General features: G+C 31.6%; 2 protein-coding genes and 1 long non-coding RNA gene across 4 annotated transcripts; 1 reads left to right on the top strand and 2 right to left on the bottom strand.

Moving 5' to 3' along the window:
* Window positions 1–25,634: 25,634 nt before the first annotated feature.
* LOC139524022 (GRIP1-associated protein 1-like) lies at window positions 25,635–118,130 on the bottom strand. 2 transcript variants are annotated; one of them, XM_071318556.1, is made up of 28 exons: window positions 118,049–118,130; window positions 116,516–116,582; window positions 115,811–115,872; window positions 115,066–115,092; window positions 114,324–114,431; window positions 113,890–114,046; window positions 112,032–112,145; window positions 110,439–110,513; window positions 109,588–109,658; window positions 105,836–105,883; window positions 105,222–105,253; window positions 104,829–104,876; window positions 101,843–101,942; window positions 101,246–101,323; window positions 100,683–100,817; window positions 90,814–90,909; window positions 90,224–90,370; window positions 89,864–89,977; window positions 89,314–89,457; window positions 88,320–88,394; window positions 87,806–87,862; window positions 86,434–86,533; window positions 82,328–82,385; window positions 81,770–81,833; window positions 78,443–78,562; window positions 77,426–77,525; window positions 74,298–74,452; window positions 25,635–25,715 (listed from the first exon to the last, which is right to left on the bottom strand). In XM_071318556.1, exons 1-28 carry the CDS (start codon window positions 118,088–118,090, stop codon window positions 25,707–25,709), a joined length of 2,403 nt encoding a protein of 800 aa, XP_071174657.1. In that variant the 5' UTR covers window positions 118,091–118,130; the 3' UTR covers window positions 25,635–25,706. The 2 variants fall into 2 exon arrangements, with proteins under 2 accessions (XP_071174657.1, XP_071174650.1); XM_071318549.1 differs by lacking the exon at window positions 25,635–25,715 and adding an exon at window positions 65,672–67,012.
* A 7,143-nt stretch (window positions 118,131–125,273) lies between these two features.
* LOC139519195 (M-phase inducer phosphatase-like) lies at window positions 125,274–126,284 on the bottom strand. Its single transcript, XM_071311077.1, has one exon. The coding sequence runs from the start codon at window positions 126,227–126,229 to the stop codon at window positions 125,354–125,356; it is 876 nt and encodes a 291-aa protein (XP_071167178.1). The 5' UTR covers window positions 126,230–126,284; the 3' UTR covers window positions 125,274–125,353.
* Window positions 126,285–126,712: 428 nt separating this feature from the next.
* Window positions 126,713–133,416, top strand: LOC139523883 (uncharacterized). Its single transcript, XR_011664708.1, has 3 exons — window positions 126,713–127,478; window positions 129,237–129,307; window positions 131,514–133,416. It is a non-coding gene; the product is annotated as an uncharacterized lncRNA (long non-coding RNA).
* Window positions 133,417–144,179: the final 10,763 nt, after the last annotated feature.

The following is a 144,179-nucleotide window of genomic DNA, read 5'->3' as shown; positions in this document are numbered from 1 at the left end:
AAAGTGTTGTCAATTTTCGATATTCGCCTTTTTCTACTGGCCATAACTGCATATTGTATCGATGAAATAAAATTCTTTAAATAAATGCCCCTTTGCATCGATATTCATTTATCATTTCGTGTTAAAAATATAAGGTAAAACAGTCTAGTATTTTTAATATGCTCAATCCCTATATTTTGTAGGAGAGTTATAATCCCAAAATAACAAATATATGAACTTCATTAAGTTGATACTTGCATAAACACACTAGTTATAAAATGGAATTACACACTCTGTTCGTTATCCCTAGATTTCATTATTTGTATCCATAAGTTTATTATCTTTGGTAGGAGTAGATAGTTTTATATATAACATGACCTTTAAGGACTCTGAAACTTTGAAAAAATACACATTTAATTTATGTGTTCATTGCAAGGCTGTATATATCATGGTTGTCGTGCTGAGCTTTGTCGAACTCACCCAAAAGTATTATTGTATATTTGCATAACACACATATTCTGTGTTCAATGGGTGTAAACGGCCTGGAGTATCTGACCGTCTCGCATGCAAGTGAACCTGAGCGAAACAGAATCATTGTACGACGCTCAGTTTTGAAAATGTTCAGACGGACATATTGTTCGGTTTTTACACTTTGTTTGTATTGCCTATCCGTTCGAAATTTGTTTCCGTTCTGTGAGTTATGTCGATCATTAAAAATTCCTCGTGTCATTCCGTGTTATCTAATACAATTAAGTTTTCGCTAATTGTACGCATAACAGTTTTTGTAGATACAGATAAATTGTACACAAGATTTCTCACATTTAGCAAAGCAACAGTTTTGTACACTTGGAAAGCCCAGCACTTTTATACCTTGAAGTCCATTTCAGTATTTTATTACAGTTTCTATGTTGATCAGACGCAAGATTAGACGTTCGTTTTCCGACGGACAAAACGAATTTACAGGCCCTTTTTGAATTATCGATATGGCACTAAACGCTTTAGTGCCCCAAATACCACTACCATAGAGAAGAACTGGCTCTACCATTGATCTATAAAGTTTAGTGTAAACCTTATATGTCATTCCACCTAACATAGACGCCTTTTGGGATGTGACCCGGATTTGTTTTTTTCTATCGATTTATGAGTTTTGAGCATCGGTATTCTACTGTTGCCTTTATTTGTCATTAACGCTCCTAGGGCCTGACATGTCGCTTTTGAGATTTCCGTAACATATTTTTAGATGTCATGTACTCGTCCTTCCAGACACCTAAGTATTTGTAAGATTCACAGTAATCAAGGTTATTGCCTGAACAATTGAAAATCCGATCTGACCTTATTAAGTTGCGTTTGGAGTGGTAAGGTATAGCAATCAGCGTTGTTTGTCTGTTCGGCGTCTTTTAACATATCATCTAGTTTTATGTATTATTAAGCATAATGGAAAGCAGTCGTGATAAGAGGGGCATGCTTATGAAAATAAAAAGGTTCAAAAATATTTCTATGTTGCGCATAAGAAGGTTAATTAATATGGAACGTCATAGCTGCCTTATATGTACCTATTTCTATATATGCACATACTTTTTCTATATATGCACATACTTGTTTATATATGCACATACGTTGTCGATGCCTCTGCTGGTGGACTATTAGTCCCCGAAGGTATCACCAGCCCAGTAGCCAGTACTTCGGTACTGGCATGAAAATACGGATTTTTTTGTGTTATTAAAATAAAAATCTAAAATATTAGAAATTATTATAAATTAAGGAATGAATCTCCCTCATGCAAAGCTCTGATTCCTTTCACGGATTTGGGTATACTTTTTGGACCTTTTGGATTATAGCTCTTCATCTTTTATATAAGCTTTGGATTTCAAATATTTTGGCCACGAGCATCACTGAAGAGACATGTATTGTCGAAATGCGCATCTGGTGCAAGAAAATTAGTACCGTCAATTTTATTGTCTATATATGCACATACTTGTCTATATATGCACATACATTATCTATATATGCACATACTTGTCTATATATGCACATACTTTATATATGCACATACTTGTCTATATATGCACATACTTTATCTATATATGCACATACTTTTTCTATATATCACATACTTTGTTTATATATGCACATACTTGTCTATATATGCACATACTTTATCTATATATGCACATACTTGTCTAATGACAAAGAATTCTTTAAATGAATGCCACTTTTGCATCGATATTAATTTTTCACTTCGTGTTCAAAAATATTTAGTAAAAAAGTCTAGCAATTTTAATATTGAAAATCCTCAATCCCTATATTTTGTAGGAGAGTTATAATCCCAAAATAACAAATATGTGAACTTCATTAAGTTGATACTTGCATAAACACACTATTTGTAAAATGGAATTACACACTTTGTTCGTTATCTCTAGATTTCTTTATTTGTATCCATAAGTTTATTATCTTGCTCCACGCAAACTATATATAAATAAAGGCAACAGTAGTATACCGCTGTTCAAACTCATAAATCCATGGACAAAAAACAAAATCGGGGTAACAAAGTAAAACTGAGGAAAACGCATAAATATAAGAGGAGAACAACGACACAACACTACAATGTAACACACACAGAAACTGACCAAGCATCAAACAAAATCCCACGAGAATAACAAATATAACATCAAAACCAAATACAAGAATTTGGGATAGACAAGTACCGTGACACGTCTTATCGCAATGTCAATTTACACTCAAAAATAAGAGAAAACAAACGACGCAACGTTAAATTGTAACACACACAGAAACGAACTATAATATAACAATGGCCATATTCCTGACTTGGTACAGGACATTTTTAAAGGATTTTTAAATCTGATTTTGTAAGAGTACAAATGTTAACAGTTTTACATATACAAATAGCTTTTAAGGACTATGAACCTTTGCAAAATTACACATCATTTAATTTATGTGTTCATTGCAAGGCTTGTCATACTGAGCATTGTCGAATTTACTCAAAAGTATGCTTTTATATTTTATCATACATTTTTTAACGAATACTTTTATCAGAAAATAGATTTGTAAAAGATTTTCTTTTTCGCTATAAAGTTTTTAACCCCTAAGATTAATTTAACTAAAAATATTTTACAAAAGTTAGAATATTCATACAAGTTGTTTATCAAAACAGCACTTCGAACAAGTAAAGCAAAGACATTATGAGCAGTACGTTCAAAATCAATATGCAAACATACAAGACTTTTCTAAACGTTGACTATTCTATATTTTACCCAAGCATTCCCTATTGACAACTTAAAGACAAATTGAAAGAAATGATATTGCTTTATCTGTTTTACAAAAAAGAATTGCCGACGTAAATACACGTATCTTGTCTCTGGGAGGGATAAATCCTACTATGTAAAAAATCAATCTGATTCAAACAAAACACTGTCTGAAACTGTTTTTAAACAAGATGCTTGTTTCCTAATTGGCCACATATTTGTTACGCGTTGAGGACGTGTTTTTTTCAACAAACTTTTGACATTGCAATGGGAATCAACTGTGCCCCTCTTCTTTCCGATTTGTTTCTCTATTCTTAAAAGGCTGAATTCAAACATAAAGAAATGAAGTTAGCAGTATTTCTTAACTTTACTTTCCGCTATAAAGGTGATGTTCTCTCGATGAATAATTCAAAATTTGGTGACTATGTTGAACGCATCTATCCCATGGAATTTGAGTTAAAGGATACAACAAATACAGTGAAGTCTGCCTCATATCTTGACTGAAATATAGAAGTTGGCAATGAGGGTCAGTTGAAATCAAAACTTTACGACAGAAATGACGAATTCAGTTTCCCAATTGTGAACTTTTCATTTCTATGTAGCAACATTCCAGCAGCGCCTGCATATCTCTAATTTATACTATATTCCCGGGCGTGTATTTTCTATCATGATTTCCTTGATAGAGGGTTGCTGCTCACAAGGAAGCTATTAAGCCAAGAGTTCCAATTGGTGAATATGCAGTCATCCCTTCGTAAATTTTACGGAAGCCATTAAAGCTTGGTTAAAATGTTATTTTGAAATTTCCTAGTCGGAGGACAATGTGAATCAGATGTTGATGCTTAAATTCCAAAGATCTGACAGAATTATTTCAAACAAAGTTTCGTTCCTCTTCCAATAGTTTAAACACTTTTGAATTTTTCTATCCTTAATACAAGTTTTCTCTTCATATACTTACAAAACAAATTCAAAGACGTTGACCCTCTTCGTTTCATAAAAAAGATTAAGAAACTTAAAAACAAAAATCTTTTATTTTAGGAGAGACAAATCATATGTGACGTTGAAATCCTTTGTAAAGTTTTAAGACCCAATCCCGAGTTGGTTGACTGTAATGGAATATCTGTTCTACAGATAACAGCGGATATGGTCCAATTGTTGTTACAACAATCCCGTCATCTTTTCTTCGAAACTGACCAACCGAATAAGAATTATCACCGAATTTGTACTCACAAGAACAACTCGATATGTGTCAGTTGTGGAGCAGGATCTGCTTTCCTTTCAGAAGCACCTAACAAGACCCCAAGTGTTGTTTTGTTGATCGTTTGTTTTGCTGTTTCTCTTTTCGAGCCATGGCGTTGTCAGTTTATTTTTGATTACTAAATTTGAATATCCTTATGGTACCTTAACTTTCAGAATCTCTGCGATTCAAAAATAGTAATACTCTAAAACGGAAAGAGGATTCCCTGAACAATAACATATTGGTAACGTTTGGGGGACAAGGTTTTAACCAATTAAAAAACGACATTCCAATGGAAACCAACTGTGCTCCTCATCTTGTTGACTTGTCTCTCTATTATTATGAGGCAGACTTCAATACAAGATTTTTTTTTCAAGGAAGAATACAAAGAAGCCAGCATTATCCTTTTACTTCACGTTCCGCTATATATATGATGTTATTTATGATTAAGGATACACCAGCTAAAGTTAAGTCGACTCATCTCTTTACAAAATATTCGTTTTAGAACCAAAAGGACGACTTCAGCTTCCTAATAGTGAACTGTCTATTGCTAATTATAAGCAACAACATTCCATCAGTGCCTGTATATGCATTACTTGTCGACCAGTTGATATGACATTCCTTATTTGGCACTTTTACTTGATTTTCTTGCTTAAGGGTTTCTGCTGACAAAACAGCTATCAATCCATGGGTTCCAGGTGGTGAAGTTGGAGTCCTTTAATATGACATGACCCTCATTAGACCTATCAATAGCTCTGTACTTACATGAGAAATGCGTTTCACATGTCCAGCAGGATTTGCATACCTTTACGCAGATTCGACGAGTTTGATTATTAGTGCATGATAGAGGTGACAGTTACTTACAACCTGCAACCTTATATAAGCAAGCCGCAGACCAATACAACCATTCCCATTTTATAGAAGCTCAGAAAAGACATGGACATTTTTTTGTGTAAATTAAGTGTTGTAAAAGTTGATAGTATGGACAAAGAGGAAGCGAAGAATTGCTAATCAACTACAACTAAACATTGTCAAGCTGGATACTAAATGAAGGATTATTCTATTCAATAGAGGTCAAGACAAGTGTGACGAATATTTTCCTTGTACAATGAGTCAAATTTCAAGCTATAGGAAATCAGAAAATGCATCTCGACGGATGTAAAAATTGCTTGCACGATAAAACTCATCATCATTAATCTACAGATCAAATGTAAAATCATATCCTCTCATAAAGAAGCCACGAAATTTTAATAGAGAGTCATATTGAATTGCGTCAACATTTACGGAAATTCATTGTCTGTGTATACTCGTGATGTCATAAAACGAATTTGAATATGTATCAAACTTGTACTTTTTCCATTGTGACTTCCAGTGATAAATTTTTTTTTTTTAATATTAACTTTTATCTAAAAGAAAGTCGAAAAATGCAAAAGGGAAATGCAAACTAATAATTAACAATGGAGCAGACACCGCCATTTACAAAAGGACACAAAAGACAAACAATATATACAAAACACACAATATAAAACAAGACTGAGCAACATGAACTCAACAAAACAGCGGGATGGATTCAAGGTGTTTCGAAAGGGAAATCAGATCCTGCGCAACATATGGCCCCCGCCATGTTACGTTCTAATTACAAACCTGATGACATATCTAGTTATGTTTTGTTCTAATATTTTTTTTTAAGTTACTTCAATGAAGAACTGACAATTTCATACACCAATTGCCTTTAAACAACTTGACCTATTGAGTGTAGAAAACATAAAACAGGTCACAAAATTATATAAATATTTAGAAAAAGCTTTTAGTATTCGTAGAAATTTGTTGTAATTTATTTGCTTGATGTTAATCTTTGATGTAAATTCTATGATCATATGTAATTTGTACTACCATGAACCTTTATTGTTGTATATACTGTAGTGTTAATGGTCATATTGGTAAACCTTAATAGAGAATCGCTATCCAAATAGTTATTATACACATAAGAAAAGAATCTTTATTAAACGTTACTTTTTAGTTATCATTATGAGATTAAGGTGTGACAAATAGTTGGTTTAATATCATAACGATTGTTTTTTATACCAACTACGAATGTTAGCTTTATTCAAAGTAGAATAAAGGCGCAACAGTAGTATACCGTTGTTCGAAAGTCATAAATCAGAAAGTGGTAATTTGCTTAATAAATTAAAACATCTAATGATTTTTCATAACAACGACACGTTACCAGTTCCTTATTCGACACTTAAAAACTGATCCAGCATACATCACACTGGTTGGCGGTAGTGAAATAACAAAAATACTTAACTCCTACAAAACTTTAAAACGTCAAGTGTGGGTGATCATAAAACTGATGATAAAAAGAACGGATATTTATAAGTTTATCTCACTATTTTATTACCTTAATGAGACAAATAGGATCGGACACCAGTTGCACTAACGTATCAATATTTGTGTTTATCTAATTCTTTATCAAATTTGTGAAAGAATTGAAAGCTACCGTCAATAATATGGTTCGGGATGTTACCCAGTATATATTTATTCAATTTTTGTTTTGAATTTGAAAAAAAAAGTGATATTTTAAAATATTTTGGCCTCGAACAATACTGTTGTGACTTTTTTTGACATTATATATCAGTTTTTCCCTTTCGCATTAATATGTATAATAAGATGAAAGAGCGTATTTTGTGATCTGATAAAATTGTTTCTAATCTATCTTAGATGGTGGACGATATGGTTTAAATGTTGTCCAATTCTTTGAAATGAATTTAATTCATTGGTTTTGAACGATAATTTAAGGTCCAATGTAATAACATGGCAATATCATATCTTAAATTCGGCGATTCTCATGTCAGAGTAGTAGTATTTTCTACACAGACGTCTGATGTTACTACCAGTTTTTTGTGTATGTATATGAAATAATATGTGGTCATGTGTATCAAAATAGGGAGGTATAAAGTTTTGAATGGTGTGTATTAATGTATACCAATACGCGGAAACGTCTTATGGTGACAAAAAAATTGAATATTGATAAAGTGAGACGAAGAACGAGAGTGTGTCACTTTCATTGAAAATTTAATATAAAAAAGAAGATGTGGTATGATTGCCAATGAGACAACTATCCCCAAAAGACCAAAATGACATTAACAATTATAGGTCACTAATATTACACTTTACATTGTCTTTTATCAACGATAATAACAGATAAGGTTTTAGATAAATAATAACTTGTCCCGTTATATTGTTATTAAGATACTGATAGTATGCTGTCTGCTGTCGTTTTATCCAAGACAGTTCGATCATTTGACTGAAATTTTCATGCGATTGACCGTGTTGTTTCTGGATCGTTTCGAGTGGTTGAAATCTTATAAATATAATTTATTGATTGTGTTTACCTGAATGATGGTCAATTATACTTTTGAATTTCTTATTTTTTCGAAAGCGGTATAGATGTTCCTGTGTTTGTCTAAAAATAACGACTTGTTTGTCATATTGTATACCGCATTTTGGCTCTATTCAAGTTATCAGTAGCCAGTTAAAGGAGGTATACGTGGTTGTTGTAAATACATACACATTAGTATGTACAAAACCTTATTTATCATTTAGATATGATATGAATACATGATTAGACAACTCTGAAATCAGTTTGGATAACATAATAAACCATATGATTTTGACGTATTATTCAAAAGTCTGGGAAATGCATTATGGTGTCGACATATAAAATCCCTTTACGTCATAATAGCTTCACTTGGCACTTTATACAAATGTAATTGTTGATAAATTGCACGTTGAATAATGTTGAACGCCTGTAACACTGTTACTTACATAATATGTCAGTTTGTCTGTTAAAGTACAAATTTAACGCGTAAGAAGTGTCACAAAGCATTAAAAAATAAAAGCATGTATAACAAATGGGGATTCATATACACTGAAATAAAGTGGGCAAGTTTTTATTTTTGCTATCGGTGTTTTATAACTATATTTAAGAGTTAAATGATTTATTCTACATCGAAGAATCCTTCTCAGACAGATTACTGTTCTTAACTGTTTCAAAACTTGCACAGTGCGGACAAAAACTGAAGATAGCCACTGCTTATTTTTAAAACAACTACATGTTCAATTTTTCAAAATGCTCAGAACAAAACAACTTATGTTAAACGATATTTGACATCAAGTTCAATATTTATAGAGGCATACCAATTGTTATTACAGGTTGGGTTTTTAAAGGATAGTTGTGCATATAAGTCAATCAGTTGTTTTCTAATCACTCCCTTGATTGTTATAGTCGAGTGTTTATTTAATGACTTGCTTCATCCTTTTAAATTTACTTTGAAGTTTGGTATTGATATTGGTACATGTTTAAGCTAGTTTTGTATTTGAAATTCCTATCGGATATTATCAAATGTTTTATCGTTTGAAGTTGTATTTCCATTTTTTTTTTAATTTTCTATTCTTATGTTAAAGTAAGAAGAATTAATTACTTAAGTCATTTAAAAGACTTTAATTTGGAGCAACATAACGTACACGAAGTTTTTTTTATTGCACTTGAGTTTTCTGTTGTTTCGTTGTTTTCCTCATTTAGTTTAAGTTTGTAACCCGGATTTGTTTTCTCTCAAGCGATTTGTGACTTTCGCACAGGGGTAGACTACTGTTGCCTTTATTTGTATTTTGTTAACAAAATTGTAAACCTTATTGTTCATTTGCGATAACATGATATCTGCGGTTTTTTTTATTTTTTAATCTTGCAATTATTACTTAATTGATGATGTTATAAACATTGGAAATATTATCTGTTTGTTTTCGTGTATTGTTTGTCTAAAATTTCTAAAATAATGATATATAATGCCAACATGTTTAATCTAACAAATTTAATTGTGCCTGACCAAGGTCAGTAATTTGAATGGAAAAAAGGAGTATGATGTACTTACTTATGACCCCAAATCTCTAAAAAAAAAAAAACGAAACTTCAAAAAATCAGCCCACACCTCACTTCAAGATATCCTCTAGCTGAGGTTAAAGGAGAAAACATTGCTATTTTGTGATAGCGTAGCATATTTATACCCAACCATAGCGATGTGAAGTATACGTTATCCAAGAAAATACAAACTATGTCATGGGGAAAGAATCTAACAAATTGACAAACAATTTGCTCGACATCTGATTAAAATTATACTGGGACACAGTAAAAACCTTTTTTTTCAGTCAAACTTAATTCATTTATATAATCCTTTCCGAATTACTGTTTTAAGACGGACTGGAAAACTTAAAAGATGAATAACAGTCTACCAAACTATAAGCTTCACACTACCTTACCAAGATGGTAGACTAAAACTGAATACACATACAATAAATAAAACGTTAATCTTCACTAACTGAAAAACCATCAATTATTTACAATCCAGTAATCAACACCTTGGTATTTTAAAACTATAAATAGGATGTAAAAAATGAAGAAAAACGTTGAAAAAAACGCATACGAACCCCACAGAGAACATTAATGTATAGTAACTATATAAAAGCAACAATGATAAAAAAAAATAATAAAAAAAAACGAAAACCGCAACAGTCATACTAAAATTTAATAAATTTAACTAATTAGTATATTAAATGTTTATTTCTGTCAAAACTTGAAGGATTTGTAACAATTCATGTTTGTTAAACACTTTTAGAATCCAATTTTGCTGACAAGAAATATAAAGTATATATCTAGGATACGGTTCAGTACATACCTTTGAGCACATAACATGGCGACAGACAAAACAGAAAACATTAATTGTTTACCTTTTGTTTTCAAGCAGTCAGAATGTTATTTACCACGACAATATCATTCACCAATAAATAACTTCAGTAGACCTTCCATCTTATTTATGTATTTTAAAGCAAAAGTAATCTAGTTCTTTTTTATCTAGATAATTACTAATAGTTATCAAGGGTACCAGGCTTATAATTTGATACGCCCGACGCGTCTCGTCTACATAAGACCAATCAATGACGCTCAGACAAAAAATTATAAAGCCAAACAAGTATAAAGTTGAAGAGCAACATACATTTATTTATTCAAGTAATGCTAAAGAAAATAAATTGCACATTTTTTCCCTGTGAAAATAAAGAAATGAGGTAACTGAATTGAAATTATATGAGTGACCAATACAGTACATTTAACAAAATAATATGGGGTAACCAAATACTTGGTATACTGAGAGTAAGTTCACCCAAAATTTTGCTAGACAAACTGGTTTCACTAAAAGGGGATAATTAAGGACGAATGTAAGACGTATAGCAGCTTAGCTTACAATATATTTATATACAAGACGTTTTTATTGGACAGACTGAAATTGAATATCTTTCAGATTATTTGTTTAACTTAAATATTATTTTCAAGTTTAAACAATATTTCATTTCAATAAATCAAAAATACAATTTAAATACATAAAATAAATAAGATTCGGGAACAAGCAACAATTGCCTTTATTACTTTGTCGTCTGGTATTTTTTCATCTCTTTCATTTTTTCCATCTGAGTCAATGTTTTGTAACTGGTACCTCTCTTTTCTACATTATTTTTTTTTAAATTTTGATTGCTATAAAAGGTGAAATTTAAAATAACAATGCCATGTTTTAAGAGGTGCTATGTCATTGTAGAGTCGTTTTTGTCCTTGGTATCAAATAACTAATGATTGTTCAATCAGTCGAATAATTTTATATCTGTGTGACTAATTTATTGTACATATGGCATAGAATAAAGCTGATTGGTTACTGTGCTTGTGGACATTATTTTAATATTTACAGCATTAACAATACAGACATCAAAGTAAGGTAACAATCTCATCATATTTTCATGTCAGGACCTTTTAAACTATTTATATGTACTATGTGTCTTTCTGCCTTTTTCTTTTTTAGCTAGGGCGTTGTCAGTTTATTTTCGATCTATGAGTTTGAATGTCCCTCTGGTATTTTTCGCTCCTTTTTTATATGGTTCAAGTTTTTCTCATTTAAAAGGGTGTACAGTTGACCACAAAATGTATATAATCTCTACCTTAGACCTTTTCTTAATGAAAACACACAAATAAAAACAAAACTGTTTAGTCCTGATACAAACATGAATCAATGAATAAGGATGTTCATCAAATATTACACTTGCAAAATGAGGAAGATAAGGGGAATGTGTTACTACAGGTTTAAAAACATTAATATAATTTAAACAAATCATTCACATCATGATCTTATGTAAAAACAAGGATGTACGTCTTCTTCCAAATAACATTGCCAACAACCTGCAACTAACGAATACGTCTCACTGTGATGGAAGCAAAATGACAAATTTCTTTTCCGTAATTGAATTTTTCTTGTGACAGCCTATAATATAAACAAAGAAAATGTTAAAACAGTGTTTCTCATTTCATCGTATTTCAATAATCTCGTCAACTGATAGGAACTCTTCGTAAATCAATCAAACGGCGTAAAACTAATGCAAAATAAATACGCCATTCTATCTTTGTTGCAGTTCGTCCGGATGAAGGCTTTAATGCCGTCAACTAGTTGTCTTCATGAAAGGGTTAAATGATTGTCTGTTGTACTGCGTTAAGTTTTAATAGATATAAATTGAACTTTACTCAAGATGAAGAATACACAACTACTTGAAATCTCCATTATATTTAAAAGGCTTAACATCGAAAGTTAGAATTAAAATTAACAGACTGTATATAACCAAAATGTAATTGTGTTTTGTACTGCGTCTAGTCTAGTACATACACATTGCACTTTTTACTCAAGACGAAGAACTAGATTACTTTCTCCATGTTATATAAAAAGCTTCACATCCAAAGTGAAAAGTTAAAATTGGCAGGTTGTATATTAACTAAAGTGTAAGTCATTCTCGCTCACAAATTGTGATTAATGATGGGATTCCGTGTTATTAGATAAAACGAGTATTCATTTTAGCAACCAAATTCTTTACAACGAAAAGGTCATCTTAATTATGAAATATGAGAATGTTGTATGGCTTTGATAGATATGGTTGCTTTATTCCATAGTGTTACGATCGTGTTACCAATAAAGTAAAAATAAACCTCAACCAAACGACCAAATATGTGTTAATGGTGAATGGTCTATCAAATTCCATGAAGTTTAGTTAAGTAGGATCAAAGATGCGAATAAATATTCAGTGTCTACTTAACAAGTAATACAAGATGGTCCCCAAATTTATATGCTGAGGTTTTGTATTTTTTATTTTATTTTACGTGTCCACGTCCTAGTCATCCAACTATCGGTATTTTACTTTGGGCCTTCGATGTGTTGGTGGGTCCTGAGGTGCGATTAGGCTGCAAGAGGTTTTTACAGTATTATTACAATTTAGTTTACTCTTGTATGTATCTTTTTTTTTAATTTGTTCTTTTTTTTCAGAAAAGTTTATATAAATATATTCGTTAAAGCAATCAACTAAACACCACTATCTTACGGTGTTTTTGTCAATTTTTTATATTAAAAAAGGCGTCTTCGAAACTGTTTACTACAACAACTTTTGTTCTTGGCGTATCTGTTTGGTTTACATTGTATACGTTGGGATGTTTGATTGATTTTTGTTTTGTCAGATGATTGATTTTTCTCTGGTGCATATTTTGTTTCAGAAAAATTCATGTACCAAGTCAGGAATACGACTGCTGTGCTTCACTCGGTCTGTTGGTTGATAAAGTTTGATTTTGTCTTCTTTTTGTGAACTTCCACTTTTGAAATTCACCTTGTATTTCGGTATTACAGTGTTGCCTTTTAATTCTCAATAAAAAATACTGTCTGCACAAAAGCATTTCATAAAGAAAATAATTTTATTTTCATTCACACTTTACTAACTTTAAGTGTCGTGGTTATGAATACTTTAGCCCTTAATTTGTAATGCTATGTCTTTAATTAAAGGCAACATTAGTATACCGCTGTTCAAAACTCGTAAATCTATGGACAAAAAACAAAATCGGGGTAACAAACTACAACTGAGGGAAACGCATGAAATATAAGCGGAGAACAACGACACAACATTAAAATTAAACACACACAGCAACGGACTAAGCATTAGACAAAATCCGATGAGAATAACCAATATAACATCAAAACCAAATACATGAATTTGGGATAGAAAAGTACAATGACACGTCTTATATTAATGTGAATTTATACTCAAAAAAAGGAGAAAACAAACGACACAACGGAAACACAACGTAAAAATGTTGCACACACAGAAACAAACTATGATATATTTCAAAGAGTCCCGTTGTTAATACTAAGCATTTCAATTTATACCAAGTTTATATCAAATTCAGATATCTGAACCTGAATATATTTGAATAGCCAATATGATTTTATCGTCTAAGATTTTTAAAGAATAAAAAGTTATTGTTTAATATTGACAATCAGTCAGTTGTAACAATTTTGAATAAAAAGTCATCAAAATCTGCTAGAATTATGATTTTAGTAAGACAACTTGTATTTATTTCCCTCAAACATAATATTTTGATAAAGGCTCAGCACATTTCGGGTAGCCGGCATGTAATTGCTGACGCTTTGTCTCGTTGTCATTGGCAGCTTTTCAGACAGTGAGCACCACAAGCAGACAAGATACCTACTCCAATGCCAAGCCTACTCTGGAAATTCTAGACGTGGAAGTTAAAAATTTGGTACATTCTTCGATGGCAAAAAATACATGGAAAACTTACAAGACAGCACTAGAGTCGTTAGCAAAGTTTAGCAAGGAATATGACTTAAATGTATCATGGCCTATACAAATCCATGTGTTAACTCGTTTTATAGCTTACTTATCGTATTCTGGTTTAACATCATCTACAATCAATACATACCTATCCGGGATTAGCCATAAACATAAGTTATTGGGTGTAACTGACACTACATGTACTTTTATAGTTTCTAAAATGTTAGAGGGAGTTCGAAGGCAGAGTTCCAAATTATCGGATATTCGCGATCCTGTTACTTTAGGATGTTTGCACAAAATTAAACGATCACTCCCATCCGTTTGCTCTTCTCATTATGAATCTTGTCTGTTCGCTCACGGCCGATACGAGTACAGATATCGGAGCCCACACAATTTTCATTAATGATCTGTCTTTGAAATAGTAAATCTGAATTGCATTTGAAGATTTGCAGTTCGAAAACTGACCAGAGAGGTATTTCAACGACTAGTTTTTCCTCAAAGGGAGGCAGATCTTTGTCCTGTGAGCATGTTGCGTTCTTTTTTGGGAATGAATAAGATATCCTGCTACTGACAAACCCTTGTATTTACATTTCAATGGGTCTCCATTGACTCGTTTTCAGTTTATTTCTTTACTTAAGAAAACTTTGTATTTTTGTGGCGTTAAAGACCAGATCCGATCACATTCGTTTAGAATAGGCGGAGCAACGCATTATAGCAGAATGGGGGTTTCGGATTCAGAAATTAAGAAGTTGGTTTCTGATGCATACACGAGTTACATTCGGATTTGGTCGTTTTTATAGATACGAAGATCTTCGAAGCTGTATTTTAATATGTTTTGTAAAGGTTTAAATAGAACAGTACTTTTAAGAATTTTTGTCATTGTATAACCCCGTCAAGTTTGGGTCATGGGATCATCTATTGTTTGTGGACGAAAGCGCGTTTCGCCTAAAAACAATAGATGATCCGTATTTACAAAATTTGGTCCTGTTATCTATGATGACTTTATTTACTACCACTGGGTCGATGCCACTGCTGGTGGAGATTTATTTCCCCGAGGGTATCACAAGCCCAGTAGTCGGCATGTTTGTGCTGACATGAATTATCATTGATATGGTTATATTTATAAATTAACTGTTTACAAAAATTTGTATTTTTTTTTAAATACTAAGGCTTTTTTACTTGAGGCAAAGATTACCTTAGCTGTATTTGGCAAAACTTTTAGGAATTTTGGTCCGCAATGCTCTTCAACTTCGTACTTTATTTGGCCTTTTTAACTTTTTTGGATTCGAGCGTCACTGATGAGTCTTTTTTAGAAGAAACTCGCGTCTGGCGTATTTACAAAATTTGGTCCTGGTATCTATGATGAGTTTATTGTATATTGGGCGGCCAGAAGCATTAAGAGAAGACCTGGGGGTCAAAACCTCGGATTACAGCGAGGGATGAAATCTTAGATGTTATCCACCTCCACAAATATTGATCATACATTTGGGGTTCTAACGATTTGGGGTTAATCAAAGGAAAAGAGTTTATTAAGCACATAAGGTTGGACATTATGCATTTACATGTGTTATTGCCAAATCTCTCCTTGGTATGGAGTGAAATGTTGCGTCGTAGATACTGGCACTTGGCAGAAAATCAGGTGGCTATCAATTCGACTCGTAAACGAGTTAATGGAGCTGTTCGTAATATATTCAAAGAAGAATTAAATTATGGCTTTGTAATTTGCCATCCAATATAAAAGCTCAAGATATAGGTTTATTTCAGGCTTGACGGAGTGCACTTGTCAGATGAAGGCCTAGGTAATGATGTTCTCTTAAATAATATTCAGGGGGCTTAAGAGACGTTTGCAAGTTCTGTCCGTCCAGTATTTCCTAATTGATGAGTTTAATTGTATTTTAATACGGGTAGTAAACTCGTTTCGATGGGGATGAGAGTGTAAAGACCTTCTAATTTGGCGGGATCTGGCAAGATGACAGGGGGGGGGGGGGTCATTAACCTTTAATTCTTCATTAGATCATATGTTAAAATATTCCCCTGTGGTACCACAGGGAAGTTGTGTTTTTTTTTTTTTTTTTTAAACGGCTTTCTCTTGTTTTCCAACCAGAGCGGCCGGTTCATCACTGTTACAAGTTTTCGATTTGATCCTCCGAGTACCGCGGAAGCGTTATTCAAGTTATGGCCTAGCGTCAGTGTGGGGTCGTGCTCCTCGTTCACTCTAATTTTCCTTAGAGGAACTTCTGTTACTTCTGTTACAAGAAAACATCCACTTGCCAATATTAAAAATTCCGGCGGTTTGTATCGTCTTGCCAGACCTCATTTACTGTTTTTTCGCTGCGGCTGATTATATTCCACTTAAGATTTCTTGAATTATTGAGTTGCTTAATGATCGCCTATGAGACAACTCAATTGTACAAACAACGTTGGTATTATCATATAAAGGTAACCGTACAACCTTCAACACTGAGCAAAACCCGTACAACCTTCAACAATGAGCAAAACCCTTACCATATGCGGCCGGTTTTATTCCATACATTATTTCTTGAGTTATTTTAATCTTTAATTAAAGGTTACTAAAATATTGGCTTAGCTAATGAAATTTGTAGTTTATGTCTTGAAATGTAAATTAGTACCTAAATAAAACAGCCAAAACCATCGGGAGTCAATATATTAAGAGCATACGATACAATTTCCACCCAACGGTAAATTTTTGTCGAAAGTTCATATAGAAGCTATTTTCACCTAGTTAATTCAAATATGTAATAAAAAGTATACCTTCATGTGTTAAATTTAGAGATAAATGTGGTTGACAATTTAGATTTCATTTACAATTTCGGTTTCCTTGACATTTCTAATACTGTTCTGACAGACAAACTTATGTTTGTGGCCCGGATTTGTTTTTTTCTTACAGAATCATGTCAAATGACATTTTAAAAAAGAGGGGTCTTTATACTTGTTGTCAAGTTAATGATTAAAATCACTCAGAAAAAATAACATAGTACGTTAGTTACTTCATTAACTCCTTAGTAACTGTATCGTATGCTCTTTACAAATTATGTATCTTTGATGAGTTTGTCTATTCCCTATGTTTACACCTTATAATACTCCTTATTGTACTCGTCATCATTTATGTGTTGTTACTCAAATCTTGTGCAAATCACAAATTAACAAAAAAAAGTAATGCTCAAGTCATAACAGTATTTTGTGTATTTTCAGGATTATGAAAGTTGAAGTGTGTTTTTATTGCATTGTACATGCATTATTGATTGCTTTCTGGAAATTTTGATTTTCATTTCGTTGATGCACAGTTTTATGTAATTGTTTGTTTTACTAATATTGGTTTTCTCTCGTCTAAACAGATGGTTCAATTCACCCCATTGTTTTGACGACACAAGTTGAGGACTAGAAAATTGGTTATGCAGTTGAGTTATTAACAACGTAAATTTGAATTATTTATTGGATCATCAGATCCGGAAAGACAAATTTTACTTTGAATTAAGGATTTGAAATTTGCATCTGAACTTTTCTTCAAAACGATTAATTTGCTTGGAAAATCGTAATTTATAAAATAAACAAATTCTACGTATTACCATGGGAATAATTCTAAGACGGTTTCACTTAATCTAATAAACAGACTCTCCCATTACGACTTTAAAACAATAACCTTAATTGGGTTTTCTGAGATTTTGTAACGTATTGCATTGTAAGCAATTTGACCGATGCCATTACCGAGGATATATATACCAAGACATGCATAAAACTTAATTAACGGTCAAATCTATTTATTCATCGTATAATTTACATTTCGAAAGGATAATCACATCATTCTCGTCTTCTAGTAGCATTCATTTCAACAAACATGAATAATTATACGAGGGAGAAGTACATCAGTACCCGATTGGAAGAAGAAATACATGTTTTTATTAATTAATTAATGCTAATATCGATACAAAACTATTTTGTCTTTCACCAGAGACTTAAATAGCATACTTATATAGCAATATATAGGATATGACATTTCTCTTTGCTGTTACATTTTTTTTCAAATAATATGTTTTTGCTGTTACATTTTTTTTCAAATAATATGTTATTTATTTGTTCTATATTATTTATTCAGCTAGCTTGTAAAAGCGAGACAATAGATACCAAAGAACTTATCAAACAATAAGTCGAAAACAAACAGACAACGCCATGCAAAATAAAACATCATAGAAGACTAAAATCTGAATATCATGAATCCCAACAAAATACTTAGAAATATATAGGACTCTGTACGTGCCTTTAATTGCTAGTCATGATACAACACAAAATACTAAGAAACATGGGTCTCTGTACGTAAATTCTAGTCTTTAGATTCGAACACAGGGACCACAGACAGGAAAAGCCTAACTGTCCGAAACTTTAGCAATACTTTAGTAGACGATAGGCGCGTCTGGCGTACAAAATCTTAAGCCTGGAATCAATCATGAGTTTATAAATATTGAAATCATCCTAATCAAATATTGGTTAGTAGGTAACAAAAATATACAAATTCAGCAAGAAGTTAGTATTGTCAGATACAAGTATACGATTACTTTCAATCACAATAATGTGTTCGATAATGTATATAATGTATTATGTGTATATGATGAAGAAGACTTCTGATTTGGAAAACTTGAGTATGACATTTTGTCATTGTTAAGACAATAAAACATGTTTAAATTAATTATTTTACTTTCCTGAATAACGAAATAATTTGAACTTCCGACAATTAACGTTCTAAAGAAGAACTAAATTGTCTTTATGTCCAGTAAACCACTGCAACATTTAATAATTTTCATGTTTTTCATTTCTGTTTTTGGTTATTGGAAAAATACTAATTGGGAAAGAAAAACAGTTCTAAACAACATAAAGGGTTTGACAGATCTGAAATGATTATTGCACGAATAAGTAGGAATTGGCAGATATTTGATTTGTTTTTAAATTCAAATGAAATTGGAAAAGCGAACTTCTCTTCAACGACGATATAACTTTTGTTACAGATTTTGGAAATTTTGTCATAACTTTTTATAAACAAAAAGAGCAAGCAGTAAATGCAAACACGATGATATAAATATAAGAGGTGTTGTGATTGCCGATGAGACAAATATCGTTAAGAAACCATACGTAGCAGTATAAATAGCTATATGTGATCGTATGGTCTTCAACAATTAGCTTTAAGCTTAAAAGGCACCAGCATGAAAAAATGTAAATCATTCAAAAAACAATTATTGGACTAGTTTAGCGTTTTTAGTCTTTCTAGACAAAATTGACCATACCTCTTACCTCAACACTTTTTCAATTTAATAAAAGTTTGAATGATTTTTCAAATTCATTACTATTATAATATGCATCCTTATTCAAAAACTGTGCTTTTTCAAATTGAAAACAATTATTTCGAAGGACAAATCTTCCAAATAATGCATGCTGCATAATTCTAAGATTGACATTAGCGAAATGGATTTAGAGATTTATTACCAAGCAGTTTAACTGTGAAAGTCTTGTAATAAATTGCATTTTTCTGAAAAGTTATTTTGGATTAATGTTTTGTAGATTTTATTTACTTTTAAGATTTTTTCAGTATTCAATTAAGGCCAATGACAAATATTTTTTTTTTTAATGTTAGAACTTCAGTTTTAAATGGTTCGTTTCCATTTCTTTTCCATTGATAAAATTTTGCACACAATAAATTACAAGAGTGTTGGATAGTACTGTAAGTCAAAATGCGTTTGAACTTATGCTTGATTATTTGTCAAGCTCAAAAGAAATTCTGGATGTGGGGATAATTGTCACTTCTTTTAGTTTTCTTCTTATTAAAAAAAAGTTATGAGTATAATATTAAGTTGTAGGTAAAAACAGTATTTTTCGCAACACATTTTATCTTTTCGATCCTAAAGTAATCTTGTATCAACATTTTGTTTCTTCGTGCACATATTTCCTCTGCTTAAAGTTGTTGTATCTCTGTCATTGCCAAAGTTGCTGTCATATATAGGCATATATTTATTGATCGATCACTACCACCAAAAATGGTGTAGCAAGTTAGTATTATTTTACATAATGAAATATGTGACATACTTATAATCGATATGACTAAAATTAGAACTTCGGTACTTTTAGTCGTGTCAGAACGTTAGAATATATAGAAGATGACAGTATATCAAGTACTGTTATCCATTTTGAATAAACTTACCAAGTTACAAACTAGTTGAGTGAATCAAACGAACTTCATTTGGATGGTAACCGGTGGCTTCTACAAGGTTGAGATGCCCTAAAAAGCCATTCATTGCCATACAAATCCACTTAGTACACATGTTTCATTAATGCTGAAAAAGGGTCAATGTTGAAATGTTTTTAAGGTAAGCAAATGAAATGATCTGATGTCATGAGTTAAGACGCTTCTTATCGGTCAACAAATTCGTGACCAGTGCAGTGCCGATTTCAGTTGATCATCATTTTAGTCCTTTTGAATTTGATTTTTTTATGCCCCATTTATGGGCATTATGTTTTCTGGTCTGTGCGTCCGTTCTTTCGTTCGTCCGTTCGTCCGTCTGTTCCGCTTCATTTTGATTTTTTTTGGTCGAGGTATTTTTTTATAACATTGATGTCCAATCAACTTGAAACTTAGTACACATGTTCCCTATGATATGATCTTTTTATCCCATTTTCACGGTCCACTGTACACAGAAAATGGTAGTGCAGATGAGGCATCCGTGTACTTGGGACACATTCCTGTGTATGTGCGTTAGGATTACACCCATTTGAATGTTACCCTTAAAATGTGAATAAGCAGTTGAATAGCATATTAATTTAGAAATGTAAACCCAAAATGATGAGACAAAGGCTGCGTTTACTTGACTTCCGGCTGAAAAATAATAAGTTGACATACGTGAATCTGAAATAGTCCCTTGTATCCTGAATCCTAGTTAGAAGTGAAGTCCTTATTATTTGAACTGAGAGGTATTCTTTAAAATAAAATGGGAAATCCATAAAACTGGTAAACTCAAACGTTAGATTTCATCAAACAATGGAAAACAACTGTAATATTCCTTATTAAACATTAGGGTAGAGCACATTTTTTCAGGTAATTCATAACCACTATATATTCAAAAGTAGTGTTTCTTTCTATATATAAACCAACATGTAATGAGGTTTATAATTTTGCATTTAGCTCAAAAGTTTATATAATGAATTAAAAGTTAATTGATCTGGTTCTTTGCAATCATTGTGTGTTTATAGACAATTGGGATTTGAATTTGACCCTTAAATATGAATAAAATTAACTGTAAATGCGTGGATATTTGGCTTGAGGGATTGTCACTGTTTACAGTAAATTCGATAGATTTTAGTATATAAAATGCCTCAATCAATAATTAAGAGCCAACCTAAGCATTGCAAGGAAAGAAATTATTCATGTCGTGTCATATCAAGAAATTGTAATTGATATTATACCGATCTGACCGCTGTCCGACCTGGACCTTATGAACTGATGATCTACGAAAATAGACATATAAGGATTGATAAGAGAGAAAATAAGAACTCTTTATCTAGATGTGATAAATCGTTATAAGATTTTCTCCACTTCACTTTAAGATGAGTAAAAATAGTTTCACTTATTTAGCGTTTATTTTGATTCGATAATGAATGGACTTGAGTAGAAACAATGTAAGAAAGATGAATAAATTAAATGTTAGAAAGAATCAACCCTCTTAATTATAATTCTTCAATTTAAAAAAAATGTTATAATTTTATATTGATACTGAATATTATTTTATTGAATTTGAATTGAAAGAAAGACAAAAAAATGAGATGAAGAACAAGCTAAGCGTCCTAATCATTGTCGGAAGAAGAGTACGAATGGAAATCAAAATGAGAGATATACAATACTATAATGAGATAAAATTGACAAAACCGTTCCGAAATGGATGAAAAGAAATAACAGATTATTTGTTTCTCAAATCCTAAAATGTAAAGGCTTAAGGTGAGAAAATAATTGAATGCGCAAGCGGATATATGACATGACAAGAGACATAAAACGAATACAAAAATATCTCTTTTTAAACATTTCTAAGTTGATCAACCGAGAATTTAAGGAAGGTACGTTATAACTCATGTCAGTATCGAAACATTGACTACTAAGCTTATGATGTACTTTTGATGACCTACTGTCAACCAGCAGCGGTATCAAACGTCCGTGCTAGACATCGCGATAATTTTGTACAAAATAAAATCATTATCCAGCGCTTCACATTGCTGTTGTACAAGACTATATTGCAAATTTTACATGTTTTTGGTAAATTTGCATGATTTAACATCTTTAACCAATGCAAAATACAAAAGTGATGAATTAAATCTGGTTTTAAAGCTAGTTAAACATATTACTTGTATGCCAGTGGCATAGATTAGATTATTGACAATTGAGCGAAACAAAAAGACATTATAGGTAACACGTTTCAAACGGGGGTACAGCAGTCATCATTGTGTTATAATCTTAATCACTATAAGCACAAACAACGATGTCAACAAAGAAAAACAGAATGACATATAGACACTCTATAGACAAAACACATAAGAAAAAAACAAGATAATGATAATGGCACGATAACATAACTGCTGTATGCATCAATACACTATTTAGGGAAATGAATCATCAATATAAACAAGAAATTAAATGATTTGGCTCTTTGGTAATCTTAATTTGGCAAGTGTCTGAAGGAACTATGACTTGTATCAAAATAAGAGGTCTACAAGGGGAGTCGCACAGTTCGTTCCCAAAAGCATGCCGACAACAGTTAAAAAAATCTACCTCCAAATGCAACAAATAAATAATCAATTAGACATTCTAGCGTATTGTATAATCACATTATGATTGGTGTAGTATGTTTTAACTTTTTGTTCACTATGAACACAATGAGACGCATGGTATGCCAAAGCAATAGATGTATAGCCTGAGCAACAATTCGTTTATGTTGAGATTAAAGCATTGTGGATTTTGTAATTCTGTAAGAAAAAAAATCCGTTGTTTATGTGAACCTGGTTTGGTGGCTAGTCAAACCTCGGCCTAAATGGCAATTTTAAATTACATGACGGGAATAAAACACAAATAAATGCAAGAACACACAAGACAGAGAAATACATAAATAATATAAAAGTAATTTTTGACATGTTAACCACAGAATAACAACGAATAACTTAAATTAATTTAACCTGTAAACATAATTTACACCTGTTTTTATGCCCCACCTACGATAGTAGAGGGGCATTATGTTTTCTGGTCTGTGCGTCCGTTCGTCCGTTCGTCCGTCCGTCCGTCTGTCTGTTCGTCCGTCTGTCCCGCTCCAGGTTAAAGTTTTTGGTCAAGGTAGTTTTTGATGAAGTTGAAGTCCAATCGACTTCAAACTTAGTACACATGTTCCCTATGATATGATCTTTCTAATTGTAATGCCAAATTAGAGTTTTTACCCCAATTTCACGGTCCACTGAACATGGAAAATGATAGAGCGAGTGGGGCATTCGTGTACTGAGGACACATTTTTGTTATATATAATTGTGGAATAATTTGTTTAATTTGTCCTCTTTATTCTAAATTTGAGAACTTAGGCATTGTTCATCAAGATTTGCAAATGAGGGTAATATTTTTTGTGTACACAACTATTCCAACATTTTTTAACTTAAATAACAGTTTCACACATGTTGAAGTTGTATACCTACTGAATGGCATTGTAGTAAAATCTTTAATATTGTTTTAGACTTGGAAACTTGACCTTTGATGTATTTTGCTATCCTTAAGGCCCTTTTTGGTGATATAGCTCTTCAACTATTTCGGATGTATACATTCTTGGTTTACAGATAGTCGGTTTTGAAAGTTCCTTATGAAGTTTAACCAATTAAAGCGCTTTCGACACATGACAATTATAACGTGTTCTTTCACTTTTTACATTAAGTCAGTCAGCTAAATTTTCAAATATAGAAGCGATTTTGTGTTATCAACTCATCCTCAATTCCGGCAAGATTCTTGATACTTTAGCAGGTTAACGTAAATATTTAAAATTTCATGAAAACTAAAGGAGCTTAATCTATTTTAGTCAAAGGGTTGGATTCCCTTTAAAGAACGCCTACTGAATTTGTGCACCTCTCTTTCTCAAATTCTACTTCCATAGTATTTTTCAAATGTTCACTAAAGATCATTCTCCACTAAAAAAGAAACAATGTTCGCGAACCGACCAATTGAAATTATGATTCGTACAGAATGTGTGCTGGTTGTCTGTCATGTCCATTGTACAGGTAACATTGTGTTTTGCATCTCTTGGAGGTTACGTCAGTGACGGATAATAGATAATGGATGATACTTGTAATCCTTTTACTTTTAGTGATTATTTTGTTTCATATCTGTACATGAAATATTTCAAACAGAAGAGCAATTTCTTTTGGTAGTACGTTGGAAGTACATGGATAGTTTCATGATATAAAATTCATCTAGTGGTTAAGACTGTCAATTTAAAAAAGAAGATGTGGAATGATTGCCAATGAGACAACTCTTCACAAGAGACCAAATGGTACAGAAATTAACAACTTAAGGTCATCGTACGGCCTTCAACAAAGAGCAATGCCCATGCCGTAGTCAGCGATAAAAGGCACCCAAATGACAAATGTAAAACAATTAAAATGAGAAAACTAACGGCATAATTTATGTACAAAAAAATGAACGAAAAACAATTCAGTAACACATCAACAAACGACAACCACTAAATTACAGGTTCCTGACTTGGGACAGGCACATACATAGAGAATGTGGCGTTGTTAAACATGCTAACGGGATCATAACCCTCCCCTAACCTGAGACAGTGGTGTAACAGTACAACATAAGAACGAACTATAGAAATCAGTTGAAAACACTGTTTTGCTACCTGTTTTATTAATTTTAAATGGGATAGTTTACATAATGTTTACAATAACACATGTAAATAATATTAAAACGTGAGTAATCTAACAAAGTATGATATAATGACTAAAACTCAATCTTTTATCCCGTGTTGTATGATAATATTCAGTGTTTATAAATTGATACCTAATTATTGCGTATTTTATGTTGACATGAGTTGGTATTCTATCATGTATTTTTTATGCTTTAAGTGTCTAAACCTGTACCTTTTACTGATAAATGATATTGTGAATTCGATCATTATACTGCGCTTCGAATTTTACTCAATCAATCGGTACATAAACAAGAATAAAACAAGCAAAATTGTACAAAAGAAGCAATTGCTTTTTAATTTTGAAACCTGACAGTTTTATTGTAATATAACATCGAAATATCGTAACGAACGTCACTGTCTTTGCACTAATGATCAATTTAAGAGAAGATTGAAAACAATTTAAGATATGAAACTGTGTTTTCCTTGACAGTCAGATTTGATATTACCAGCTCAGACTGTAAACATTGCTTCCATTGATTTATTGTCTGCAAGATGTCAGTAATGTTCCATCTTACATATCTCATCCAAAAAACGACCGGACAATCATCTTTCCTGGAAGACAAACTGAATTAAGTAAACAAAAGTGGATTTCATGATCATACAATTGTTTTATATGTTAGGACGAAATAATAAAGTAGTCGGTGGTGAAAAATGGCTAACCAAAAAGACAACAGCAGCACGCAAACGAAATAAGAATCAATTGAAGTCTATTGTTTTACCAAGGATAAAAAGGAAATTACAACCTTCGAGTAAATGGAGAATACATCATTTTAATTAACCTGATAAGCTAACAAAGATGAAAATGTAAAGCCGTAGTGATCGTATCTATAGATCAAGGACACTTAAGTATTATTTAAAGAAGATGAAAGAGATTGTAATGCCGACAAAATGTCATCGCCTGTTTAAACGTAGATGTATGGTACATAATTGACAGTACAAGGGAATTATTTCATGTATAGATATTTATATATATTATGATATCCCAATGTTACTGTTGTGATGCTAAATCTGGACTCAAAAATTATTGCATGTTATTTGTTTGACTTAGACCATCTTTTCAGGATGGTTTTTTTTAAGGATTGTTTGTATATATTTATTTGCAAGGTTGTGGTGGGGTTAATGTGCTCCGTCTTAAGTTTACTATTTTGCGGTTTGTGTACTTTTAATTTTTCTATTGGTCTTTTTTCTTTTTAGCCATGACGTTTTCAGTTTTCTTTCGACTCATGATAAAATTTAGAATGAAAATGGGGAATGTTTTAATGTCCCTCTCATATCTTTCGCTTCTCTTTTGCATGAAAATATCAACTATGAATGCTCTTATACGGAAATAATGATATTGTCTTTACAATGTCAAATTTTCTACATTTGAAAATGCATGTACCAAGTCAGTAATATGACAGTTGTTGTCCATTTATTTGATGTGTTTTATCATTTTATTTTGACATTAGATTAGGGACTCTCCGTTTTGAATTTTCATCGGAGTTTAGTTTTTTGTGATTTTTTTTATTTTAAGTTTCAATAGTATAAATATTGTAACACAATTCATCAAAATTGTTTAATGTTAATTGTTATTAAATCAGATGTAAGTTTTATTTCTCGCAATCTGTTTTTTTTTTTATATTTTATTCATATTTAAAGTAATAAGAAACTCAAATTAAAAACAAATAATGCATATGTTTTTTATAACTCAATGGATAGTTTTCATTATGAAACTTATGTACATATACTTTTTTCTGAAGAACATTCTTTAATTTGTTCATATTTAGAAGAAGTTTACTTTATTCTAATTGCTTCCTTCCTTCAGGAAGCAATTTGTCCCGACATATTTTCCGTATGCAAAGTGACCTCAGTTTGACCCATCTCATAAAAATCCAGTGATCGCAATACGCATGGATGTCCTTAAAATAAACTATTATCTGATTGTACATGTTGAACACGTGCTCAATATCCATGCTTTTTTGTTGTTTGTTGACAAACAGGCGACAATCGTTAAACTTCGGCTTTAAAACACGAACTCTAATTACCTACCATATTTTCACAACTTAAAAAAATGACGATTATACGAAATCTATGGGAAAAAAATGATAAAATCGTGCACAGAACACTAAGTTTATGATGTTTGTATGCATTGGTACAAGAATTGGAATAACATTATTTTTCACCGGTCACTCGTTTATTATGACTTTAAGCAACTGACTTCTACTTCAAAAGATGTAAAGATCATACGAAATAGGTTGATCTGAAGTTTTATCTTTAATTACTTAGTAACAATATATCAACTGTATCCTTATTCTAGCCTATAATTTACGATTTTTGTACTTTTGAAGTCCACACTCGATTTTATAAGTACAGAGAATTCTCCATAGAGTACTTAGAGTCATAGCTTAACTATGACCATTACAATAACAATATCATCATCCCTCATCTTAAAGGAAATATGATATTGAATATTGATCAAGTAATTGAATAAATACTGTCTTCTGAAATATGATGGTAAGCAAATAATCGGGCTCGTCAGAAAAATTATAAAGATCTACACTGATATATAATCTAGAATACAGTACAAATATATGATTGTCATTTTCCCTCCAGACGTGAGTTGAGCCGTTTTGCCACTTAAACTACACACGGTTATCTCGTGTTAGTAAGTGATAAATTCTTTAAATTTTTATTATGATATAATTTTTTATTTAATGTTTTCGTACGATCATATGTCATTCATTAGTGTCTGTAAAAGATATGTGAAGTTTAAATTTCAGTTTACTTTCTAACAAATATGGGTAAAACGGATGAGGCTTAAAACTGATCTTATATGCCAGACTTTAAATTTGTTCACCAGTCACGCTTTTCATCTACAAAATACTGATCAGAGACTCTTATGTTTTATAAAAGTGTAATGCATAGTATTCAAATAACCATAATATTTATAAACTATGGAGATTAATTATATTACTTTCATAAGGGGAGGGCAATCAGTTCTATAAAAATGAAAGGACTAAGAAGTTAAAAAATCTCATTTTAAGGGTTTTCTAACTTTGATTCTATGTTCATATTACAGGAGATCTGAATTGGATATATTCATGACTATGCATCTTAACATTATTTCTCTACTCGCGAATGTCGTAAATATGAAGCGCTCTCGAGTATAGAAAACCTTTATTTCTAATTATATCGCATTTAATTAACAGAAAAATTAAGATTCAGTCAACGTTATTAAATAACGACTACGTTAGTCGCTGTTGGTTTCGGAACTTTGTGGTTTATAGATATCACCTGTTTTACTCGGGGAAACCGTCAAGATTGCAAGATGGCAACATGTAGAGAATTGATAATATCAATATAAAATCGAGTCTGATCACTTATTTAGGGAATTAAAACGTTAATATTAAGGAATTTGTGGGTTTTTTACTCACAATGAACATAATGTAAACTTTTCATATTTTTGCGAAGTTTTCCTTTGACAACTGTTAAGTTTTACCAGAATAAAAGCAACAATAGAAACTTTAAAAAAAAAATAGAAAAAACTTAAAGGATAAATTAAGAGTACATTTATCATTTGATTGAGGGATCATCTAAGTCAGGTTTTTATTCACCTTAATCATTGTAATATAACAATAATCTTTTTACAACATTATAAATTTCTCTTTAGATTTGCATTATTATTTTTGTTATACTTTATACTTTATACTGGAAGATTACATAAAAAAACATGTTTTACTTGTTTCTATACCATTTTGATATGAAAAATTCAAATATGCTTAACCATTGTGCTATAAATAGGAAATTGATCTATATAAAACAGAAAGGTACTTTAAAACATCAGGCTTCTGAAGTAGCAATAAAGCTATTTCCTCCATCTTTTCTTAATATTACGACAGATTAAAAGTGCGATGGACAAAACTCATTCTCAAATGACAATATTGAACAGAAATATACGTTAATACGGGTTATTCTTCCATTATTATAGTTGTGTAAGTATTATTTCAAGATTAATGACTAGTTATTGACGTAAGAGACATTTTATTATCTCTTTCATGAATTTTAGATCCTCAATGCTCTTCAACTTTGTACTTGTTTGGCTTTATAAATATTTTGATATGAGCGTCACTGATGAGTCTAATGTAGACGAAACGCGGGTCTGGCGTACTAAATTATAATCCTGGTACCTTTGATAACTATCATAAAATGTTAGGAAATATTTTCTTTTTTACAAAGACTTGACTGTTAGTGTTGCTCTCCACTATTGCCGTTTTTTTCTCACAATTCAGACCAAATTGTTCTTTGTTTTGTCAAACCAAACTGTTTAACTGTTCAGAATTTTTCAGACTACTGTAGAAAACCATTGTGTAGTATTTGTATTTGTATCCATCTGATGATTTAAGCCTTTTTAATTGATTTTAATAGTTCGTTCTGATTGTCAACTGTTACACCACTGTCCAAGGTTAAAGGGAGGGTTGGGATCCCGCTAACAAGTTTACCCGCCACATTCTGTATGAATGTGCCTGTCCGAAGTCGGGAGCCTGTTATTCCGTGGTTGTCGTTTGTTTATGTATTACATATTTGTTTTTCGTAAATTTTTTGCACATAAATTGGGTCGTTTGTTTTCTCGTTTGAATTGTTTTACATAGTCATATCGGGCCTTTTATAGCTGACGTTGCGGCATCGGCTTTACTCATTGTTGAAGGCCCTACGATGACCCAATCTGAATGGCTAACTGAAAATGTCCAAAATATGGTTATTGATTTATTTCTTCTTAATTGGTGTTAAACTGTGAATGCTTAATATAAATAACTTTCTTTAAATGAATATCTAAACACTTTAAAATTAAACATATTCTCTTGCAGTTTTAAAGGTAGACGAGAACAATATTTTAAAAACTCAATGATTGTGGGTTGTCTCTCATGGATACGTATTAACTTATTACTGCTATTCCACATATATTTTACTGAATAAAACATATTTTAATCTAAACTGATTTAAACAAATAGTGTGGAATCGTATTTTGGAATTTTTAAAGCAACTCAAAGTAACTACCAATCACCATTTCCAATGACTCTTTAAAATGCTCATATGCAAAGACATTTTCAGCTTTCTTTTCATTACAGCAATTGAGTGGAAAAAGGTCTAATAGGATTGTAGTTATGTTTTTTTATCACTCACCTTGCAATTTACTGTTGTTTTCTACAGCAGTTGGTAAAACTGTCTGCCCAGTTGAACAGTTTGGGTGAACAAAACAAGTTGAAATTTGGTCAGAATTTTCAATAAACGGCAATAGTTGGACAGTCACACTTACAGTCAAGTCACATTATTGAAGTACGTATTTCGATATACGTTACAATATAAGTGAGACATTTTTTTTTCATTCTAAATCATATGTTTGAAAAATATAATAACAGATTTACCCTCCATACAAATTTAATTATAAGACTACTGTAATAAATATTAAGCTATTCTTCTACGTTTGTTCTAAATATTACAACATATTAAAGGTGCGATAGACACAAATCACTCCCAAATTAGAAACTTGAACAAAAATATACTTTATATGGGATTCCTTCCATTATGATTGTTGTGTGAGTTTTATTTCAAGATCAGTGACTAGAAACTGACGTAAGTATATTTTATTATCTCTTTTATGAAACGATAACTAATCTTTTCATTTTTAACGTAAGTATTTAATTCAAAAAATTTGACATAAAGCTGAGACTACTATAACACATGTGTTATAGTAGTCTCAGCATAAAGTGATAAATTTAGTTCTGTTATTCAACGCAATATGTATTTAAGATTATTTTTTTTTCAAAATTTACCGTACATACACCCTGCATTTTTTCAGTTTTTGGGATAGTGCTAAACTGAAGTTGGATAGATTATGAATATCATGAAAAACATTACAACAGAGTCATCAAAGATACCAGGCTGATACTTGTGTACGCTAGATGCGGGTTTTTAAATAAAAAATCTCACCAGTGACACTCAAAGATCAAATAAAGTACGATGGGCCAAAATTCAAAAACAATATTTTTTGGTAAATTAAACAGCAGCATAAAACATCTATAGTTTTAAATCATATGAAATAGATGTAAAATTGAGAGTGGAAATGGGGAATGTGCCAAAGAGACAACAACCCGACCATAGAGCAGACAACAGCAGAAGGTCACCAACAGGTATTCAATGCAACGAGAAATTCCCGCACCCGGAGGCGTCCTTCAGCTGGCCCCTAAACAAATATATACTAGTTCAGTGATAATGAACGCCATACTAAACTCCAAATTGTACACAAGAAACTAAAAGTTAAAATAATACAAGACTAACAAAGGCCAGAGACTCCTGACTTGGGACAGGCGCAAAAATGCGGCGGGGTCAAACATGTTTGTGAGATCTCAACCCTCCTCCTATACCTCTAGCCAAGTGTTCATATGTTGAGGACAAGTACGCTTTTTCTTTTTTTCTTTTTCGTCCGTTCTTTAGAAATAAAAGGACTATCCATTATTTTTTTTCTCACTTTGCTTGTGTGTTCATTTTAGCGACGCTTCCAAGCTTGACATATAGTCATACCTACTCGTATTAACATTATTTCACTACTCGCGAAAGTCACAAAAATGAATCGTTCATTAATGTTGATTCAGAGGTTACAATAAAATTAAAACACGTAAAACACGCACCATTATCATCATCTTTATCCGGTTTGTTTTTCTTTATTCATATTAAGCATGGACAAAAATCCTTTTTACTATATAATGAATTTAGCTTTCTATTAGACCTTTTTTTTTATACAAGATTAAATATATTTTAGTTTTATTTGTGTCTAAACCATTTTGATCTGAGAATAAAAATATGTTTAAACTATTGTGCTATAAATATTGGAAAATAGATAAAAACAAAAGGTTAACAGAACAGAAATATAACTCATCAGAGCAATAAAGCTATTCTTGTTCTATATTTTACAACAGATTAAAAGTGCAATAGACAAAAATCACTCCCAAATGAGAAACTTGAAGAGAAATATACGTTAATATGGGTTATTCTTTCATTGTAATTGTTTTGTAAGTTTATTTTCAAGATTAGTGACTATTAATTGACGTAAGAACTATTTTATTATCTCTTTAATCAAACATTATGAAATATTTTTCATTCTTTTCCGCATGTTTGTGGTTCAATATATGTTGCAATAAAGTGCGGAAGTTAGTTCTTTCATTCTATGTAGGTATGCTCGAGTTACTCAAAAACTTACATTGTTTCAGTTCAGTTTCTGTTTTACGTACTATCTTTTCCCTTTTGAACAATGTAACAGGACCTTAAATTGATCTATAGAAATATTGAGATCTTGTATGATTGCCAATGAGACAACTACCATACATTTTAAATGAAGTGGATGTTAAAAATTTTAGGTAACCATACGGCCTCTAATTATAAGAAAAAACGATAACATATAGTCAGTTATAAAAGACCTGACATGAAAAATTTAAAACAGTTCAATTGAGGAAACTATCGTCCTAATTATTTAGAAAACAAAGTACGAAAAACAAATATGACATACATGAACCAACGATATCCACTGAACTACAGGCTCCTGACTTTGGACGCATACATACATAAAATGACGTGTTTGAACATGTTTGTAAGCGCTTAACCCTCCGCCTAACCTGTGAAATTTCAGCCGGAAAACCAGTTGAAATAGAACAAAAGAGGGACGAAAGATACCAGAGGGACAGTCAAACTCGTAAATCGAAAAACAACTGACAACGCCATGGGTTTAAAAGAAAAAGACACACAGACAAACAATAGTACACACGACACAACATAGAAAACTAAAGAATCGAAGCTCTTTGTTAAAGAAGGGGATAGATGCTTACTGTAATGATTATAGTTTTATAAAAAAAGTATTTTATCATTAAAAACACCATTTGCATAAGTTTTCAATGTATCTATTACATAATAAAGCAGAACAGTTATATATCTATCAGGTCGACGACATGGGTATCTATCAAGTTGGATGTAGAAAATGCATTACCTCCGATTTAAAAAAGAAAACATGGACGGAGAACATAACAATCTATTTGTTCCTTAACTTTTGTTCTTGCCCTTCCATTTTGTGATTAACAAAAAAATCCAAAATATTAGTAAAAATACCATCGAAAAGAGAAAATTGAGTGCACCTTTTTAATGTAAGGGCGTGTTTGAGTTGAATATTTTGTCTTGGAAACGTACAAAGCAAAAAGCATTTGATACATCATCTCGCTTCAGATTCTATCATTTTTATATATCAAGGCTATAGGTTGACTTTATAAAATCGAACCATCACAGTCCTTAAAAAATGAAATATATGGGTCAAGTGAAATAACTTTCTAATGAATCACAAAAACAGAGCAGGTGTGTTCGAATAGCATTTTATTTACTAAAAGTACTTGACGACAGACTTTAAAGTTGGATCTTAAAAATGCAGATCTTCGAAAAGTCTAAATTTTTTGGAGTGTGATATCTAGGGTTTAAAGTCTTCAACCTGTGAAAAATTTAGTCTGCCCTTCTGCGAAATACTGAACTAGAATATTTTTTTTAAATGTTAATGAATTTTTTGAAAATTCTACCATACATCTATTCAGACAATAGTTTTTTAAAAGTTGACTGAATGCAGACAAGTACCATAACTGATGCTCATTAGCTAGTAAATACATTTATTATTAAAATACAACTGGCATATAAGGATCGTAATGGTGGTATGTGAATAAATTTATAGTTTTTTTTAAGAAGCAAATTGGCAGCGCGTCATCCGTCCAATGGCTTCGTCAAAATTATCTCCCCATTACGCCAGTTGATTTTACAAACGTTAAAGTGGCATTTTTACACTTGTAAAATGAACTGGCGTAATTGGGAGAGAATTTTGACGAAGCAGAATCCTGACTGATTTGTTAATAAATAGTATATAGATGTCTACCTGTTTAATTATCGTGAACGTTTTAGTTTTTTTTGTTTTTTGTAACGAAACTTAACATATAACCAACGACACATACAAAGAATGAAATCCTAAATAATCTTAGCTTTGTTCTTTTCTCCTTTGAAATTTCAACTAAAAATTAGGAACTGGATCTTCCTTCACTGTATTTGACATCTTTATAACACAAGTGTCCTTACAAATAACGTTGAATGGTTCTTTTATTCATGTGGGACTTCTAATGGGAGCTTCTAATTTCCTTTTTGGTTGTAGAACTCTTCAAATGTTTCGGTTCTTATCCATCCTTGGCATTCGATTATTTGGCATTGAGCGTTCCTGTGAAGGTAAATCCAGAAAAGCGCTTCGAAAGCATAAAATTTATGTTGTTTTCATTTGTACAGCATTAGGTCCATACCTCTGCTGGTGGAATATCATTCCCGGATTTTATAATAAGCTCAGTAGTCAGTACTTCGGTAATTTCATGATTAATAACAAACATTTCTCAAAGTGTCCGTTTATACATTTTCAAATTATTCAGAAACTAAGGTTTTGAACTCCATCAGGCAAAGTTGGCCTTAGATGGATTTAGCTATGTTATGTCCTTTTTTGTCGTATAGCTCATCAACTGTGTCAGTTCCTATAAATCCTTGGCGTCCCTGATAAAATTATTAAGAAATGACGTCGGACGCATGAAATTTATGACATATTTTGTTTAGAAAGAATGATAAGAAGTCAGCACATTCCTATAACTTCAATAAACCATTTTCTATATTTGAAAATGTCTGTACCAAGTCCGGAATATAACAGTTGTTGTCCATTCGTTTGATGTGTTTCATCATTTGATTTTACCATTTGATTAGCGACTTTCCGTTTTAAATATTCTTCTTCTTTTGTGATATTACTTTTTACAACATTATAAAAGATGTCATCTCATTGAATAATTATAATTTTGTGGACTAGTTTGAACGCAACTATCACAATTGAAGATGGAATTAAGGATTTAACAAATACAATTAAGAAATCGACAATGAGGGTTAGAATTGTGAGTTTTGGCAGTTCTTCTCTATTCGTTTGATATGTTTGAGCTTATGGTTTTCAAATTTGACTTTTTTTATTTGGAGTTCTGTATTTTTTTATTTTAATTTTTATTTCAAAATAATGACACATTTAAATTAAGTTGATTCATTGGTAGTTTTTTTATTTTGTTTTTCAATTTTGTCATGTTGAGCTTAGAAAGAAAAAATTAAACCAGTCCTAGATCAGCGTTGATAGACGACTAAAAAACAATAGTTGACTGCTGTACCCCTATTTTTGACATTTAACCCATTATGTCTGTTTGTTTTGTTCACACTTTGTTGTTGAAATACTAGTTATGGAATTTGATGCGACTGTCATACAAGTGAGAGGTTCAGTTAGCTATAAAACTAGGTTTAAATCCACCATTTTCTACATAAGAAAATGCCTGTACCAAGTCAGGAATATGACAGTTGTTATCTATTCGTTTCCTATGTTTGCTGTGTTTGAGCTTTTGATTTTGCAATTTGATTATGGACTTTTCGATTAGTATTTTCCTCGGAGTTTAGTATTTTTTTGTTATTTTCCTTTTTATAACAATAGACCGTTTTAACGAAATGGTGTAAATTTCTGTTTTACTATAAATACTAATCCGATCCTCACGTTTTGTCAATTAGTTCATTGAACTGTATAAAACTCGTCCAGACAGAATCTCTCAAATAATTTCTTTATGATAAAATCTGATTTCGATGTGCTCATAATGAAGATAGAAGGAAAGTTTTACATTTCAGGAATGTATTAATAAAATTCAATTTATTGCTGTTTTTAAAAGGAATTACAGAAGGCAGCAGCACTATCACTTATCATCATGATTAATATTCCGTATATAGTTTCTGATTTATTTTTTCCAATAAAGTGACATAAATGGATTAAAAAATGGATGTGTTGAAGTATGATAAATTAGGAATACGATGATCTCGATAAGATAACGGATTCATCTGATGTCCCACATTCAAAACATTTAACTGGATTAATCTTTCCATAAAAAGTAAATTCACTAAAAAGCAACGAAATCTTATTTTGAATTAGAAATTGCATGTTAGACAAAAAATTCTTAGTACAAAAAGAAGGTAAGGGTCATTTGTCATAAAAAAAAAGCTTGAATTCATCTTATAAACAAATGTAGAGGTCCAGATACCTTGACTTTTAACATGCACATATTAAATTTGAGTTAAAACAGGTTTTACTTAGGTATTGAATACGTATCATGGATTCTAAGCATAAACTTTGGTTGACCCCGTTAGTATATGTGAGAGGCCACTAAGTATCTAAAATTGTTAGATCATCAACAGAAAGATCTACCATAACTGAATTGAAACAATGAAGTGATTAATTAAATGTCATTTTGTATCATGCATTTATCATGATATATCATACAAAAGTCAAATTCAAAAAGACCTCCACACTTGATTTCTGATATGCATGTATTGACAACACTATCCTGCTGGTACAAAATAACATAATGAAGTTAGAGGTATACTTTGTAGATTTTTCTGTTGGCATTTATAAGAACGTTCGCCGAGAATAATATGTCATTTCAATATTTTGGGGCTGCGTTCAGTATTAATTCTTTGTCGTTTATTTTACAAATTGAAATGATATATTTATGTATTTACATGTCCTAAAGTAATGTTATTAGTTTGACTATGGTAACTTTTTAAAAAACGTTAAGATGTGCCTTTGTCGATACTTATTATTATAAATACACATAGTATACCCTAAATAAACAGATTATACCACTGCATCAAGTGGGATACGATATTTATCCACTCGAGACAGTTAAATTTTTCAAATTATAAAACGCGAGACTCGCCGACCGTTTTAAATATTTAAAATTTAAATGTCGAGAGTGAATAAATATCTTATTGCACGAGATGTGTTGATTAAATCTGTTTCTCTAATGATTTTATGCGATATACAGACACTCATATTCCTTCATTTCGAAGGATCTGCAAAAAGATGTATTCTTTCTACGTAACGTTATCAGACATGGTCGCCTGTTTTCATGAAGTCACAGTGGGAATTTCAGAGGAAAGCAAGAAAACTAGATGTCACAATCAAAATATGACCAACTTAGATCAAACTGAGATCAAACGAATCACATGATAAAGATTAGGAAAACTTTCAAACACCAAACAGAAAATCAGAATGGAATAAAAGGCTTATGTATGACAATATATCTACATATGGTCTTTGTCTTCGCTTAATTGGGTTTCAAGACTATTTTATATAGCGCTTTTATGAATTTCCTAACGATATATTTGTTATGATTATTCATTAAGTTGTTACATCTTTCTTTATGAAATGTAACGATAATTGTTTCGTGTATCTTACTCACAAAATCTGCTTTTAACTTTTTAAGTTAAGTAAGAAAGACGAATTGCCAAACTATACTAAAAACTACACAGTCAATAACCTTTCCTGTCGTACGTTTTATTTTTGTTGTACTTCATGTAACCTTAAACGGTTTTATGAACATCCGTTTTTGGTGCATAAACTCTATAAGTATAATAAAACTCAAAACATAACTATAATTAAGGAAATGGGTGGGTAAAAGCGATGCATCATGGGCTTTTAAATGCTGTGCTTATACTTGTTTGATCATCGCAGATAATCTTTTTGTACTAAATGACTTCTTGTAAATCATATCGTGCAAAGCACTGCTTTATAAGTTCTGAACCTTTAAATCTCACTGTTCATAGCTTTATGAGATTGTATTTAGAGAAATCTAAATAAGTCACAACAATTACATATACAATTAGTCACGTTATCGTATCATATTTTAATTGTACCAATTAATACAGCGTGGATCTATACTATGGGTTCACCATGACGTCATATATTGGTGTAATACTGCGTTTACCGATATTTGACAGTGCAATATCATAAATTATCCTTTAACAGACTCAAAACTGCTTATCGTACCATCTACACGGTTTTTTATTAATGTGTTTTTCTCCATGTAATCAACAACTTTCGTGAACGAAAGAAATATCAAATTCTAGGAAGAACATGTTTAGATAATATAAAGTCATCTAGTACACTTAGCTTTCGACATTTCAATACCGATATGATAATGAGGTTCGCTAGGGAAAATAATTCAAATTCAATACCAGTTATTTTGATTCTCTATCCAATCTGAAGAATATATTATATCATGTGCTGTTATTTTGTAATGAGAGTTTTTTACTGTTACTTGTTTTTAATGCTACAATGATTTGGATAACGTACTCGTCGAATGACCAAAATCACAAACCTTTTTCTTTTCTTCTTTTTTCTCCGATTTGAATATTTATGTTGAATTTGTGTATTTTTTGTCTTCTATATTGAAAATTTTTCATTAACTTAATCTTCTAAATGTCTGTTTATATCTTAAATCGACGAGTCAACATATGTTGTGGGGGAGCTATTTCATTTATATTAGAACAACTACTACCTTTATCAATTTGTTTTAAAATTTATACATAACGCTTTATAATTGTCACTCTCCCGACACTTCATCACGCAAATATTTGGATACCAATAATATTTAAAAACATAGGAACATCAAAGAGACATAAAAAGAATAGCCAAATTTATATATGATTAAGTTTTCGGGAGAGAGTTTCGCCCCTATTTTTTAAATAATTTTAATATATTAATAGGATACATTAGATACTATAGCTTAAATCGAATTTGTTTACCTTTTACCTATCGTGTATGTTTGTTTTGTACGCACATTGTTGTCAATAGGATGAAACTTTATCCAAACTTTGTCATAGAAGTGAGAGGTTAAGCTAGTTATAAAACCAGGTTTACTCCACCATTTTCTACATCAGAAAATGCCTTTACCAAGTCAGGAATATGACAGTTGTTATCCATTCGTTCGATGTGTTTCAGCTTTAGATTTTGCCATTTGATTAGGGACTTTCCTTTTTGAATTTTCCTCGGAGTACAGTTTTTTTGTGATTTAAAATGTGATCGTAGTACAAAGAGGCTACAACATTATACCGCTGTTCAAAAGTCATAAATGGATTGAGGGAAAACAAATTCGGATAACAAACTAAAAAAGAAGAAAACACGTCAACTAAATCAGATATTTTCTGTACTTTTAACTGATTTTGTATTTCTATTTTTGAATGCTCCTTAAATAGATGTCTTCCCTGTTATAGTTTCATAATCATGCATGTGTTTAGTTAATCTTAACAGGATTAGTAAATATGACATATTGAATCTGTTATCTTTGGTAGAAACAAAAGAATTTAGTAGTACACTTAAACTTTCCGCTTTATAGGTGATGTTCCCTCACTAAATAATGCTAAATTTGGTGACTATGTTGAAATCATCTATCAGATTGATCTTGAGAAACGGTAAATAACAGATACAGTTAGGTCTGTCTTATATCTTGATATACATCTTACATTGACGATGAGGGTCTATTGAAACCCAAAGTTTATGACAAAAGAGATGATTTCAGGTTTCTAATGTGAACTTTCCATTTCTATGTAGGAAAATTACATCAGTATCGTTGTTGTCTTTCGCCTGTCTATTAAAGCAGGACAAATGGTCTGATACATACTGATCAACTCAGTCAAATTTAGCTCACCAATATTCGATTTGATTTGCAAATGTGCACTCGCTCGCAGGGAGTTGAACTATTTTTTTATGAGCATAATGTAACATCCAGTTGTTTATATTTACCAGTATTTCATTTCCGGTGCACTAATATGCTTATAAAGTTTCTTCTCAGTTCTAACAATTTGGAATACTATTCATCAATTTGATTTATAGCTTGGTAGGAACCATACAAAGAAGTGTTTAGTAGAGCAATAGTCTTATGAGGCAATAGATCTTGTACTCTTAATAGGAATATGTCAATATAAACGTTTATTCTGGACATCCCGAATGGTATTGTGAATGACAAAAGTGATTATTGGGGTCGTCTCTAAATCGAAGACAATAATTATATTATCCTTTGTCTGTTAATAGGAGGAGAGGAAACTCGTACATAAATAAAATATTCCTTGCATGTGCCAGGCAGGAAAAAAACAATGAGAATAATGAGAAAGGATATAAAAAAGTACAAAATACTACTTCTTGTTGATGTCTTCAAACAAGTGTTTGTATCAATTATAACTAAGCTACATTGGTTTTCAACTGAAAACTAGTACCTATTCCAAATATAAAATCGTTGTATAGTCTTCATTAAACAAGTAGCTATACTAAATTTAGCTTCGTATTATCGTTTTAAACAGTAAACAAATGTGGATATGCCAAACGTTCGTTGCAGGGTCATAAGCAAGAACAAGGAACTTAAAATTGAGACAATTTTAACTAGTAAACAGACCATAGTCGTTATAATTATGCTATGATATCTCATTTGCCATACGATTTATGTACAGGTACAGTCAAACTTCAAAAACTAATACTTGCAACTTTGAAAGAATTATCGCTATTTGGGAATCTGCAATACTTGACCCAATATTACATTGACTGGAGCAGAAAGGAAATATATTCTAATGAAATATTTTCGGAATTCCGAAATTAAGTTTTCTGATCTTTTTTAATAGAAATATTCAAGAAGAGAGGGAAATGTGTTCTTTTTAGATTTCTGGAAGATGTCGACACAATTTTCTAAGCAAATATATTGAATCTCATTGGTTAAAGTCATCGGCGTCATAATGTGAAGTCAACGTCGTTTCAAATCGACTAGTTTATCTGTCTTTTGTTTGTTGCTTTTATCAAATTAAGCTTTGTTCATGTCTCAAATGTATGCCAAATATGAGAAGGACAATATATCAATACAAAAAACAAGGATGAAGTAATATTATACAGGTGTATGAAATCTCAGTAATTTAAACATCTGACTTGCAAATGCTGTAAATAATTATATATAATTGAGACAGAATGAAACAAACTGTCATTGATTATTTAATTACGAATCTTTGTTAAATGTCAGGAAATCAGTCCAGACACAAATTATCTAAATTTAACTTTTTACTGCAATGATCATCAAAAACGACAACAAGGTTCACGAGAACATCAGGTGTGCTGACTCCATCTAATTACTTTTGTTGGTTATCATTGTCATCAATTGTTTAAGTAGCCTTTAGAAATTAAATACAAGGACATGTTTGGTATACACGAGTTGATAATTCAAAATACTTCCCCAAGAAACCTTAACCTTGTGTATGTTATGCTAGAGTAGTCGTCATTTAATATGGAAACGTAATTAATTATTTATGAAAGGGGACATAAATAGATGTGAACCATCATAAACATCTGATAACCGCTTTAAATATTCCCGCAATCTGATTTAATAGACCTAATATTGATGGCCTGGATGTCTGATAATAAATATACTTCATGTACTGATGACCTACATATCTTATCATAAATGAAGTTCATGTACGGATAGCCTCAACATCTGATGATGATTATGTTTTATCTACTGATGGCCTGTATGAAGTGAAATGAAGTGGACGTAAGCAATTATAGGCCACTCTACGGTTTTCAACAATGAGAAATGCCAATATTGAATACTCCACTATGGAAGGTTCGACATAAAAAATGTAAAACATTTCAAATGAAAAATTAACTGCTTAATCTATTAGTATAAGAATTTGATATATTCAATTTGATTCAATGCTAAAACAATCTATGGGCAATATTTGCATTTCAAGCAAAGTTGGTAAAATTTATTCTAATTGTAAAATTTACAAGAAGGAATTGATCGTACCCATGTTACAATGAACCTGGACCAAAGGTTGTCGTTTATCCGTGAACTAGTATCGACCTCAGTCTTTACACCAAAGACAATAATCAAATTTCTTTGGAAAATTTACATGATATATGATTTCCCTATGGTCAATATTATATACTTCAAGTAGATATCATGTGACCCTTTTAATGCCAAGTTGGAGAGTAGAAGACGACTGTATATACATTGGAAATGACATATATACAGCAAACATATCATCTGGATCTTATCAATATTTTGATCATTTCAGAATAAGTTAAATACAATTTTCAATAAATGTTCGGCTTGATATTTGTTTCAGCAAGTGCCACAAAATACACTGTCCATAGTTGATTCTTAATCAAAGCTAACATCTATTCATCTCATTTGAATAACAATGAAATCACTTAATAATTATCAACTTGGCCTGGATATAATAAACGAAAAGATTATTATTCTTCTGGCTCGCGACTTAGGTCATAAAAATGTCGTCTAGGAATTATTTAGGATATAACACCATTCATCTATTTGTTATCTGTGACAGAAAGGCAAAGGACATGCAGATTGAATTGAATAAGTGATAAAAGAGCAAGTATCCAGCTCACACGGTGGACATACTGATGACCAGTTTCGTCAATTTTATTTCGGTCGGTGTTTATAAAATCATAATCAAGTATGTTAATACAGTTAAGTCGGCTTCATATCTTGACTTACATCTAGAATTTGACAATGAGGGTCGGTTGAAAACAAAACTTTACGACAAAAGAGATGATTTCAGCTTTCCAATTGTGAACTTTCCATTCCAGCAGCACCTGCATACGGGGTATATATCTCCCAATTGATACGATATTCCCGTGCTTGCATTTCCTATCATGATTTTCTTGATAGAGGTTTGCTGCTCACAAGGAAGCTATTAAACCAAGAGTTCCAAATAGTGAAGTTGAAATCATCCCTTCGTAAATTTTACGGACGCCATCACGAGTTGGTTGACCGTTATGGAATAACCGGTTCACAAAGGATATCGGATATGTTCCTTACGTCGTAACTACGATCCCCATCCCTTTCATGAATATGACCTACCGAATTAGACTATTTACCGGATTTGAAATCACATAAGCAACACGACGGGTGCACCATGTGGAGCAGGATCTGCTTACCCTTCCGGAGCACCTGAGATCACCCCTAGTTTTTAGTGGGGTTCGTGTTGTTTATTCTTTAGTTTTCTATGTTGTGTCGTGTGTACTATTGTTTTTCTGTTTGTCTTTTTCATTTTTAGCCATGGCGTTGTCAGTTTGTTTTAGATTTATGAGTGTTTTACAAGCGCAATGAACCCTAGATAACTTTCGTATAACACAGGTCCTGTGTTTAAAAAGGGATATGAACCCTAGATAACGTTCTTATAACACATGTCATGTGTTTCACAAGAGATATGAACCATTGATAACATTCGTATAATAAATAACATTCCTAAAACACAGGTCCTTTGTTTTACAAGAGATATGAACCATAGATAACATTACTATAACACAGGTCCTTTGTATTACAAGGGATATGAACCCTAGATACCATTCGTAAAACACAAGTAATGTGTGTTACAAGAGATATGAACCCTAGATAACATTCCTATAACACAGGTCCTTTGGTTTACAAAAGATATGAACCCTAGATAACATTCCTATAACACAGGTCCTTTGTTTTACAAGTGATATGAACACTAGATAACATTTCTATAACATAGGTTATGTGTTTTACAAGATATATGAACCCTAGATAACATTCCTATAACACAGGTCCTTTGTTTTACAAGAGATATTATCCCTGGACAACATTCCTATAACATAGGTAATGTTTTTTTACAAGAGATATGAACCGTAGATAACGTAAGTATAAAACAGGTCCTATGTTTTACAAGAGATATGAATCCTAGATAACATTCCTATAACACAGGTAATGTGTTTTAAAAGGAATATGAACTATAGATAACATTCCTATACCATTGGTCCCGTGTTTTACAAGCGATATGAACCCTAGATAACATTCCTATAACACAGGTCCTGTGTTTTAAAAGAGAAATGAAGCCTAGATAGCATTTCTCTAACACAATAGCTGTCTTTTACAAGAGAAATGAACCCTAAAAAACATTCTTATAACCCAGGTCCTGTGTATTAGGGATATGAACCTTAGATAACATTCATATTATACAGGTCCTGTGTTTTACAAGAGATATGAACCCTAGATAACATTCCACAGGTGCTGTGTTTCACAACAGATATGATCATGAACGCTAGATAACATTCCTCTAACACAGATCCTGTGTTTTACAAGAGATATGAACCTTAGATTACAATCCTATAACACAGGTTCTGTGTTTAAAAAGGGATATAAACCCTGGATAACATTCCTATAACACAGGTCCCGTGTTTTACAAGCGATATGAACCCTAGATGACATTCCTATACCACAGATAATGTGTTTAACAAGGGATATGAACCCTAGAAAACATTACTTTAACAGAGTTCTTTTTTTAATAAGCGATATCAACCCTTGATAACATTCCTATAACACAGCTCCTGTGTTTTACAAGCGCAATGAACCCTAGATAACTTTCGTATAACACAGGTCCTGTGTTTAAAAAGGGATATGAACCCTAGATAACGTTCTTATAACACATGTCATGTGTTTCACAAGAGATATGAACCATAGATAACATTCGTATAATAAATGTTATTCCTATAACACAGCTTGTTTATTCTTTAGTTTTCTATGTTGTTTCGTGTGTACTATTGTTTTTCTGTTTGTCTTTTTCATTTTTAGCCATGGCGTTGTCAGTTTGTTTTAGATTTATGAGTTTGACTGTCCCTTTGGTATCTTTCGTCCCTCTTTTAATGAATTTTCGATCCTTATTTAACCTTTAGTGTATTCTGTCGATATTTATGATCATTCTTCTATATATAAAGGAAATAACCGCTAGGATAGGATCGTGGTTATTTCAACTTTAAAAAACGACTGGTTGTCTTTATTTTCAAATGAGATTACACTGTTAATATAAAATCAAAGCGATGTGGTATAATTGCCAATGAGACAACTATCCACCAGAGCCAACATGGCGTGGTTGCAAGTTTTCTATGTGTCACTATAAGGCATTCAACAATGAGCAAAACGCTAACCATATAGCAAACTATTAAACTTGTGAAACCATCTCTATTTGTGCCTGTCCCAAGTCTCCTTATTTGTGTATGTATAGCCCCCAAAATATATTGTCTTTGACTGCAATAATTAACAATCAGTTTATTTGTTGCTTTTTTTCCTTACATTTGGTTCAATCGAGACTAGTATCTTTTCATTCCGGAGGCAGAAATAATTACCTGTTTAATGAAATTTGGAAAGAAAGATTAAATTATATCTTTAAATCAATACCAAAATGGGATTATAATATTTGAGTTTAGCGTACCATAGATATTATTCATTAAGCAGCTCTGGACTATAATTTAACATTTGTGGGAACATTTTAGTTTTCTGAAAATAAAAGCTTAAACGGATCAAATATCATTTTTGTAACCAAAAGCATGATAGCTATATTTATCTTTGACATTTTTTGCTCTTTGTATTTGCTGCAGAATTAAGCATTTACGCATGTTATGCAAGTATTAAATTTATAATTGACCTTTCACGCCACATTACGATATTCATTAATTATACCCGCAGTTCAAAATATAACAAATTGATACTATTTGTATCGGAAGCTGTAAAAGTCAATTTGTAGTATAGCTGTGATTAAATTGCTCTTTTATGTGGAGGTTATAAAAAATAGAAAATGCTAGAGTAATTTAAAAGGAGAAACCATTCCTGGTAAACAATGATACACATTGCAAAAAACCTTTTTGTATAAGAAAAAGCCAAACTTGCTGTTTATAGCTAGGAAACATATCTGAAGAATACAAATATTATAGATACGACATGGGACTACTTTCGTTTGATATATTGAATGCGCATTATGACGTCAGTGATCCCAAGCCAAAAGTACATTTTCTAATTAGTGTTTTATTGACGACGTACTCATAAATGCATAAGTACAGTTCAACGTAATGCTTGCTAATATAAATTTATTACAAAATAAACTGGTGTATTTGAAAGGAATAGAAGCCTTGTCCTATTATTGCAATACGTTGTTTAATACAAAGATGCTAGTAGCTTCAGTTCTCTGTAGTAATGGCACCCTGTGTTCGCAATTACATAAATTTTATGTCCCTATATAAAGTAACAAATTTAATTAATTAATTAAATGGAAAACAGTTACTATTGCTTGAACATCAACTCTTCTATTTTTTATTTCCAAATTTGATTATCTATTAAAGTTCTTTCATTTATATAATGCGTGCAATATCTTCAAATATATCAAATTTACGACAAGACATTGCTCCGGCAATTTTGGAACTTTTCACCAATAAAAACTGTTGCCGGTTGTAGAGATGCAACTAATTGCTGTAAAAAAAAATTAATCTTTTATCTTAAATAGTTTGGGGTTTTTTTCAGTGGATTTATGCTAGTGCATATTAAAGATGCAATCGACTGTTGTGAAAAAAAATTCATTAATTTAAATGTTTGATTTATGTCTCAAAGCTTCATACTATAATTTGAGTATAAACCCACATAAAAGATGCAAACAATCCTTTATTGGACTCCTACATTAAACTATAACAGGCCATGACACAGATGAAAACAATCAAATATAGCTAATTGGCCATTTTTGGCTGTACTCAAAAAGAATTCCATTTATCTTGTTAAATTTCAACTAGGTATCAATCAGGTTGTGGCGATTGATAAAACCTTAACTTAGTGAACCTTAAGGTTATTCCATAAAATCAAAAGCGCAGAAAACAGCTGAAGGCCACCAATGAAGCGCGTGTAGTCAATACAGGCAACCGTACGGACTTAACCAATGAAAAAAAAAAACATACCGTTTAGTTGGCTATAAAAGGCATTCCCCCAACCGCGACATGAAAAATCTGAAATTTATTGAGTCTCGAACAACTTGCTTTATATGACAACTCAAAGACTTAATTCTTGTATCATTAAAACGTCTAAGTTGGTTGTCCGACGGGTCATTTAGGAATAAAACATAAACATAAATGAGCAGTGCAATAAATAAAATGTATACCTTCTTCCTACACACAACAGTCTAGTCTTTTATTTGCTTGAGACTTGGTAAACAACAATGAAAAAGTTTAAACATCTTAGGAGCTATACTGAATTAGTCAATAGCAAGGATTTGAGTCTCGATTGTCACTTTGCATTGATTATTTTGTGCATTAGACCAGTCTGAAGGCTTCTTAACAGAACTTAGAAGTATTCATTTTGCATTGTAATTGTTTGATAATAAGGTTATTTTTTCTTACAGCGCTAACATCCTAATAAGCGTTGTAGCCGACGAAAGCTGTATATATGATGTGTCTGCGTAAAACGTGTTGATATTACCAGAGATCTCTATAATTTGGTGTTCGACATATTAATATATTAAATTAGATAGAATAAATTACAAAGAAAAATCTTTTATAAACCTCATTTACCTAGAATTTGTTATATGCTATAGAATATTAAATTAAAGTTATATATAAATATATATAAGTACGTCTGAGCCAGTGTCCACTCTTCAACAGATTTATCCATCGGATCACCAGCAGTGATGGTGATACATGGCTGTGTACATTATATACAACTCGTCTAAACATCAAGTCCACAATGTTAGATCTGTAAATTTGCTTTCGCAAATGTTTTGTTCTTCCCTCGCCGGGATTCGAACATATATATATGGGGTTTTTTCACAACATTGTAACAGATAGTTTTATCATTGCCTCTATATTTTGTATCTAAATATTAAAACTTTGCACTTCGGTGTTGACATGAATATCAATAATGTGGTCATTTTTATAAATTTCCTGTTTACAAAACATTACAAAAATTTTTCGAAAAACTAAGGATTTTTTTTTTATCCCAGGCATAGATTACCTAAGCCGTATTTGGCACAACGTTTTGGAATTTTGGGGTATATATCTCCCAATTGGTTTAATAACTCTTGGTTTAATAGCTTCCTTGTGAGCAGTAACCCTATATCAAGAAAATCATGATAGGAAATGCAAGCACGGGAATATCGTATCAATTGGGAGATATATACCCCGTATGCAGGTGCTGCTGGAATGTTGCTACTTAGAAATGGAAAGTTCACAATTGGAAAGCTGAAATCATCTCTTTTGTCGTAAAGTTTTCTTTTCAGCCGACCCTCATTGTCAATTTCTAGATGTAAGTCAAGATATGAAGCCGACTTAACTGTATCTGTAGTATCCTTTATCTCCAATTCAACTTTGTACTTGTTTGGCTTAATAAATATTTTGATATGACAGTCACTGTTGAGTCTTATGTAAACGAAATGCGCGTCTGGCGTACTAAATTATAATCCTGGTACCTTTGATAACTATTTACACCACTGTGTCGATGCCACTGCTGGTGGACGTTTCGTCCACGAGGGTATCACCAGCCAAGTAGTCAACAATTCGGTGTTGACATGAATATCAATAATGTGGTCATTTTTATAAATTTCCTGTTTTCAAAACTTTAAATTTTTCGAAAAACTAAGGATTTTCTTAGCCCAGGCAGTAGATTACCTTAGCATTTGGCACAACTTTTGGGAATTTTGAATCCTCAATTCTCTTCAACTTTGTACTTGTTTGGCTTAATAAATATTTTGATATGAGCTTCACTGATGAGCCTAATGTAGACGAAATGCGCGTCTGGCGTAATTAATAAGAATCCTGGTACCTTTGATAACTATTGAACCATATTTATATAAAATGTCTGACTCAAAGCATGTAGACTGAATGTATTAATCAGAAAGGAAATGTTTTAAAATACACGTCATTTATAGACATCAACAAAACGATGTTCCTTGACCTGTTCGTTCTGATTCAAAATCTACAATGTATTGTGATAATGGAACACATTAGGGATGAATTGCAGGAACAATTTTTTTTTTTCAATTTCTAATTATAGCAAAAGTCGTTTCTTTACAGCTAAGTAGCAAAAAAAAACAGCAAAACCTTACTAAGTGCAACGTTAATGTTCTGTCCCAGAAAAATTAAATGTGGTAGACAAATAAATGTGTTCTTAAGCTACTGTATACTTATAAAACGCAATATATCAACACAGTGTTAAACGTTATGAATTAGTATATATGTATGTGTTAACAAAAGGAAGAAAGATGTCTTAGACGTAGCCAATGATATGGTAATATGGCTATGAACCCTCGGCATTTTACTTCAGACATAGGGGAAGAAGAAACTGTCAATATTCATTAAGATGGATTGTCGGGATGTGTTATTTTGATCATGTTACGGACAATTATATTACTTATAATCAATTCTCTGAAATGACGCCATCTTGTGATCTATATTTTACTTTTCACCATGAAATCCGTAAATGGATGAGCAACTATCATTTCAGAACACTATTAGATAGACAGTATAATTGTACTTATACTTTACAAAATTGTCTGTCAATCAAATACACATAATCGTCTGCTACTCAGTACCGTCTGCAACTAAGTATCGCCTGATATTGAGTATATCCCGCCAATTTTCCTTTTATAGACTTTCATATATAATTGGTTACGTCATTATGATCATCAGTCCTTGTATCAAATTCAACAAATACCTTTTTTATCGGACTTGAAAACTGATTCCTTTAATTTTGGTTAAAACAAATTCTTTTTTTAAGTAAACATGAAAAAGTTATCGTCTATTTTTAATGAATAATCGTCATCGTGTTATTTTGTAGTTTTTTATATATTTTCCCCAATGATAATTTTTTCTAATCCAAAATGTTCCTTTGCATATTTCTATATAACATTAAAACATCATTCTCGTCTTAGGTGGTATATTTAAGTGTGGATTTTGTCAAATATTTAGGATGAATCCAAACTTTATGTTTAATAATACACCATGAAACCTATATGCAGTTGTCGTTGAAATCACCTATCTGGTATTGTTGAATTAGCTCTTGATGCTGAGTCTTATTCAGTATTGATACCGTTAAAGTAGAATTATTATGAATAAAATTACTATCGAAATTCATTCGACAAAATTCCTATTTTTAACATTAAAGATTCCAACGATTTGTGTACTGTAAACAAACAAATTTTGCGTAAGAAGTTATTTCGCTCATTTCGAGATAACATAAAACACGAAGAAAAATTGTCTACCTTGTGCCAGAAAAGTTTGTACAATCAACAATATAAATGGGAACATTAATCATTCGATGTGCAACTTTATGACACGAACTATTATTATTTTTGAGTGTAAATTCACATTGCGATAAGACGTGTCACGGTACTTGTCTATCCCAAATTCATGTATTTGGTTTTGATGTTATATATACATGTTATATTTGTTATTCTCGTGGGATTTTGTCTATATGTGTTACATTTTAGTGTTATGTCGTTGTTCTCCTCTTATATTTAATGCGTTTCCCTCGGTTTAAGTTTGTTATCCCGATTTTGTTTTTTGTCCATGGATTTATGAGTTTTGAACAGCGGTATACTACTGTTGCCTTTATTCATTGGAATCGCGAAAAGTAAAGTTTGCGAATTATCCTCTTTTCTGATTCGAACAAAAAATTCTCTGAAATTGATATTATCAAGATGCTTGATTTCTTGATTGACAACATATTTGTTACGTTCGGAGGACGTGTTTTTCAACAGACTGTCGGCATTCCAATGGAAACAAACTGTGCCCCTCTACTTGCCGACTTGTTGCTTTATTATTATGAGGCTGACTTCATGCAGGAACTTCTTAGGAAGAAAGATAAGAAGTTAGCACTATCCTTTAACTCTACTTTTCGCTATATAGATTTGTGTTCTTTCACTAAATAATTCAAAATTTGGTGACTATGTGGAACGCATCTTTCCAATCGAGCTAGAGATAAAGGATACTATAGATACAGTGAAGTCGGCCTCATATCTTGACTTACATCTAGAAATTGACAATGAGGGTCGGTTGAATACAAAACTTTACGACAAAAGAGATGATTTCAGCTTTCCAATTGTGAACTTTCCATTTCTAAGTAGCAACATTCCAGCAGCACCTGCATACGGGGTATATATCTCCCAATTGATACGATATTCCCGTGCTTGCATTTCCTATCATGATTTTCTTGATAGAGGGTTACTACTCACAAGGAAGCTATTAAACCAAGAGTTCCAAATGGTGAAGTTGAAATCATCCCTTCGTAAATTTTACGGTCGCCATCACGAGTTGGTTGACCGTTATGGAATAACCGTATCACAAATGATATCGGATATGTTCCTTACGTCGTAACTACAATCCCCTTCCCTTTCCTGAATGTGAACTACCGAATTAGACTATTTACCGGATTTGTTATCACATAAGCAACACGACGGGTGCCGCATGTGGAGCAGGATCTGCTTACCCTTCCGGAGCACCTGAGATCACCCCTAGTTTTTTGGTGGGGTTCGTGTTGTTTATTCTTTAGTTTTCTAAGTTGTGTTGTGTGTGCTGTTGTTTGTTTGTCTTTTTCATTTTTAGCCATGGCGTTGTCAGTTTGTTTTAGATTTATGAGTTTGACTGTCCCTTTGGTATCTTTCGTCCCTTTTTTATAGATTTGTTAAAAAGAATGAGTTTTGAGACTGGTTTTCAATTTATGTTAGGCATGGCCGATATTCAAATTGGTCTGTAGAAGGTTTCCTATCAATTTATTTTTCTTTCTGTTTGATGAATGATCGCGTATTCCCACAGTAATTTCAAAATACATGTAAGATTATTTTAACATTAAAGAAAATGCCCAATAGTGCATAAGGACTCTTGTAAAATTGAAATAAATGGCTAGGAATAAAATCGTGTTCCTTCCTATCTGGACTTTTTTAAGCAATGGCAACTGCATGGCGATTTGTAATTATTGTCAAAGGTAATCGCATGGTCTGTATTAACAAAATAAGAATCTTAACTGTAATTTAAAATAAACCTGCGATGGAATAAATTTCAATTAAGTTTCCGGGGCTATTGTCGGAGTAGTGTTTACACGCAAGTGATCAAAACAGTCTAGTTAAAGATTCAGTTGAAACAGTATTACAGATCTCCGTTTGCACGCCACGGTGTCAAAAACTTTTGCAATGATAGCGATGATAAATGAAAAATAAACGGAAAAGTACATGTAATAAAATAAACGGTACCAATTTTCTTGCACCTAAATCTTGTTTGAACTCTTTACTGATAAAGGCAATACATCGTTCAATGATATTTATTATTCGTGTAATGTATATTTCAATACATGCGTTTTAATATCCATCAAACATAAGGCTCAGTACAAAAATTAAGTGCAGTGTTGTAGAAGCCTTTTTCTATATTGTGCAAAAAAACAAAGCAGACAGACAGACAGACAGGCATAAGATACCCCACAGAAAAAAATCATTAGTCGAAGATAATCAGTCAACACCATGTGAAAAAAACGACGAAAAGTCAACCAGCAGTCAGCTGCGGAATATACCAAATTAGAGTAATTTCCAAGCGTCTCTTAGCATAATAAATTAGAAGACAAATGTAACTTTCCATTGATATCGAGAGACGAGACGATAAGATTACACCCTTACATGTCATTTAGAATGAATTTATTGTCTATATCAAATGTCATGCGTATCAAGTTCAAAACATTTGACATTTTCCAAGGAATCTTGATAATTCTTCCTATCCTATAGAAATTAGTATACAGTAGCTTAATTTTTTTATATTGTCGAAAGCTGACTTATACGAGAGATAAAATTAGGTCAACTTATTTATATACATGTAATGGTGTTAATTTTAACAGCACTAACGTTTCAAATAAAACGGAATTTGATGCGACTGTCATATAAGTGAGAGGTTTAGCGCTATAAAACCAGGTTCGATCCAGATTGTTTTTACATTTGAAAATGACTGTACCAAGTCAGGAATATGACAGTTGTTGTCCATTCGTTTGATGTGTTTTGTCATTTTGATTTTGCCATTTGATTAGGAACTTTACGATTGAATTTTCCTCGGAGTTCAGTATTTTTGTGATTTTACTTTTTTTAAGGAAATTTCAAATCGGAAAGTCCCTAATCAAATGGCAAAATCAAAAGCTCAGTCACATCAAACGAATGGATAACAACTATCATACTCTTGACCTTGAACGGGCTTTTTCTTATGTAGATTATGGTGCATTTAACCTTGTTTTATTGCTGGCTTAGGCTTTTGCTTGTGTAACAGTTGGATAACAAATTCATCGAATTAACAACGATGTGTGAACAAAACAAACATACATAATAGGTAAAAATGTCAAGCGACGATGATGCGTCCTAAAATAATTGATGTTTCTGGTAAAAAACAAAAACAAAAATAATCTGAAATTTTGCACACATGTTTGTTTCAGAAACATCATGAGTTAAAAATTTAAAAATGAATAAACTGAAACTCAATATCATAAAAAAATACATGTATATCAAGCAAAGGGCAGCCTGATAAGACGGAGGAGAATATGAACCAGGAAACACACCACAGTATTCAACAACTCCATGTACAAGAGGAGGAAGTCATGGAAGAAAACGAAGCTCATGATCAGTTAGGAATGAATATTTTGTCCAAAGTAAAGAGAAAAACATCAAAGGAAAGAAGGAGACCCACCAACACCACGAATTAAGTGGCCAACAGCAGCTTCAAAGAAAGAGTGGATACAGTTGTAAAAGTCGTTCGATAAAAGAGAACAGAAGGGTAAGTGAAATTGTAAAATTGAGGAGAGAACAACGCAACTTCACAAAATGCTTCAAGAAAGCAGAAGAACACGAACAAAATGCATTAAAAGAGCTAAGAGATGTCAACAGGCAAAGAATACAGACATTGAGGAGAACAGAGAACCTAAGAAAGAACAGAAGGGAAATAGCAAGAAAGATGTCACAATTTACAGCTAATCCTTTTGGCTTTGAAAAGTAATTTCTAGGAGATAAAATATCAGGCCAGTTAGATTGCCCAAAAGAAGAGGCTGACAAATATTTGAGAGATTCTCAAAGTTATCCAGACAGAGAACAACAGCTTGGAAACCAACACGGATTGATAAGTCCAGATGAACCAATAATAGAGTCAGAACAATATGTCAGAACCCAAACTTCATGAAGTGATGTCAACTCTAAAGAATGCGAGAGCAGCATCAGCACCTGGATCAAAGGGTATCCCATACAGAGTTTATAAGAACTATCCAAACCTCGCAAAACAAATATCAACGTGATATCGAGAAGATTTCGGTTACCAGATAAAAGGTTAAAATCAGAGGGTTGTTTTATTCCAAATGAGGAAGATTTTAAAGAGCTGAAACAGTTCAGTTTAGGACCATATCGTTGAGGAAAAGATTTGTCTTGTAATCTTGGTGAAGCGGGTTACAACATATATGCTTGAGAACAACTATATCGACATCTCAGTTCAGAAATGTGGCAAACCAGGGTGCCTCGAACATACAAGCGTTTTAACAAAGATTATCCAGGAAGCCAAAGAGAACAAATGCGATTATACTGTCCTGTGGTTAGACTTTGCAATCTTGCAAAAAGTATACCACACAAGCTAGTAGATTTAACTTTGGAGAAATATCACATCCCTAGTGAGGTTAGAGAAATGCTTCAGGACTATTCTAACAACTTTATAATGGGGTTTACAGTTGTAGACTATACAACAGCGTGGCAAAGGCTAAAAGTACATTTGTGATTTACTATTTATGATAGAAATATCAGCAGAGACGATGAGCAGAGGGCCTGTCTTCGGGGTCAGTCAGCCACCAACAAGAGCATTCATGAATGATATGACAATAACAACAAAGTCAGTTCTGGAAAGCAAGTGAATAGTGCAAGAATTAGGTGAGCTGATATTAAAGAAATAAAAGGTGCAGGAATGAAAGATCAGAATTGAAGGACACATCATACCAAAAATCATGGAGAAACTAGTCAAAAGCTTGGGCAAGTGGTTTAGAGACTCCTTGAACGACAGAGAAAGTGTAGATGAGATGGTACCACAGGCAGGAAAGTGGGTGGACCTTATTGACAAGTCTGGCTTACATTGAACTAAAGGCAGGTTGCTATCAGCATCGAATATTGACCAGGATCACATGGCCTCTGTTGATATACGAAGAACCTCTAGCCAAGGTTGAAAGTTAAGAGAGGATGTTCAACAGAAACGTACGCAAATGGCTTGGGGTTCAAGAGTTTTAGCAGCACTGGCTTGTACAGCACCAGTTCATAACTTCAACTACCACTGTCTTTAATTACAGAGGAGTTTAAAGTCACCAAAGTTATCAGTTATGATGTTAAGAGACAGTAAAGATGACAAGGTGAAAGAGGCAAATTTTGATGTCAGAACATGAAGAAAATGGGTGGTAAAGAACGCTGTTCAAGATGCAGAGAGCAGATTAAGACATAGAGACATAGTGGGAGTGATAACATCAGGGCAATTTGTTTTTGGCAACATTCAGAAACCATTATGACAATCATCAGATGCAAGGTATAGAAAGGAATTTGTTCAGCGAGAAGTTCGTCGCAGGAAAGAAGACGATCTACAAGTAACAGACGAAACAACAAGGGCAATATATGAAATGGTAAATGGCAAGACAAAGAAATTTCAGTTGGCATGATATGTGGAGAATGGACGGTCATAAGATAAGCTTCTTACTAAGATCTACAAACACTCACAAACTTTATAATGTTGAAACTGATTGAAGGCCCTAGTTGTAAGTTGTGCGGGCTTCCCGCAAACTAGAACATGAAGAGCTAACAGTGCCATTGGAAACAAGACTGGAAGAAGCGCATGAGAGAAAGATTGCCAAGTACCAGGACTTTCCAAGAGAAGAATTGGAGGACATGCTATTATCCAGTGGAGGTAGGCTGTAGGGGCTTAGTTTCTCAAACATTTTAAAGAGCCTTGTGGCCTTAAGGACTAACTGGACCAGTATGAAGCTTGGTCGGGAAAGTTGGGAGACAGACAGAGGAAGCTTCTGGTTGGGTATGGAGGAAGAGAGAAGAGCAGTGGAAAAGCTAGCTGGTTCCTGAGCCTGATCAGTCGGCGCAACCCCTGAAGATTGTCTTGGACAGCGCCGAAACAGTCGAGGAGAGGGGATCCACCTGATGATGGAACCAGCTGAGCAGTGGAAACTCTGTATGTAAAGTGTAATATGAACGTTTGAATAATACGTCCTAACTCAAACTGAACTTAGCCATCATGTTTTTACCGCTATGAAACATCTTTGTCATAGATGATCACATTCTGGTTTTTCCTTCTATTTGTAGTAGCTACAGTCCTGTCTTCTTATTACCGAATGCGACTTGTTGTCAGAGGTTATAAATGTCACTAGGTAATCAGGTTTGCTAAAATATTATACAGATATAAAAGTTCACGAAGAATTCTGAAAACAAATTTAGGTCAGATTGGATGAAATACGTTAAAGATAGATGTGGATATAGCAATATATGGTTGTAACAAGGAGACAATTTTAATTCTAAATGGTTGGGTATCAACTTAAAACAAAAGCTATTTGATCAGTTTTAACAGAAATGGAGCGCAGATATTGATTGTTCATCAACAGGTTTGGCCAAAACATTATTTAAACAAAAATTTGAATATGAAGAATATCTAAATGTTTTTAAGTAATAAAGATAGAATAACATATTGTAGATTTAGAACGGGGACCACAAAATACCCATCGAAACTGGTAGATCGATTAAAAAGTAAGATCACAAAAATACTGAATTTAGAGGAAAATCAATTAGGAAAGTCCATAATCACATGGAAAAAAAATTACAAAACGCATCAAAAACGAATGGACAAGAACTGCCATATTCCTGACTTGGTACAGGCATTTTCAAATGTAGAAAATGGTGGAGTAAACCTGGTTTAAAATGAACGTATTAACTATAGATATCGTTATTTATGTCAATGTAACGAAGCGGTGATGATTTTCATTACAATTTGCAGTGTAGCTCTTTGGCAAATTTTCGAGCACAAAATGTTTGGATACTGTTTTCTTGCACATAATTAATATACTAAGGTGTGGAAAACTATTTCAGTTAAAGTACACAAAAAAGCAGTACAAATTTATCAGTTATAACTTTTCAAGTAAGTCTTCCTGGTTAATTACCACTCTTCGCAGCTACTGTTTATTTTATTTTTTATCTCATCTTGGCATGTGTGTTTATGTTATATTATAAGTTTTAATGAGCTTCTTTGTACTATTGTAACTGTTTGGTGGTTGAAAAATAAAGAATCAAATCTATCCTTCCGAAACACCTGCGTTTGACACCAGTTTTCAGAGAGGTACGTGTCGTTTTATTTCTAGTTTTCTGCGTAGTGTCACTGAAATTTGGAGGACCAAATCAAGTATACCTTTTAGGGTTCGCTCGACTTTAGTGACCCAGCACGAGATATTTTGGAATTTACAGGTTGGTTAGAACTTTTTGTAAAAAAAATCCACTAGCACATCATAGAAAAGCAAGTAAGTAATCTATGTTTCAAATTTTATAACAAAAATCTCTGTATTAAAGGCTGTGGATTTTCTATAAAGATCTTGATTTATTTGCCTCAAAGTACTCTTTTTCTATTAAAAGCAATGAAACAGTAAATAAATAATAATGCTTTGCATCAAGTTTCCCCTTGGTATATGTACAAAAAGGCCTATCTATATTATTCATTATATCTGTAGTATTGATACAATTGAAGTTTGAAAAGTTCGTACAAAAATGGCTACAGAAGGGGTCATAAACCTTAAAAGCCGAAATATCATAGTCAAATGGCTTAAGGTGGTATGGGTGTCTTCCTCCATCTTGGATTGTAAAAAACAGAGAATCAAAGGTCCAGATTTTCCATCAAGTTAGCAAAATTTGATGCAGGAATGCAGATGTTTAATGTACATTTTCATTTAAAAGTACCAATTTATAAGAATATAACTTCTAAATATTGATATTTTTGCATGCAAAAATATCAATATTTAGAAGTTATATTCTTATAAATTATAACTTCTAAATATTGATATTTTTGCATGCAAAAATATCAATATTTAGAAGTTATATTCTTATAAATTGGTACTTTTAATTATTTTTGGTTGTTTTTATTATTTTTTTTTAAATTGGCATTTTAAGGGGAGGTAACTCTAAAAAAAAAGTGCATTTTCTGAAGGATTCTGTATGGAATTTTCCTATTTTGTATTTTAGCCAGAAAAAACGTACGGTGACCCTATCTTTTCTTTTGATATTCTCAAAGTAGTGTCTGAAAGCTATCTTTTCCTGAAGTATTTAACAATTCGATCATTTTGTTTAGTTTCTAATCACAAAATGGTGTTTTTTCCTGTATAATCCATACAAAATGTGTCATTTTGTCCCGTCCTGTAGCTTGAGAAAATGCGCGGTGACCTATCATTTTTATTATATTTTTCAACATGTATCAATAGATACAACGTTTTGGCAAAGTATGAACAAATTCTATCATTTTTATTTTAGACTCCCATACCACCTTAATGACCAAAAGTGAACTGAAAATAATAGCCAAATCCATCTAAGGTCAACTTTGCCTGGTGGAGATGAAACCTTACTTAAATATATAAATATATATATATATAAACTTATGAACGAGGCCAAATGAACCACGTACATCTGTAATAACGTCATTACTTTCCAAGGAGAAAAGGGAGTAAATTATTTTTACTGTGCTCTAGGAAGTAACATACATAAAATTTTGCAGACGACATTTTCATTTTCTGCAAATGAGAATTTTACAACTTTGTTACCGTGTTTAATTTTCGGAAAACAATAAACGTCGAGGAAATTGATGTCTATTAGTTATGTCAAACGACAATGAGCTAAAGAGGCTGCATAATGTTAAAGTTCATAGGACACCGTTTTCTCAAATGTCTGTATGTTTTAGTACTTCTATCTTAGGTGTCTGTTTTGTCTATTGTGCTGTGTTGTACGTTTGGTTCTTGTGTATATAAATAAACTCATCATAGATACTAAGACTAAATATAGTATATACGCCAGACGCGCGTTTCGTCTACAAAAGACTCACAGTGACGCTCTAATCCAAAACAGTTAAAAAGGCCATTATATTATACCTAACTCAATTACATAACAGTTGTCAATTTAAATTACCTAAATATAAAAAGATGCAGTATATGGTATGATAGCCAACTGGTCATGTGAATGTGTTTGCAAGTTATATATTTAGATCTTTAGGATGTGCGATTGTGCAAGATGTACACAGAACTTTATTTTTTTCAACGAAATGTAATGTTACTAGTATTTAGCATTCGAACACTGAATAACAAATATTTATATACATTTGGTCATATGATTCCAGAGTTTTTTTCGTATTTAAACATCCATGGCTGATAAATGTTTTAAGTAGGAGCGTTCCTGGTAAAGGTAATTGAAATATAGAAGAGAGCTTCTGACGTACGAAATTATGAAGGGTTATTTTCATTACACATTGAGCTTCAGAAAACGAAAAGTAAGGATATACAGAATCTACCAATTTGTCAAAATTTGGTTTGTACACTATTTTGCAGAACAGTAATTTCAAGAAACCAATTATCTCGAAGCAAACTAAGATCTTAATTGTTAATGGACAGCCGACGTATTGCATAACACAAGGATCTATACAATATGTTTAATGATAGTCGTGTTGGTCTGTCTTCGGAAATGAAGGAACTGTCAAGATCGTTAGCAGAAATTAAATAAGATTGCTTGGGATGAATTTAACACTGAAACCTTCTTGTAAGGCATTGGAGATACATCACCCTATCGACATCTAGGATAATTTGTCAATTCCTCGCATTTTCATCAATAATTTCTTATGTATTACTCAGCTACTTGGGTGTTGTTTTATTTTTGCATCATAAAGCCGACTTAAATTTATACACTGAATTAGATTCATATAAAGTTTTGCAGACTATCTTTTCGGTGGACAGTCAAGATAGTTTTACCAGAGACATATAATATATGTCTCTGGTTTTACACACTTAATATTAATAAAGGTTATTGCATTCAAATAAATGCCTATTGAATTTTGTAGACTTATTTCCGGTGAATAGCCAAAACAAAACCCAGTTTTACACATCGAATTAAGATGAAGATCATGTTTTCATAACCAAGTTTTGTTTTTGACTGTTTCTCTTTTTGTCTTTATCCATTACGCTGTTGGTTTTAACAGTCGGCTTGTGAACTTTCGAATTGATTGTCCCTCTGACAAAGACTTTGGTACCTTCTGTCACTTTTTTAATTTTTAAATAAAATGCAAATCTTATGATTCAAGTATCAATTTCTTAAAACAAATACAACAATCATGAAACTTGTTTTCGTTCATAATTATGTCCTTAGGACAAACATCACATTCCCTAGATCTATATTGTTGTCAAAGCACTATTATTTTTTTATGTATTTCAGCAGCCCTTTTTCTTAAATTGGTGGCTGACAGATAATATCTTCACAAGGAATAAATTTGAAATAGAATATAATTACTCATCAACTTTTGTTGAAATATTTATATAAAAGATGTTTCTCTAAACTTGTGATGTTCATTTTTTACAAAATCTATGTTTTTATCACAATTTTTCATAAAATTTCACTGAAATTAAAAGTGTCCTTCCTTTTCATATGAATATTCTGCATTACACTTATGAAATACTTTGAAGTAACTCTGACTAATTGAACAACATAAAAGTGCTGACAGATGGACAAACAAACAAAGCAATTACTATAGGACATGACCAGCTAGTCAGGGAGACCCTTTATAAAGGTGGGCACCAAAAAAAGTTACAAAAATTATTATTCTCTGTAATATAAATATTTTAAAAAAATCTTTTATTTTACAGTTTTTGTGTTTATATTGAAATAAGAAAAATGTACAGGGTTCATTAATCAAGACCCAATTGAAGGTTTATAATGTTTAAAACAAAAACAAATATAGGCATATATTTAATTCTCAACAGGTAACATCACAGTGATAAATTATTGCACAATAATATACAGCGATAAAAGTCTTAGTCTAATGAATATCATATATACCATAAATGTGGGATTCAACCTTTGAACCTTTCAAACAATTTACCATTTAAAATCTGGTTATAAGCACTTTTGTAATGAGTATAAATGGTAGCATTTAAACAGAATAAACTTAACAAGTAGTACAGTTATAATAAACATCAAGCCATAACTTTATAGTAATGTTGTCAACAGTTAACAGGTGAACGACCGAATACCAAATAACAAAAACGCTAACTGGTTAACGACCGAATACCGAATACCAAAAACGCTAACTGGTTAACCGGTTATCGACGACCAAATACCGAATACAAAAAACGCTAACCGATTAACTGGACATTTTTTTCAATTTTAATAGATTTGATATAAATTTGTGTTGAAAATCAAATCATTAAATAGTTATGTGTTTTATTTAAAAAATTTCGTTGTGGTAATTAATTTGACAGATCAATTGTCCAGTATATAATAATTGATTGCTATTGTTAATCCGAAAAACATAAAATTACCGTAATTAGAACTTGTCCCTCAGCTTGGGGCAAGTTCTTAATGAAACATAATTAGTATACATGTTATTTTAATTTTAGTTTAGTGAGTAATACGATTAAATTTTACGATTTCTTCGTTAGTTTATTTTTGATCTAATAGCGTGTAGACCTACTTTTAAATGTAAGGCTTTGTTATACTTTAAATGAAATGCTAACTAAAATATTGGGAAATGAAAACCAATGTGAATGTACTAAACATATTCGCTTCTACGAGATCAAGAAGGTTTTTTTATTTTTCAATCTGAAGTTGATACAAACGCCATAGTTGATACGGTGTATCTGAATATTAAAAGTCAAACTTTGCAAGGAATCCTCACAGACAAGCCTTATAATGCTTAAGGACAAACTTCTATTCAAAAAGCGTAAATTTATGACTTGGATAGAAGGTTGTCACATTGACACTCATACCACATCTTATAGCTATGTGTAGGATACTAAAGATATAAGTCTTTCAAACACCAACTTAAACTACCAGTTAACCGGTTAATTGGTCGAATGATTATCCGAGTAACCGGTTAGGCAATAGTGTACGATTTGACAACACTACTTTATAGTCAATTTATTTATATTTCTTTCGGTACTATTTGTACCCATTTACTGGCAATGAAGCATCATTCTGCATAATTAACATGTGCTTTATATATTTAAAACCAAAACCAAACACATGATAAACATATTCTACAAATTGATCAATTATAATCTTAAAACCAAAACCCTTCAGGTAAGTCAATACTTAAAAAAAATCTGTTTATGCCACTCTAAAAATTATGTTTGATGTTGCCAGTCCATACCTCGTGGGGTAGGGTAGGTATTTTTGTTTTTGGCCAACAACATAAGTTAAATATTTTAGACAAAAAATTATATGGGAGCAGAAAACTCACAAATCTCAGGTAGACTGCTTTTTATGTGGGTATGTAGGCAAAATCCAACAATTTAAATTTAATTTTTTTGGCATTAACACATGTATTATTTTCAGCTTAAAACAAATAGAACATGGTCTTTATCACTGAACTAGTATATATTTGTTTAGGGGCCAGTTAAAGGACGCCTCCGGGTGTGGGAATTTCTCGCTACATTGAAGACCTGTTGGTGACCTTCTGCTGTTGTTGTTGTTTTTTTTTCTATAGTCGGGTTGTTGTCTCTTTGGCACATTCCCCATTTTCATTCTCAATTTTATCTGTCATGTTTAATGAAAATCTGAGGTATAACATAACCTGAGATAATGTTGACCAATGGCAAATAGTGTTTCTTCTATTGAAGTTAATGTAAAGTTTACATAATTGGATTTTTGAAATTTTGTTACATGTAAAAACTCATTGAAATAGCATCAGAATATTAATATAAAAAAGGTTGTAGCCTTTTAATTCTAGAGATACAATCAATCTGAAAAAATACTGCATACAAAATTTAATATCCCCATGTACAGTTTTTCATTTACAAAATGTATGTTTAAAACTGCCTTTACATGCAGAAAGTAGATCATTAATGAAAAGACACATTTAAACTACAACAGTTTATAGGTACAGTGTAACCTGTGTATTCCAACATACTGGGAGACTAGAAAAATATGTTGGATTAAACAGGGTGTCGAAATACTCAGTTTTTTTCTGCAAGGATAGGCATATTTTAAAAAATGAAAATGTGTAGGTTACAGCAGGATGTTGAAATACTCAGGCATCGGATTAGACAGGTTACACTGTATACTGAAAAGTTAATTAATCATGTGTAAAATTACACATTTGATGGAAATTCTGAGTCCAAAGGCTATAAATCTGTGAAGAGTATATTTAACTGGAACAAATTAAACTTCATTTGCACTAAATCATCATGTATGTAATTATGAAATATAAATATTTGTAAATAATAGCCTAGAAAAGGGCTGTAACACCATCAAAAGTATGTAACAAGAAAGAAACACTACTTCATTTGTGATTAAATGTATCAGTATTTAACTACATATTCAAAGAGTGTAGACAAGTACAACTTTCATGATTTTTTTCAGAGCTGAAAGAATATAATTTGGTTTATAGTATTGCATGTATATACATGTGTAAAATCTATTTAGTTCAGAATTATTTGGTTTAAATAGGTGAGTTTCAAAACAGAAACACCCCAACTAAGATAATATAAATCAAGAAACAGATCATATTCATAGTTTGATATAAAATTACCTGTCTCATCAATCTCTATACCGATACAACCTTGTACGATGATATATAATCTTTTGAAGAAAAAAGATACATACAGATAAAGTTATTTCTTGTGAAATCTAAGTTGTTTATTCCATCCTAGAAACTACAATGATTTCATTTTCAAAAGATATTTTAATTATTGATTTTATAAAATTCTGTCTAAAATTTCACACGGTAAGTTCTGTGTAAATAATATATCAGTTGTAACTTTTCTTTCTATACAATTTGAAAAATTCATAATGAAAGTTTATGACGTCAAAGCATATAAAGCATACAGACTAAATATCAGAAAAGATATGACCATTATTATACCAAGCCGTTATACTAAGAAATATGAAGAACAAAAATCAATTATAAGTTGCTTCCACCTAAATAATAATGAATGCATTATAAATGGACATCTATGATATTTTCCATCCAAAACAAAGGTATAAAACACCATTTAGAATGGTAAAAATTTATTGCTGCCTTATACAGTTCTAAATAAAGATTTTTCATTAACCGCTTTCAGAACACAATAAATTTGTTGATCAGCACATCTTACATTTATGGCACATACATTATAGTTACATTACCAATAATAAAACTGACATCAAATTATATAGGCTGTTAAATAAATGATAGAAGTATGGATATTTAATCTTAGAAATATACTACTGGAAATACATCTCATTTACTCCTATATTGTCCATTATCAAGTTACCAAGTCTGTCAGTTATATTGTCACGTATCTTATCATTGACATATCAAATCAACAATAATTCGGTCGACACTGAATTACATTTTATTTATTCTGCCTTGATGAAAAAGCACATATGAGGTTAATGGATGGTAGAAAATTGAAAAATCTTTGTAGTGAGCTTATCTGTGAATTCTATTAACCAATTTTGTATACAGAATGTATACACTCAGGACAATTTATGTGAATCCTGAATAAGAAACCATTCTGATAGAAATGAAATTATTTGACGTTGTACATTTCATATCTATTGATTTTTGTAATTATATAATTTGTTGTTTAATAAAATATGTTTTCACTAAAAGGAGGCATCGAGTACATGTGTACATACTTAGTATTGTCAATTTTCAGACTTTAAAAAGTGTCAGTACTTAATGTTGTTTTTTTCATTTAAGAACACTCTGTCCATTGCTTCACATGATCAGGTATAATATAAGTTGTATTCCTTTCATGGATCCAGGATTTGAGGTAGGAAGGGATAACATTATGACCCTAGAAATTTTCCTTTAATTTGGTGAACGCATTTTATTCCAAAAATTTTAAATGTTCAAACATTACTGAGAGCTTGAACCGTTGCTCTCCAGCTTGAATCAGCACCTGTTTCAAATGCATAATGAACACATAAGAGAAAATAGAAGATATTCCCTCTTAACACAATAATTATATAACATATTCAAATTTAATACTTAATGCAAAGAATAACTTTAAATTGAAGGAATTGAAAACAGTTGCTCATGAATTAATTGAAATATCTGAAATGATTTATCTTCAAATATTTTTTTCATTAACATAACTAGAAGTTTCAGAGCTTGTATTGTTCACCAGGTATAAATGTATTTGCCTTAACCATGAAGAGCTACTCTTCAACCAAATATCACCTATCTACCCTTTAACTTTAGCAGGTATCAATGTATTTGCTGTAAAACAAGAATGGCTATTTTCCAACCAAAAATCACACATGTTCCCAAGCTTTAGCACGAATATGCACTTCACATATTTCTTTTAGATATTTGAAATGATTTTTTAGGCAGTTTACCATTTTAAATAAACAAAAAGATATGTGGTAGATTTATCACCAAATATGTATTTACATGAGCATCATGACAGTGACTACATGTGGAACAGGACCTGCTTACCCTTCCAGAGCACCTGAGATCAACCCTTGATTTTTGGTGAGGTTTGTGTTGCTCAGTCTATGTTGTGATTTGTAAACTGTTGTTTGACTTCTTTTTTTCTAGCATTGCCATTGTCAGCTCATTTATTGACTTATTAGTAAAATATCTCTCCTTTATTTAATGTATCATTGGACAAAACTTTTAAATAAAACCCTTTTAACATATAATTTGTGGTAAATGATGATACCAAGTGATGATTATCAGTGGCAGATGCAGGGGGGTACCGGGGTTGATTTTTTTGGACGATCAATGCATTTGAATGGGGACATGTAGTTGGAACCCCTCCCCCCTTTTCCTTGGTTAGGAATCCCTCCACCCCTTTTTAAAATGGCTGGATCCGCCCCTGGTAATAGTTCAAACTTAACCTCTACCTTACAAAACTAAAGTATCTAACTAAGGTAAACAACAAATGTAGGTCAAGCTACAAACTAGACTAATTAATACCCTCTAGAAACAAGGAGACTTTTTTATGTTTGTATGTTGAACGATGAAACACCATTATATTGCACAAGTACATATAACAGGAATAAAAGTCCATTTCCAGCTTAAATTATCTGAAAATACTTAAATAGGATAATGTTCTACTAATCTTTCCAAGCAGTATAACTTAAATACATCTATAAGACATGTAGAAAATCTAAAGATTGTAAAGATATTTTAAGCTTTAAATTTATATTTCTAATTGTTTTAGATATTTCAAACACAGAGCACTTTTACTTTTCTAAAAGCAATGACATGATCAAGACAAGCTTTTAAAGATTGAATATCGTTATAATATGATCAAGTTTGACGAGTCATATACAACTCTGGAATGTAATAAAATGAAATATGAAGTAAAATAATCAAATAAAAAACCAAGAAAATAGAAAATCAAGAAAATAATAAGGTGTTGTAGTATAAATATTTCATCTGTTAAGTGTAAAATTTGACTTTTCTTTAAATCTAAAATTCTGACAGAAATATTTGTTTCTCAATAAAATTACACTTTTTCACAAATAATCAAATCTTTAAAATTTGAATTCAGCTATGTCAGAACCAATTAACAATGCACAAATCAATGCAAATACTCTCTTTTCTCAATTACTCTTCTTCTTTGCATGATTTGTCCTTTTATATCAAATTGGACAAAACTTTGTGAATAATCTCAATGTCTAATATGGTGAGTAAGATGGTGTCAGGATTCTTTACTGGTTACATGTTTATTTGTAGCTTCTGAGAGTTTATTTTTCTCATCTGATATGTCTGAATTGGAATGGTTTACACTTGTGTTAGACTCTGTGTTGACTTTATTCGCTGCACGAGCACCTGTATCTTCTTTAAGCTTTTCATTATGACCATCTGCAGGTTGTACTTTGCTCAATCGTACAACTTCCAAAGACATTGCTTCAAGATTCTAAAACACACAAAGAAATTATAATGAAATTTGTAATCTATTTTACACCCTGACGAAATTTTTATTTTTGTTTACAAGATAGCAGATTATTAAATAAAGTCTAGATCTATAATATGTGCATTGTGCAGATTTGCTGATATTTTTTTGGGAAGTTTGATGTCGACAATCAAACCCATTCTGAACCCCAATTGATGATGCTTTTGTTAAAGACATATCCATTAGAAGAATAAAAGGTGAACATCTTTCAAAGTTATACGATCATGACAATTCTCCTAAAAAATCACATTTAATTAAACTTCTCCTGAACTTATATAATAGGGTAGACATAGAACTGACACTTTCAATAATGCCGATGACTTCTGAAATATCCTTACATCGTTGGCTTATGTCATGTGAACAACGACAATTGAGCGTGATGTATTTGACTATCTATCCGTCTAATTGAATCAATCTAGATTAAACCTATGCAATAATCAATATAAACATTCCCTAATGTTCGTAGTTTGGAGAAACTGTTTTGAAGAAATAGATCTTGATAATTATTAGGCTATTTAGGTTAAATTTGGTTTGAAATGATTTGAAAAAGAAAGAAAAACAGTGATTAACTTAAAAAAAAATGAAAAAGAAATGTTTTCACTATTCATCAATGATACAGCTGATAAATAAACATTTCAAAATGTATTCACTATATATCTGGGATGTATGAAAATGAAGCAAGGTACAACATGCTCTCAACACAGGGTTCTATCCTATAGCACTATTGTGTTGACCAACAATATGGCAGCAAAGGGAAATACCTGTTACAGGTACTCAAATTTTGTCAATCAAAACTTTCTATACATATAATGCTGCAAATGATGCTCTTTTATACATGTGCAGCTCATATAGTTGTGATTATCAGTTATTTTCATGTATTAAATAACTTATAAGAGTAACATTTCTCTCATAATTTTAATGGTTATATTTTTTTGTATAATCCATCAAATTTTAATGAATTCTAAATTTTATGCCACATAATTATCCTGATAGTGTTATATTCATGATAATGTTATACATGAATTCACATTCTTAGCACATAAACTTTGATCTTTACACATGTTGTATTTACCACTGGCCATAAAAAGACAGCAATCGATCAACAATTCACCATCATCTTTCAATAGATATGCAGTGTTGTTTAATTATATATACAGGTAAATTAGTTAAAGATATGAACAAAATTACTCAGAAGAATTTTTTAAAGTACATTGAAGCATATACAACATGTGCTTTTTATAAACCCTGCTTTTAAATAGAACAACAGGTTTAGCCAGATTTTTTAACCTGCTAGTTCACAAGGTAACAGTCTCCAGAAGGATAGGGCCCCCTACTCAGAATCCAAGCTGCCAATTCAGTGCTATTACACCTATATACTGCATGCTCAACAAACGGTTTTATCCAGCCTGGAATTAACCATGTGCTGTAAAAGTACTAAATCTAAAACTAAAACACAATCTAATTCTTTTCTTAAATGTTACCAAATTCTTAGCATTCCTAATGGTTTTTATGTCACCATACATCATAACTTCACAAAGAATAAGTCTATTTTCTATAAATTCTGTAGATGTATAATGGATAAAAAGTAGTCATAATCTGATATTTTGCAAAAACAGATAATCAAATATCTAGGATGGTATTTTCACATCAATAAATAGATTGGCCAATATTTATAGAGCATTCTTTTTTCTATTTAATAATTCCCATTAGGTTGAAGACCACACTAAAATTGTACATTGGAGTAAAATCAATTCCAAAACCAGGTTCTCCTCATTGCAATGATAGCAGCAATCTTCCCTAACTTTCGCTTCTATTTTCATGTCTTTCCAATGGAAGTGGGAAGTCCCCTGGGAGAAGAACCATTACGTTTACTATATTAATGCCAAAAAGTAACAGAAAATTTGATAGATGTGCTTTCAAAGCATTTAGATCTAGTGTTATATAATTTTCCTGCAATCGATTATTTTACTCTAAGGGAAAATTATGGACAAGAATAGATCGATGGGAATGATGAAGATAAGCGGATTTTGTTCTAAAAAATTGCTTTTACATTACTATACATCAATAAAGTGATATTAAAATCCTGACTTGGTTCACAATTCATTTACTTCTTATAGTATTCATTAGAATCAATTTGATTATGAATAATATTGAAAATGTTCAAACAATAAAAGAAATCTAATTTTCAGGTTCAATTTATAAAGATATTTAGAACAAAGAAGTATATATATGTGTCAAAAACAAAAGCCAGAGAGGTCTCAAAAACCCAAATGATGCTAACTTAAATTAAATTGTCTTTTACTGGTAATCAGTAATGGTAATTCAGAATTTGAAGTAAACAGAAGTATGTAGATGCCACAAAGAAAGCTCACTGGCTGTTAGAAATTTAAATCATATTTGAAAAGGGTAGAACAATTAATATCAAAATGTGTAGAGCAAAAGAGGACCTTGGTAACCCGGTCGACGTCCCAGCTGGGTTGTTCTTCGTATTATTTGTATTCATCATGCATAAGCGTTTTCCTCTACTTATTTGTATCCCCCAAATATCAATAAACCCACAATATAAATGAATTGCAAAGAATCTACCATTTTGCCAGTTTTCAATTCATCAATTTATGTCAGTCAGATAAGTAATAAATAATGTTGTATCACTATTCTTAAATATAGGCCTGTACTCAATTATACTGTATAATATAACCTATTAGTGCTTGGCAAAAGACAATATTTCTTTTATGAAAATAATATACAGATGTACGAAAAAATGTGTTCTTTTACTATTAATTCCTACTATGCACTTGTAACTGAATGAAAGCAATATCATGTAATACTTTGCACTGTGTATTAACTCTTATTTGAATAAATCTGATTTTCTAAACATCTTGAGATCTTTGTTGAATTGATGAAATCAATCTTGGCATAAGTTATGTATCTGACAACTAATTGATCACAAGAAACTGGAATTAAAATATGCCAAGAATATTGCATTACTGTAAGAAAGCTGCCTTATTACCATTTCAAGTCATGTCTTTATTCTATTGAATGTAATTACCATAAAAGGTAAATGTGATTATCCATCGCTGAATTTCACAATGGATCCAAACATGTTATATTACTTCAAAGCAATCAATTCTTTAACTTTATTGTCATTGAGATATGCAAATAGGTATTTAATGAATTATTCATTAAGATATGCAAATAGGTATTTAATGAATTATTCATTGATTAAATTCAAAATTGTTGTGGTCAATTTATTGATAAAAGAGAGATAACTCCGTAGAAACACATTACTAAGGATTCTTTGGATACTTCTTTCCTAGTTTTTATTAGACAGGAAAACCTTGAATTAAAATGTTTAACATATTGCAAATTTACTGTATGATTATACACAGACTTTTGGAATATCGACTAAAATACAAGTTTTCATCAATCCACAAAACATTGGTATCCACGAATATAAATGAATCCACAGTATATCAATCATAATTTACACATAATTAAGATGATATAAAAAAAAAACCTACAGTATAAAACAGCTTTTAACTTGAAAGAGTATCTCTTGAGCATATTACCTCAAGAGCCACACAACTTCTATTCGCACAGCAATTAGCGAACCAAAAGTTCAACCAATATCATGAGCAAGTTTTTCACTCATAAGTCATCATAATAAAAACAGGGAATATTTTCCCTTGGTGTGTAAAATATCTATATCAGATTGTTTGAGGGAATAGGATTGTTTGTTCTACCACATATCAGTTAAACTGACAATAAAAATACCACAGTAAACATCAGGATGAAAGTTTTTGCAGTGTTTTAAGGCATAACGTTATTTTCTAACTAGAGGCTCTAAAGAGCCTGTGTCGCTCACCTTGGTCTATGTGCATATTAAACAAAGGAAGCAGATGGATTCATGACAAAATTGTGTTTTGGTGATGTGATGTGTTTGTAGATCTTACTTTACTGAACATTCTTGCTGCTTACAATTATCTCTATCTATAATGAACTTGGCCGAGTAGTTTCAGTGAAAAATGTAAGTTAAAATTTACAAATTTTATGAAAATTGTTAAAAATTGACTATAAAGGACAATAACTCCTTAGGGGTCAATTGACCATTTCCGTCATGTTGACTTATTTGTAAATCTTACTTTGCTGAACATTATTGGTGTTTACAGTTTATCTCTATCTATAATAATATTCAAGATAATAACCAAAAACAGCAAAATTTCCTTAAAATTACCAATTCAGGGGCAGCAACCCAACAACAGGTTGTCCGATTCATCTGAAAATTGCAGGGCAGATAGATCTTGACCAGAAAAACAATTTTACCCCTTGTCAGATTTGCTCTAAATGCTTTGGTTTTTAATATGAGCCAAAAACTGCATTTTACCCCTATGTTCTATTTTTAGCAGTGGCTGCCATCTTGCTTCGATGGCCCGGTCACCGGACACATTTTTTAAACTAGATACCCCAAAGATGATTGTGGCTAAGTTTGGATTAATTTGGCCCAGCAGTTTCAGAGGAGAAGATTTTTGTAAAAGATTACTAAGATTTACAAAAAATGGTTAAATGTTGACAATAAAGGGGAATAACGCCTAAAGGGGTCAACTGACCACCACTGATGTATAAAAATGATAAAGTCTCATCATTAACCTTATCCATACAAATTCTGTCATCCTAGGTAAAGTGGGGATGGGATATTGAAGTTAGTTACAAATGGTTAACACATGCAGTCTTTCAAAAAAAAACATGTTTAACCCGCCACAATTTTGCGCCTGTCCCAAGTCCGGAGCCTCTGGCCTTTGTTAGTCTGGTATGATTTTGAATTTTAGTTTCTTGTTTATAGTTTGGAGTTTAGTAAGACGTCCATTATCACTGAACTTGTATGCATATTTGTTAAGGGGCCAGCTGAAGGATGCCTCCAGGTGTTGGAGTTTCTTACTACATTGAAGACCAATTGGTGGCCTTCAGCTGTTTTCTGCTCTATGGTCGGGTTGTTGTCGCTTTGACCCATTCCCCATTTCCATTCTCAATTTTATTTTATTGGTTTGGTTGGACTTCAAAAACCGAACATAACTGTTCTGGAAAAAAACAGCTGATTACAAGAACCAGTAGCCTTTTTACTGGGCATTGCACATCTGCTACCACTATATCGATTTTGTTATGCCCTTAATTGTATAACATCTCATCAACTGGTTTAAGTTGAGGGTTAGTGTATATCATTTTCCTAAACAATACTTGTAATGATATGTCAAAAGAGGGGCGAAAGATACCAGAGGGACATTCAAACTCATAGATCAAAATAAACTGACAACCCCATGGCTACAAAAGAAATAGACAAACAGATAAATAATAGTACAATAAACACAACAAAGAAAAAAAGACTTAAGCAACATGAACCCCACCAAAAAGTGGGGATGATCTCAGGTTCTCCTGAAGGGTAAGCAATTCTTGCTCCACATGAGGCACCTATCTTACTAAAAAAAACCAGGATGAACATAATACATGAGAAAAAGTATCACATATGTGAACCAGTCCATCCGATGTACTTTATCTAACAGTACTGGTAAATATGTAATTGGATGCCCTTGAAAGTCTGGGATGTCCTTGAAAGTTTGTGATAACCATGTTTGGAAATAATTTCCTACTAATGTCATTTTAATGAGAATGTTGAAATGTCTCTTTTCTTCACTTAAATCACATCATTAAACAATTTACAATATTGTAAACCCTCATAGTAGTCATTAATATTGCCTTTTCCTCGTTAAATCACTACTTCCATAAATTGGATAAAATGGCTTTTATAATGTCTCAACTCATAGACATCCTTTTTTTTTCTGCACATTTAGAAAGTTTACCAGACTGCCTTATCAGAAAATATCAAATTTAATTTACAGAGAAGAAAAGGGTAATTTAATGAAAAGATGTCTTCAGGACATTTCAGCATAGACAAATTAATAAATGTATAATATGTTTATATCTAAGGACAGATAGTTTGGCTTGGATTATTTGATTTCAACATGCACTTAAATTAACCTTATTTGCCACATTTCAAAAGAAAAAAGACTGTTGTAGAAAGTTATATGCAAATTGGCATGTTGTGTCTAATACAAATATATTAAACACTAACTTCTTTATATGCATAAATGCAGTTACATGACTCACGTTCTTAATCATGTCTGAATCATTATATTAAACATGGTACTCTTAGACTTTTCACAGATGACAGCATTATTTACAAAACCATAAAAAAAATAAAAAACCAATTGTTCAGAGAACAATTGAAGGTCTTTCCACCCATAAAGATCAATTTTGATATAGAACTATGAAAATTCAGTTTGAAATATCTTATCCATCGTCAAGTGATAGCTTATTGTACTCTGATTCCAAAGTTACATGGTTTCTATACACTTTTTTCTAAATAAGGGAGATAAATTGTTACTTCTTGTTTGAAATATGTCACTTCCAGTTTTATTTGATAGTTTACTTGATACTGATTCCAAAAATATACTTTAACATTAAATATGTGCAAAAAATACACCAGGTCACTTCTGGTTGGCCTCTCCTTGATCAAGTAACTTGCAACGCAATGCAAAAAGTCCATTGGATTTATCATGTATACATATGTGGTAAAAGCAAAGGTCAAAATCTAGAACACCAATTTTACATATGACCTTGAGTTCAATTTCAAGGTTATAAACCACTGCTTCAAATCGAAAGGCCATAGGTCTTAGTTTATACATGGTTAATGAGTTACCGTATATCACTATATGCCTAATTTTTAATATAAGAGGGGAGAAAACTCTAATTTAATGTTAGCGTACCCTTTCGACCAAAACTTATGTGTTACGACATGTAGCAACTTATATTTTAGTAAAAATATGTTGTCGATATCTTATACGGTTTTGAAAAGAATTGAAAATAAGCCTTGTTCTATTTTTAGCCATGTTACAACAACTAGTTTTCATCATTATATAAAATAATTACGGCAAACAGGAGACAGTATTGATAATTTTAGACAAGACTATTAGATGAGGCTAAATATTTACAGCCAAATGTACTGAGCTCTGGAATCACAGGTCAAAGATAATGTTAAAGAGTAGCAATAAAAGCACTGTTGCTATTGGTTTGTCAAATCCATGCCAAAGTTTTGTGTCATGAATTGATACAACATATTCCTTCAATTACATAATTAAGATGACAACCAGTACAAATTAGTGTTTGGGTATACAAGTTATAATCAGTTAATATTTACCTGTTCTAAACACATATTTTTGGTTAAGGTTTCCTCTAACATTCTCTGTAGTTTTTTATTCATATCTTTAAGATTCTGTTCATCATTCTTATTTACAAGGTCTAAAACTTTTTTCAATGTTAGTTTGTCATCTTGTGGCGGATGGTTTTTAGCATCTGAAAAACATGAAAAAATCCTTTACAATATTTTGAAACAATAATTTTTGTATCTGTCATGCAATGAATTTTCCAAATTTTAGATTTAGCAATTGGTGAAGGATATCTATTTGTTTTGACTTATGTAGCCATGTTAATTATTGTGATTTTTTTAGTATTGCCCCTGCGAAATGATTATGAATAGTTCATGAATGTTCATGGATGATTCATGAATGATTCATGAACATAATTCATGAATTGTTCATAAAAGATTCATGAACAGTTAATGAACTAGACATGAACTACAAATGGACAAGCACGTTCATGAACCAGTGAATAATGAACTATTCATGAACAGAAAGTGTTCATGAACTCTTTGGTTCATTAAAGTTCATGAACAAAAATAGTTCTTGAACTTTTATTATTCATGAATTGTTCATGATTTTATAGTTCATGAACACGCTTGTCCATTTGTAGTTCATGTCCTGTTCATGTATAGTTCATGAATTTTTTTATGAATGATTCATGAATTTGTTCATGAACCATACCAGTCCATGAATCATTCATGAACACATGAACTACTGTGTTTATGAACTGTTCATTAGTAATTTAATTCATGAACATTGTCTGTCCACTTGTAGTTCATGAACTGTTCATCTAAAGTTCATGAAATAATTTAAAAGGATTTTTTTGAATTTTCATTTTTTGTGTTATTATCATAAGTAAACTTCTCTTCCTGTCTGTAATTAAAATTGCTGTATCAGGACTTCCAACTAGAAATGCTAAATAACATCTTGGTGCAGTTGTTCTGCTTGAAATTCTTCACAGTTGAACAGATCTTTTAATCAATAAATGCATCTGAGTTTCCCCCTGCAAAATCAAAAATCACTCCACAAAGAATCAAAAGTCCTTGATATTTGTTTTTATAAATAAGCACTCAAGATTAAACAGTTTCTAACAGGTATAATACAATGTAATAATTTAATTTAATAAATGTTGTTTTTATTAAAATATCAATAGAGTAAGATTAATAACATGAATATCACTTCAGCCTTTTCATGACATTTCAAATAATGTACCTACCCCCCTTTTCCCCTTTTAATTTACCCACACACAATCATAAGGGAGCTACCATTTGATTTTTATGGGGGGGCTAGGATGAAATTTGAAAAAAATAGGCAGGACAGGAGTTTTGAGTAAAAAAAAAGGCAGGATGAGACACTTGCAAAAAAAAAAAGTCAGGACGACAATTTAGGTAAAAAAAAGTCAGGATAAAATAAAAAAAAAAAGGCAGGACCAAACAGAGTGAAAAATAAAAAGGCAGGACAGAGAATACAGCTAAAAAAAATGCAGGACAAAATTTTTCATCCTAGCCCCCCCATAAAAATCAAATGGTAGCTCCCTAAGAGTGGCTGAAGCATGAATTATTTTTACCTTGAAATACAATATATTGTACAAATCTATCAGTTATTCCTGAATGGAAATCATTAAACTAACACTGTAAAATGTAAAGGCTACTTTCTGGTGTTTTATATTTATTTTAATTAATCAATAATTATTATAAAATGCTTCAACAAATAGTTATTCAGCAAAAAAATATAATCAAAATATATATAATTTACTTATCTGATAACAAATCTGCTTTGTTTTGACAGCTATATTACTTCACTCCTCATCAAACATCTTCATTTGTATTGTAAGCGTCAAAAACATCATTTTGCTGACGTCATTATGACGTTTTTCTATTCCCAGTCACTTGTAATCATTTGTCTACATTGTAATCTTTTGTCAAAGTCATTGAAGCGTTTTACAATAGGTAAACGTAATTCATTAATAATGATAATTATTGACACCAGTCTGCAATGTTTGGGAAAGAATGAATTGTCATTAATCTGTCCTTATTTTCCAAGTTCCTCTATGTGCCGTATGATGGTTAAGAAAGGCACATGTTTGAACTTTGAGAGACAATCAGAAATTACATCTTTAGAAGAAAGAAATTAAGTTTACCAAATTTGTCATGATTGTAAAAACGAAACATGAGAAACATCTCCAGCTCAAAGTAAGTTACAAAACTTCAAAGTGAGTCCCAAATTTTGTATGACTCTAAAAATGTAACACTCTTCTGGCATAGTATGAAAAAAAGAAAAAGGTGCTGAGCTAATATCTGTTGTTAAATGATTCTTTTTTAATGATTATTTTATTTTCTTTAATTTACCACAAAAAAGAGAGATATTTTATTTTTTCATATTTTATTTTTTTTCTCCAACTTTTTCTCTTTCTCCCAGCCTTCCTCTCCTTTCTCCTACACCCTTTCTCCTTTCTCCTACACCCTTCCTCCCTGTCTCCCTTACCCCTGTCCTCCCCCTCATACATGTATTTACACTTTTGCTATTCAACTGAATTTTGTCTCAAAATGATCTCAAGATCTGTAAATGAATAAACTAGAGGTCATGCTAAAAGCACTTTAATTGTGATGTCATGATACAATGTAATGGATGTCAAATTTTATGAGAACTTGTATGACAGTCAAATTTATGAATTTTTTTATAAACTTTATGTATTCATTTATTCATTAAAGTTCATAAAATGTTCATGAACATGTGTTATGAACAATTTATGAACATTATGAACTGACTTACAGTTCATTAAAGTTCAGAAAATATTCATGAACTGCATTTTATGAACTATTCATGAACTAAATTCATGAACGAAACTTAATGAACTCATTATGAACAGTCATGCATTGTTCATGAACATTCATGAACAGTTCATGGTGGTTCATCAGTTCATGAATTTCATCTCGCAGGGGTAGTATAATCAGTATCATTGCATAATAAAGGCACACTTTGTACAATATTTATAAACAGAATATTTAATGACAAAAAAATATACTGATACATAACCGTGCATAAGGCAATACAATTGACAATGAGAGGCATCAATAATTTGCAGGTGACCCTTTAGGTAATTTGAGATAAAATACCAATTCCTTACCATTCTTAGTTCCAGTATCTCTAACATAATGTTCTATAATCTTGGTTTTCTGTATTAAGTCTTCAGCCATAGCAGAATTACTTGTTTCTAAGTGTGAAACCTAAAATACACAACTCAAAAAATTGTTTCATCTCCCCTGGCAAATTATCTTTTAAGAAAAAAACATAAATCATTGGGTGAGACAAATTTTGAAAGACCTTAAAGACACTGACTACATTAATTAAGTCCAACTCTGACACACGACATCAAAATGGATAGAAATCATCCCTTTGTGACCACATATTCCGTTAAGGTTGAAGAGAATATGTAGTATCTGATTTTTCTTCCAGAACTGTTTGTCATGCACAATTTTTAAGTAAATATGACCTTGATCTTAGACAGTGAACTCAAAATCAGTAGGGATCTTCCATGTGACCAGATACATGTAAGTAAGGTGGCAACTACTTTTCTTTCTTTTTTTTTAAGGAGCTATGACATTTGACATAGTGACCTCAGAATAAATAGGAATCATTCTCTCATTGTGGCTTCATTCGTTCTCGTGTGTATTAATTCTAGTGGAATGAGGAAAATCTGCATATTTGTGGGTATAGTATTTTGTGGTTTTGCCAATCTCTGCATAAAAAGCCTGTAGAAAATGTGCTATTCATTGAACATTTGAATTCATGGTTAACCTGTACCCACGAAAACCACAAATTTGGAATCCAACGAAAATAAATGAATCCACAGTATTAGACCATATAATCCAAGTACTGTTTCAATCCTATATGCAGACTGAGATACTTGTATCTTAATAAACCACATCTAAAGGATTTTTTTTTAGATATTTATGCATTAATTTTGCAGTTGAAAGGTTGAGACAAAAAATTTAATTCAGAATTTACAATCAAAGAATAGATTACACATCTGCAGACTCTATTTGGTAAAATTTTAAGTGGTTTCTGATGGATAAAAGCCACCTCAGAGAATACAAATCTAAGGCTTACATGTCAGAGTTTATATATTTTTGTTATCCTTTACCTTTTCCTCTAAGTTCCATTTGGCCTGCTGTAAATTTCCTAATCTATTTAATAATTCATTGTGTTCTTCTACATGTACATCATTGGACGTTGAAGGGAAATGATCTGATTTTTCTGGTGACTACAATATTAAACAGTTGTTAAAAATAATGATAACTTCCATAACAAAAAATATAATCACATACTTTATAATGCCTTAAAATATACTTTCAAATAAATACTTCATCATTGCCAAAGTCAACCAATATTGTTAATGTTTTCACGGCCGACACTCGGCTAACCGAGAGATTGGTCGGTTAATCTATATTGAGTATGCGGCTATATGGGAGATTGGTCTGTTAATCGGGTTGGTTATACGTCTGTTAAGAGTAAAACGCACAATTTAATGTTAAACTCTATTAAATATAAAGATTTTTGGCATATTATTAGAACCAAATCAAAAAAAGAAAACTGTCTGACAAAATGATATCTATCATAGAACATTTTCCACTTGTAAAAACATTTCATAGTCTACGCAGTTTTCAGTAAAATCAAAAGGCATCGCGCAAGTATGTAGTATTTATGCTTATACGCATTGCATTTTTTTAAATAAAAGTCGGAACAAACAATTTTAGATATCATTTAAAGGACACAAAATAGTACTTTGGTTCTAAAAACATAAATTTATTTCATAATTGTAATAAAAAGTGAATATTACCACGTTTTAGTGAAAATTATGGGAATAAAGTCTGTTAATGGGTTGGACAATTGAAATTGTGTCAGTTAAGAGTAATTTAGCCACAGTTATTTTTGCTACCTTTATATTTTCCTATAGAAAAAGTTAAGAATGAGATGTTCCTGAGTAAAAAAAAAATAATAATACGGTGCAACAGTATCCTACGGAAGCGAATTAGTGCAACACATTTATTTTTTTAATTTTTCGTCCTATATTTGCGTTACAACGCAAACCTTTTGCGTTATACTGCAAACCTTTGCGATAAAACGCAGACCTTTGCGTTGTAACGCAAACCTTTGCGAAATATCGCAAACCTCAAATATCTTGATTTCAATTGTTCATTAAGTTTTGTAAAAAATGTCCGTCTGTCATTCATTTCGGTTGTGATTTACTAGTAAGAGCATTTTTATTTTGACTTTCTTTGCATTTTATTGAAGGGTGTGTCACTTCAATATAGTGTGATATGGATTGGCCGGTGGAATACGCATGCATTTATTATTAACGTTTTCAATCAGCCTCAATTTTTGTGTCTGTTCAAAGTAGCACGTTCTCAAATCCGACTGAAAATGTCTCTCTAATACAACACAGGGTACATATAACGTGTTGTCATTCTCATATGCACATGATATTTGTCACTGGACTTTTAACCCTAATTCGTAAGCATCGTCCAATTGGTTCTTTATTTCTATTACTTAATCATATGTTGTTTACAAATCATTCTCAAGTAGTAAATGGAAATGAGCGAATGCAGCTACATTTGGTCATCTTGAGTTTTAATACATTTTATTCCGTTTAGTTCCTTTCTTCATAAGTGTAGAGGAGAACGGCAGTTGTCCGCATGTAAACTTCTAGCATTTGTCACCAATTAGAGTACATCGAAATCTGTTACTGTTTCAACACCCAGGGATGTTTCTTAAACAATTATTATTTTTTCTCTCGTTTTTAGCAATGCATCACTCTCTACTGTCCTTATCTATTATTCTATATTCTGATACTCCATCCAGATTATCGTGTATACCATGAGGGTTCGGATTGGGGGGGGGGGGGGGGGGGGTATTTCTGTATTTTTTAAATTGTTATGTCACGTTTCCTCTGTGACTTTTTTTCCTTTTACCTTTTATTTATCTTACTCATTATTCTTTCTCTATTCTTTATATTTTAGCATCCCAATATATTTTACTTACTGATGTTTAGTTACATTACGATGCTTATCTCTGATCTATATACTGGTTACCAATGTAGATGACAAATTGGTGTCATTCATGACTATTAAACAGAATCCACATGACATATATATGCGACCATTCTTGGATGAAATTAACATTACTTTAATTTTACACTTTTTGAAACCGTTTTTATCAATTTTCAATTTCCATTGTTTAAATTGTTCATTGTTCATGAGTTGTTTCCGTATATTTTATGTTTCATTGCTCATGTGTTGTTTCCGTATATTTTAGCCGCTCGTCTTGAGCCTACCCATTTGATCCGATAACACCCCATATAGCAATAAAATTATACTTTTATTGCCATTCATAACTCTTAACAGACCAATTAACAGACTGGGTTTTATACATCCGACCCATTAACAGACCAGGTTTTAAATAAAGATTGATTTATGTCACCAAAATACAGATTTTAGTGAAGATTTTTCACACAATGATTTCATTATGGTTAACAAACATAATGCCTGTCTTTTCTCGATGTTCAAAATATTGCATGCACGTAAATTCAACCAACGTGTCATTTTGTGTACAGTTTGTGTGTGTAAAATGTGTATAAATTTATTGATGAGTAACCCGCCTTTTCATTTTATAGATCGTACATTGAAGCTAGAAAAATAATAATTACACCACTGGATTCAGTACATTGAATTGTTTTGTTAGACATGAATATTTCTTATGATAAAAATATATTTAAAAAGTCATACAATGAAACATGCTGAACTTTCAATGATTTTCTCGATAACACCTGATTAACAGACTTTAGCCAACCCGATTAACAGACCAACCGCCGATATAGCCGCATACTCAATATAGATTAACCGACCAATCTCTCGGTTAGCCGAGTGTCGGCCGTGGTTTTGATAACAAATATAATCTTCCCTATTTTTTTTTACATTTTTACCTACTATGTCTGTTTATTTTTTTCACACATGGTTGTCAATATAATGGAATTTTATGCAACTGTCATACAAGTGAGAAGTTTAACTAGCTATAAATCCAGGGTTAATCCACCATGTCTTACATAAGGAAATGTCTGTACCAAGTCAGGAATATTATTTGATGTATTTGAGCTTCTGATTCTGCTATTTAATAAGGGACTTTCTATTCAGAATTTCCTTGGAGTTCTGTATATTTATTATTTTCTTTTTTCCTGCATTAAAGTAAATACACCACCATGTGACCACTAGGTTGATTTGATACTTCTGATATATATATATTTATATATGTGCTTTTAAAAGATTCAACAGTTTAAAAATCCTCTCATTTAAGAAAGCTCTTTTCATTTTATACCTTCTTTTTAAATTATTTAAAAAATGATTGAAAAAATGTAAAATGGAATTTTCATATTAAGATGACGAAACAGTGAATAAGAGTTTGCAAACTAACTAACCTGAGGTGAACTGACTATACTTGTGTTGGCTTGACTATAACCTGTATTCCACGAAGATACTGAGCTAGAAATAAGACGAAGAAAGCAACATACAAACATTTTGTGTAGCAATTAATAATAAAAAGATATGTTACCATGCGTTTGAATATCTTGTCGGTTATTTTTAAGGAATAAACATGCATTGTTTTGAAATTTAGAATTTATTCCAGTTTTGAAACAAGCTTTTTGCTGTATAACATATCTATATATTATTTGATTCATCTTTTATCTGTCATTCTTTACACTTTTCCAAAAAAATATTCTGAGTGAAAGTTCTCTTTAAGCATGAAAGAGATTGGAAATTATTGTCAACCTGTCCTGCTTTTAGCAAAAATGTTGAAATAAAATTGAGAATGGAAATGGGGAATGTGCCAAAGAGACAACAACCCGACCATAGAGCAGACAACAGCAGAAGGCCACCAACAGGTCTTCAATGCTACGAGAAATTCTCGCACCCGGAGGCGTCTTTCACCTGGACCCTAAACAAATATAAAGTCTTCTTTCTTTTAAATAATATACCTTCTATCTTCTATCAATGAATCATTTCTATCAACAGAACTCAGCAATTCTTCTACACCTATTAATTAATAATGAATTAGTTTAGTAATATAAATGCACATTATTTTTTTTCACTAGTAACTATGAATGTTTTTTATGATAGAGCTTGACAATTTTTTTTCAGTAGAAATTGCACAATGTAAATTGTAGCATGCAAATGTATTCCTTTTATCATGAACAATGGGAGGCATGTTAAAAAAAAAAGAATCATGAACCAGGCTGCCAGACCAATCATTATCAATTTGGTCCTTTTTATAATTAGATTATTATCCCCCCAGATTCTTAACTACATTTTGTAGACATAAATCAGTAAAAGGAGTGAGTTCTTAGTTAAAAAAATACATTTTCCATTTGTTATCAAATATCTTAAACAAGAAAATTACTACTTTCCTAGCATATATTAAAACTTCTATTTATAAACAAATGATACTATACAATTATAGCCTTTGTATGAGGTCGATACAAGGATATATTGACCGGAAAGAAGTATATTGACTGAGGACGAAGTCTGAGGTCGATATACTTCTTTGGGATGATATACCCTGTATTGACCTCATAAATAATCGTCATTTGTTTTTGTTGGAATTTTATAGATAAGTTATTGTCTCCTAGACAATAACAACATTTGTTTTTACTTTTTTTTTTTTTTTAACATCTTCATGTTTTGAAGATTTTTTTTCTTAAAATAATCGATCATAGATATTATTTTTATAAAACATTTAACAATATCATGAAATTCATTACATGAAGTCACAAAGTATATCGGTTTTTAGATATTCTAAAAATAACCATGCAATATGCTTTTTGCTATCCGCCATTTTCTCTCTACCTTCGAAAAAATAGTTTAACATGTGACTATCCCTGAACGAATAAAATTAGTTAAAATATACAATTGATAATATATTCTTATTTTCACTGAAATATAAATTGAGACTACTTTCTTTTCTTGGTGTGAAAGAGTTACGTTATGTAAATTCCATACTTTTCATTTTAGTCAACAGTCGTTTATATTGGAGGGAATATTAGGTTCTTCAACAATTAATATTTTTTTTCATGCAAAACAAGAAAAGGATGAAAAGAGGGTTAGGTAGGAACATAGGAGTCACTTTTAAAAAGAAATCTTAAACAAATTATGATTTAAAATATTGACTGTATAAGCATTGCTACACATTAAAAGCTATCAAATCATTTCAAAGAAACAAAGCTTTTAAAAAAAGAGTTTTTTTCTTAAAGTTCCTGTGAAAACTAGATAATAAACAGTTTGAATGTCAGACAAGATGAAGTATCAACAATAATTCAGATACAAAATAAAGTTTCTCTAATTTTTGCTCTATTTTCACATATCTTGATCGATGTGACAAATTTTTTTCTCCTCACTAGTGAAACATCTGTTCTCAGCGAATGATGGGTCCAAATTTAAATGTGAAGTTAAATTTCTAGGCTTCTTCTGAATTTTCATATTGTGATGTCATGAAAAAAGGTGAACATGCATGATGACATCACACAAAAAGTACACAACTTTCTTCAAGTCTTTGAAAGGGAAGGATACAAATCATTAGAGAAACAGATTCCACCACTATAACTCTTGTATTACGATATTTCTCAACTTTCAACAGTTAAATTTTAATTATTTTAAAAATTTAACTGTCTCAAATAGAGAAATATCGTAACACAGTTGTTGCAGTTGTGGAATTTATATTTTCCAATGCTACCATAATATTTCATATTTTTTTAGTGGACTAGTCTTTAAAATTTGGATAAAAAAAATGGGTCCAAGGATACATAAATAATTCCCTGGTTCAAACTCTGTCAGAGGCCTGTGGTTCTTAGCAATACATTGTGTATCAGTTTCATAAAATTTAAATGAGTCAAGTCTGAGCGCAGAAACATAAGCATTTGAAATTTTTTAAGTGATTAAGGGCATAACTCTAGGGCAAACTCTGTCTGCAAGTATTGCTTTCTTAGATTTGTATATGAGTTTCATAAAATTTGGATGAGGAAAACATAAGTTAAAGTGCTGAAACAAAACTGGGATGCACAGAAAGATTGGAAGACGGACAGATGGAATAAAGGAAGTGCAGTCAAGGGTAACACTTAATGCCCCCATGACTAATGCAGGGGTATAAAATATTAATTTTGGTGTTTTACCCTTATCTTACATTAGTAAGAATAGAAGCTACTCATTCATCACTAAATGAAATTCTATAGAAACTTCATTAAAATTGAAACAAACTACATGGTGAAAGCAAGTATTTTCAATTACAGATAAGTTATACTGCTATTTAACCTGAACATTCCAAATTACTACTACAGGGCTGTTTAATTACCTTGACTACCTATGAATGTCGTGCATGGTTGGCCATTCCAAATTTTTATTTTTAAATTATTAGTAAAACTATTCTTTACTACACAGACAAATTTTGTTCACGTGAATTTCACATGAAATTGACATGAATTACAAGTGAATTTCATGTGAGCAAAACTTGGCTGTGTACACTATGTCCAGTCTGCAAATGCTGCACACAGGAGCACAAATAAATCACAGAGAAATCAAGCCTAAAAAGACCCATCAGATCTGACAAGTCCTCTATCAAAAGATATTTCTAATAATATTTGAATACTGTAAATTCAGAAATTATTGCATGCATTTCTTATTGCGATTTTGTCATTTCAGACTTAAATCAAATTTAATTTTTAACATTTTGAGAAACATCCTGTTTAGCTAATATAAAATATTTCAAAATGTGAGTTTAAATTATTGCGTTTACAACTCTGTTGCATTTGTCATAATAATAAAAACCTCGCAATAATTTCTGAACTTACAGTAGAATCTCTCATATAAATAAGCATTTTACTACAACATTATTTTAAGGATAATTTCAGTGGAAATGGGAGGCCTAAAACAATAGGATTTACTGTTTAAGATTAATTCAAACATGCAAAAAGATAATGTCATTCCTATCAATAGTTAACAAATAAGACAAATCTATATACTGTAAATGTTATTCTAAATATGTACATGCAATGCTGGATATTTTATCTGAAGTTATATCGGAGAATAAGAGATGGTGTCAAATTTACCTGAGTAAGACCCTTTAACAATATGTATAAACATCAACTACATATATATTAATCTATTGTGTACTGCAAATTCATAATTTTGTGTGCATTTGTCGTTGTGATACAATGTAGTTGAACAATGGACAACCGTGAGATTAATAATTACATTTAGGAAAATGATGCATACAATCAGAACTGTTAAAATTTAAAATGCATTTTTTTTAAATTTTGCTTCACATATCAGATTGTGATTTTTGCAAGAATAAAAACATTGCATAAGTTCTATATATACAGTATATAACTAGCAATATCATAAAAAAACATGTTATACTGTACTGTAAAAGTATTAATTTATTGTATACTAATTCTTCTTTTTCTGTAGTACTAAAAATGGTTAAAATAGTATCCTATAAATATATAACAATATAACCAATAAACTGTGCAAACCTGTTCTTAAAATTTAACAATAGCATGAAAATAAATATTGGTTATAAAGTTATAAATGGGATATCAAGGTGTATTGTACAGTGAAATTTGAATCACTGGTTTTATTTATAAAAAGAGCTGTCCATTCTCCTCCCCACCCAAAATCTTTAAATCTTTACTGAGAATAGCCCTCACTGATCGACATGTCCCCCAATTAAGATAAAAGTCATTCTAATAATACTGGAAACCCAAAAATCGTTTTTTATATAAAGTAAAGTAGGATGTGCACAATAAATTTAACATTATAAAATGCAGATTGTATAAAACCTCAGCTTAATCAGTGTATTGCTTTTCCTCTTTGCAATTGATAAGGCTTCCAATCATTTTGAGATGAGAGTCAATGATGAGGCTTATGTAGACAAAACATGTGTTTAGCTAGTTTAATAAATCATGTGCCTGTTATCTTTGGTGAGAGTTAAGTTCCAGATTTTATGTGGTGACACCATATTATTACTATTATAATCATGCTTCATTCTGATAAAATTTTAAAAAGAAGGATCTGGTGTATTATGATATCATACTTTTGTTGTGTTTTGTATCAGTTAGCACTTCCTGAAGTTTATCTTGTAATTTCTCTCCCCTTTTTCTCTCTGCATGTAACTGCCTTTTCAGATCTTTTAACTAAAACAAAAATATATAATTAAGAATAAATTAGTAAGTGGTTGTGGCAAAATAGGCTTTCAACTAGCTGTCAGTACTGTGAATACTTTCAGATCTACACTAAGTGTCCTTTTTGTTTTGGGATGTATAGATCAGTGGCGGATCTAGAAATTTTCACAAGAGAGGGCCCACTGACTGCCTAAGGAGGGCCTGATTCTGTCACGCTTCAGTGATTCCCTATATAACCAACCAAAAATTTTCTGAAAAAGGGGGGGCCTGGGCCCCCTGACCCCCCCTACATCCGCCTCTGTAGATACACTGACATGTCCAGTCTGTTTCGAAAGATGGTTTCTACTTAGTAGGGATGTAGGGATCTGATAAGTAAAGCCCTTTTCAACAGAATTTAATAGTTTGATCTTATGTTGTACTGTTACAACATTGTCCCATGTAAGATTGAGGGTTTGGCACCAACAAACAAGTCTGACCCAGCCACATTCTGTATGTGGCTGTCCAAAGTCAGGAGCCTGTAGTTCAGTGGTTGTTGTTGGTTCATGTTGTCATATCTTTTTTTGTGTATAAATATTTTTGTTATAAATTAGGCTGTATAATTCTCCTCAATTGATCTGTTATATTTTTCATTTCAAGACCTTCTGACTATTGGGTATTGGTTTTTCTCATTGTTGAAGGCCTTACGTTGCCTATAATTACTAACATCCACTTCATTTGAACTTAAGTTGATAGTTGTCTAATTGTCAATCATAATACATCTCCCTTTTGGGTTTTTTATATATACCACCAAAAATATATTTCATGACTTTAAACATAACTCTAAACTAATATTAACTGAGGAATTAATTTTATCCTAAAAATGACTAAGAATTTGAGCATTTGCAGCTACTTTGAATTAACGAGAATTTTAAACCAGAAAACAAGAATGTGTCCCTAGCACACGGATGTCCCATCCGCACTATCACTTTCTATGTTCAGTGGACCGTGAAAAAAGGGTATAACCTCTACTTTGGCATTAAAATTAGAAAAATCATATCATAGGGAACATGTTTACTAAGTTTCAAGTTGATTGGACTTCAACTTCATCAAAAACTACCATGACAAAAACTTTAACCTGAAGCATGACAGACAGATTGACAAACGATAAATGGGGCATAATAACAGTGTGTAAATTTTGCTTCTTTCCACTGTAATATAAAAAAAAATTAAATCCATTTCACTTACTGTAATTGATAATGTCTTTATGCAATAAATCATTTTAACAGTTGACTTAATTTCACTTACTGTTTTTAAACCTTTCTTCTCATGAATTTTTTTCTCATCTACACCATCTTTTAATTCCTGCAAATAAAATTTGAATTATACTGAACATTTATTTTATCAATTTTCAACCAAAAATTAAGGATCTATTATGAAATGATGTTGCATTGTGGGAACATGACTGGTCTAGACATTTTAATTGATCAAGATATCATTTACAGGAATAATAATACTGTCCAACTTCATAATCAGTGATGAAACACATACAGCAATGTGCTACAGAATAATTAGGATGGTCACTTAACTTTTCTGTATGACAATTACTGGGGATGAAAAAAAATCATGGGTATCAATTTTCGTGGATTGCGAAAAAATTGCCTTTTTCTTAGATTTGTGATTTCCTGGTTTGGCCAAAGTCTGCATACAACCTGAGTGATAAATTTTATTTTGTTGCATGTGGTTCACCTGTACCCATTAAAACCATAAAAATTGGTATCCAATGAATTATAATGAATCTACAGTACACAAACAACTTTACCTGTTTTAGCTTTTCAACTTTTTCTTTTTCATCATCTAGTTCTGTTTGAAGGGTCTTTTCTTTTTCAACATATTCCTGTAAAAACAGTGTTCCTTCATTAGGAAATGATGATTTTATAAGCACTTGATATTGAATTATATATATCTGTTGTGTTTTGTGCTAGTTTTAAATAGAAATATAATAATGTGCTGAACATACCCCCACTAGTAAACTAAAGAATCAGATAACAGGAAGTAGGAGGCTAAGATACCCAGAAACCTCACATGTTACAACTCATCACTATGAATGCTGCTAACCCTTTTTTTCTGTTCAGTTGTAATTGAGAAATGTATGACATAAATTTCATTCAACTTATTGAAAACAGCTGAAGACCAAATATCAAGTCTTTTTATTCATTATTACTTGAGAATTCGAAATAAAATGCTAGCAGTGAATGCTATACATTGTAGCTGTGGTACAAATTAAGCAGTAAAATCAAACAAACAACAGTTTCAATCAATGTTTATTTTTCAATACAGTTTGCCATCTGTTGCTTTAACATGCACTTTAAAGTAGTGACAATAGTAGTCTGCCTATGTTTAAATGTCATTAATGAACTACAAATATACATTTCAGTTAAAAAATTGCAACTGAGGGAATTTCATAAACTCCAAAAGGAGAGTGACCAGGTAAAACAATAGGTAAATGGTCTTCTTTAGTGCATGCATTACCTTAAAGCCATAGAAAAGAAATATCAGTAGTTGTCGTTTGTTGATTTGGTTCATAAGTGCTTCTCATTTTTTTGTTTTATAGATTAGACAATTAGTTTTTCTGTTTGAATGGTTTTACACTAGACATTTTGGAGGCCCTTTATAGTTTGTTGTTCAATGTGAGCCAAGTTTCTGTGTTGAAGACCGTACCTTGACCTATAATGGTTTACTTTTACAAATAGTGAAGTGGATGGAGAGTTGTCTCATTAGCACTAATACCACATCTTCCTATATCTATATATTACCTCTATTTTGGAAGAATGATGGACTGCTTCACTTTCTTTCTCTGTCAGGTATTTTTCCTCTAAAGTAGATATTTCTTTATCATGTTTCTGGAGGATTTCTGTCATCTCTGCCTCTCTCTCTTCTTTATACAAATTAAATTGATCCTGCAAAAAATATACATATGATCACACTGATAATTGTTTCTGTGTTTTTGGCCTGTATCATATTTTGAATAAGGGATTTGATTTTCTAATCTGACTCAAAGAAAAAACATAATTTGATTGAACTGGTCTAATAGATAAATAACTAAGATCAAAGTTATAAGAAACATATCAAAACTTTATTGGATTTGACTACTTCTAAAATACAGAGGATTGAAAATATTCAGCCTGCAGACTTGCTTTATGCAGCTTGTATTTTGTCTCCTTTCTTTATACTTTTTGCAATTTTTTTCAGGTTTATCAATATGTAAAATTTGTTTTGTTCATGAATGCATGGTTTTTTTTATATTATACATTGTACTTTAACAAATATTTCTGTTCTACTGGTGAACATACTTTAAGTTTATACCTCAGTTTCTTTCAACCTTCTTTCTAACCACCCTTTGGCTTCCTCTAAACTGCTGACCTGTATCTTTATCTCCTCAAACTGGGACTTCATCTTCTCTAACTCGGTTACTCTTTTCTGCAAAATTACAAAATATATTTGTTATAACTGAAACATTCTTTAGCCATTTGCTTACACATTGGTTGTTGGCAGATCTTTGAAAGGCTCTGTTAAACTTATTCACAAATTTTCTAGATTTCTGATGATTTCTTGACACACTGTTACTTTCCTTGTTTGGTTACTGCCTTATTGAAATATGCCCCAGATCTATTTTCATTCATACACTATTTAATAAGTCAAGACATCACAAATATAATAACATACATGTTCAGTATTGAGTTTTGTTTGTAGATTTCTGACTTCTGCTTCTTGTTCTTCCTCCATTAAACGTAACTTATCCTGATGACTGGCGCTGTCTCTCTGGTACTTATTAGCTAACTCATCTAACATTGACTTTCTCTTTTCTGCAACCTAAATCATCAATAATTATTGCTAGACATTATTTCATTTACAAACCAACAAATTCCTTTTTGGAACAGAAATTTGGATTGAAGCAGATAGAAAAGGTTTATTTTGGAAAAGAATTGGGCTAAAGACTGGTCATTGAAACAGGTAGATAGTCGGCACAGCAACAAATGCTTCTAAAACCAAACATTTACAGATTATCAACATCATACTTGCATTATTATGATTTGACATTATTCACGTCTTTCAACATGGCTTTAAATATTTAAATATACACAAAACCTTCAGAGTATATACCAACAGATGAAGTATTGACTAGGAAATGTAAAATCTACGTAATGTCACCATGCAAAATCTATAAAATATAATTCCCAATAATATGTTTGCTTCTTAAATGCTGTGTTCAACATGTTGCAGCAGTAAGATTATTTTTATTCTAATTTCTTTACCTTATTGACTTCTTGCCATTGTTGTATATGTCCTTCTCTCTCTTGTTGTAAAGCATATAACTGGTCTAGAGTTTCCTGGTTGGCATTTTTAATGGCCTGTAATTAATGGTCAAAAGTAAAAACATTTTATTTTCCAAATTATATAATAATTTATCATTCATTCATTTATTTCAAATGATTTTTAACTGTACTTATATTATATAAAGCCACTTTAGCCTTTCCATATATTTCCATAAAAAAATCTTAAGGGTTCTGTGGAACCCAGTGTCTCGCCTACTTTTCCTGTTAAGGCCAACAAAAATTAATTAGTAGATTTTCATCCAAATTTTTGACAGAAATGGGGCGGGTGGGAGGATTTTATTTTGTATTTTTTATTTCTTATGAAACCCTCTTGTGACGTGTTCTTCATATATGCAAGTGTAATAATAAGCTCATATCATGTATATACAGGTATAAGTAATCGTACATAATTTTTCAAATCTCAAATAAAAATCTGATTGGCATTCCAGTGGTGGATCCAGGGTGGGGATGGGGGGTGGGGGGTTTGACGACCAATGTATTTGAATAATCAATGGGAACATGTAGTTGGACCCCCCTTTTTAGCTCACCTGGCCTAAAAGGCCATGTGAGCTTTTCTCATCACTTGGCGTCCGTCGTCGTCGTCGTCGACGTCGTCGTCTGTCGTCGTAAACAATTTTTCAAACATCTTCTCCTCTGAAACTACTGAATGGATTTGAATGAAACTTAAAATGATTGTTCCTTAGATTATCCTGCACAAAGTGTGTGCTTCGATTTTTGATCCGTCAAAAAACATGGCCGCCGTTACTTAAAATAGAACATAGGGGTCAAATGCAGTTTTTGGCTTATATCTCAAAAACGGAAGCATTTAGAGCAAATCTGACATGGGGTAAAAATGTTTATTAGGTCAAGATCTATCAGCCCAGAAATTTTCAGATGAATCAAACAAACCATTGTTGGGCTGCTGCCACTTAATTGGTAATTTTAAGGAAATTTTGCAGTTTTTGGTCATTATCTTGAATATTATTATAGATGAAGATAAACTGTAAACAGCAAAAATGATCAGCAAAGTAAGATCTACAAATAGGTTAATATGACCAAAATTGTCAAATGACCCCTTAAGGGGTAAATGTCCTTTAATGACAATTTTTCACAATTTGTTCATCATATTTGCTAACTTTAAAAAATCTTCTCCTCTGAAACTACTGAATGGATTTGAATGAAACTTAGCGTGATAGTTCCTTAGATTATCCTGCACAAAGTGTGTGCTTCGATTTTTGATCCGTCAAAAAACATGGCCGCCTTTACATTAAATAGAACATAGGGGTCAAATGCAGTTTTTGGCTTATATCTCAAAAACAAAAGCATTTAGAGCAAATCTGACATGGGGTAAAAATGTTCATTGGGTCAAGATCTATCAGCCCTGAAATTTTCAGACGCATCAAACAAACCATTGTTGGGTTGCTGCCACTTAATTGGTAATTTTAAGGAAATTTTGCAGTTTTTGGTCATTATCTTGAATATCATTATAGATAAAGATGAACTGTAAACAGCAAAAATTATCAGCAAAGTAAGATCTACAAATAGGTTAATATGACCAAAATTGTCAATTGACCCCTTAAGGGGTCAATGTCCTTTAATGACAATTTTTCACAATTTGTTCATCATATTTGCTAACTTTAAAAAATCTTCTCCTCTGAAACTACTGAATGGATTTGGATGAAACTTAGCATGATAGTTCCTTAGATTATCCTGCACAAAGTGTGTGCTTCGATTTTTGATCCGTCAAAAAACATGGCCGCCCTTACTTTAAATAGAATATAGGGGTCAAATGCAGTTTTTGGCTTATATCTCAAAAACGAAAGCATTTAGAGCAAATCTGACATGGAGGTAAAAATGTTCATTAGGTCAAGATCTATCAGCCCTGAAATTTTCAGACGAATCAAACAAACCATTGTTGGGTTGCTGCCACTTAATTGGTAATTTTAAGGAAATTTTGCAGTTTTTGGTCATTATCTTGAATATCATTATAGATAAAGATAAACTGTAAACAGCAAAAATTATCAGCAAAGTAAGATCTACAAATAAGTTAAATATGACCAAAATTCTCAATTGACCCCTTAAGGGGTTATTGTCCTTTAATGACAATTTTTTCACAATTTGTTCATCATATTTGCTAACTTTAATTGGTGTATAGAATGGTGTATAGAATGATCTCATTTTCATAATTCAGTGGTCAAAGTTAACTTTTTTAGTTTTGGTCTATTTTTTTAATACTTTATGCATTAGGTCAACTATATTTGGTGTATGAAAATATTTTATGATCTATATGTCGGTTACGCAGGTTTTATTTGAACTTGACCTCATTTTCACAGTCCATTGCTAAGTTTCAAGTATTTGTGTTTTGGTCTCATTTTCTTTATTTATAAACAGTAAGTCATATATATTTGTAATATTGAAGAATTGTTAGCTGTACATGTTTGCCTGGCATGGTTCAATATGTTCAATAAGGCATTGTTTACCAGGTGAGCGATTCAGGCTCTTGAGAGCCTCTTGTTTAAAATAGCTGCCACTGTTCTACAAGTAATTGCTGCTTTAGAAACCTATTGTTAGTAAACAGCAAAAACATACAGAAATGCTTTCTTCGGTTGAAATCCCTTTACCAAATTTAATGCTTTTTCTAAGCATTGTTTTTTGTCTCCATAAAATGAAACAAATATGCATTGGTATGCAACAAAAGAATTTTGAGTACAGAATAAAATGAGAACTATAAGGGTTGGTGATTTTATGATTCTTCTTTAATACAGATGCAATTGTATTGATAAGTGAAATATGAACTTAACAAATAATAAGGGTATTGGGACAAAAGGTGTTTGCTGTTTGTCAACAATAAACAATAGCCATGTGTAAATCTAAGTGTATGTTTGACGACTTTTTGAACTCAATATACTGTCATAAATCTAACAAGGTCGTGCCTGAGTCAATTTGTTTATGCAGTTATGTTTTTGTACCAATGTGTTCCATGATTCTTGCTCTTTGGATATAGTTCACAGTCCAAAATTCCTGCTACAAACTTTGGCACAAAGTCATTTTATCAATAAAGATATTAACGGTTTCCTAATCACAGAAATTTGTGTCATGCCGCGCCAGATTTGAGTTCTTGGACACAGCGTATTACTTGTAACCCAATTATTTCATGCCCTTTCGAATTCTCGTAACCAATCTGTATTCTCGATAGATGATTTTGTCATCATAGAGCTGCAGAAGCATTTAGAATACTCGAAGAAATACGAATACCGAAACAGGAAGCTTTGAAGGAAACGAAAATTTTAACGGTCACCGGAAACGGAAATGAACAAAATCCAGAAATGGCATATTTTTAAATAAAAAAAATCGGGGCGCGACAATTTCAGAGGGGCGGGCGGGGATGAAAATCTATCAATTAATTTTAATTGGCCTAATTGCAGGCTCAACAAAAATAAGGAAAAAAATCAATAAAAATATTCCTCTTGATACTATCTTTTAATTGTAAGAAGCTTCTGTCCATTTTTAATAAAAATCCAGGATAGTTTATGAATCTAATAAATGTTTTAAAAACTTTAATTAAGACTGTATGTAATGTTAACTGGAAGAAAAACTAAGTCCATTTATAAGTAAAATACAGATAGAAAATGTTTATAAAATTGTCTTCTAGATGCTAGCTTTTCATCATAAACAAGCTTCTGTTCTGAATTAATATAAATCCAAAATAGTATAAGAAAGTTATCAAAATTTTAAAAACTTTAACCACAGAGTAAATATTTGTTTACGCACCTGGCAGAAAAGTCCATTTATATGTAAAATACAGAAAAAACAGAATTTTATTTTTACAAAATTAACTTCTGGATACTATCTTATAATCATAAACAAGCTTCTGTCTAAGTTTGGTAGAAATCCAGGATAGTTTAAGAAAGTTATTAAAATTTCAAAAACTTTAACCACAAAGTGAAGACGACCACAGAATGTAGAAATTGCTATGTCTCACTTTTTCAACTAAAGTCAAGGCTCGACAAAAATGTAAATATAAATTTAGAAGAATGTCTCTTAGATATCACCCCAATATATAATTTATTTTCAAAATCTATTGTTTTATACAAATAGGGTTTTAGTCTTAGAAACAATTATTTAGATGCTGACCAGTAATTGTGTTGAAACTATAAGTTCATTCATTCAAATTTTTGAAATTCCTGGACATTGCTGACGTTTCTTATTATAGGAATACTTGTAGTTTTTTCTTTCATTTTCTCAAACATTATTTTTGAGCTTCTCTATTGTATGAATTTATCTTTGAATTTATACTTAAAATAAACAGCTGTGCCATGAGCACATGATACGCCCGACGTCTTGTGTGAAAGTTTTATGCAATAATCATAAATAGTTTCTGAGAAAGTTTTAAGCAATTACCATGTATTGCTTTTGAGACACGGCGGGACATGTGAAACCCCCCCCCCCCACCCTGTTTTTTTTTACAAATATCACTAAAATAAAAAAAATTATCAAACCAAAAAGTATACAGATCTTAAGATTAATATAACAAAGAAGTGTGTACAGTTTCAAGCAATAATCATAAATTGTTTTTGCGATACGGCGCGACATGTAAAAAAAAAACCTCCCCTTTTTTACAAAATACTCAATAACTCAAAAATAAAATTTTGAGTCATCACCAAAAAGTATACAGATCTTTAGATTAATATAACAAAGAAGTGTGTAAAGTTTTAAGCAATAATCATAAATCGTTTTTGAGATACGGCACAACATGTAAAAAACCCCTCCCCCTTTTTTACAAAATACTCAATAACTCAAAAATGAAATTTTGAATCATCACCAAAAAGTATACAGATCTTTAGATTAATATAACAAAGAAGTGTGTAAAGTTTTAAGCAATAATCATAAATCATTTTTGAGATACGGCGCGACATGTAAAAAACCCTCCCCCTTTTTTACAAAATACTCAATAACATATAAATGAAATTTTGAATCATCACCAAAAAGCATACAGATATTAAGATTAATATAACTAAGAAGTGTGTAAAGTTTTAAGCAATAATCAAGAATCGTTTTTGAGATACGGTGCGACATGTGAAACTAGAGGCTCTAAAGAGCCTGTGTCGCTCACCTTGGTCTATGTGCATATTAAACAAAGGACACAAATGGATTCATGACAAAATTGTATTTTGGTGATGGTGATGTGTTTGAAGTTCTTACTTTACTGAATGATTTTGCTTCTTACAATTATATCTATAATGAACTTTGCCCATTAGTAACAGAGAACTATATTTGGTAAAAATTTACATAAATTTACCAAATTAATGAAAATTGTTAAAAATTGACTATAAAGGGCAATAACTCCTTAAGGGGTCAATTGAACATTTAGGTCATGTTGACTTATTTGTAGATCTTACTTTGCTGAACATTATTGCTGTTTACAGTTTATCGCTATCTATAATAGTATTCAAGATAACCAAAAACGGCAAAATTTCTTTAAAAATTACCAATTGGAGGGCAGCAACCCAACAACCAGTTGTCCAATTCATCTGAAAAATTCAGGGCAGATAGATATTGACTTGATTAACAATTTAACTTCTTGTCAGATTTGCTCTAGATGCTTTGGTTTCATAGTTATAAGCCAGAAACTGCATTTTACCCCTATGTTCTATTTTTAGCCGTGGCGGCCATCTTGGTTGAATGGCCAGGTCATCGGACACATTTTTCAAACTAGATACCCCAAAGATGATTGTGGCCTAGTAGTTTCAGTTGAGATTTTGTAAAAGATTACTTAGATTTATGAAAAATGGTTAAAAGTTGACTATAAAGGGCAATAACTCCTAAAGGGGTCAACTGACCATTTTGGTCATGTTGACTTATTTGTAGATCTTACTTTGCTGAACATTATTGCTGTTTACAATTTATCTCTATCTATAATAATATTCAAGATAATAACAAAAAACAGCAAAATTTCCTCAAAATTACCAATTCAGGGGCAGCAACCCAACAACCGATTGACCGATTCATCTGAAAATTTCAGGGCAGATAGATCTTGACCTAATAACATTTATATCCCCATGTCAGATTTCCTCAAAATGCTTTGATTTTTGAGTTATAAGCCAAAAACTGCATTTTACCCCTATGTTCTATTTTAAGCGGTGGCGGCCATCTTGGTTGGTTGACCAGGTCACGCCACACATTTTTTAAACAAGATACCCCAAAGATGATTGTGGCCAAGTTTGAATTAATTTGGCCCAGTAGTTTCAGAGGAGAAGCTTTTTGTAAAAGATTACTTTAATTTACGAAAAATGGTTAAAAATTGACTATAAAGGGCAATAACTCCTAAACGGGTCAACTGACCATTTTGGTCATGTTGACTTATTTGTAGATCTTACTTTGCTGAACATTATTGCTGTTTACAGTTTATCTCTATCTATAATAATATTCAAGATAATAACCAAAAACAGCAAAATTTCCTCAAAATTACCAATTCAGGGGCAGCAACCCAACAACCCATTGACCGATTCATCTGAAAATTTCAGGGAAGATAGATCTTGACCTGATAAACATTTTTATCCCATGTCAGATTTCCTCAAAATGCTTTGGTTTTTGAGTTATAAGCCAAAAACTGCATTTTACCCCTATGTTCTATTTTTAGCGGTGGCGGCCATCTTGGTTGGTTGACCAGGTCACGCCACACATTTTTTAAACTAGATACCCCAAAGATGATTGTGGCCAAGTTTGAATTAATTTGGCCCAGTAGTTTCAGAGGAGAAGATTTTTGTAAAAGATTACTTTAATTTACGAAAAATGGTTAAAAATTGACTATAAAGGGCAATAACTCCTAAACGGGTCAACTGACCATTTTGGTCATGTTGACTTATTTGTAGATCTTACTTTGCTGAACATTATTGCTGTTTACAGTTTATCTCTATCTATAATAATATTCAAGATAATAACCAAAAACAGCAAAATTTCCTCAAAATTACCAATTCAGGGGCAGCAACCCAACAACCGATTGACCGATTCATCTGAAAATTTCAGGGCAGATAGATCTTGACCTGATAAACATTTTTACCCCATGTCAGATTTGCTCTAAATGCTTTGGTTTTTGAGTTATAAGCCAAAAACTGCATTTTACCCCTATGTTCTATTTTTAGCCGTGGCGGCCATCTTGGTTGGTTGACCGGGTCACGCCACACATTTTTTAAACTAGATACCCCAATGATGATTGTGGCCAAGTTTGGTTTGATTTGGCCCAGTAGTTTCAGAGGAGAAGATTTTTGTAAAAGTTAACGACGACGACGACGACGGACGACGGACGACGGACGACGGACGACGGACGCCGGACGCCAAGTGATGAGAAAAGCTCACTTGGCCCTTCGGGCCAGGTGAGCTAAAAAACCACACCCCTGTTTTAGTTACAAAGTGCTGTAACTCAAAAAGTTTAAATCTTATTTTCACCAAAATGTATACAGATCATTTGACCATCATAAAAAACAACTGTATTAAGTTTCATGAAATTTAGATAAGTAGTTCTCAAGTTACGGTGCGACATGTTTACGCCGGACAGACAGACGGACAGACGGACACCGGACATTTGTATACCATAATACGTCCCGTCAAAATTTTGACGGGCGTATAAAAAACGAAAACATCAAACACATTTGAGGAATGACTGTAATATTTTTTTTATCTATGAAGAAATAACATAAAAATTTGGTGCACACTGAATAACACGCGTAGCAGGTTATTTAACAGTGTGCACCACATTTATTATGTTATTTTAAATAGACGGAAACAATATTACAGTCATTTCTTATAATTTTATTCTTAATTCCATTAAATCGTAGAAAACCATGAACTAGAGGCTCTAAAGAGCCTGTGTCGCTCACCTTGGTCTATGTGCATATTAAACAAAGGACACAAATGGATTCATGACAGAATTGTATTTTGGTGATGGTGATGTGTTTGAAGTTCTTACTTTACTGAACGATTTTGCTTCTTACAATTATATCTATCATGAACTTTGCCCATTAGTAACAGAGAACTATATTTGGTAAAAATTTACATAAGTTTACCAAATTAATGAAAATTGTTAAAAATTGACTATAAAGGGCAATAACTCCTTAAGGGGTCAATTGACCATTTAGGTCATGTTGACTTATTTGTAGATCTTACTTTGCTGAACATTATTGCTGTTTACAGTTTATCTCTAACTATAATAATATTCAAGATAATAACCAAAAACAGCAAAATTTCTTCAAAATTACCAATTCAGGGGCAGCAACCCAACAACCGATTGACCGATTCATCTGAAAATTTCAGGGCAGATAGTTCTTGACCTGATAAACATTTTTATCCCCTGTCAGATTTCCTCAAAATGCTTTGGTTTTTGAGTTATAAGCCAAAAACTGCATTTTACCCCTATGTTCTATTTTTTGCGGTGGCGGCCATCTTGGTTGGTTGACCAGGTCACGCCACACATTTTTTAAACAAGATACCCCAAAGATGATTGTGGCCAAGTTTGGATTAATTTGGACAAGTAGTTTCAGAGGAGAAGATTTTTGTAAAAGATTACTTTAATTTACGAAAAATGGTTAAAAATTGACTATAAAGGGCAATAACTCCTAAACGGGTCAACTGACCATTTTGGTCATGTTGACTTATTTGTAGATCTTACTTTGCTGAACATTATTGCTGTTTACAGTTTATCTCTATCTATAATATTATTCAAGATAATAACCAAAAACAGCAAAATTTCCTCAAAATTACCAATTCAGGGGCAGCAACCCAACAACCGATTGACCGATTCATCTGAAAATTTTAGGGCAGATAGATCTTGACCTGATAAACATTTTTATCCCCTGTCAGATTTCCTCAAAATGCTTTGGTTTTTGAGTTATAAGCCAAAAACTGCATTTTACCCCTTTGTTCTATTTTTAGCCGTGGCGGCCATCTTGGTTGGTTGACCAGGTCACGCCACACATTTTTAAAACTAGATACCCCAAAGATGATTGTGGCCAAGTTTGGATTAATTTGGACAAGTAGTTTCAGAGAAGAAGATTTTTGTAAAAGATTACTTTAATTAACGAAAAATGGTTAAAAATTGACTATAAAGGGCAATAACTCCTAAACGGGTCAACTGACCATTTTGGTCATGTTGACTTATTTGTAGATCTTACTTTGCTGAACATTATTGCTGTTTACAGTTTATCTCTAACTATAATAATATTCAAGATAATAACCAAAAACAGCAAAATTTCTTCAAAATTACCAATTCAGGGGCAGCAACCCAACAACCGATTGACCGATTCATCTGAAAATTTCAGGGCAGATAGATCTTGACCTGATAAACATTTTTACCCCATGTCAGATTTGCTCTAAATGCTTTGGTTTTTGAGTTATAAGCCAAAAACTGCATTTTACCCCTATGTTCTATTTTTAGCCGTGGCGGCCATCTTGGTTGGTTGACCGGGTCACCGGACACATTTTTTAAACTAGATACCCCAATGATGATTGTGGCCAAGTTTGGTTTGATTTGGCCCAGTAGTTTCAGAGGAGAAGATTTTTGTAAAAGTTAACGACGACGGACGACGACGACGGACGACGACGGACGACGACGGACGACGGACGCCAAGTGATGAGAAAAGCTCACTTGGCCCTTCGGGCCAGGTGAGCTAAAAAACGTTGATGATATCACGGTCACATGACTAAATTATGTCTATGGGCTGATAACAAAATAACGTCAGCCAATCAGAAGATGTGTAACATCCAAAATTAAATTATAATACTTTATTGTCAATTTAAATTTACATTAAACAAACCTGTAACTGAGTAACAAGATCACCCTTCTCTAGTAACAGCTTTAAATTATTGTTCCTGAGTTCCTCTAATTGCTGTTCATATTTTGTAGAACATTCTTTAACTTTCTGACTATTTACAATGTCAGATGCATCAATCTAAATAACAAGCATAAAATATAAATAATTAAATCTTTATCATAGAAAGCTTACCTCTGTGAAAACTGTTAAATAATTACAAACTTGTAGTCTTCACATTTTTCACAGAGTATTGCTTTTCACTTTCTACTTTTTAATGTTGGCGTAAAATCTCATAAATTTGCCACAAGGTTTCAGAACAGATTAGGAAATTTAAATTGTCTGATGAAAGATGGATGAATGACAGACATAAAGTGGGCCAAGAAATCTAAAACAGGAAATAGGAAACTGTGAATACCCAATATTGGGAAACGACTAACTTCAAATTTTTTGGTTATTGTGAACTTGATTTTTCATAAGCCATAAAGACAAATTAGTTTGATATCTCAATTATTTTTCAGAAAATAAAACAATGGATGAACTTAAACGTTGGAATAGTGTGAACAAACCTGTTGTTGTAGAGTTTGTAGTTTACTCTGTAAATGTTTGACATTCTGGTCTGATGATTCATTTCTTTCCTCTAATGACTGAAAACACAATTACATGTTTTTCGTACTCAAATTCATACAAGTTTTCCTAGTTGTTGGACATTGTCATACTATACTAGTCTAGCAAAAAACCAAAGTATATGTCCTAAACATATTTTCATTTCAAAAGAAATCAAAATTTATAGAAAAACTGGAATTATTATCGTGAGTTTTTTGCTTTTATATAAAAAATAGCAAATCTAAATAATTATTCAACCCTATACAAGTCCATGGTAAAAAACTATTTCTAGGAGACTAAACTGTCAAGCGAAATTTCTGTCATTTCTTTGTTGGTACTCTTTCTCATACTAACACCTCTCATAGGAAAAGACAGCTTTCTACATTCTACAAGTTGACACCAAAATTTCTGTAGGTCTCTTTACACAAAGTATAAGTAATGTTTGTATGAAATGAAAGTAACTTTCATTGATAAAAACCTTTAATCTCCTGTACAATGTTCTTCACTTGTGATTTTCAATTGAAGATTTTAATGAAAGAGATATTAGACTGTTAACTTGCCTGTTTACTTCTTTGTACTTCATGCTGCAGTTTATTTATTTGGTCCGTATAATATATCTTGTCTCTGTCTCTACTTGATTGGGATTCTTCTAGTTTTTGGCTATAAATGAAAAAATAATGATTACTCAAAAAAACGATTTTTTTTGGTGTGTTTTCTCAACAAATAACATGTTTTTCCTCAAATAAAACCTTTTTTTCAAAAGTTTTCAATAAGAACTTTTAAATCAATGTTTAAGATTGTGGAAAATTAGAAATAAAGAACAAAAAACTTCATATTCTTTCTTCATGCAATAAAAAAATTACTGCTATTGTGTTTGTAAACATATACAAGATATGAAAACTAGAGGCTCTAAAGAGCCTGTGTCGCTCACCTTGGTCTATGTGAATATTAAACAATGGACACAGATGGATTCATGACAAAATTGTGTTTTGGTGATAGTGATGTGTTTGTAGATCTTACTTTACTAAACATTCTTGCTGCTTACAATTATCTCTATCTATAACAGTACTTTCTGTGGAAAATGTTATTGAAAATCTTCAAATTTTAAGAAAATTGTTAATAATTGACTATGAAGGGCAATAACTCCTTAGGGGGTCAATTGACTATTTTGGTCATACTGACTTATTTTTAGTTCTTACTTTGCTGTACATTATTGCTGTTTACAGTTTATCTCTATCTATAATAATATTCAAGATAATAACCAAAAACAGCAAAATTTCCTTAAAATTACCATTTCAGGGGCAGTAACCTGGTTGGTTGGTTGGCCGCGTCACCGGACACATTTTTTTAACTAGATACCCCAATGATGATTATGGCTAAGTTTGGTTAAATTTGGCCCAGTAGTTTCAGAGGAGAAGATTTTTCTAAAAGATTACTAAGATTTATGAAAAATGGTTAAAAATTGACTATAAAAGGCAATAACTCCTAAAGGGGTCAACTGACCATTTTGGTCATAGTGACTTATTTGTAGATCTTACTTTGCTGAACATTATTGCTGTTTACAGTTTATCTCTATCTATAATAATATTCAAGATAATAACCAAAAACAGCAAAATTTCCTTAAAATTACCATTTCAGGGGCAGTAACCTAACAACGGAATGTCCGATTCATCTGACAATTTCAGGGCAGATAGATCTTGACCTGATGAACAATTTTACCACATGTCAGATTTGCTCTAAATGCTTTGGTTTTTGAGTTATAAGCCAAAAACTGCATTTTACCCCTATGTTCTATTTTTAGCCATGGCAGCCATCTTGGATGGTTGGCCGGGTCACCGGACACATTTTTTAAACTAGATACCCCAATGATGATTGTGGCCAAGTTTGGTTTAATTTGGCCCAGTATTTTCAGAGGAGAAGATTTTTGTAAAATATTACTAAGATTTACGAAAAATGGTTAAAAATTGACTATAAAGGGCAATAACTCCTAAAGGGGTCAACTGACCATTTCAGTCATGTTGACTTATTTGTAAATCTTACTTTGCTGAACATTATTGCTGTTTACTGTTTATCTCTATCTATAATAATATTCAAGATAATAACCAAAAACAGCAAAATTTCCTTAAAATTACTAATTCAGGGGCAGCAACCCAACAACGGGTTATCCGATTCATCTGAAAATTTCAGGGCAGATAGATCTTCACCTGTTTAACAATTCTACCCCTGTCAGATTTGCTCTAAATGCTTTGGGTTTTAAGTTATAAGCCAAAAACTGCATTTTACCCCATGTTCTATTTTTAGCCATGGCGGCCATCTTGGTTTGATGGCCGGGTCACCAGACACATTTTTCAAACTACTAACCCAAAAGATGATTGTGGCCAAGTTTGGATTAATTTAGCCCAGTAGTTTCAGAGGAGAAGATTTTTGTAAAATATTACTAAGATTTACGAAAAATGGTTAAAAATTGACTATAAAGGGCAATAACTCCTAAAGGGGTCAACTGACCACTTCAGTCATGTTGACTTATTTGTAAATCTTACTTTGCTGAACATTATTCCTGTTTACTGTTTATCTCTATCTATAATAATATTCAAGATAATAACCAAAAACAGCAAAATTTCCTTAAAATTACTAATTCAGGGGCAGCAACCCAACAACGGGTTATCCGATTCATCTGAAAATTTCAGGGCAGATAGATCTTCACCTATTTAACAATTCTACCCCATGTCAGATTTGCTCTAAATGCTTTGGTTTTTGAGTTATAAGCCAAAAACTGCATTTTACCCCTATGTTCTATTTTTAGCCATGGCAGCCATCTTGGATGGTTGGCCGGGTCACCGGACACATTTTTTAAACTAGATACCCCAATGATGATTGTGGCCAAGTTTGGTTTAATTTGGCCCAGTTGTTTCAGAGGAGAAGATTTTTGTAAAAGTTAACGACGACGACGGACGCCGGACGCCGGACGCCAAGTGATGAGAAAAGCTCACTTGGCCTTTTAGGCCAGGTGAGCTAAAAATTGTTAGGAGAAAATAATCTTCCACTTCATCTTAGTCTATTCTCAAAGCCTAATTTTTCATAATTAAAAGCTCGGCAAGTTACACACTTTTAATACATTGTGGAAGTGTTGGTAGTGATGTTTTATTTTCATCCATCGTAGCAAATGTTCCCATGACAATGTTTAAGCAATGCTTAGGATAATTCAAAACTTTTCATTAAAAAACTTTCATACATTCCACAATGCAGTAGAATGTAATTTTTAAATTGATTGATTGATTGGTGTTAAATGCTTCATGCAGTACTATTAGATATATTGTGGCAATTAGGTTTAATTGGAAGAGAAAACCAGGTGCCTAAAGAGAACCACAAACCTTCAGCAAAACTGACAATACTAATCAATTACAATTGGGGTGGAATGCAACTGCCATGTGTGGGATTTTTAAATTAATAGCAATTCATTATTCTCTATATATTTAATATCACGAACACAAAGTGATTATTTGATTTATAAATTAGAATATATTATTAGTATATTAAAGCTCTTACTTTGTTTCTTTAAATAGATTTTCTTTCTCTTCTTGTAAATGGATAAAGCTGCAAAAAATATCAACCTTAAGTAGTAAATAAGTCAAGCTATAATTACTTGTATGTTGATAATTGTTATATTACCATGAAAAGGTACATTTAAAGACAATGGTGTTTGACGTTTTTGTTTTTTTTATCAAGCAGATTCAACACGAAATACTGTATTTGACGGTTTTTTTGAAAATGTTGAGTTGGAATCAAACATCAAGATAAAGTAAGTCAAGTGCTTGTCTCTTGCATGGTAAGTTAAATATCCAGTTATACAATGGAAGAAATGTTTGTTAAGCCAATGAGGAAGGATATATTTACACATAATGAAAACATTTTTTCATTCTTCTAATTTTTTCAACCTACCTCTCTTGTTTCTTCTTTAACTTTTCTGAGGTCTACAGATGTAAATAAATGGTATTAATAATTTATACAATTACTAACAAATGTGTTTGCTTTATTTTTTTTTTTTAATTTACATAGAAGATATTGTATTGCCTCACTATTACAAATTGCAGGATAACAACCAAGCAACACTGTTTGAACTTTCATAATTAAATAAGTGTGGTGAAAGCATGGTCACACCAATTATAGCTTAACAATTTCAAAGGAAATATCATCTAGTCTTTACCATGTTTACAATATGATAACTTTCAAGACATTGCTCCAAATAGAATTTATCAATAGCTTTTTACATCATGAGCTACACAATATGTGCCTTTATAAAGTCAGAACTGCTAACCGTTCTGGAACAAATTCGTATTTGGGTTAGTGCTGGGTGTTATGGGCAAGTGTCTGAGATTCTATTTTAATTTATTTTCATTAAATGTAGTCAATCTTTCTTCTGCTGGTGATTTTTTCTTCATTGTTCCATTTTCTCAGCTAAGTAAAAAATCTGAGGACTATATGATTACAATATGACAAAATGAATAAAAGATTATCAACTCAAACGCACCTCTTATCACTTGTACTCTTATTACCTTGTCTAATTCTTCTTGTAAATGATCCACTTTTACTTTGTTTTCGTTCTATAAAAAATGTAGAGTGGAAAAAAATATTTACAATATACATTTATTTATACATGATAACAAGAACATACAAATACTGAATGATCAACAATAATGTAAACTAATTTGAATAAGCAGTTTAAATTCAAGTGTTTTCAAGGGCACTGTTGCATCATGCAACATGGTGCTATATTTTTCAATATGATGTTATCTGAATAGGTTTTATAGTAATCATGTATTTGATTCTGTAATTGTAGGCAAATTATATGGAATCCAATGGTACTGTTTGAAAACAAGCTTGGGAAAACACTGCTGTATTACTACTGATATTAAAATGTTAATCTGTAAAACATGATTTGAAACCAAAACCAAACACACCATAAACTAATTTATTTTCTTGCAGCAAATAATTTCAATATTTTTTTCTAAAACATTTTAAATACTTTAAAATAATTAAAATGACAGTGCTCAGGTGCAATATCTTTAAGGGTTTTTAACCCAATAACAGATCCAAAGGTAGGTCAAGTTTTCTAAGGCCTTAGGTGTCCCTGAAAATAAAGTAAAACAAGCCTTACACCTCTTTTTATTTATGAAATGTTTGATAGAAAGGCCAAGCCTTAGTTTAATGATCATTTTGAATAGTCATGTATATGTATAAATGCTGATAACCAGGAATGCAGGATATAAGGAAATGGCTTTGAGGGTGAAAGGTCAAACTTTTGTAGGTTTTATTCATACTTTACCTTTTGTTTCTGTCAAAAGAATCAAATGGAATTTAGAAAAATTGTTCTTCATGAAAAACATTACATAAAACTTGAATCCATATAATAAGATTGAGAATGGAAACGGGGAATGTGTAAAATGATAACAACCTGACCAAAGAGCACAAAACAGTTTTATATTGTGAAGGCTACACAACATGGCTCATACAAACCTAATTTTCATTAAAATTTGACAAGAATTTTGTAGACAAGAAACCCATTAAAATACAAAATTCCAAATAACATATATTTTGTTACTTGGATTAGATATCTTATCTAAAGTCATTTTATTCCCATTATGTGAAAACCTGTTAAAAGAATATAAGACAGGAGTACCCATACTCCAGCCTTATATGTGATACATGTTGAGTCCAAAGTAGGTCAGCAGCCAAAAGTATAGAAATTTGCCACAAAAATTCAATCATTTTTTGAGGACTTGAAAGTTCCGGTCACCTTTATAAACTGGTAAAAATTGTTGTGTTTTTTAAAATCATAACAAATATTATAATAAAAATGCAACAAATATCTAAATTTTTTTAGCTACATGTATTTCAGTAAGAATATTTAATTTAAGACCATGAACATATGCATAACAACTTGTCATGAAGAAGATATTTAATATCATAATTTTTCAAAAGATTTGAATTTATAATAGCTTTAAGGGACGATATCAAAAGTTCAATGTAGGATAAAAAACTTAATTCACATAGTTTTTTCGCTGACCCCCCTACCCCCCTTCTTAACTTAATTTGGGAAAAATTGATTTACCTATATGGATATATGTAAAATCGATTTTAGATTAACAAAACTTGCAGCAATGTTGACCCCCCCACCCCCAAACTATTTGATTTAAGTTTTTTATCCTACATCGATCTTTTGATGTCGTCCCTAAGCTGCTTGAGCTCTTTTTATATTGAATACATTATTGCTGTAAGAAATCAAAGAGCTGATAGCTCTGAGGTGGAAGAAGGTGAATAAAAGGTAACTTGAATAACCATAAAAGCAGCCCCACTAACCCAGCCTGCTTTGTTCCATTATTGTTATGACGTATTTTTTTTTCTTCAAAGAAGAATGTGTCATAAGTACATGGATTTCCCATCCGTACAATAATTTTCTATGTTCAGTGGACTGTGGAAATTAGGTAAAATCTTTAATTTGGCAGTAAAATTAGAAAGATCATATCATAAGGAACACATGTGTACTTAGTTTCAAGTTGATTGGACTGCAACTTCATCAAAAACTACCTCGACCATAAACTTTAACCTGAAGCAGGATGGATGGACAGACCAGAAAACATAATGACCATAAATGGGGAATAAACATAGTAAGACTTGTTACATACCCCCAATCGTCCTGAATATGCATGAAATATTTGCCACTGGACGTTAAGCAACCAACAATCAATACATACCCCCAACTTTTGAAAGTTCCCATGGGTTTTTTTAGTGCGCGACAACAATTTTAAAGGTTATAATTTTAAGCAAAGTATTTAGCACAATCTGGATTGTCTAGAAAAAGTGTCATATTTGTATGATGAACTTACATGCCTTTTTCTTAAGTCTGTTTGCATGATAGTTATTAAATCGGTAGAAAAGATGAACATGTAGCTAGCAGACCAGGATTTATTTTCTTGTGTAAGAATATTAGATGCTTGTTGAAATTTCTAATTTTGAATTATGCACAAAGATAAACCTTTAACAGGTTGGGGACAACACTCCAAATGAGGGATAACCCTCATTGGAAGAACATTACAATCCACTGTAAAAAATGAGCACCTTTCTATTCATATTATTTGATGACACTTTTTCCCAAGAACTATGCATCTATCAAGTATTAAATTTAAAAAAAAAATTAAAATTTTGTGATGTTTCTAGACTTATATCTTCTTTATTAGTTTGACCCCTCATTTAGAAAATTTGTACCAAATATAATGAATTTTCCCACTTTTGAGTTAAAAAATTTCTATCTTTTTTTATCAACAGTAAAATGACACCTTAAGGGACAGCATTCATAATGGGGGAGAAGGTGTCCCAATCTGTTTGTTGGTCTTTGTGAAAAAAAAATAGTACAGTGTCCTTTAAATGATTTAATTGAATACAAAAATAAAATATGCTACAACAAGTGTTATGTCAATAAATTAGTGAAAAAAAACTTTTTGTTATCTTTATGGAAGTACTGCATCATTGAATTTTGTCAATCAGCCATGCTTTTATCCTTACGCTGTGTAAGAACCTGCTTGCAGATGAAAATTCACATGCCATGTTCACCATTTTCACTGACTAGATGAAAACAACACAAGTTCAAAATAACATGTAAGAATAATCGTCAGAGAAAACGTTTTTGATTGGCTTATTAATTGATCATGAGAAACACAGAATTTGATTGGCTGAACAACTTGGGAACAAAATAAGGAACAGATGATTTTCACTAAATCGGATTTTAGAGTTTTTTTAACGATACCCTTAATATTATTATTTTTTAAATGATTGGACGTATTATAAAACGGCCTTGTTAAGAGCAAAGAGATTGAACACAGGGTGAACGTACTATACGGGCGAAAGAACTCAGGACGAACAGACTAAGGGCGAACATATAAACAGGGCGAGTTGTCCCAATACTAAATTAACGCATGCATACTACAAATATCTACATTAAGAACATCCAGTTACAAGTGAACAAATAACGTTTATGTAGATGAAATGAAATCTAATAATTTACATAAATAAAATGGTACATATTTACTATAGTGATTGTTTTTCAATCCTAATTTACAAATTAAATGATGCAGATGCTTAATCATGTGTACTAATCAGTGTCAGGAATCAGAAGTTATGAAATTGTAATACACAGAAACGAATGCGGCATACGGAGGCACAATGATTTTAAAGTCGGCAACATTGGCCTTCAGAAGACTTGAAGTCTTCTTCCACCAAAAATGTACATCAATTTTAAAAATGCGCTCACCTCTATCGTAGTTAACTTCTCTCTCAGCATTCTCTTCTCTTCTAACAAGGTGTCCAGTTGTAACTTCAGCACTGAAATGGCAATCAGTAAAGTGTGTTTCAATTAAAATCATTTTCTTCATCTTTTATCTCTAAGATTAGAATAGAAAAAAAGTTTTAAAGTGTTTACATGAAATTTTAAATGATTAAGGTACTGTTGTTTGAAACAATGACTATATATTTATCAGATGAATTATGTTTTTGTTTTAAGGTTCTTTTTGGTCTGTAACTCTTCAACTGTTTCAGTACTTGTTCATCCTTGGCTTTCATACCTTCAGGCCAAATAAAAATATATGTGTGGTTCCAGTAACCCTACCGTCCCTACCTTTCTGCTTAAAAATAGCCTACCCTAAAGATTTTATTGTCATTTTTCATTAAGCACTGTTAAAGTCAGAATGTTGCTCCCATAGACTCAATGTAAAAAAAAAACATAAAATAAAAAAAAAATCCCTACCTACCTACCCGAACTTTTTTTCAGATGTAACTGGAACCACACATACTTTTTTATTTGGCCTCATCTTTAGGCCTTCCTGTTGAATGTATACCCAGAAAAGTCTTTCAGAGGTTTGAAATTCATGAGTTGTTGTTTTCATTTTTTCTAGCATTTGGTCAAGGCTCCTCCTGGTGGACTTTCAGTCAGCTCAGTAGTTAGTACTACAGTACTTATATAATTTATAATGAACCTTCCTTAAATTGCCAATTTATAGATTTAACGATTACAAAGAAACTAAGGTTTTTAAAACTCCCTGAGGCAAAGATGACTTTAGATTACTTTGGTTATTATTTTCAAGTCTTTTTAAAATAATGCCTTACCATTGATTTCATGCCCATGTTCCTCAGAAGAAACCTGTACTTCATCTTCAACCTTTAAAGCTCTTGGTGATGGTTCTGAAAATAAAACTTTCAATGTAATCATATTAAAGATAAATATTACTCTCATTTGAATAAGTTTGGACAACTTGGCCCTAATGAATAAAGTTTATCTAATGTAAACATAAGTCCGACTGCAATTAGAATTGTATGTAATGTATTTTCCATTATATACCTCATAATACTGTACTGAATCATACCTGCCAACTTTTGAAAGTGCCCATGGGGGTTTTAGGACGCGACATTAATTTTAAAGGTTACAATTCTTTGCCACGTATTTTGCGCGTGCTGTTTGGTGGTCTAAAAAAGTGTCATATTTGAAAGGTGAGCTTACAAGCCTTTTTCTTAAGTTTATTTGCATGATAATAGTTTTCATATCAGTAGAAAAGATGAACATGTAGCTATAACCCCAGGATTTATTTTCATGTGTAAGGATATTAAATGATCATTGTTGACTTTTCCAATTTAAATCTATGCACAAAGAAGGACCTTTATCAGGTTAGAAACAACACCTAGGGTAACCCCTTAATGTAAGGACATTGAAACCCACTTTTTGAGTACCAAATGAGCACATATTCATATTATTAGAAGAAACTTTTCCCAAAGAACTATACATCTTATGATTTATCTGGTATTATATGGTCAACACAGTCATGTCCAACAATTTTGAAATGTTCTTGGACTTGCATCTTCTGTATTATTCACAATAATTGGACCCTTCATTTAGAAAAGTTGTTCAAAATTTAATGTCAGAATTTTTAAAGTTAAATTTTTCTATTTTATTGTTTTACAATAGTAAAATGACCCCTTCTCTTAGGGACAGTCCCTCATTTAAGGGATACCCCTCGCGTGGGGGGTTGTTCCAAACCTGTTTGTTTGGTCCTTCTGAAAAAATAAAGAATAGTACATTGTACTTTAAATGATTTGGTAATTTAATTGAATATATAAATAACATATATATATACAGCAAGTGTAATGTCAATAAATTGGTGAATAAACTACTATTAAATATCTTTATGGTAGTACTGCATCATTGAATTTTGTCAATCAGCCATGCTTTTATTCTTATTCTGTGAAAGAACCTTCTTGCATATTAAAAATCACTTGTCATGTTCACGATTTTACTGACTAACACACAGAGAAAAACAAGTTCAAAATCTAGCATGTTAGAATAATCTCGAGATAAAACGTTTTTGATTGGCTCATAAATTTGATCATGAGAAACACAGAATTTGATTGGCTGAACACGATTGTCTTCTGAAGCTTCCCTTCGACACAGTTCAAAATCGGGAACAATCATATTTTCGTGTAGATTTTCACAAAATCGTGTTTTAGAGGTTTTTCACGATCGTGATTGTGCAATTGTGTCAAAGGGTCAAAATCGTGAAGTACACGCCTAAATTGTGAAAGTTGGCAGGTATGTTGAATAATCCTTCCAAGGCCAAATTAAAAAAGGGCAAACAATGCATGAAAAAATTGATCAAATTAAGAAGCTACTTTTGCATAGAATTCAAAAGTTTTTTCTTAACTTATTACCTGTACCATTCTCTTCCTCTAACCGACCACTTTCAATAGTCTCATTAGCACCAGTAGCAGAAGACTCTGTTTTGTTCAGTTGATCATGTAACTTTTCAAATTTATCCTGGCAAGCTAAAATATATATTGTAAAAATTAACACTTTGTATCACAATTATATATTAATTATAGTTACAAGTCAACATTTAGTAAAATAATGATGACAGGATTTTGTTTACGAATTAATTGGGAATGTGTTCATGGGACACAGATGACGTCCCCACTTGCATATCGTATAAAGTTATAAACAGGAAATAACTAAAGAACGGTAAAATTGATGCTACCCAAATTTGTACTTGATCTGAGATTTAATAACGTTTGGTTAAGGCAAACTTTAGTTTGAGAATGGAAACTGTAATTTTTCCATTTAAAAGGGGAACAACTCTAGAATGGTAAAAGTGACAACACCAAAATTCAAACTTGGTATGTATTTTGTGGTAATAAGCAATGAGTAAAGGATTCATAACATTTGGTTGAATCAAACTGATGTTAGAGAATGAAAACCAACTTTAGAATGTACTGATGTACAAGGGTAAAACCTAATGACCCTCTACAATACGACAGGGGTGTAAAAATTCTGTAGGACAGTATTTTGTTTACAGACCTGTTAAATTTTTCTGTAGTACAGTATTTTGTTTACAGACCTGTTAATTTTTTCTGTAGGACAGTATTTTGTTTACAGACCTGTTAAATTTTTCTGTAGTACAGTATTTTGTTTACAGACCTGTTAAATTTTTCTGTATGACAGTATTTTGTTTACAGACCTGTTAAATTTTTCTGTAAGACAGTATTTTGTTTACAGACCTGTTAACTTTTTCTGTAGAACAGTATTTTGTTTACAGACCTGTAAGGTTTTTCTGTAGGACAGTATTTTGTTTACAGACCTGTTAAATTTTTCTGTATGACAGTATTTTGTTTACAGACCTGTTAAATTTTTCTGTAAGACAGTATTTTGTTTACAGACCTGTTAAATTTTTCTGTAGAACAGTATTTTGTTTACAGACCTGTAAGGTTTTTCTGTAGGACAGTATTTTGTTTACAGACCTGTTTAAATTTTAAATTTTTCTGTATGACAGTATTTTTGTTTACAGACCTGTTAAATTTTTCTGTAAGACAGAATTTTGTTTACAGACCTGTTAAACTTTTCTGTAGAACAGTATTTTGTTTACAGACCTGTAAGATTTTTCTGTAGTACAGTATTTTGTTTACAGACCTGTTAAACTTTTCTGTAGAACAGTATTTTGTTTACAGACCTGTAAGATTTTTCTGTAGTACAGTATTTTGTTTACAGACCTGTTAAATTTTTCTGTAGAACAGTATTTTGTTTACAGACCTGTAAGGTTTTTCTGTAGGACAGTATTTTGTTTACAGACCTGTTAAATTTTTCTGTAGGACAGTATTTTGTTTACAGACCTGTTAAATTTTTCTGTATGACAGTATTTTTGTTTACAGACCTGTTAAATTTTTCTGTAAGACAGAATTTTGTTTACAGACCTGTTAAACTTTTCTGTAGAACAGTATTTTGTTTACAGACCTGTAAGATTTTTCTGTAGTACAGTATTTTGTTTACAGACCTGTTAAATTTTTCTGTAGGACAGTATTTTGTTTACAGACCTGTAAGGTTTTTCTGTAGGACAGTACTTTGTTTACAGACCTGTTAAATTTTTTTGTAGGACAGTTTTTTGTTTACCAACCTGTAAGATTTTTCTGTAGGACAGTATTTTGTTTACAGACCTATTAAGTTTTTCTGTAGGACAGTATTTTTTTTACAAACTTGTTAAATTAATTTTTTCTGTAGGACAGTATTTTGTTTACAGACCTGTTAAGTTTTTCTGTAGGACAGTATTTTGTGCCTGTAATCTTCTGATTTCATCCTCCAGCTCTGTGTTGTCTGTATTTTGAGAATTCACAACTGTATCTCTAGCACTCTGTATTTCTTTCAATTCTTTTTCTAGAACTTCATTTGTTGCCACCAACTAAAAATATATAATGAAATATTTTATACACACCCTGGATAAAAGTGAAAGGGTAAATTAACAAAAGATGAAGTCGCTTGCAACAATTTTTCATAAAGTGTGTTTATTCTATTTAAGTAAAATGTCAGCTGTGAGTCCCCCTATAAAGCATTTTGAACAGTGAGAGCAGTGAATACATACAAATAGCTCATTGTCTTATCTACATGTTTCAAAATCATTTGTAAATAATCATTCACTTTCAAGGTTCCTCATATTATTTTTTACAGATGAATCTTACCGCAGTGAGTTCTTGCATCAAAGTTTGATTCTGTAATCTAAAGTCATCTTCCTGACTCAGTAACTTTCTCTGTAAGTTATCACTTTCTTGTAATAAGACTTCTACTTCCTGTCGAAGATAACATTGGTAGAAACATATAATTTTTTAACCAATAGTCCTGTAACAAGTTTGTGTTAAACAAGTATATGTAACATAACAAAAGTAATAAAAAATGTAGTGGAATTAATAATATTCTGATGAAACAGACTAACCTTGTTGCTTCAGATGAAGACCTGTGCCTTACCTTAGATTTACCTAGAGCTCATCTATATTTAGTTATTTTTGGTGTCTGTATCAGACATTCTTGAATTGTTTTTTTGTTAGATTATAAATGAACACACGCCTTGCAGTAAAAAAAATAATCACATATGGATTATTCAGCCTTTGATTTTGTCTTTAGAATTGTATCACATTTAGTCACAGAAGAATATGTCATAGCTTACTAAATGTAGATGGTATAGGTGTTGCTCATTGTTGAAGGCTCTACAGTGACTTGGTATTGTTCACATTTTGTCCTTTGGTTTATGGATAGTTGTCTAATTGATAGTAATACCACACCTCAGAGGCTCCATATTTGTTATATCAAAAGGCTTTTAAAAAAGTCAACTAAGCAAACCTTTACTGCAATAAAATCAAAACTTAAAACTAATATTTTTTAAAATATTTGTGTTGTATACAAAGTTATCTAATCTGTTTGATTTACCTTAGCCTTTTTGCTCTTCTGAATTGCCTGCAAAATAACAATAGATCTTTATATTTCTAAAAAGGTATCTGCCTATACAAAAATTAATGAAATTTTCATTTTCATTTTCCTGCATATTTACAAAGTGACAAATAGTCTCATGTAGTGACAATAAAAACATATGTCCTAAGTACTTATATCAGGTAAATATATCCAAATTTTGGTTTCATATTCATATGGCAAATGTATGGGAAAAGTAATTCTCAATAAACATGTAGTATTGATTATGACTATTTTGCAGTAAAATGCACTTTTGTAAATGTTTAGCAACCTTTCAGCTTTATAACATTAGAAAAGGATAACCTCATTATAAATCATCTATTTATACTATAGCTTAGGTTACTGTGTGTACTTACTACATGAAAATGTCAGTATGGAGATTTATCTCACTTATTTCCAACGATATATGGAGTAACACTAGATATTTTATCAGATTTCAAGATATTCTCTCATTCACCATCTTCACCCTTCTCTCATTTTATATTTAGCTCAGGTCAAGATGCTGTCATTGAAAATAATACATATTAAGCAAAAAAAAATTCTTTACCGGTAGCCCTATTTTTTTCTAGCTGTACCTACATGTATGCATAAGAATCTTATTTCCAAGGTTCACTCTCTCATAAGGTCAGTTTTCTTTGATCTCCAGAGTAACCATTTTATACAGATACTTGTGATATATAATCAAACTACAATACTATATATTTACCTTGTTTGCATTCTGTAGTTGTCTGTCTATATTTTCATTTTTCTCATTCAAAGCAATAGTTTCTAATAAAGAAAACAATAAATCACTTGAAGTCAATTTTAAATTTTTATAATTTTCCAATTTAATGGTCAGAATGGTAAAGTGCCTGCTCAAATTGCATATGATTAATTTCCTGATTAGTGTAGACTCTATCAATTAATGACAAATTCAAAAGTGACAAGAACTGGTCATGACACCTATAAAATTTTACACAAAAATCAGCATAGTAGTAACCTGTTTATTTGTTGTTTATATATTTTATTTTTCAGTACTGTTCTTATTTAATAGGAATCTAAAAGTCATGCTTTCTGACAAATTTCAAGTTCAATTTTTGTAATGCAAATTTCACAGAAATATAACAAATATTAAATCATCACAAAAAAACCACTGATTGTACATATATATCAAAGTAACCAGTACATAATTTTCATATACCAACCCAAATTATAAAGAAAAACATTTTTTTAAACAAATCATTATCATCAGTCATTCTGTTTGGCTGAAAATATTTAAAATCAGATATTTACAGCAGGCTTTTATACAGGTACACAACAAATGTACAAATGCCCAAGCTTCTTTTACTAATACTGGCAAGTTTTGGGATATTTGAAGTTGGTTATTAAACTTTCTTCAATATCTTGGTTCTGAATATACATGTATTCATACCTCTTTCAAGTTTCTTGCACTTTCCATCCAATTCATAATTTGTTGTTCTTAAATCAATTAACTGCAACTGAAAAAAAATATTGTGTGTAATACCTTTAAAAATGTCTTCTATTTCTAAGTTATTTTTGGACAGTAAGTATTTGGACAACAATCCAATGTTTCAATACTCTAAATATCTTTCATTTTTTAGGCCAGGTAGCTATATAGTCAAATGTAGAAAAGGTACTGTAAATTCAGACTTTTTTGAGAAATTCTTGTTCTTATGAATAATGAGAATGGATGAGTATCTCAATAATATTATTTTATTCAAGATCATATGTTTTTAACTTAACCAGTTACAAAAATGATTTACATTTTTTTTAGGAATGTTTTATGTTCCATTGAGTGAAAATCATCTGAATGAAAGATTAAGCAATCAATAGTTATAACATTTTCAACAACAAAAAAACAGTGCAATGTTTACATTAGTAATTACGTCAACTTAATGATTCCTTTTCTTAATAATGAATGGGTTGTACTGATTTACTTGAGGTCAGTGATCGCTACCGAATATGAATTAAGGCATTGAACAAGTGACTATTTCTGCCAAAAATGTCATACCCAAAATCTGTATGTTATTATATGCAAAAATATCGATCTTTGTACCATTAACTTGGTTTTATAAGAAATAAAAAATCTAAAAAATCTGTGACATAATAACATTCAAATAGACGTATTTACACTTGTATGCAAATAAGTCCCCCATATCACAAGTTCCTGTCAAATTGTTATTTGGATACAGATCTAAGTTTCATTTGGAGACAAAATTCTGCTAAATACCAAATGTGTTAATACACTTGACAGGAAAAATGTATGAATTTGAAAGAATTCAATTGTTGTAGACCTGGAGATATAAAGGTAGTCTAACTAGTTGAGTAAGGGAAGATCTTCTTTGGCTCAATTGGTTAGATCGCTGCCTTTACATCCCGAGATTGAGAGTTTGAATCCTGCTGGTACCCTCTATGGAAATCACATCAGAACTTAAATTGTCTCTATACACCTTATCGCTATTTGTCCGCCATTACTGGTCTGGATAGCACATAGGTTCCCGTAAAATTCTGACGTCTTAAAACAAAATATATGACGCCACAATGGAAAAGTGATTGTTGTATGACCTCAAAAGTTCAAGCGGCTGGGTTAGCAGGGATTAGCAATAAGGTGTATAGTCCCCCTACAGTTGTAAAAATGAGTTTTTCTAGTAATATTATCGTTTTATGAATCATTTGCTGAAGTCATTCTGCGGGAAATGCATCATGACATATGTGACAAGGAGATTTTTTTCTATAAAACGTCATTTTTTCTGGGGAAAAGCTCCAGTTGGAAGTTCATGTATTTTGTGCAAATTGAGGTATGTACATGCAAGTCCCCAACCTATTTTTTTTTTTAATGGATATGTTCAGAAACTTTTGATCTCGCTACAATCATGTTAAGTGTCATCTATCTTTATTTGTAAATAATTTAGTGGCATTAGGGCTTAAAGTCAGTTGTAGGCACCTGCATTCGATGAAATTCATCCTCAGACAGGGAGGACGACATCTCTGTTGACGTTTTTCTCTGATCTTTTCATTGATCGACGAAATTACCTGAGATTATCCGAAATTTACAATCAAGCTGTGTACCAGCATATATGTTTTATAATTTAAAGACAATAACGACCTTTAAATATTTGGGTTAAATATCTATATATTATTAAATGCTTCAGAAACGAATTTGACGAATTTTCGGGAAAACGGATGGCTCAAACTGAAAGAAATATGTTTAGATTGTACAGCTTGTTCTGTATCTGCAATATTTTCTCCGTAACAAATTGCTAATGTGCAAAGATGATATTATAAATGAATTTCAGGATAAATTTAGATAATAATCTTTTGGTTAATCAATAATTAATGTATACACTTAACCCACAGGCACTTGTCTCTGAAAACAGTACCTATATGCTTGGAATTACTTGTTATATCAAAAGTATATCATGATAAGTGTATTTTTTCTCCAGAGACACTGAAGTGCCTGCAACTTTTAACAATAACATATTTGGAATATGTAAATTATAATTTGTTTCGTGATACTCAAGTATTTTATCTAATATGCTGTTCCCAGCTTCACTCAAGAAATATTTAATTCAATGATTGGTAAAGTTTTAATTTCAATCACGGAAAAGTATGTCATTAGATGTAAAGCCCCATTTTCAACTGATACATGTACACAATGATGATTTATTTTTCACCAGATAAATTTTTTTTTTAAATTGCTTTTTCGCTACCTTTTCTATTTAAATACTTTTAAAAATACAAGTAAAAGATCTATTTAAAGAATTATATAAAGTAGGACATAACTGTTAGGTCAACTCGAATCTTTTTTCTTGAAATGTGAATAATTGTTTTACACTTTAAATTAGATATTTATTTGAAGTTTAAACTTTTGCATCTCAAACCAGCTTTTTGAATTTACACTTGTTAATCTTGTGTATTGTAAGTTGTAACCACAACCTTTTTTTCAAAAACAAGTTTGTTGGTCTGGGCTGTTTTCTGCTAATTGGTCGAGTTTTTTTTTTTTACACATTCCTCAGTTCTCAGTATTCTCGGTTTTATTTTTTACATGGTATGTATTTAGTGCCGTCTGGAGACAGAAGATTGTCTCATAGTGCTTCATATTTATGCTCTTATAATATACAAGATATAATGACGTATATGTCGATTCGAGCGAAAGCTTCTTTATGTTCTTTACTTCAGGGATAATTTGAGTTCATTTATATGGGTGCGGGTATTTTCTAGCTGTGTTGAAAACCCACTAGTGACCTAAAGGGCTGTTGTCTGCTCATTTGTCGCGTTGTTGTCTCTTTGACATTTTCCCTATTTCAATTCTCAATTTTATAAATGATATCTGAATAATCTTTTAACCAAACTACCATCGCTTCTTTCCTTGGAGAACGTTGAATAGGTTACAATTTCTTATTATATTGAGTAGTGAAGTATACTACTTCTGGACATCGTCCGATATGACCGAATCTTGTAAATGTCACAAACTATTGATGTCTATTTACAGTGTGTTTTACAAATAACCAATTCACATGGTTAAAACTATGGTGCTGATGTCTTCTAGATTTTAAGTAGTAGCTTAGTGGGTCGTGTTTTAAACTCCTCTTTGCGCTTAACATCTTACATGATAACAATAGGAACCGGAAGAATCAATACTCGACCATCTTGTTACACCTCTTAGAGTAAGATTTACATGCGTAAATGTTTTTTGTAATAAGTTTCAAATGGGGTTTTTTTGTGCACGTTTGAAATGCCAAATTCTCCCTACAGTAGAATGTACTAATCCTTGATGATTCTATTGCGCCGTAAATATTCATACTATGTACTTAGAGGCAAAGATGTAAGCACATGTGTAAGACAATAGTAAAGTCAGTTCGGACAAGTTATGAAGGCAACACCGACATGTTTGAAAGACTATTCCGACCACTTAGGAAACAAGGAAAGACGCCATATATCTTTTTGTTCAAAATAATAAATTCATAGCATGTAAAGATGGTCGTTGTTGCTTTCAGTTGTCGTTTGTTGCTGTATATCATATTTGTTTTTCGTTTATTTTTTGTATATGAATAAGACCATTTTTTCGTTTGTATGTTTGTATTTGTCATGACAGGACCTATGATAGCTTGCTATGCGATATATTGGTTTGATCATTGTTAAATGTTGTTTGCGAAGTGTTCAAAGATCTTACGGGTACAGCGCAAGAAAAAAATGTAGCTAGTCCATGGGACAAACAGAATTTATCTGCACTTGAAAATTCAACTTTCAGCTATAAAATCTCTAAACCACAAATAAACCACTTTTTTAATTGTCTTACACTAGCCATTTTGGGGCCCTCTATAGCTTGCTCTTCGATGTGAATAAAGGCTCCGTGTTCAAGGCCTTACTTTGACCTTTTATTGTTGTCTTTTTACACATTGTGACATTGATATAGAGTTGTCTCATTGGGACTCATACCACATCTTCTTATTTATCACATAATTCATTAGTCTATAAAATATATTATAATGTAAAAACAAATAAATGGGTCAGCATTGTAGAAGACTGACTGAATAAACTAGAGTTTTTTTTATCTTACTTTTGATCCCATTAATATAGATATCTTATAAATATTATCCAACAAAGAATCATTGACCAGGTTTATCAAATTATGCACTGTTCTACCCTTCAATGTGAAAAACTCAACTTCTTTTCTAAGACTAAAGAATTGGAAAAATAGGCGATAAATTAAAAACTGATAGACAGTTTTTTTTTAGTAAATTTAAACTAGGTGCCCATTCCCTAGTAATTGAAAGGGACGTTATTCCAATATTGAAAGAAAACAATGCATGTACCTATTCTGTAATAGGCAAGAAATTGAGGATGAATATCATTTCTTCTTATAGACTGTGCAATAAATCATTGAAGGTTACCTATATACAACAATAAATACTATTCTTAATTTCATTTTTATTAAATTGAAATCTGCTATAACACTGAGTCATATATGACCACACTTTTGAATAGCAGTTTGCCAGTTGATATAAAAATCACCACACAATATATCATTGATCGTCTTTCATTAAGAAAATCTGCATGTTTTTTTTAATATATATGTATCCTTTTTTGTTCATGGAAATTAATAATTGTTTATCTCTCGGTACACACATATTTGTAGTCTTCTTTTTCGTGTGAATATCACTGTCACTGAAATTTAATTATTGTCTGTTTATTATTTCAATTGTACTATAATATTGTATGCCATATCTATTTAATGCCAATGTGTTTTTGGTAATAAATATTATCTATTGGTATAGGCCGTGCGGTGTTTTTAATCGCAAACTTCAATGTTAGTTCGTTTTTTATTGAAAGTTATTTCGTTGGCTATTATACCACATCCTCTGTTCACTTTGCAAATCTTCGTAGAAATCGTCAGAATGTTCTTTTTATTGGGTTTGTTTGTTAAGTTTGGAATCAATAGTATTTTAAATATCTGATGTGTTATTTTCGGCGTGCCTATAAGCAAAAGCCCTGGTTTATTTATGATAAAATGGTTGATAATCCTTTGGAACATTTTCGACTGTCGTTCTTGTTATAGTATGTGTGGTTATTTTCTATTTTGGCCTCCGGCTGTTTCTGCTCTTTTGCGGAGTCGTTGACTCTTTAAAACAATACAAGTTGCTTCCATTCTCTATTCTATTGTCTAAATTGGTAATCAAATAGAGGAACGAGAAACCCAGTTAAACCATGGAGGTATCACACTGTCAATCCTCCGCACAATGTTGAAATTGTGAATAATAACTATTTTTGATTATAAGGTTATAAAATTGATTTTGAGTTCACTTTTATGATAAAATGTCAAACATTGCATGAAAGCATATTCATTTTACGATTTACATGTACAACAGATAACAACCATGAAGACTAGTCTATTGAACTGAATGAATACATAATGAACATTGCAGTTTTTTTCGAAACTGTCTGATTCTTAATGTGTAGACAATAGGATCACATATTGCATTAATAAACAGAAACTGGTTTCCATATTGCATTGCTTTAGTGGTACTTGCTGTATTTTCATTCAGAAAAGCAATTAATGTTGTACAACATCTGGGAAGAATAGAAACTAGACCCAGCACAATGATGAACCCCAGAGTTAACACATTTCGCTTCATTCGTTTGGTTGATTCCTTTCCATGGCCAGTTTGACTTTGTGGACCTTGTTGACCTTGTGAACTAGAAGATGTCGGTGCAATCGAAATTTGATTTTTTTTATGTCTCCTAATGACACGTGCAATTGTTAGAGCATAGAAACCAACAGTAAGGATTGTTAGTAGAATGGCAGGGATTTCAAATGCCAGTATTCTGACTGTAGAAGATAATACAACACAAGTATTTTCATTTCGCGCGTATTCTGTTATTGGCGCCATACTTGGATAGATATGTGCAACAACGAAAACCAGTGTTATCGCCTTACCACTGGTTAACTGTTTCAACACTCTGTTTGACATTTGCAGCGTGGCATTAAATCGTTCCAAGCATATCGTCAATTTCTGATAAATTGAAAATAATACTGTTCCTGCACATAATACTTTCACAATTGTACATAAACTGGTATATGTGATGACTGCAAGAGTGGTTTTTAAATATTCCGCAACAATAATAAACATGAGAATTTCTAAACCAATAACAGCATTACTAATGCTTAGATATAACGCCAGACAGTAAAATCGTTTCTTGCGCAGGGCCGTTGACCGTAATAAAATTATAAAGGATAACACGTTTAGAACTACAGCCAACGTCGCCAGAAGGAAACAAAATGGTGCCATCATATCCATGGTACGACCAAAACAGTATTATTGGTAAAAAAATTCTATAGCCACATTCTTCTTAAAACTTTTCTGTTATGAACTGTTCCGTCAGCCTCAAAATCTGTTCAGCATATGAAAGAAATATGAATATATTAATAACCACACGACCAATGACCAGTATATAACTTGTAGTTTGTCTACGCAAGAGTGATAGCATTGGCATTGCTTTATGATCAGTATGTTCCAGAATAAAAAAAATCTAAAATGATAAGTTTTAAACAATGAATACAATTATTGACTTTGTGCGCAAGTTGTGGAGATAATCCTTTGTGCATCTATTGTGCTAAAAACAATAGACACATTAAGATTAACGTAAATATTTTGTTTTGGTTTGTCTTTTGGACGTTTTACTTTTAACGCCTAAGCGTTTTCTGTTTTCCTTTGATTAATGAGTTTGAATAACAATTTCTAATCTCCCGACTTTCTTTCGCAAACTTTTAAATTACAAGCAATAGAATAATAGCTCTAATGTAAAAATAAATTACTAAGAATTACAACAGCATGACACGGTACCAACGTGAAAATTGGAAAATTGAAAAAAAATGTAGTTAACTTGTTTCTATTGTATTTACCTTGTTACAGTTTTAGCTCTTGGAAACTCTTGGAATTATACAACATTTTGTGTGCTTCATATATTTGTATAAAATAATAAAAGTCTTAGTGCTTTGAAAATACTTTTACGATTAACCACAAATTAAATGAAATCCGGCATACTTTAGAGAATTTTTCAACAAATCGAAATCTCAATTTTCCTCTTTTTTTTTCTAAACTGAAGATCTTTTTGTTTAATCGAAGTGTGTTCAAAAAATAAAAATAAACAGCATATTCAAACTTTACAGATACCTTTGGAGGAGTAATATTTCCACAGTAGCTTGGAACGTAAATGGTAGATGATATTTAAATGAATACTATCCGGCAATAGATCGGTGAACTTTGTGGTTTGTTTTCTAGATTCATATTTATCACATACTTATGTATTTGAATATATAATGAAAGGTTTAATTTGCAGGAATGATGCACAATTAAATCATCTACCCTCTTTATCATAATGCTTTAGCTATTATTATGTCCTGTCATAGCCATTATCAGTTATTAACCCTACTTTCATTATGACGAAGTAGTTCAAATCAATATTGGATACGTTCTTTGATTTTCTGGGCGTGGTGTGTGTGAAAGGAGGGGTATATTATTTTCACGTCGCTTTTTATCACACGTGGGACATCATTTTTTCTTTTCATCAATCCTGTTTTAGGAAAGATTATTTCGGTGTAACAAGACCAGGATAATCATTTCAAAATATTCCTCCCCTAATAAAATTGAATGATCAAACTAATTATATACGAAATTCTGCAATATCAAGATTTTGACATCTCTTGTCTACCGAAACTGCATCCTATGTATGCGAATCTATAATATACAGCTTAAATCTAAGTTCATGTATTGAAGAAGAGAACCTAGGCTTGTTAAACTATCATATTTCAAACGTAGTATACTATGTACTTTGAAAAAGGGGGGAGTGTTTTCATGACTGATTGACTGATGGACGAATTGACCCACGAGTAAAAACTGTATTCACCTGTCAATTTGAATTCGTAGCTGAGTAGAATTAAGGTTTTATGGATGCATAAAATATGTTGTTTCAAGGATATCATCCCGGAGGCATAGTGCCAGAAGTTTTAGATTATTTGTTTATGGTATTTTAGGTTTTTTTTCTTGTTTTTGAAAATTAGTGTAATAAAAAATTTAATAAAAAGGATTTTCCATAACGAAACTTTTCCAAATGTAATATAATTTAATGTCTGTGCGAATCCATTTTTAACATTACACAAGAACATGTATGTCTGTTTTGCTTGTGACTTTGCTGTCTACATTGTTGTACAGTCACCGAAATTAGAGTGCTGTACAACACTAGTCTAACTCAATTGAATTGGTGAAATCCGTTCCGTGCACTAACTGAGACGTCAGAAATCTGCAGACTCGCTAAACAAGACAATGCACAAATGATACTAAGTTGGTGAACACCATGTACTAAATATGCATTGTAGTTAAGCCAACTAATTCAATCAAAAATACACTTAGTCGTGTGGTGATTGATAGAAAATTACTATTTCTTTCATGTGTTTTATGCGGAGGACATATACCTCTATATTATATTACTTTTTGTATTTTCAATTTCAGTATGAAAGTCCCAAAGAACCATGACTGTTACTATCCACACTGATCTGTGTCCACACTTGTTAGGAAAAAATAAAGCAGATAAATATATATATAGGTAACCTTTAATATATAATAATATAAATATGTTCATATAAAAAAACAAAAAACATAAAACACGGTTTAAATAAAACAAAGCACTGAAATTATTGTATCACAGATTATTCATAGCACTATTTATAAATCACCAGTATATCAAAGTTCTAAAATCTCATAGCTTTTCTTGCATATCTTCTCTTTTCTCCAGCTGTCCATGACTTTGACTTGACTCTGAAATGGCGTAAATCTTCTGAGTGGTCGGAATGAAGCATTGGTCGATAGCTCACTGGGTCACATAGATCTGGTTGTTCATTGAAGAATGCCTTGTAACCACTGTCTAGTAAATAAACTTCTGGAAAGTTCAGTAATGGATAGTTTTCTTTGTTGAGTTCTCTGTCTTTGCTTCTTAGGAATCGAAGCATTTTAGGACCTCTTTCGGACGAAAACTCACAGTGGAAGATGACGACCTGTTTATCTTTGGTTGGTTGCTGAAGCAGAGTTAAAATGGTCTCGTGCAAATACATATTTTCTGCTCCTCTGATATGCCCTCCTTCAAATTCATAAGGGTATCGGCAGTCGATGATCTTGTAGTCACTGATTACGTCATCGTAGTCCCCGTTTAAAACATCAGTAAGTGTCTGTGGAGTGATGCTTTTCAAATCAGCATGCTTGCCAGTGACAGTTGGTAAAGTATGTAATCTACTACCATCGGCAATGAAGTCGTCGTTCTCTTCAAGTTTTTTTACCACAGCTTTTATATCGGTACAAGTTTTTGGTCTTTTTGAACATGTTGAGTTGTCATCTTCTGTACGCTGTCTCTTGGCAGATTTCGTCAAACTTGGTGTTAAAGTAACATGATCATCCATACCGAGACCGGAATCCTCGTCATCATCAGGAAACAGACTTCGTTTGATATTTGGAGTCATCATAGACATAAGATTATCGGCCTTTACTGGAGTAGAACCAAAACTCAGAGTTGATACAGAGGCTGATATAGCATCAAAGTCACAGTCTGTGTCGAATAATCTTTTGGAAAGCATAATTGTTGTTTCTGTGATATCTGACTGTCAGGTTCTACTGTTTGAATGTTTTATGTTAAATATTAAAAATTGTGATTTTTTTATATTAAATTTTGAATTGACAATAAGTGATTTCGGTCTCTAATTGGGAATCGTGCTCAGCTCATTACTCAAACTGTGTAAGCAGAGTTCAACTCGTGGTCGACCCTGTAAAGCTTTTGTTAATTATTTGATTAATTGCCAATCAATGCCTTTGATTGAATTTGTTAGATCTCCAAGATTTTTTTAAAATGGATGTCTACGAGAAAACCATGCAAAATCAAAAAAAAATTATGAAAGGGGTTGTGGAATTTTCAGCTGATTTTGGGTTCCTAGTAAAGTATTAAGTACATCTAATAGTTCTATGGTTAAAAAATGACACTTTATCTCAAATTATGTGAATCCAGGGCAATTCTAGTTTAGTACCAAATTTGCTGGAAAATGTTGTTGAAAATGGACATTTTTGGGTTTTTTTTATTGAATAGTTCAAAGTATTATATGACAAAAAAATTTGTTTGGCCTTAAAATTCAGACTTTCTACTAAAATAAACTGTAATTTGGATCTTATTTCAACCTTTATTTTTGTTTTTATTTTTATTGACATAATTGTGTTTTTCTTAAATTTGAAATCAGCCTGTACTGAAAATGTCCATAAAACCTCAAAAGTCACTCAAATTGAAAAAATATTTTGTTAAATGTTATGGTTCACTACAAACTAGTATTCCTTAACGGGATTTTGGTTGCAAATTGATATAAGCTTATTTGAATAAAAGATGAAAAACTGAAAAATATAGCTAAAATTATCTCCCTTTGTAAAACTCTTCACAATAAAAGGTAGATTTAGTGTCAATAACAGAAGGAGGGAAATCAACAAATGTGCAGAAGGATAGGAAATAATGATATTTTTGATGAATATGGTGTAGCCAAAAACTGATTTTTATTGAAAGAGTGTAACAAAGACATAGCAAACCATGTGGCAAAGACATTCCCACTTCCACTCGGATAAGTCTGATCCTGATCAGATAGTCTAGACATGACTCATGAGTCTAGACTATCACTATCATGTCTAGGTTTCAGACTCACATTTTAAAATGCATATGCTGCAAACATGGACAGGAGTTGGATTGCAGTAGACAAGAAGACAAAATGAGTTGCTGCCATCCTTTCATGACCCTTCCAAATCTAGCAACGGAAATTTAAAAAGCAAAACTTTCAGTTTCAGTTGGTTCTGGTAAGTTTGTTATTTTTTTTTTTGTGGTTAGAAAAAGCAATTTGACACCATAAAAAGACCTACTGTAGAAACATCACATCTGATTCAAAACATAAATATCGGAAAAAGAGCATAGACCATTTCTCCTTAGGGAAAAAAGGGGGGGGGGGGGTATTTACATAATTTTCTTGAAGCAAACACTGATTTCATTTTCATTGACATACATTTATAATGATTTAAAATTCTTCTAAAACTAAAAGATTTATGTGTTTGCCTTCTAAATTTTAATAGAAAAACTTTTTTCTCTCTCAGTCTCTCGAGATCAAGAATCATGATAAAATATATATTCTATTACAAAGCCCTCCGGTATCAGGTCTGTTCGCCCTGAGTTTGTTTGACAAATTGTCAATAACGGGTAGAGTCCATTGACTCTGTTTTTTTTTTCTCCTAATTTAAAAATAATGGTTGCTTCATATCCCTTTTTTTTTAAAATACAACCCATTGAAATAGAAAACATTCAGTAGATAGATATAGGAAGATGTGGTATGAGTGCGAATGAGACAACTATCCATCCAAATAACAATTTATTAAAGTAAACCATTATAGGTCAATGTACGGCCTTCAACACAGAGCCTTGGCTCACACGGAACAACAAGCTATAAACATGATAAAGGACCCCTAAATTACTAGTGTAAAAACCTTCGAACAGGAAAATCAATGGTCTAATTTATATATAAACAAGAATGTGTCCTCAGTACACGAATGCCCCACTCGCACTATCATTTTCTTTGTTCAGTGGACCGTGAAATTGGGGTAAAATCTCTAATTTGGCATTAAAATTAGAAAGATCATATCATAGGGAACATGTGTACAAAGTTTGAAGTCGATTGGACTTCAACTTCATCAAAAACTACCTCGACCAAAAACTTTAACCTGAAGCGGGACAGACGGACGAACGAACGGACGCACAGACCAGAAAACATAATGCCCCTCTACTATCGTAGGTGGGGCATAAAAAAGGAGAAATGAGAAACACGTATTATAAATTACATAAACATATGAAAACTACTGTACATTTATGCCAACTAAAAAGTATGTGTGTTAACCGCACTACCCTTACCTACCTTTATTTTTATCCCTACCCTAAAGATTTTTGTGACAGGTTTTGATTAAGCACTGTTAAAGTCACAATATTGCTCCCAAAGAGTTGTGAATTTCCTGTCTTTATTCATTTATTTACCAGTACTACATGTACATTGTACAATGCAGCTAGATTGATACAATATATGGTTCTCAATCTCAAAAAAATGTTTTACAATTATGAGCTGTTTTTTTTCTCTCTAAAAATTGGTTACTGTGAGACTTTTTCTTTACATTTCCTTAGTGCAGGTCATGTATCACAGTTATAAACATGGAAAGAGAACTTGTACATGTCTTTACTTCTATCTTTAATAAAATAGAATCTGAATAGAATATGCTTACAAATGTATTCCAAATTAAAGGGCCCAGAAGGGGCAACATGAGATTATAACATTACAGATTACTCAGATAAAACAAATTCAAAATAACAATATGGAAGAAATGAATTACTTGATGATGTGATTGATATCATAGCATTTATGACATTTACACAAATTAATTATCATATCTACAAAACTTTTTTCAATGAACCAATTCATTATGTTAAGCCAACTTAATGTACAATGTACATGTAGATGTAACTCACTGTACTGATCATGCAAATGTACAAATATACAATATTTTATTTCTTATCAACAGGTTAATGTTGAAGATGGAAAAGCACAAAAATAATGTTAAAATGAAAGCAGATATGATAGGAGATCACATAGGTAAATATATGATATAATTGATAAAAAAATGTCTACTAAAAAGACAGCAAATAAGACCTGTGTTGTGGCATTATTTGTGAAATATAATCATATATAGAAATTGGAAATTCACCAGTTACATTTATTATTGTAAAAACATGATAAATAATCAATAAATTAGATTAACCCTTCAATTTTAACAATCTGGTGAACAAAAAGTAAACATAACACACAGAACACTCAAATTATTTTTTTATGATCAATTAAGGGCCATATCAGTACAGTTTACACAACAAAATTTTCATTACTCATCGTTGGAATTGTTCTCTTTATAAGAATTAAACCTAGAAAAAAATATGTTTTCTTGTCTGAGTGAGCTTGACACTGAGATCCTCATTTATATATATAGTATACATGCATTTATAACGGTAAACCTGAAGACTACATTTGTATTTTTCATTTTTGAAAAAAAAACTTTTTCATTATTACAGCTATTTTCCTAATGCGTGTAGAGTAAAACTTTGGTAGGTTCGCTTGCTCTGTTTGTATAAATATTGATTCAAGCTTTGTAATTAAGGTTGATATCTTCAAACAATAAATATAGGCATATTTGAACCTTTATGGAGTACTTTTAAATTTGATTAGATGTTATGTCAATTGCAGTTGTACAATATACAAACAAACCATGCAAGCTAACCGAAGTCTTAGATTTACATGCCTTAGGAAATTAGCTGTAAAATTAATTATATATTTGTTTCCAATGCTTACTGTTTTACCAATTTCAAATGTTTTGGCTTGTTTTTAAATTGGTCTATATCAGCTATAGGGTCAAAAGGGTCCAAAGTTAATCTTGATTTCATAAAACAATTGAATAATTGGTGTTCTTTGATATTATGCAAAATTAAACGGTGTATTGTACTTTTTGGGGTTAAATACTTCTTATATGTTTAGATTTTTAATATTCATTTTCAAATTGCAAAAAAGATCATGGGGGCAAAAAAACCTTTGTTAGTTTATTAAAATATTATTGAAGTTTTTTTTCCATGCTAAATGTTATCATGCATTTAGCATGTTTAGATTTATGATTTGGGCTCAGTTTTCAAGTTGCTTCAAATTGGGGTCCAAACTTTAACTTTGTTTAAATTCATTAAAAATTGCATATATGGGGTTCTTTGATATGATAAATCTAATCATGTCTTTTAAACTTTAGATTTTGGATATTGGCACAAGTCCAATTTCAAAATCATCAGTTCTTTTACCACATTTATTCTGTGTCAGAAAACTACATGTATGATGTGTCTAATAATTCATCACAATCCAAATTCTGAACTGTATCGTGTGAATCAAGTTTGAATGTAGTGTCTATATAGTGCCCCCCTCCCAACCTGATGAAGGTGCAATTTCTGCATTTGTAATAGAATGTACCCTTGAGCTGTTGAAGGTTGTACAGAGGCATTACATTCATTTCATTTGAACTTTTGTGGATATTTGTCTCATTTGCAATCAATACTCATCTCCCTATTTTTGTATTGTCATAACGTCATAAATACAAGATGAAATCTGCAAAATTAACTTCATTAAAATTAAGTTTGCTGCAGCTTGGAATAAGAAAAAAATCAAATTTAGGTCCATTTTTAGCTAGTAAACTTTATTTCTCATTCTATGTACTGGAATGTCAGAGTTGTGATAATCGAAACACATTTCACCCCAAGGGTGACTGGGGTATAGAAATATGGTCACTTGGTCTTCTCCCGACCGGCAGTAAAACGCTTGCTGAAGTGGGGCGTCCGTTTGGCTGTGCGGGATGTATCAAGTTCGCAGTCACGTCCGTCAGAAGGGGACGTTAAATCCGATGCCTCGTGTAAAGAGAGTGCCACGCTCTTTGCACGTTAAGAACCCTTGCAACAACTCTTTGAGGGGTCCGTAGGTGGCCTGTTGCAAGGCAAAATTTCTGTCCCTATCCAATATACCCTCATTTTCCAGTGGCAGTCCAAATTTCCCCATCATCCTAGATGGCCTCTATTACAACAACCTACCTATTGTATTTATTGTGAACTTGTCTCGTCCTGAATATGCATAAAATATTTGCCACTGGACGTTAAGCAACCAACAATCAATCAATCAATCGAAACACATTTTACACTAAGACAAAGTTAATAAGTAATTTCTTTTTAGGAAATTTCAATCATTTAATGTATAACAATTGTTTTCTTATTATTTTTTACAGACATTTGGTGATCCAAAAATAACTGGAGTTCATGAAAGAAGACTGATTGCTGAGACACATTTTTGTTGATAAACATGTTTATGATGAAGAAAAACTTAGATAATATTACTGATACTTGAATAAGGCTCTGATCTGTCTTTGATTTTTCCTGTTGATGTTAAAAATTGCAAGCTCAAATAAAAATAAATTGAAATGGAACTCATATGCTTTGAAAAAAAGGAAAAAAAACGGCAATGTGAATCTCGCTGAAGTCTTGAAAACCACCAAGTCAACACACAGTTGCAATACAAATGAGAAGAGAGAGATATTTGCTAGGAAATAGAATGTTCTCACTGTCTCACCATCAGCAAGGCTTTCTCATCAGCGAAGAAGAAGTCTAAAATTACTTCTGTATTAAAAGGTCATCAGTATTGAAGACAATCAAGAAGATTACAAATGTACTTGGCCATTTGATCAACATAATAATATTTTCATTTGTCAGAAATTGTTTCTTAGATTGACTAACTAGTTTTATTCATTGAATTATTAGTAAATTACCTTTCATAGTTCATGTAGTTACATGTATGTAAATTCTTATAAGATAGTATGGAAACAATTTAATACTTCCCTAAATTCTATACCTAATGCAACAATTGTCTTGTGCTGCTAAGTCAATTAGAATTAACTTTTATGTATGTTTATAATAATCTTATTCTTGCATGTAAGCACCATTTAGTGTTATTGTATCATCTTCATTGATTGTTAAATATAATACTAATGCTATAAAAAATAATAACATTTATGATCATTTATACAGATTGAGATATTTAAAAATGTATCAATGCTAAAAGAGAATTTATAAATTTAGACCTTTTTTTAGGAGAATTTTAGAAAGTACTACAACAAAAGCAAACCAAGAGTATATGCTCAAATGCACTATTAACTTTCTCTCCAGATAACCAAATAGAGATATGTTTATATTTTATTAAATTGATGAAGTGTATGTTAGTTTAAATTAATATGTACATGCAATTTTAAGGTTTTAAAAATCAGCATTTTTATTGGATTATCTCCCTTTGTACAATAGAAATTCAGATTTTATCCACACTGTCTCAGGTACTCATGATCAAAATGACTTATATGGTAACCAGCATGCAAGTAAAAGGTTGCAACCTGTCTTAATTTTGTCTACCTGTCAGACACAACTTCTGAATGTCAATACTTAAGATTTTTCAATATGATGAACTTAAAATTGAATTTCATATCATTTTTCAGTAACCAGAATACAACTTTAGTAATTAGCAAGCTGCAATAACCAAAAATGGGATTACTAGGAAGAAATGAATGGATTTTACTCTTTAAAGTAATAGGGACAAGTGTACTAAAGGAATTTGGAATAAAAAAAAATACCAAAAAAAAATTGTCTTTGGCAGCTCCCCCCCTTTTTTTAAGCCTTATGCTTACTATTGTTTGTGCCACAAAAATCCATTTCACTTTGAATTTTCTATTTGATTTACCTATATTGCATGTTACAATCTGTATAATTCAAGTATTTATTTTTGAATGCTTGGTTTCATTAAAATATGAGACTTTCCTCAATTTATTGCGAAAATACAAAAAAAAAAGGGGGGGAGGCTATCTAAATAATCAATAAAATCTATAAAATTAATTTGCAACCGAAATCCCTTCAAGATATTTTAAACCAAAGAAAATGCAAAGCATTTCTGAAATTTAGGGTAAATTAAAGCGACTTTTGGGCTGTAGTGTCTGTTTTAGTGTGATTAGATGAAAAGGCCATATTTTTTATCATTTTATGTGTTTTGCCACACCCTTATTTTCTATATATATCATTATGTTTAATAAAATTATGTGATTTAGACTTCATACACATCCTATCTGTGCTATTAAAGTATTTAAACACTCAGAAGTATTATAGTATTTATTTCTATTTGAGAAATTTATGAAATCTATGCATTTCAGTAAATGCATTTATAAATAAACTCGAAAATACCCTAAATCCCTATCGTTGCCATGGTTACCAGCAGTGTAAGGGCTTCAAACTTGCATGACTTTCATATGAGGTCAACTTGAACATGTCAGCAAAGTTTCATCAAAATCAAACAACTTTGCATGGAGCACCATCTGCATGGTTTTCTCATAGATGCCCATTTAATCATTACGTATTCATCAAAATTGATTGCAATTATGACACAAAGTAAAACGTGTACCGGAATATGAAAAATGTTCACATAATAACAGATTTTGTAATCAGAAGAATTAAAAGCATAAATAAAATAAAATTAGAATAAGATCAAATAAAAAAATCAATGAATGCCGTCAAAAGTTCGTAATCTTCAATATCAAGAAGCTTACACTGTAAATCAGAAAAAGAATATATATATGTTCAAGTTAAAGAAATAAAATAGTATTGAACTTTTCCAAAAAAAAAAAAATGAACAAGGGTAGATAAAATTGAATTAAAAAAAAATCCAATTGTATTAAACCATGGCAATACTTTTAAAAATACAATAACACCATTAGCAAGTAATATTGCACTAATATATTCACCAAACTTTTTATAAGTAACACATATAAAAACCGAGGAAATCATTATTGTATGTTGACTTTTTCGTTTCATTCTACTCAAATAACGTTTCCAAAAAAAAAGGAAGAATATATATCATATTTAATTAAAATTTGTCACTGTGATTGACTGTTAGCTGGAAGTCCAGTGGCAAGTAGTTCATGAATATTTATGACGACTGTAAATAAGAGGAGTCAAATCACAAACTAGATGAGGATTGAATGATTTTAAAAACACCAAAAATTGAGTTGAGTTTTTTCATTTAACTTAAAACTTCACAAAAGAAAACTATATGAAAATCTGACAGGAATTAATTGTGTCATTGAGGGCACTAACAAGACCAGACAGAGGGATGGTCGAACAGAGTTTCTATGACCTGTGATGGCCTCTTTAACCTTCAATCCTTTGTTAAAAAATTTAAAAAAAGACGATTAGCAGAAAGTAAAATCCACAAAACACCAACTACAAAACTAAAGAATTAGCAACATGAACCCTAGCTTCTAAAAATCAGTTTCTCCGTATGGAGATATTCCACACTGAACAGTCAACCAACTGGTGATATCGTAGGTAAATTTCGAGTGGATACCTTCAGTCCTTGATTTAATTGCATCCTTATTAAGCAGAAACCCTCTATGATGGACATCATGATAGAAAACATAAGCTCTGAAATATGACATCATGTCGGAATCAAGTAATTTCTCCTTCCTGCTGCTGATCTTTGCAATTTTATTCAGTCTCTGAAGTGAGTAAGCATGGGCTGATCCAGAAATTTGCATTTCAAGGGCATGAGAAATATGCAAGGGGTCTAGGGACTACCAAAGATTCCAATGAGATATATTCTCCTTTGCAGGTGACTGATGCTGGAATGTTGCTTCATAAAAAAAGGAAAATTAACAATTTGAAAGATCAAATCATTCCTTTTTTCTTAAACTTTTGTTCGAAACCAAACCTCATTTTCAGTTTCTAGATGTAATAGCCAAAATAGGAGGCAGATTAGACTGATTCTGTGGTATCCTTTTTTTCAACTTTAGGGTGCTATAAACAGTTTCGTACTAAAAACTAGGGGTTATTCCCCGTCTAAAAATAACCATGGAGGAAAACCCCTGTTTATTTACTTACTTGGTGAAAAAGTATCATGTTTTTTGTATTTGATTGTAAAAATTAGTTAATTAGCTTTCAATTAAAACAGGTTGAATGATTGAAATAATTTTAAAAATTATATTAAATAAACATATTTCGAGGGGAGACAACACTGTAAACAGTCTGTTTTTTTAGCAGTGAAAATTGAAAACTTATTTGCAGCCACTGTAGCTCTTTTCGGAGCAGGAAACCGTACCCTGAAACAAGATTATTTTGAAAGGCCAGGTAAAAACCTACAAAATTCATACAGTTTTGATTATGAAAAATGTGCATGGATCATGTCTTCATGGGTGTGCACTTGACCTGATTTCAAGTTTTTTATGTTAAAATTATACCTTTTTTCCCCCATGTTCATTGGATGAAATTTTTATAATATATTAAAAGTACACATTATTTTTATTTCATTATAAACTAGAGAACATTCTGATTCCAGTGATATCTAGTTTTATACAAGTATCTTTATTAATCAGTCCACCAGTAAGGGTCACATATGCATGGTCCCTCAAAACATGACGTCATAGAAAAAAACTGTTGATTGCACCCTTAAAGGGACAAACATAAAATATAATGATGTTTAAGCAAAGAAATGTGGTAGCAAATGTAGTAAAATTATTTTGAAAAATATTATATGACATGTATACATTGATTTAAAAGCATCAGTTTGGTACATTTAATGCAAATATTACAGATTTGTACATAGCAACCAGAAATAAGAAAACCAGACTCTGTGCGAATATTGAAGTTTTTCGTCTTTTTGCGACGTCATGATATTTTTATTCAATCTCTCATATATTTGAAACTAAAAGTTGCACATGAAAAGTGTAGATTTTTTCTACTTTGACCTTTATTACTGATGAGAGTAACATACATGTTTATTCATTATATTGTATATTTGGTACTTTTTATAGTCAAAAAGGTACAAGTGCCATTCCTAAGAAAAACACCATTTCAATATTTTTCTCAACTCAGCCTTATCTTAGTTCATATAATACTAGGTACAAAATATGCTTTAAGTACCTTTATTCATGCTTATTTCATAGTTTTTATTCTATTTATTCAAAAGAAACCCTGTTTTATGATTTATTTTCTTTGTAAAACTGATGAAAAAGGGATAGAGGAAATGTTTGGAATTTGCCAGTTAAACTGTTTGCCACTGGCCAAAATGCCATTACTACGCGACATAAAAAAAGAGCTGTAGTTTCACTATTTGTGGTCACAATCCTTAAAGTAAGACATCATTTTAATCGGTATAGTGTACAGATTCAGAAAAGCTGAGAAATTTTAATTTGTCGCATACAAAGTTTTGCCTTAAAGGGACAAACATAAAATATAATGATGTTTAAGCAAAGAAATGTGGTAGCAAATGTAGTAAAATTATTTTGAAAAATATTATATGACATGTATACATTGATTTAAAAGCATCAGTTTGGTACATTTAATGCAAATATTACAGATTTGTACATAGCAACCAGAAATAAGAAAACCAGACTCTGTGCGAATATTGAAGTTTTTCGTCTTTTTGCGACGTCATGATATTTTTATTCAATCTCTCATATATTTGAAACTAAAAGTTGCACATGAAAAGTGTAGATTTTTTCTACTTTGACCTTTATTACTGATGAGAGTAACATACATGTTTATTCATTATATTGTATATTTGGTACTTTTTATAGTCAAAAAGGTACAAGTGCCATTCCTAAGAAAAACACCATTTCAATATTTTTCTCAACTCAGCCTTATCTTAGTTCATATAATACTAGGTACAAAATATGCTTTAAGTACCTTTATTCATGCTTATTTCATAGTTTTTATTCTATTTATTCAAAAGAAACCCTGTTTTATGATTTATTTTCTTTGTAAAACTGATGAAAAAGGGATAGAGGAAATGTTTGGAATTTGCCAGTTAAACTGTTTGCCACTGGCCAAAATGCCATTACTACGCGACATAAAAAAAGAGCTGTAGTTTCACTATTTGTGGTCACAATCCTTAAAGTAAGACATCATTTTAATCGGTATAGTGTACAGATTCAGAAAAGCTGAGAAATTTTAATTTGTCGCATACAAAGTTTTGCCTTAAAGGGACAAACATAAAATATAATGATGTTTAAGCAAAGAAATGTGGTAGCAAATGTAGTAAAATTATTTTGAAAAATATTATATGACATGTATACATTGATTTAAAAGCATCAGTTTGGTACATTTAATGCAAATATTACAGATTTGTACATAGCAACCAGAAATAAGAAAACCAGACTCTGTGCGAATATTGAAGTTTTTCGTCTTTTTGCGACGTCATGATATTTTTATTCAATCTCTCATATATTTGAAACTAAAAGTTGCACATGAAAAGTGTAGATTTTTTCTACTTTGACCTTTATTACTGATGAGAGTAACATACATGTTTATTCATTATATTGTATATTTGGTACTTTTTATAGTCAAAAAGGTACAAGTGCCATTCCTAAGAAAAACACCATTTCAATATTTTTCTCAACTCAGCCTTATCTTAGTTCATATAATACTAGGTACAAAATATGCTTTAAGTACCTTTATTCATGCTTATTTCATAGTTTTTATTCTATTTATTCAAAAGAAACCCTGTTTTATGATTTATTTTCTTTGTAAAACTGATGAAAAAGGGATAGAGGAAATGTTTGGAATTTGCCAGTTAAACTGTTTGCCACTGGCCAAAATGCCATTACTACGCGACATAAAAAAAGAGCTGTAGTTTCACTATTTGTGGTCACAATCCTTAAAGTAAGACATCATTTTAATCGGTATAGTGTACAGATTCAGAAAAGCTGAGAAATTTTAATTTGTCGCATACAAAGTTTTGCCTTAAGGGTGCTATAAACAGTTTCGTACTAAAAACTAGGGGTTATTCCCCGTCTAAAAATAACCATGGAGGAAAACCCCTGTTTATTTACTTACTTGGTGAAAAAGTATCATGTTTTTTGTATTTGATTGTAAAAATTAGTTAATTAGCTTTCAATTAAAACAGGTTGAATGATTGAAATAATTTTAAAAATTATATTAAATAAACATATTTCGAGGGGAGACAACACTGTAAACAGTCTGTTTTTTTAGCAGTGAAAATTGAAAACTTATTTGCAGCCACTGTAGCTCTTTTCGGAGCAGGAAACCGTACCCTGAAACAAGATTATTTTGAAAGGCCAGGTAAAAACCTACAAAATTCATACAGTTTTGATTATGAAAAATGTGCATGGATCATGTCTTCATGGGTGTGCACTTGACCTGATTTCAAGTTTTTTATGTTAAAATTATACCTTTTTTCCCCCATGTTCATTGGATGAAATTTTTATAATATATTAAAAGTACACATTATTTTTATTTCATTATAAACTAGAGAACATTCTGATTCCAGTGATATCTAGTTTTATACAAGTATCTTTATTAATCAGTCCACCAGTAAGGGTCACATATGCATGGTCCCTCAAAACATGACGTCATAGAAAAAAACTGTTGATTGCACCCTTAAAGGGACAAACATAAAATATAATGATGTTTAAGCAAAGAAATGTGGTAGCAAATGTAGTAAAATTATTTTGAAAAATATTATATGACATGTATACATTGATTTAAAAGCATCAGTTTGGTACATTTAATGCAAATATTACAGATTTGTACATAGCAACCAGAAATAAGAAAACCAGACTCTGTGCGAATATTGAAGTTTTTCGTCTTTTTGCGACGTCATGATATTTTTATTCAATCTCTCATATATTTGAAACTAAAAGTTGCACATGAAAAGTGTAGATTTTTTCTACTTTGACCTTTATTACTGATGAGAGTAACATACATGTTTATTCATTATATTGTATATTTGGTACTTTTTATAGTCAAAAAGGTACAAGTGCCATTCCTAAGAAAAACACCATTTCAATATTTTTCTCAACTCAGCCTTATCTTAGTTCATATAATACTAGGTACAAAATATGCTTTAAGTACCTTTATTCATGCTTATTTCATAGTTTTTATTCTATTTATTCAAAAGAAACCCTGTTTTATGATTTATTTTCTTTGTAAAACTGATGAAAAAGGGATAGAGGAAATGTTTGGAATTTGCCAGTTAAACTGTTTGCCACTGGCCAAAATGCCATTACTACGCGACATAAAAAAAGAGCTGTAGTTTCACTATTTGTGGTCACAATCCTTAAAGTAAGACATCATTTTAATCGGTATAGTGTACAGATTCAGAAAAGCTGAGAAATTTTAATTTGTCGCATACAAAGTTTTGCCTTAAGGGTGCTATAAACAGTTTCGTACTAAAAACTAGGGGTTATTCCCCGTCTAAAAATAACCATGGAGGAAAACCCCTGTTTATTTACTTACTTGGTGAAAAAGTATCATGTTTTTTGTATTTGATTGTAAAAATTAGTTAATTAGCTTTCAATTAAAACAGGTTGAATGATTGAAATAATTTTAAAAATTATATTAAATAAACATATTTCGAGGGGAGACAACACTGTAAACAGTCTGTTTTTTTAGCAGTGAAAATTGAAAACTTATTTGCAGCCACTGTAGCTCTTTTCGGAGCAGGAAACCGTACCCTGAAACAAGATTATTTTGAAAGGCCAGGTAAAAACCTACAAAATTCATACAGTTTTGATTATGAAAAATGTGCATGGATCATGTCTTCATGGGTGTGCACTTGACCTGATTTCAAGTTTTTTATGTTAAAATTATACCTTTTTTCCCCCATGTTCATTGGATGAAATTTTTATAATATATTAAAAGTACACATTATTTTTATTTCATTATAAACTAGAGAACATTCTGATTCCAGTGATATCTAGTTTTATACAAGTATCTTTATTAATCAGTCCACCAGTAAGGGTCACATATGCATGGTCCCTCAAAACATGACGTCATAGAAAAAAACTGTTGATTGCACCCTTAAAGGGACAAACATAAAATATAATGATGTTTAAGCAAAGAAATGTGGTAGCAAATGTAGTAAAATTATTTTGAAAAATATTATATGACATGTATACATTGATTTAAAAGCATCAGTTTGGTACATTTAATGCAAATATTACAGATTTGTACATAGCAACCAGAAATAAGAAAACCAGACTCTGTGCGAATATTGAAGTTTTTCGTCTTTTTGCGACGTCATGATATTTTTATTCAATCTCTCATATATTTGAAACTAAAAGTTGCACATGAAAAGTGTAGATTTTTTCTACTTTGACCTTTATTACTGATGAGAGTAACATACATGTTTATTCATTATATTGTATATTTGGTACTTTTTATAGTCAAAAAGGTACAAGTGCCATTCCTAAGAAAAACACCATTTCAATATTTTTCTCAACTCAGCCTTATCTTAGTTCATATAATACTAGGTACAAAATATGCTTTAAGTACCTTTATTCATGCTTATTTCATAGTTTTTATTCTATTTATTCAAAAGAAACCCTGTTTTATGATTTATTTTCTTTGTAAAACTGATGAAAAAGGGATAGAGGAAATGTTTGGAATTTGCCAGTTAAACTGTTTGCCACTGGCCAAAATGCCATTACTACGCGACATAAAAAAAGAGCTGTAGTTTCACTATTTGTGGTCACAATCCTTAAAGTAAGACATCATTTTAATCGGTATAGTGTACAGATTCAGAAAAGCTGAGAAATTTTAATTTGTCGCATACAAAGTTTTGCCTTAAGGGTGCTATAAACAGTTTCGTACTAAAAACTAGGGGTTATTCCCCGTCTAAAAATAACCATGGAGGAAAACCCCTGTTTATTTACTTACTTGGTGAAAAAGTATCATGTTTTTTGTATTTGATTGTAAAAATTAGTTAATTAGCTTTCAATTAAAACAGGTTGAATGATTGAAATAATTTTAAAAATTATATTAAATAAACATATTTCGAGGGGAGACAACACTGTAAACAGTCTGTTTTTTTAGCAGTGAAAATTGAAAACTTATTTGCAGCCACTGTAGCTCTTTTCGGAGCAGGAAACCGTACCCTGAAACAAGATTATTTTGAAAGGCCAGGTAAAAACCTACAAAATTCATACAGTTTTGATTATGAAAAATGTGCATGGATCATGTCTTCATGGGTGTGCACTTGACCTGATTTCAAGTTTTTTATGTTAAAATTATACCTTTTTTCCCCCATGTTCATTGGATGAAATTTTTATAATATATTAAAAGTACACATTATTTTTATTTCATTATAAACTAGAGAACATTCTGATTCCAGTGATATCTAGTTTTATACAAGTATCTTTATTAATCAGTCCACCAGTAAGGGTCACATATGCATGGTCCCTCAAAACATGACGTCATAGAAAAAAACTGTTGATTGCACCCTTAAAGGGACAAACATAAAATATAATGATGTTTAAGCAAAGAAATGTGGTAGCAAATGTAGTAAAATTATTTTGAAAAATATTATATGACATGTATACATTGATTTAAAAGCATCAGTTTGGTACATTTAATGCAAATATTACAGATTTGTACATAGCAACCAGAAATAAGAAAACCAGACTCTGTGCGAATATTGAAGTTTTTCGTCTTTTTGCGACGTCATGATATTTTTATTCAATCTCTCATATATTTGAAACTAAAAGTTGCACATGAAAAGTGTAGATTTTTTCTACTTTGACCTTTATTACTGATGAGAGTAACATACATGTTTATTCATTATATTGTATATTTGGTACTTTTTATAGTCAAAAAGGTACAAGTGCCATTCCTAAGAAAAACACCATTTCAATATTTTTCTCAACTCAGCCTTATCTTAGTTCATATAATACTAGGTACAAAATATGCTTTAAGTACCTTTATTCATGCTTATTTCATAGTTTTTATTCTATTTATTCAAAAGAAACCCTGTTTTATGATTTATTTTCTTTGTAAAACTGATGAAAAAGGGATAGAGGAAATGTTTGGAATTTGCCAGTTAAACTGTTTGCCACTGGCCAAAATGCCATTACTACGCGACATAAAAAAAGAGCTGTAGTTTCACTATTTGTGGTCACAATCCTTAAAGTAAGACATCATTTTAATCGGTATAGTGTACAGATTCAGAAAAGCTGAGAAATTTTAATTTGTCGCATACAAAGTTTTGCCTTAAGGGTGCTATAAACAGTTTCGTACTAAAAACTAGGGGTTATTCCCCGTCTAAAAATAACCATGGAGGAAAACCCCTGTTTATTTACTTACTTGGTGAAAAAGTATCATGTTTTTTGTATTTGATTGTAAAAATTAGTTAATTAGCTTTCAATTAAAACAGGTTGAATGATTGAAATAATTTTAAAAATTATATTAAATAAACATATTTCGAGGGGAGACAACACTGTAAACAGTCTGTTTTTTTAGCAGTGAAAATTGAAAACTTATTTGCAGCCACTGTAGCTCTTTTCGGAGCAGGAAACCGTACCCTGAAACAAGATTATTTTGAAAGGCCAGGTAAAAACCTACAAAATTCATACAGTTTTGATTATGAAAAATGTGCATGGATCATGTCTTCATGGGTGTGCACTTGACCTGATTTCAAGTTTTTTATGTTAAAATTATACCTTTTTTCCCCCATGTTCATTGGATGAAATTTTTATAATATATTAAAAGTACACATTATTTTTATTTCATTATAAACTAGAGAACATTCTGATTCCAGTGATATCTAGTTTTATACAAGTATCTTTATTAATCAGTCCACCAGTAAGGGTCACATATGCATGGTCCCTCAAAACATGACGTCATAGAAAAAAACTGTTGATTGCACCCTTAAAGGGACAAACATAAAATATAATGATGTTTAAGCAAAGAAATGTGGTAGCAAATGTAGTAAAATTATTTTGAAAAATATTATATGACATGTATACATTGATTTAAAAGCATCAGTTTGGTACATTTAATGCAAATATTACAGATTTGTACATAGCAACCAGAAATAAGAAAACCAGACTCTGTGCGAATATTGAAGTTTTTCGTCTTTTTGCGACGTCATGATATTTTTATTCAATCTCTCATATATTTGAAACTAAAAGTTGCACATGAAAAGTGTAGATTTTTTCTACTTTGACCTTTATTACTGATGAGAGTAACATACATGTTTATTCATTATATTGTATATTTGGTACTTTTTATAGTCAAAAAGGTACAAGTGCCATTCCTAAGAAAAACACCATTTCAATATTTTTCTCAACTCAGCCTTATCTTAGTTCATATAATACTAGGTACAAAATATGCTTTAAGTACCTTTATTCATGCTTATTTCATAGTTTTTATTCTATTTATTCAAAAGAAACCCTGTTTTATGATTTATTTTCTTTGTAAAACTGATGAAAAAGGGATAGAGGAAATGTTTGGAATTTGCCAGTTAAACTGTTTGCCACTGGCCAAAATGCCATTACTACGCGACATAAAAAAAGAGCTGTAGTTTCACTATTTGTGGTCACAATCCTTAAAGTAAGACATCATTTTAATCGGTATAGTGTACAGATTCAGAAAAGCTGAGAAATTTTAATTTGTCGCATACAAAGTTTTGCCTTAAGGGTGCTATAAACAGTTTCGTACTAAAAACTAGGGGTTATTCCCCGTCTAAAAATAACCATGGAGGAAAACCCCTGTTTATTTACTTACTTGGTGAAAAAGTATCATGTTTTTTGTATTTGATTGTAAAAATTAGTTAATTAGCTTTCAATTAAAACAGGTTGAATGATTGAAATAATTTTAAAAATTATATTAAATAAACATATTTCGAGGGGAGACAACACTGTAAACAGTCTGTTTTTTTAGCAGTGAAAATTGAAAACTTATTTGCAGCCACTGTAGCTCTTTTCGGAGCAGGAAACCGTACCCTGAAACAAGATTATTTTGAAAGGCCAGGTAAAAACCTACAAAATTCATACAGTTTTGATTATGAAAAATGTGCATGGATCATGTCTTCATGGGTGTGCACTTGACCTGATTTCAAGTTTTTTATG

This window comes from Mytilus edulis, chromosome 1, assembly GCF_963676685.1.
Source record: "Mytilus edulis chromosome 1, xbMytEdul2.2, whole genome shotgun sequence".
NCBI lineage: Eukaryota > Metazoa > Mollusca > Bivalvia > Mytilida > Mytilidae > Mytilus > Mytilus edulis.
Note: the sequence above shows the minus strand (reverse complement) of the source record. Positions and strands in the feature narration are given on the sequence as shown.

Bases quoted from the DNA above. Each gene is read 5' to 3' on its own strand.
- LOC139519195 (XM_071311077.1), bottom strand. From the start codon at position 126,229: ATGCTTTCCAAAAGATTATTCGACACAGACTGTGACTTTGATGCTATA.
- LOC139524022 (XM_071318549.1), bottom strand. From the start codon at position 118,090: ATGTCGTCCTCCCTGTCTGAGGATGAATTTCATCGAATGCAG. The intron at 115,093-115,810 runs GTAAATATATAG...GTTATTTTGCAG, and splicing joins AACTACAGAATGCAAACAAG to GCAATTCAGAAGAGCAAAAA. The intron at 88,395-89,313 runs GTAATATATAGA...CTGTTTTTACAG, and splicing joins ATCATTCTTCCAAAATAGAG to GAATATGTTGAAAAAGAAAA.